Here is a 144,179-nt window from a genome sequence, read left to right as displayed (position 1 = left end):
GTGTGGATTACCCCAGTGGGCCCAACCTAATCACAAAGTCTTCAAAAGTGGAAGGGGATGACAAAAGAGGAAGTCGGAGTGATACAGCATGAGGAGGACTCAGCCCCATGTTGCTGGTTTGAAGATGGATGGGGGCCATGAGCTTCTAGAAACTGGGAAAGGCAAGGAAATAGATTCCTCCACTAGAGCCTCCAGAAGGAAACACAGCCCCGCTGACACCTTGATTTTAGCCCAGTGACACCTGTGTTGGACTTCTGACCTACAAAACTGCAAAATAATAACTCTGTGTTATTTCAAACACTAAGTTTGAGGTTCTGACAGCCATAGAAAACCAACACACGGCTGATAGAAAATTAGTAGCCAGGGAAAGAGACTGAGGAAAGAAAAGGCAAGAACCAGACAGTATAGTTAGATAATCAAGAGAGGACCCATTTTCAAGAAGATGCCATCGAATAACACTACAGAGGCAAGTCCATTTCTGAGGCAAAGGGTGAAATGTACCAATGATGTCCAAACCTAGGGGCACATCAGATTCACTCTGGAACACTGTTAGAAATATCAGTTCCCAGCATCGACCCCAGGCCACTGCTCTCGCCTGATATGGAGCCATGTTCAGCCATCACTGAATGAGATGAACTGGCGTTGTACCAGATTAAATGAGTCCTTCGTGTTTGTTGACTTAGCTCTTACTCTTAAGGCTCCTTGTAGCCTTTTAACAGAAGAAAACCCATTTGAAATTTAATGCCACATTTTATTAAAGCTATTTAACTGCATGATTTTTGTCCCTAGGTGGATAATAAACTACTTGCAGGCGGTAGGTGCTTGCCAAATATTTGCTGAGTGCATAAATGAAATGGATGTAGCCACTGGAGGACTCTGTTGTTTTCTACAGCTAGCAGGAAGAGCAGAGATCATTTATCTCTTAAGCCTCTATAAATTAAACAATTCAGGTTATTTATGCACGTTCACTTGTTATATGGGTGAAGTTGTAATTTTCTACTTAGATGCCTAGAATCCTCCACTACTTGTCAGGTCATCAGAACCAGCCAGGATTAATTCCCAGAGGGCCCCTGAAACAGTGTGACAAGCTACCTCCTTTCATAGTCTCATACCTGAAATGGCCTTAGGTAATAGTACACTATCCTCCAGAAAATGAAATCTCTCTCTCACCTAATCCTGGAGGTTGCAGAGGAAATTCCAGTTCAATACCTAAAGTGTGGACCTAGGAGACAGGCCTCTGAAAATTATTGAGCTAAGAGCATCAGCCTCACAGCCACAACGGCCATCCTCCACTTAGTATAACTCTGGAGGTCAAAATATGACATCAGTGTGGGCCCTGGACACACCGGATGACAGAGGCCTGATCTATTTTGCCACCGGGGGTAAATTACCAAGGCCAAGGAGAGTGTTGTGCTGCTATAGTTCCAATGTGGGAAAAGCATTCCAAATTCTGTTAACAGAAGGCTAGGATTGAAGCAGAGCTTTCAGGCAAAAGGAAGAGCCATGAGCTGAGATTGAGAAAGTGGCGTCTAGAAGATTCCGAGGGACATCCTGCCTTCTAGGAAGGAGGGGTATCTGTTGTGTGGATTGTAAGAAGAGTGGCTGACAGAGAGTGCTATGTGCATTCATGTCAGAGATGTCAGGAATGAGTATGACAGCACTGAAATAGTTGGAATGGAAGCCAGGTTGCAGTGAGTTAAGCTTATGCTTTTGAAAAGCTCAGATGGGAAAGTAGGTCAGGGTGCTAGAAAGAAATGCCATAATAAAGGAAGATTTTTATTTTGTTGTTATGTGCTTGGTTCTATTTTTAGGATTAAGGGGGACCTGAATATATATATATACCATCGGAGGAAGGGAGAGGCTTAAAACACAGGAAAGAAAATGAGAAAGGAACAAAGATGGAGCTGAGGTGAAGAAATGGGACCATCAATACTAGGCACAGGTAGGGTTAGTCAATAAATATTTATTGAGAACTTACTATGTGCCAGGCACTGCCCTATGTGTCGGAAATAAACAACATAGACATAGACTTAGTCTCTCCCTGCTGAGATTTATAGTCTATAAGAGTGTACTTTCTTTCAGTCCCCTTTAGTTGTGAGTGACAGAAGCCAACCAGCTTAAGAGAAAAAGAGAGTTAACTCATGCAACTGAAAAAAAAAAAAAACCAGGCATGACTGCCTCTAAAGAGAGATCAAAATATTATAGGATTCTCTCCACTCCCCGCCCCCACCACTTTGTTTCATTTCTCTCAAGCAGCCTGTACCCACGTGGTAGCAAAGATGGTGCCTGCCATCTCCATCATTATTTGGCCTATGAGGCCTAGAGTCTCAGTAAAATAAATAGACCACATCCCAGTGGCTCTGCCAAGAGCCTGTGGATTGATTCTGAGGAGGCAAGGTGCCAGAGTGGACAACTTTGAAGATGCAGAGATGTGAGAATGGGAAAGGTGATGCCTAGAAAACTGGTTTTCTCAGAAAATTGGAAGCCAGTGCATATGCAGAGAAGGTGGGGCAGAGGTAGGTTAGGAGGTTTGTGGAAAGGGGCTAATGCTTGGCAGAGTAGCTGAGGAAAATAGGAAAAGGAGCAGACCCTTGACAAAAGGATCATTAAGGGTTAACCGATTTTGAAAACCATGAATTTGTCATGGCCCTAATCTGCACAGTTATACAATTTTCTCTGCAGGCACAGTCCTGAATAATGATAGCTGTGGCCATTTGTGTAGAAAGGCACAGTGAGGAGCCCAATCTTCCTACCCATGCTGGGACAACTTGGCTATCAGGCAGAACCCCAGGAGCCCAGGAGCTATATTTGTACAAGGGCTCCTAAGTCTCTCAGGGGAAGTAGGAAAGAAGGACAGAGGGTGGGCTTATACGACACTGACTTTAGGTAATGCAACCTCCCACGTCTCAGGAAACCACCCATTAAAAACAGGAAACTCACTGGATGGCACGAGGATGCCCAGAGCTTAGATCCCTCCTGGAGCCCAGCGACTTGAAAATGAAAAATGTGCAGGCTGCACTTCTTGCTGGTACCTGGCAAATGCTTCATGGCCCTGGCACTGGTAGGTTCTCCACCTCCAAACTGTTAAGGAATTAACTTTTATTATGATCCCCCCAAACACCAGGCACTTTAAGTTTGAGGTCTCATTCAGCCCTTTCATCATGTTGATAAGATGGTCTCATTTAGCTTTTTCATCATATTACTACCCTAGTATTACAGAAGAGGATGTTAAAACTCAAGCTGCTGGGAAACTTGCCCAAGGTGACCCAGCTAGCAAGGAGAGGGCCTGGGGTATGGAAAGGCCATGCTTTTGTCTGTTATGTGCTCTCCTATTTTCCATCATTGGGTTTCCTAGAATACTGTTTGCTACACCAGGAGCCAAGGATTTCTGGAGGTCCTCAAATGTATTCTCAGGGTCTGTGAGAATGCTTTCTCCCTTTAGAGCACCTTTACTTTGCTTGAGTCTCAGAGACTTTGGCCTGGAGCTCACTTGCAGGGAGCTGCCTCTGTGCCCTGAGCGGGTGTGGACGAGAATCTCAGGAGCAAGTCCTGAGCTTGTCTTTGTGTGAGTTGCAAAGGACACGGACCCCCTGGCTAACCATAGCAGTGCCTTTGCCAGGGATGTGTCAGAGGAGGATGGCGGTGGTTTCCGAGGAAGCCAGGAGGAGACATGCAAGTTGCCAAGTGGAAAACATCAAGGACAATAATAATTAGAGCCGGGAAAAAAAACCTCGTTGGCCTTCAAGAGGCAAAGTCCAGGTGGCTTGGAGCTTTGCTTGTAACAGGCTCAAACCTAACACCATCGCAAGTGTCACCCCTCCCACGCTTGTTCCCAGGACCACTGGAAAAAATGAGATTCAAAGGTTAGGGCTACATAGAACATTACATTTTAAAAGCACCTCTACTTTTCAAAAGAAAAAATCTTTTACTCCTTCCAAAAGCTCCTCCAGTAAGGTATTATTAAGCCCATCTTATAGGGGATGAAATAGAGCTCAGAATGGAAGGTCACAACAAGACAGTAGCAGGGGCAGAATCAATCGCGGGACCTTCCACGGCAGGTCGCTTCCGCTGAGCCCACTCGAAGTACCTTTCCCAGCAGTACTGGAAGACAGCAGCATGGAGGTCAATTGCCATCTCCTCGAGTTATCTAGTTAATATACTTTCTATATATATACATACTTCCAGATCAATGTGCTATTTTCTCCTCCTGCAAATAGCAAGTTAACAGATGTTTTAGAATGGAATATTCTGTATGATGGAACAAAGGTCTTTAGTGCTCCACATCTGGTTGATGGGAAATTTTCTCTGACTCCTCAGCAGGTGAGGCCCTCCCTTAAATAAAGCCAAATATGTAATTTGCTTTCATTGCTGTGGTGAGCGCAGGTAAGGCTTCGGAAACAGAAGGAAACAAAACCGGATTTTGGAAACCACCGCATTTGTTAAACAGGGAATGCCCTTTCTTTGGTCCTTCCTACCAGATTTTGTTTTCTGGACAATCCCCAGTGGAGCCATCCATACCCATCGAGGGCCGAGGCAGTGAGCGGACAGCACTGGGGCCAGCGCCATGGGCTGATAGGATTTGTTTGACCTCCACAGTTGTTGGGTTTTTTTTTTTTTCCCATGTTTTTTAAATGGTTACTTGGTAACCAATATTTAAAATTTGTTTGACAATTTAAAAAAATCAGATCTGACCCAACTCAAAAGCAAACAACATGATTAGAAAATGGGCAAAGACTTGAACAGACATCGCTCCAAAGAAGATACGTAAGTGGCCAACAAGCACATGAAAAGATGCACATCATGAATCACAGGGAAATAAAAATCAAAACCACAATGAGATACCACTTCATACTCATCAGGATAGCTAACTATAGAAGAAGAAGGAGGAGGAGAAAAGGAAATGACAAGAGTTGGTTAGGATGTGGAAAAATTGGAACTCTGCGTACCACTAGAGGGAATGTAAAATGGGGTAGCCACTGAGGAAAACAGCACGGCAACTCCTCACAAATATTGAAAATAGAATTACCACGCAATCCAGCAATTCTAATTCTGGGTATATACCCAATATAACTAAAAGCAAGAACTCGATCAGATATGTGTACTCGCCTGTTCATAGAGCATTATTCATAATAGCCAAAAGATGGAAGCAACCCAAAAGTCCAATGAGGGATAAATGGATAAACAAAATGTGGTATATGCATACATGGAAGAGTGTTCAGCCTTAAAAAGGAAATTCTGACACATGATACAACATGGATAAACCTTAAAGACATTATGCTAAGTGAAATACACCAGTCACAAAACAACAAATATGATTCCACCTATCTGAGGTACCTGGAGTAGTAAATTCATAGAGACAGAAAGTCATCTCAGGCAGAGCCCCATCATATTTTCTGAGCAGGGAACATTCTCCTGCATGTAAGTGTTTTTCCTGAGCCTGGCTGGTCAGGTGAAAGGCCACTCATACCACATGCTCTTCTCACCTGGGACCCAGGTAGCCTGGAGATTTCATAAATTCCTCCAGCCAGGGCAAGAAACCCAGGATCAAAGTCTCCAGTTTTGTATGTAAGGAGCTTGGAAATCACAATTCTGTCCCCACAACAAGTAAAAAGCTGAACAAACTGAAAAATAAACAATGCTTTTTGAACATATAAGAGAGGGGAGGACAAGGCAAACCACTACCCCTAATATTGGATAGACAGGCAAATACGGGAAGTCACAGCTTACCTGAGCAGACTCTTGAGCAGAAACCACTATGGGAACCAGCACCAGGGTAAGAAAAACGGACTTGCAATTAATGAATTATAAAAGGCTCAATGTGGGCAGGTCTGAGAGTTAAAAACTACAGGAGAACGTAGTTTTAGACATGGCCCCAAACTTTTGTGACTTTTATCCCCAAGAACCTGACCAGGTTCTCACAGTAAATAGCCAAGAAAAATCCCCATGGGCTTCCAGCAGGGAGAGGGGAAAAGGAACCATTTTGAAATACGCCAGAGCTCTCCATTCTCAACAAGGCCTGCCCACAGGGGAAACGAATTAACCAGAAGCTAACCTGCTGAGGTATTATAAGAGCCTAACTGGGAGAAGAGAAATGCCCAACTCCAAATAGCCCATCCTGTCTCACCTAAAGTGGGAGGGGGGGTGCGGGGAAACAAACCCTGAGAAATACTTGTGAAGTTCAAAGTCCAGAGGCATCCACTCACTAAGAGATGGAGACCTAATCATAGGACTGTGGAACTCTCCCTCTCTCCACACCTCACACCACATTACTAAAGACCTATTTATAGAAGTTCCTTTTACTTGGTACATCATGTCCAGTTATCAAGAAAAAATTACAAGGCATAATAAAAAGCAAAAAAAATTTTTTTTGGAAGAGACAGAGCAAATCGCCAAACCAGACGTGGCAGGGACGTTGGAATTATCAGACTGGGACTTTAAAACAACTAGGATTGGTTCTAAGGGATAAGCAGACAGCATGAAAGAATGGATGGGCAATGTAAGCAGAGAGATGGAAATCCTAAGAAAGAACCAAAAAGAGAAGCTAGAGATTAAAAAAACACACTATAAAAGAAATGAAGAATACCTCTGATGGGCTCTCATTAGTAGACTGGGAACAGCTGAGGAAAGAATCTCTGAGCTTGAGGATAACTGCAAAAGATGTAATATACGTGTAATGAGAATGCCAGAAAGAGAAGAAATTGAGAAAGGAACAGAAGAAATATTTGAAACAATAATTAATGAGAATTTCCCAAGTTCATGTCAGATACCAAACCATATACCCAGGAAACTCAGAAACCCCAAGCAGGATACATGCAACAAACAAATAAACACCAACAACCTACATGGATGCATATCATTTTCAAATGACAGAAAATCAAAAGTGAAGAAGAAGTCCTGAAAAAAGCCAGAAGGGGTGGGGGCAATCTTACCTATAGAGGAACAAAGATAAGAATTATATATGGCTTTTTCTCAGAAATCATCCTAGTCCATCCACGTAGACCAAACATCCTAGAATTCTGAACCCTACAAAATTAACATTTAAAACCAAGGGAGAAATAAAAATTCCCTCAAACAAGAAGGAATATGTTACCAGTAGACCTGCCTTACAAGAAATGTTAAAAGAAGTTCTTTAGAGAGGAGAATAATACAGATCAGAAGTTTGGATCTACATAAAGAAAGGAAGAGCATCAGAGAAGAAATAGTGAAGATAAAATAAAAACTTCTATTTTTCTTATTCTTAATTGATCTCGCCAGATAACAGTTTGTTCACTACCCAGGAATTAATCTAGACATAGACCTTACACCTTCACAAAAATTAACTTTTTTTTTTAAAGATTTTATTTATTTGAGAAAGAAAATGAGAGAGAGAGAGCATGAGAGGGTGAGGGTCAAAGGGAGAAGCAGACTCCCTGCTGAGCAGGGAGCCCGATGCAGGACTCGACCCTGGAACTCCAGGATCATGACCTGAGCCGAAGGTAGTTGCTTAACCAACTGAGCCACCCAGGCGCCCTCACAAAAACTAACTTAAAATGGATCACAGACCTAAATATAAAGCACAAAACTATAAAACTCCTGGAAGATCAAATTGGAGAGGTCCTAGATGACCTTGGACATGGAAATGACTTAACTACAAACCAAAGGCACAATCCATGAAAGAAATAATTGGTAAAATGTACTTTGTTAAAATTAAAAACTTCTCGGGGCTCCAGGGTGGCTCAGTTGGTAAGCATCAGACTCTTAATCTTGGCTCAGGTCATGATCTCAGGGTTGTGAGATCAAGCCCCGCATCAAGCCCCGTGTTGGGCTCTACACTGGGCATGTAGCTTGCTTAAGATTCTCTCTCTCCCTCTCCCTCTGCCCCTCCTCCCTCTCTCCCCCCCCCACCACAAACAAACAAACAAACAACTACTGCTCTGTGAAAATTTTCAAGAAGGGTGACTATTTTGCTTTTTTTATCCTTATTTTTTAAAGTAATCTCTATACCCAATGTGGGGCTCGAAGTCACTACCCCAAGATTAAGAGTTGCATGATCCACTGACTGAGCCAGCCAGGTGCCCCAAAACTTCTGCTCTGTGAAAGACAATGTTAAGAAAATGAGAAGACAACCCAGAGACTGGAAGCATACCTTGTAACAGACACATCTGATAAAGCACTGTTACCCAAAATACACAAAGACCTCTTAAAACCTGACAATATGAAAATGAACAACCTAGTTAAAAATGGGCCAAACACCTTAACAGACACCTCACCAAAGAAGACCTGGAGATGACAAAAAAGCATATGAGCTCTTTGCCACATCAGCTGTGAGAATGAAGACCACTCTCAGCAATCAGATGACTGACATTCCAGAAAATGTCGACATCACTCTGACAGGATGCACAGTTATTGTGAAGAGCCCCAGAAGAACCCTGCAAAAGGACTTCAAGCACATCAATATAAAACTCAGTCTTCTTGGAAAGAAAAAGAAGGGGCTCTGGGTTGACAAATGGTGGGGAAATAGAAAAGAATTGGCTACTGTTCACACTTTCTATAGTCATGTACAGAACGTGATCAAGGGTGTTACACTGGGCTTTCATTACAAGATGAGGTCTATGTATACTTACTTCCCCATCAACGTCATTATTCAGGAGAACAGGTCTCTTACTGAAGTCCAAAATTTCTCGGGTGAAAAATACATCTGCAGGGTTTGGATGAGGCCAGGCATTACTTTTGTTCAGTGTCTCGTGCCCAGAAAGATGAGCTAATTCTGGAAGGAAACAACATTGAACTTATATCAAATCCAGCTGCTTTGATTCAGCAAGCCACAACAGTTGAAAACAAGGATATCAGAAAATTTGGGGATGGATCTATGTCTCTGAAAAAGGAATAGCTCCTCAGGCTGATGAATAACTTCTAAGTTGTTCAGGAACAGAAACAAAATGATAGATGTTCTTCATATTTTATCAAGATGACTCTTGATAAAATATCTTGTGATATTTTAAAGATACAACAAATGCTCTGTATTTTTTAAGAAAGCATATGGAAAGTTGCTCCACATCATCTGTCATCAGGGGAATGCACATTAAAAGCACAATGAGTTACTACTACACACCTTTCTAGAATGGCCAAAATCCACAACACTGACAACACTAAATGTTGGTGGGGTGTGGAGCAACAGGAACTGTCATAGACTGCTTGTGAGAATGCAAAATGTATAGTCACTTTGGAACACAGTTTGGCAGTTTCCTACAAAGCTAAACATATTCTTACCACATGATCCAGCAAATTGTGCTCCTTGACATTTGCCCAAAAGAATTGAAAACTTATGTCCACACAAAAACCTGCACGAGAATGTTTATGACATCTATTCTCAGAATTGTAAAAACTTAGACGCAACCAAGATGTCCTTCTGTAAGGGAATGGATAAATAAACTGAGGTCCACTCAGACAATGGAGTATTATCCAGCGCTAAGAGAAAATGAGTTATCAAGCCATAAAAAGACACAGAGGAAGCTTAAATACCTACTACTTAAGTGAAAGGAGCCAATCTGAAAGGCTACATACTAGGATTCCAAATATATGACATTCAGGAATAGCAAAACTATGGATATGGTCATTTCCAGGGGTTAGTGTGGAGAAAGGGATGAATAGGTGGATCACAGAGGATTTTTAGGGCAATGAAAACACTCTGATGATACATGTCATGATGCATTCATTCAAACCCACAGAATGTACAATGCCAAGAGTGAACCCTAATGGATGATCACCAGAGGGGATGAGGGTGGAAGGATGGACAAATGGGTGAAGAGGAGCAGGAGATACAGATTTGCTTCCAGTTATGGAATGAATAAATCATGGGGATGAAAGGTACAGCCTAGGGAATATAGACAATGGTATTGTAATAGGGTCGTATGGTAACAGATGGTAGCTACGCTTGTGACGAGCATAGCATAACATACAGAGAAGTTGAATCACTACATTGTACACCTGAAAGTAATTTAATATCGTGTGTCAAATGTTCAAAAAAAAGTGAGCCCTAGTGTGAACGATTTCGAATGATTTTGACGTGTCAATGCATTTCATTGATTGTAACAAATATAGAACTCTGATGGGGATGTTGATAATGATGGGGATGTTGATACTGGGAGAGGCTATGCATGGGAGGGGGCAGGAAAGAATATAGAAAATCTCTGTACCTTTCTCTAAATTTTTCTGTGAACCTAAAATTACTCTAAGAAAGTAAAGTCTTGAAAGAAACTCAGGAGCTGGCTGAGGTCTCCTGGATACGGCGCAGCCCTGTGGCAGGAAGTGATCCTGGACTGAGCAGGAGAGGACTGTTACCAAGACCAGGGCTTGAAACAGGCACCGGACCAAAGAAGAGGGGATGAAACACAGAGGATATGGAAGAAGAAAGAAGAAGAAAGCCCATCAGTTGGAATAGAGTGTCTAAACTGGAAGAACTAACAAGATGACAAACCGGGGAGAGAAGCTAAGAGTTATCATGGGGTCAGAGTAAGGTGCTGGGACTTGTCGGTCTGGTTCCATCAGGACCTCAGAAGTATAGAGCACCAGCCTGAGTATTCCTGTCCCATGTGGCTCCTGGTGCCAACTCTCCCTAGAGATGGCTAGATGTGTCCCTGAGAAGGGAGGAGAACACCAAACACATCAAATTCTACCCTGACATACAATTTTGGAATTTTATCTCATTCTCTGAAAACCTGCCAGACAATGTTCATTTCAGTAATGTCATCAGATGATTTCTTCAACTGGAAAAATTCATAATAGTAGGATTATAAAGACAATTAGAGAAAACTTGGACAAGTTGTGCAGACACTTGTTATTAAAATCTTACTCAGCCAACATTTGCTAATGTCCTAATGTTAACATCCAGGAGACGCTGACCTTCCAGCACTCAAAGATTCCTGTGACTGTGGCAGGTAAGACAGTTTCAAACAGGCTAAGTGTGTCCATGGACTGACTTCCTTCTGGCCCTGAATTGATTTCCCATGACTGACTTAGCCATATAATGTGTGGTAATATCATGCTAACATGTCATAAATCTTCATCTATTCAGCATTTGACTTTATTACAGTGGGCCTCCTGGAAATGTGGATTACTTCCCTGTCAGGCAGTCTTTACATGGTTTTTTTCTGTCCTTAGCCCATTTGTGGGAACTTGTGGTTTTTATGATGTTAGGACAAACAAGTACACTGATAGGCACCTAAGCGCTGTATTAATTGTTAACCCAGACTGGAAAAGTTTCACAATTTTCTCTTATTTAATAGACATTTCTTTCAATAGAAAAATAAAAGTTATAAGTAGTAAGCATTATGTGTTGAGATTAGTTAAGAAAATTCAGTTGATGAGCTTTCATTAAATTAATTTTAATCAAATGCAAATGTCTTGAAACCCAAAACTAGAACCAGAAATTTTGTCAAGACCTACGAGCTATAGGCACAGGGAGAGCTGTGTCCCAAAAGTTGAATGATGATGACTTAGGACTCCCCAAAATAATAAGCTGCTTTATATACCTCCCTAACAAATACTGAAGAAAATTAAGATGGAACCTATTTTCCTTCTAACATTGGATGGTTCCTAGCTAAATCAGGGTGGAAACATACGGTGTATGGTCAGGTAACAAGGAGGCAAGGACGAGAGTACTGATTCAACAGCTACTTTGTGCTGGGTTCTGCAGGTTCTGAGGGTAGAGCAGGGGAGAGGTAGAATGGTGGGGAGGGGGTTAGGTTAGGGAGATGGGACAGGCAGCTCTCTGATGTCCAGAGCTGACTAGGCACCTCCATGGCTGAATGTTCTGGGCTCATCACTCACTTGCCTACTCCTCTGGTTTCAGTGAAGCTCTGTTGCTTGGAAACTCACATAAAATATGAAGTGGGAGCGTTGCAAACCAACCTATCATAACCCTGTTTTTATTACCTTTATGGCATTTCAAGGTGAAAGACTATATTTAGCCTTGTCTTTTGCTTTCTCTGGGAAATTCCAGACAACTGCAGAGAAGCTGTGAAGTTTTCCTCGCCTGTCAGTGGGACCCTGTGCTCTCACACTCTGATGTGCAGGAAGCCTGACGTCCAGAGGTCCATCTTCTCTAGGACACCAAGAGTCTAGGAGCCATTTACAAAGCAGGGCATGACTGCCATTCCCTTTATCCCCTCTTAAATTCCACAGTATAACCTTAGATAGGGGAACCTGTTTTTTTAACCTGAGTTTTACATAAAGAAATGGCTGCTAGCTATTTTCAGACCAATTTATCTGCTGTTATGGGAACCCTCTCTAAGAAAAAGACATGATCTGTCTGACATCCTTCATCCACCCACTCCACTTTCTCTTTTCTAATGAAAAATGTGCTGTGGTAAAGCTACCTTTGCATCAGTCTTAGGCTTGAAAGGCCATCTGGCGAACACAAGACACTGGACTTTCCCATAACAAGAAAATAAGCAATTTGGGTCTTTTTAAGTGAATGAAAACAATTCTGCCCATTTTTTCAGAAATAACAAAAAACTGGCAGAGAGTCCCAGGGAAAAGCTAGCAAGCATTGCCAATATGCTGAAGTCTCTACATATTTAACAGGAAGAGGGCACTTGATCCTTTCTCCACACCACCGCGTATGTGGATTCCTGACCTTGTTCCGGCTTTATTTATTTGCTGTCTCTCACATGTGAGGTTATAAATCATCACTGCACCTCACCCCAACCCTACTGGAAAATGTCTCTCCAATTAAGGGCACGGGGTCTGCAGTCAAAAGATCTGGATTTGAGACGTGTGTCTGTCATGTACTTGCTATATAACTTTGAGCACTGCTGTTTACACTAAGCCCGTGTCCTCCCCTGTAGAATAGGACACTAGTTGTACCTACTTCAGTTTCCTCATCTATACAAAGGAAATAACAACATGACAGATCTCACTGGGTTAGTGTGAAGACAAAATGAAGTAAATGAATGCACGGTTCATAGCACAGAGTACGGTATTCAGCAGGCATTCAAAAATGGTAGATCTAAAGATGATGCTATTATAAAGATGGCAGCTAGAAAATGACTCTCATGTCAACCATGTCCATCGTTCTGGATTCGTTGATTGTTACCTATCCCTCCTGCAAAGCAGGACTCACTCTGAGGCCTCCGTCTCTCACCCTCTGCCTCCCTAACCATTCCACCTCCTGCAAATACCCTGAACCCATCACCCTTGGCACTCCTTGACCACCAGTGCCCTTTACCAAGTCTCGTCCTCTCTTTGCTGCACTACTGCAATGGCCTCTTAGCCACTTTTTCTCCCTAATCTCGTTGCCCTCTGCTTTCCCCTCTTACACCCTTACCACACATACAGTGGTCATTCTAAAAAGCAGTTTGGTCATGTCACTTCTCTAATGAAACCCCTACAAGAACTCCCTATTAATAAAAGGATTATCTCCAGACTCCTTGACCAAACATTTAGCCCTCCATGCTCTGGCTCTCCCTTCCTATGCCAACCTCATTCCTGCCAATCTCTCATGATTGCCCCACAGTCCAGCAATGGGAAACTCTTCTGATTCCAAGAGTATTGTGGTAGTCACACTCCAAGATGGTCCCCAATGATCCCCACCTCCTGGTATTCATGCTCTTATTAAGTCTTCTCCCACACTGTCCCAGAGTTGCTCTGGGTGACCAATAGAATGGCAGAGGTGGTGTGTCACTTGCGAGATGAGGTTATAAGTGACTGAGGCTCCTATCTTGAATTCTGTCTCTCTTTCAGATTACTTGCCCTCAGGGAACCCACATGTATAAGTAACCTTATGAAAGGCTCACATGGTAAGGAACTGAAACTTCCTGCTGACAGTCACATGACTGAGCTCAGGTACTGCTTTTCCAGCCCCTTCAGATGATTGTGGCCCCAGCCAATGCCTGAGAGCAACTTCGTGAGAGACCATAAGGCAAGACCATCCAGTCAAGACTCGCCCAGATTCATGACTCTCAGCAACTGTATGAGATCTCAGTTATTGTTGTAAGCTTCTAAATTTGGGAGTAATTTGTTATGTAGCAACAGATAATTCATGCAAAAGTCCTCTTCATTTATACCTCATTTCCCTTGCACATTTCTTTATACATGATACCTACCGTCCATTCCCATCACGTAAGCCTCAGCGCAAAAGGCACTTACTCCATAAAGCTGTCCCACTCCTCCTCCAACATCCTCTCTGGCCTGTCATTTGTGCTTACATAGCATCTGGCATTTACCTCCACTGTGGCACCTGTCACATTGTCCTGTATGGTAGACTGAATAATGGTCCCCCAAGATATCCATGTCTTAATCCCCAGAACCTACAAATTTTACTTTCTATAGCAACAGGGACTTTGCAGATGTGATTTAGTTAAGGATCCTGAGATAGGGAGATTAGCCTGGATTATGTGGGTGGATGGATATCATCACAAAGATCCATGTAAGAGGGACCCAGGAGGATTCAGAGTGAGAGAGACGGCCAGAGATGGTGGAAGGAGAGACTGGAGTGATGTGCTCTGAAGAAGGAACAGGGAGCCACAAGCAGGGAATACAGGCAGCCACTAAAAGCTGAAAAAGGCAAGAAAATGAGTCCTCCTCTAGAGCTTCCAAAGGGACACAGCTTCCTGGCACCTTGATTTTAGTCAAATAAGATCCAGTTTAGATTTCTGATCCCCAGAACCATTAAGAGAACAAATGTGGTATTTTAAGCCACTAAACTTGTGATCATTTGTTACAGCAGCAATAGGAAACTCATACATCCTGTGTGTGTTTGTTAACCACACCCCCCACCCCATATATACACACTAGACTCTTAGCTCCTTGAAAATCGTGTTTGTTTCCAGAACCTAAAACAATGCCTGGCATATATTAGTGCTCAATAAAATGTTTTGGGTAGTCAAATACATAAACTAGTTTAAATTCTTCAGGCTATAAATTAAATATTCCATTGTATAATCAAATGTAATGACTTCCTCCAAGAAATCTTTCCTGGTGAAGTGTCATTAGTTTGCAGGCAGATCTAGAATTCCTGTCTACAAAAAAAATCTCAAAGGTTTATCTTTGGAGCAAAAAGGAATGTCAGAGGTCATCTCCTAGGTGTGATGACTGAGGTGAAATATATTTCTGGAGTAGATCTTTCTTTAAGCATAAGACTTAGAAGAGACATGAAAATGTGGACCAGTGAAGTACACACAGTGAAGAAACACAAATATAAGAAGAAACACAAATCCAGTGAAGAAACACAAATATAAGTAAAGGGCCAGGATTCTAGGTAGTGGCACCTGCATTTCTGATCGATAGCATCTGATCTTACTGAGGGTACATATACTCTGCCCCTAACTCACTGTGAAACCCTGAAAACCCCACTTATTCCCAGTTACTTCACCTGTATAATTAAGTGATTGATTAAACTTCATTCAGTATTTATTCAACGAATATCTGTTGAGAATCTACTATGTTCCAAGCATAGTTCCAAACACTGGGAGCATAGCTTTAAACAATATATCCTACCCTCACGGATTCTAGAGGGTGAGTTAGACAATAAAAATAAATACAAAAAATATATAGTATAACAAATACTGTGGAGAAAAATAAGTTAGGAAAGGACCTCAGTGAATACAGGAGTAGAGGTCGATGAAGAAAGAGAAAGCTTCATTGAGAAGGTGAGGCTTGAATAAAGTCCAGTGGAGGTTAAGGAACAAATCATTCAGGTAATTGGAAGGAAAGGAAGGAGTGAAAACAGCAGGTGCAAAGGCCCTGAAACGGGAGAATGCCTGGGATGCTCCTATGTTCAAACACTAGCAAGGAGGTCGGCATAGCTGTATTGGAGTGAGTAAGAACAGGAGAGAGCAGGAAACAAGATCCAGAAAGGTTTTGGGAAGGACCAGATACTGTAGACCAGTGCTGACCAATAGAAATATAATTCAAGCCAGAAATGTGAGCCACATGTGTAATTTAAAATTTTCTACTAGCCACTCTAAAAGAGCAAAAAGAAATGGGTGAAATTAATTTTAACAATATATTTTATCCAATATATTCAAAATATTATAATTTCAATATATAATCAGTATAAATATGATTGAATATTTTACATTATTTTTTATTTTTCCAGTTTTATTGAGATATAATTGACATGTAATACTGTATTAGTTTAAGATGTACAACATAATGATTTGATGTATGTATATAATGCAAAGTGATTAGCACAGTAAGTTTAGTTAACTTATATCACCTCACATAGTTATAATTTTTCTTATGATGAGAACTTTTAAGATCTACTCTCTTAGCAACTTTCAAATATACAGTACAGTATTGTTAACTATAGTTACCACGCTGTACATTACATCCCCATGACTTACATATCATATAACTACAGGTTTGTACCTTCTGACCCCTTCACCTATTCCCCCAATACCCTACCCACCACCCCTCACCAGCCCCTGCCTTTGGCAACCACTAATCTTCACATTCTTTTTTTTTTTCTCAAACTAATTCTTCAAAATCTAACGCGTGTCTTACATCTCAATTCAGGCTGACCACATCTCAAGTGATCTATAGCCACATGCCACCAGTGGTCACCTCTTTGGACAGCAAAGTTATAGAGCTTTATAGGCCTTTGTAAGGGCATTGGCTTTGACTCACTAGAGCTATGACAGAGTTTTGAGCAGAGAAGTGACATGATCTAACTTATATTTTAAAGGATCACTTTGGTTGTCATGTTGAGATAGCCTATAAGGGGTGAGGGGAGAATCAGGGAGACAAAATGGGAGGCTGTGGTGGTAATGCAGACAAGAGATGGTGGTGGTCCTACCCAAGGGATAATGGCGGAGATGGAAGAAATGGTTGAATTGGAACATATTTTGCAGATAGAGCCAACAGGGTTTCTTGACTGACTGAAGTATGAGAGAAAAAGGGGAGTCAGGAAGGAGACCAGTAAAAAAACTTTTCGTGGGTTTTAATCACTTGATCAAAGCACTTAACTCTTCTGAGCCCACGTGTGTTTCTCTGTAACAAGGTGACAGCACCATTCTAGGATGAGGAATCCCAAGATCAGAGGCTGTAGGGCAAAAGTGTACCAGGTTAGCTCAGGGAATGCCAGTGTGGTTGAAGAGGTGCCAACAAGGAGGAAAGTAGCAGGAATGCGGTCAGAAAGGTAATGGGATGTGGGTAATACAGGAACCATGTTGCTTTACCTTCAATTTCAGGGACTATAGAGTATAACAAGTAAACTCACCAAAAAACAAAACTTAGGCCATCATGTTATGGTTAAAAACTCAGCTTCAGACTTACCTAGGCCAAAACGATCTATTTTTATGGTCTTTTTCTTTTCTTTTCCACAAATTCAGTTCATCTAATATATATAGAAGGTGTAGACAATATGAACAACAGAGTTCTTTTGATTTGCTCCAGAATGAGAAAGCTGTTCAGAGGCAGAATTCCCATGAAGGTGATGAAGCTTAATTATGAAGCCTCTTCTAACACTCAAGACTCGATTTTGTATTCATACTTTTTTTTCCTTAAAGAAAAAAAAAAAGTGTGACACTTCAGGATCAACAAAACCTAGATCTTCTCCTACTTAGGAAAAACATTCCATCTTAGACATCTCTTGGGAATAAAAATAACTGACTTGGGTAAAAGCAGGGAGGACACACCTGTTAAGCACACCTGGCCAGGACCAGTCATTATACCCCAGGAAAGGAGTTAACAACTCCCCCGATTCTGCCCTTTGGAAAGGTACAGTTAAACAAGGGAATTTGTAGGAAGATTTGTGTTTGTCTTTCCTAAGTCTGTTTGATCATAAAATCAGGTGTGTTGCTTTAAAAAAGTAGATTCCTGGGCCTTACCTGAGATCCACTGATTCCATCTCAGGGGGCAGAGCCCAGGAATCTAGCTTTACTGTAAGAAAGCTCCACCCATGGGCATCAGTGTGTTAGGGCTTCTGAAACATAATTTTGAAATAATAAGGTGTAACTCTGGGAATTCCTGGGAGGACGGACAGTCTCAGTCCCCAAAACTGGGTGGGAGAGTTTCCAGGCTGTTCATTACTTAGAGAGACAATCAATGACAGATTCATAGTTTGGGCGGCTCTTCCTCTACCCTCGAAGGTGCACCCAATAAAATGAAGGGCCAACGTCGGCTATCTGAGACCAGGCACATGTGAGAAGGGATGAACTCAAGATGCGGCCCGCAGGTGGCCTCTAGGATGTGGTCGTGTTTCTCTCCCAGGAGGGGCCTTCTGCACCTCCAGGGACCTGCAGAGCAGCAATAGGAAAGTTTGCTTCTCGGATTTCCAGTCTCCACACCTGGCTTGGCACTGGCTGGACCACAAGGAGAGCCTCAGGAGAGTGAGCCCAAGGACATTTGCTTACGTGACGGAGCTGCAGTTAGGAGAGGCAGAAAAATGAGCTCAGGGTTACCCAACCCCTAGGCTGGCAGATCTGGGATGGCATAAGCCTGAAGGTGTCAGCAGGGGCAACTCTCCCTGTCCCTATTGCATGGGGGAAAACTTTTGTTTTGCTCTAAGAAAGAATGAGGCCAAGACAGAGCGTGAGTGCTGAGAAATTGAAAGAGAAGGAATTCTGACGATGCTGTTGGGTCTCTGGACATATCCCTTTTTGAGGCCAGCCCTGCCTTTCTTCCTCTCACTTTTATGTACCAGTAAATTCTCTTTTCTTTGCTTGAGATAGTTTGAGTTGGGTTTCTGTAACTTGCAGTCAGAGTGTTCTAACTAATAGAAGTATTCTATAAACATTAACAGAATAATAGACAAATATAAAAGATGATCACAGTGATTATTAAATGAAAAAAGTCAATTTACAGAACCATATCTTTGGTAGCATTCTATTTGTGTATGTAAAGTGTGTTTTGTGTGTGAATTTTATATTATTTTACCTTATTTCATTTCATTTTATTTTATTTTTGTAAATGCCTAGGAATAACTGGAAAGATACTACACCATTAGCAAGAGATAAGATTGGGGAATTCTTACAGTCCTAGATGGGTTACTGATAATGGGCATGCATTACCTTCATAATAAAAATACTAAATGTAAAAGGAAAAGGGAAGAAAGTTAGTTCGTCACTGAATGGACCAGATACTTGCCTGCCCCCCAAATCCTTGATTTTCTTGGTGGAGAGAAAAGAGAATTAGAGGCAGAAAATAGAATCAGTTCTGCTCTTACCCAATCAATACTATATTGACTGAGATAGTAAGGCAGGGAGAAACAGACAGACTTAGTTACATACGACTAAGAGAGTTTGCGTCATAGGAAATGAAATGCTCAGAGCCTAACCGGTCGAAGAAAATACAAGAAGAGCTGAAAAGTGACCATTACTATTTAAGTCTCACAGTTTGAGGGTGGGGCAGGTGGGTGTGGGAGGGCAAAGCAGTATCCTCCTCCGGGTTTCTCTGTAGAGGTGCCAGTTGGAGACTGGAACCCACTGACTAGAAGACAGAGGGACCCTCTGCAGGTGCTGAGAACTTGCAGTGTTACCACTTCCGGTTACATGGGCTGCCGAGAAGCCCTCGTTGAAACAGTCACTTAAAGGGAAGACATGAGAGGAGAAGGGGTGGAGAGGGCTCTTGCCGAAGGATTAAGAGGAGTCAGCAAGTCACGGGAATTAAAAAGGTTAATCCAGAAGCAGAAACTCTCCCTGCCAACTGAGGTGGGATGGACCCCAAGGGGGTGGATTTAATGAATTGTTACCTCATCCAAAGGACTCAGAGTAAAGGAGACCCCCATAACCTTGTATATCATTAAGGAAGCAACCACACACACATATATATAATATATAATATACACATATATATAATATATAAATATATATATATATATATTTCCTCTGATTCACAGTACATCAACTTCTAGGGATTAATAAAAGAAAGTTTAAATCTCTCAGTAATTACTCACAAATTCCACAGATTTTGCGAATCTGGCATGTAGCAAGGAATCTGAGATGGGTTGATACTTTAGGGCACATGTACCAGAAAGAACATGAGGTGGAAGGGATTGAGTCAGAGGCAGTATCAGCTTCTATTTTCAGAAAACAGCCCCCTTGGACACAAACCAAAAAGGCAGGCGGTGTGTATGCACTTGCACTGAGACCGAGTCCGCATCAATCTCTGGTCACAGCTGCACACAGAGATAGCAAAGCGCTATCTCCCTATCTGGGGAACTAAGATAAAGATTGCACGACAACATAGTTCTTCTGCAAAGAAAATTTGCAACTGTGGTCACCCCACCTTTGAGTTAAGACTCTTCCTGGCCTCCCCGCTGATCCACAGCCTGTATTTCCAAGTTCTTTCTCCACCCAGAAGCCCACTTGCCATACTAATCGCCTCTGGACACACTTACCATTGGAGAGCTCTCCTATTTGAGCAGCTAGATAGAGGCAGAAGCCGAACCCAAGCACAAGTATTCTCAGCCCGATTTCAAGTTTGGCTTTGTTTTTCTTTCTTTGCAACCTGGATTTATGGCAACCCAGGCCATCCATCCATCCACATCCATCTAACCAGGAAAGTGTCAGCACTAATGACAGGTGCTAGACAGATGGAAGCAAATAAGACATTAATGGAACCAGATGTGAGTATGATGCTGCCATTATAATGGCATGACCGTGCTTACTACCTCACTCTCGAAACTTCAGTTTCTTCAACCTTAAAATGCAGCTAAAGATCAGTACCTTTTGGAGTTGTACCGGCAATTCGAACTGAGGGATGTCACCTGCCTAGAACTGCTCCCTACGTAACAGTTATTATTATCATTACAGACTATTGGTGGAGGAGACAACTGAATACACTACAGGTTACAAGGTAGTGCCACCTACATAATCTAGGATGCTCTCCTTATTTTCATATCAACTGATTAGCAATCTTAGTTCTATCTGCAACCTTCATGCTCCTTTGCCATGTACCCAACACATCCACAGGTTCTGGGGATTAGGATGTGGGCATGGGAGGGTATGAATTATTCTGTGTACCACAGCTATAAGCCTAGGTGTGGAATTGCTGAATAATAAGGTATATGGATTTTCAATTTTGCTTCATAATGCCAAATTATTTTCCAAATTAATCACACTAATTTACACTCACTCCAGCAAAGTAAGAGCTCTGCTTGCTCCACACCTCATTCACACAGCCTGCTCAGACTTCTAAAATTTTGCCCATCTGGGGGGTGTAAAATTGTATCTCAGAGTTTGGATTTCTATTTTGCTAATATTGAGACTGAATATTTTAATATGTTGATTGGTCACATGGGTTTCCTCTTCTGTGAAACGCATGCTTTTTCATTTGGTTGCTAGCTTTTTTCTTAAAATTTATAGCAATTCTTTATTCATCTGGATATTAGTATTTTGTCAGTTAAATGTACTACAAATATTTTCTCCCCATTTATGTTCTGATGAACCAAAGTTTCTACTCTGATTGTGCTTGAATTTCTTCAATATTTTTCTTTACAAATTATATTTTCGTGTCTTTAGAAAATTCTTTCTTATCCTGTTGGCATAAGGGAGGTCTCCTATATTTGCTTCCAAAACTTTTGAAGTTTTTCCTTTCATATTTATGTTCTTAATCCACCTGAAATTGATGTTTTTGGTATGATGTGAGGCAAAGATCTAATTGCATTATATCTTCCATCACCTGGATAACCAATTGTCCAAGGCCAAATACACTTATCTGTGTGCCATTTACATCATATCAAGTTCCTCATATACCATGTCCATTTGGGGGCTTTCTCTTATATTCTATTAGTCAATTTATTTCTTCTTCTGCCAATATCACAGTTTCTTCATGCATTACCTCTATAATATATCTCTACATTTGATAAGACAAATCTCTACTACCCTCGTTCCTTTTTGAGAGTGCCTTAGATATTCTTTATCCTCTGTGTTCCCATATATTTTAGACCCAGCTCAATTTCTTCAAAACACCCTGTTGAGATTTTTATTACAACTTCACTGTGACTATACATTATTTGTGGTCGAGTTGAAATCTTTACAATAATGAATACCCCTATTCATGAACATGATATATCTCTGTTTATTTAAACATTCTCTAATGTCTTTCAATAAAGTTATGTGATGTTTTCATAAAAATCTTGCGCATATTTGATGAGAGTTATTCCCAGGTATATTGGATTTTTGTTGTACTTGAAAATGATATATTTTTCAAAGTATGTTTTCTTACTCTTTTTGATGGTAATTGATATTAATCCCATATCTATCAAATTGTATTATTAATTAATAATTTTCCATAGGTTCTTTATTTTTCTATGTGGCTAATTACATCATCTATTAAGTAATGGTAATTAAAAAAAAACAAAACTTGTTATTCCTTTTCTTTTCTAACTGTGGCTAGGACTTCCATTTTGTGTTGGCTAGACATAGCATTAACAGGCATTCTTGTCGTCTTACTGATTTCTAAAGGAATGCTTCTAACCTTTCACCAGTGAGTAAAATTGTTGTGAGTCTTTGGCAAATATTTTTTATCAACTCAAAGAACATAATTTCTATTCCTAGTTGGCTAAGAGTTTTTGTTTGCTTGTTTGTTTGCTTGTTTGTCTTAAGATGAATATTAAATTTTATACAACAATTTGTCTGCAACTCTTGAGATGAGCATGTGTTTATTCTTCATTAACTTATAATTTGGTGAATTACATTAATCGATTTTTCAAAGGTTAAACTATTCTGTGTTCTAAGGATAAACTCAATTTCTGTATTGCCTAATCATATCTTTTATGCTTTGGGGGATATTTTATCTATCAATTATTGAGAGATACATTTAAATGATTCCCTATAGTGGAGAATTTGACAATTTCTCTTTGTAATTATGTCACATTTCCTTTTATGATATTGAAGCTATGTTATCAGGTATGTAAAAATTGAATCATTTTATTCTCCCAGTGAATTAACTTTGTTATCATTACTGAAGGATCTCCTTTGTGTATCAAGTTTTTTGCCCTAAGATGTATTTTATATAATATATATTCCAACTCTTTTTTAAAATATTTGCTGAAAATATATTTTTCTATCTTTTTACTTTCAACTCTTCTTTATTTATATTTTAGGCATGTCTCTGTTAACCAGCACAGACATAGATTTTGATTTTTTAATCCAATCTCACAATATCACTTTCAACCAGATGTTTAGTCCATTTACTTTTATTGATACATTTTAATTTATCTCTATCATCAATTTTTATTTTTTTTAAAGATTTTATTTATTCATTCATGAGACACAGAGAGACAGAGAGAGAGACAGAGAGAGAGAGGCAGGCTCCCTGCTGAGCAGGGAGCCCAATACAGGACTCGATCCCAGAACCCTGGGATCATGACCTGAGCTGAAGGCAGATGCTTAACCGACTGAGCCACCCAGGTGCCCCAATTTTTAAACTTTCTATTTGTTCTGACTTTTCTGTTGTTTGTTTTTCCCTTCTTGCCTTGTTTTAATTGATTCAATTTCTTAATTCCAAAATTTTCCCTCCTCTAGTTTTGGAATTATAAGCTTTATTTTTGTTCGTTAAGTAGTTCCTTTGAAATCAGAATATGTATACTTAACCTAACAGAGTCTGTACTTATTATTTTTATAACCTTCCCAATTATGTAAGGATGTAACTCCTATCATCACTCTACCTTAAAAGGTATTATTTTTTAATACCACACATTGTACTTTATTATTTATTATTTGTATTTTCTGTATTGTTCAGGTTTACTCAACCATTTGTCTTTTCCTTTACTCGACATTAGATTTTGTCACTCAAACGTCCTTCTGGATCATTTTCCTTCTTCTTGTTCTTTAAAATGTTTAAAATTTTTTTTTTTATTTTTAAGTAATCTCTACACCCAACATGGGGCCCAAACTTACAACCCCAAGATCAGTAGTCACATGCTCCACTGACTGAGACATCCAGGCACTCCTCATTTACCTTCTTCTTGAAGACATCCTTAATTCTTTTATTAAGAGTGTATTGATGTTGGGGCGCCTGGGTGGCTCAGTCGTTAAGCGTCTGCCTTTGGCTCAGGTCATGATCCCAGGGTCCTGGGATCGAGCCCTGCATCGGGCTCCCTGTTCAGCAGGAAGCCTGCTTCTCCCTTCCCCACTCCCCTTGCTTGTGTTTCCTCTCTCACTATGTCTCCATCTGTCAAATAAATAAATAAAATCTTTAAAAAAAAAAAAAAAGAGTTTATTGATGTTAAATTTTCTTTGTTTGTTTATCTAAACTACCTCTATTTTATCCCCATTTTGAAAAAAATAGTTGTGGTAGAGAAAGTATTTACTAAATATCTGTGTAATTCTCTTCATTTCTCACTCTCTCTTGTAGATGGTGTGGGACTTTTGACGCATTCTGGTCCAAGGACCGTAACTAGAAGTAACATGTTTCCCTTCCAGAAAAAGGTAGTTGGAATCTGTGTTCTTCTGTGTTCCTCTTTCCCTCCTGAAATGGCCTCATCGCTCATGTAACTCTGGTGATGAAGCTAGAAAGAGCAGAGCTTCAGTCAGCCTGGGTCCCTGAGTGACTGTGTGGAGCAGGGCACACTCTGACCTATCCTTAATGCATAATGCAAGAGATAAACTTTTGTTAAGCCACAGAGGTTTCAGAGTTAATTTGTTATCACAGCATAATTTAACTTATTCCGACGAGCAGTTTTAATGGGTAAATAGTTATTTCAGTTACTATCTCTCAGCACATTTAAAATATTTTCCCACAATCTTTTGTCTTCCATTTTTGCTGCTCAGAATTCACCTTTCTCAATGTCATTCCTTTATTAGTAAACTGTATTTTTGGTTTATGGATAATTTTAATATCTTCTGTCTTTGGTATTCTGAAGTTTTACAACAATGTGTTTAGGTGGTTATGTGTCTGTGTCTGTTTAAATTTATCTCACTGAGGGTTCTTTGGGTTTTAGAATCTGAGGTTACTATCTTTCATCAGTTCTAAAAATGCCTCATTCATTGGGTCCTCAAATATTGCTTTGTCCTTTCCTATTTTATCTCCTCTTGAAATTCTGATTAGAGGCATAGTAAGCCTTCTCATTCTCTCCATGACTCAACCTCTCTGTCACATTTTCCAGCAATTGTCTTTCTGTGCCTATTCTGTGTAAGGTTTTCTTTCTTTTTTTTTTTTAAGATTTTATTTATTTATTTGAGAGAGAGAGAGAGCATGAGGGGGGAGGGTCAGAGGGAGAAGCAGACTCCTCGCTGAGCAAGGAGCCCGATGCGGGACTCGATCCGGGACTCCAGGATCATGACCTGAGCCAAAGGCAGTCGCCTAACCGACTGAGCCACCCAGGCGCCCCTGTGTAAGGTTTTCTAATCTATGCTTCTCACTCCCTAATTCTCTGTCAGCTATGGTTTCCTCCATACTCTTAATTCTTCCACTGGGTTTTTAATTTCAATCTTTTCATCTTTCATTTCTAGAAGTTCTATTTTGTTCTTTTTCAAATGTGATGGATATTTTTATATTCTCTTTCTCCTTCCTCACATTTTTATTTCCCTTATAATTTATTTTACCATGTTAAACATTCATTTTACTTTTAAACCTATCCATGCATTTGACAAATGATTTATATATTTTATCACTTACATTAAGTGCTTCAGAGTAAGAGAAGTGCTCCATCTATTTTTATTTAATATTTTTATTACTTCAAATTGCTTATACTTTAGGATATAAGAATCTTAACACTAGATCCTTCCCTGTTTCTAGATATCTAATTCTGTGTCCAGCTGTCACTATGGGCACACATCTCACTATATAACATCCATTACTCTAGGTAAACCGATCACCCTACAACTGCTGATAAGTGTGTCTTTCTTCTGTCACCGAGTCAGCCTCCAATTGGCCATGTCTCTACTGCAAACTTCATGATTTTAATTCAGGAGTTTATGATTATTTCTAAATCTCAAGATCTACCCCCTCCTTTCCATATCTCTAGACTGCTGCTGTGTTTTGGAGAATGTCCAAAAATTTGACCTTTGGATAAGGGGATGAGGCTGTACAAACTTTTGCTTCTTAGTACCATCTGCCTGGGAATAAAAATCTCTGGACAGGAAGAAATAAGAAAGGAAGGAAGACAATTTTGGGGAAGTCTATACATACATCCTTCCCACTATGGAGAACATGAGGGCAGGTATCCTGTATTCCAGTGATGAGTTTTCAATAATTAGAGGTAGTTTCAACAACAATTTGATCTACTATTTACTCATTGTTACAAATCCTGGCTTATCAAGTATACTAAAATTATCCTGCATTTTCTAACTGATCTATGGCTTGTGATCCTGTGTCAGTCCAATTCTTGCAGTAAGGGACAGGTATTATGTGTTTTGTAAACTTTCTGGACTAAATCGTCTCAGCAATGTTTATTTCATGTGATAAAACAGATCCCACATTGTTAAAAAAAATACAAAAAAAACCCCCACAAAAAGAAAAACCTGGATTTGTTTTCAAGTGTACACTTGACTCTTCATACATGTAGGTATAATGACCAGTGTTCCAGGTGTGAATTTTAGGTATAACAATGTTCACCAGGGACATTTACTTTACCAATATTTACAGGTTTATCATTCAAAGCATATGGATTCATCTTCAATATCAGCACACAAGACCTCCTTTAGTCCCTTAATAAACTTTCTACTGTCCAACACCAAATGTCAATAGCCAATATCAAAGTGGCCAATATCAAATCTTGGTTGGGAAAACTAATGTTTATAAAACACTGTTGAATGAAATGCAGTCCATCTGTATTAGTGTCCTAAGACTGCCGTAATAAAGTACCACAAACTGGGTGCCTTAAAACAACAGAAATGTATGCTCTCATAGTCTGGAAGCCAGAGTATGATTCAAGGTTTTGGCAGAACCAACCTCCCTCTGACACATCCACGGAAGGGTCCTTCCTTGCCTCTTCCAGCTTCTTGGAGCCCCAGGTGTCCCTTAGCTTGAGGCAGCACAACTCCAGTCTTTCCCTTCATCTTCCCTCTATGATTCTGTCTTCACATAGCACCTTCCTCTCTATGTCTCACTTCTTCTTACAAGAATACCCCTTACTCCAGTACAACCTCATCCTAACTAATTATATTCATAATGATTCTATTTCCAAATAAGGTTACATTCTAAGGTACTGGGGATTAGGACTTCAACATATCTTTTTGGAAGGTACATTTCAACCCAGTAACATTATTTATTCCTCCAAAGAGAAGATATTATCTTCCAAATAGGCTTGGATCCCACTATATTTGAACCACAGGAATTTGTCTTCTCTGGACTACATGTAGATGCCAGGTTTCCACCTTTCATTAAGTAATGTTATAAGAAATAGCTTAATGAATGCCACTATTGTATTTACTAATCAAATTCATTAATAACTCTGCCCCCTTTTATTTATTTTTTTTTTCAGAACCAAACATTACAGAAATTTTCCCCCTGAATAATTCAAACACTTTCATTTAGAGTCAATGAAAACCATATATTGAATTACGTGGGGGTTTTTTTCTTTTTTTAATTATGTGTTTTTTCTTGCTTTGGTTGCCAGGAAGCTTAAAAATTCAGCCATAATTTAATTTTAACAACTTTGTAGGATGCTCCAGCTTCATATCTTCATTTTTATTTCTCCTCTGGTATTGATATTTTATTTTCATTTGGGGATTGAGTAGTTTTTAAAATTGCTTCTTATATTATTATGAGTCACTTGAATACTTTGTTTAAAAATGTTAGTAATAAGTAAGGGGAAAAAAAGAAATAAGTAAATCTCTCTCTCTCTCTCCTTCTCCCCCTCCCCCTCTTTCTTTCTTCCTGTCTCTTCTATTTACAGCAGATTTTCCTCCTGTCCCAGCTTATCCATCACTCAATGACTGTTCAAAGACTATGAACCATCAACAGTCAGTACTCTGGTTTACATTTTAGATGGATGATTCAAACAGTACACAGGTAAACAGGGAAGGGGAGGCAAGACGCTCACTTTATTCTTGAGCAAATCAACTAGATCTCACTGACTTCCTTCAAAGATTAAGAAAAAAAATAGCACAGGACCCATGCAACAGTAAAAATAAAAGAAATCTGGAAAAGCAGAGGAAATAAGTGGAAAAAATTAAATCCCTGAAAATCACACTGAAAGCATCAAGGAGTAGAATTTAAACTGAAGAAAATTGGGACATGGAGGGCAAGCTATTGAAAAAAAAATCACGTAGAATTTAGTGGAAAATGACACAGAATGAAAGTGATGAGGGGGAAGATGAAAGAGGCAGAAAACAAATAAGAGAAAACTGACAGGAATGACTGCAATCTTTGAAGCTGTGAATGAATACATGGAACCAAAAAATTTACATAATAGAAGAATTTTCTGAAATAAAAAGGATCTTAAAATTACATTTTGAAAGGGCTCACCACATTCCAAGAAAATTTAATAAAAGCTTTTATCTGGAACTTCAAGGACCATAAAAAAAAAAATCCTATGGTCACAAAGGCTGAAGGAAAAATGTCATCCTCAAAAATGAAGAAATCAGACAATATTAGATACCAGAAGAAAATGGAAGAGTGGTTAATGAATATTAAAGGAAAAAAATTTTCTATACCTGGTCTAACCTTTCATATGTAATGGTAAGAAAAAGAAATTCTGAAATACATAAGAGCTCAAGAACATAACATTTATGAACTTCTGAAGAATCTGTCAGGGAAAAAAAAACCAAGACAATGAACAGATGAGTAACAATAATGAATTCACAAATGAGAAAGTCATGAGGTAGAAAATGTTTGGTGATGAGCTTTGAATCTCTTTGTACATAAAATTATATTTAAGTAACTAGCATTCGAAGTCATAAAATGAAATATAATTGCTATAATGCTTAAAAGAAAAATTACATAATATAAAGATAATATTTTGATGATAATAGGGACAAGAATCATATTTGCTCTCCAAACTAACATAAAGGGGGAGGGCAGGGAGAAGAAAATAGTCAAAGTAGATTAAGTTCATCATCGTTTGCCATCATTTCATTTTAAGGTAAACTGAGAAATATAAATGTAAACATATTATTTAATACACTTTACAACTTCCAAATTGCTACAGTGCGGTCGGTGACCTTCTAAAGTGGCTCCCAATGCTCTCCAACTCCTGGTATCATGCCTTTATGTGTAGGCTAGACATAATGACTTGTCTCTAACAAAGAGAATGTGGCAAACTGATGGATTTCACTTCTGAAGTTGAGCTTTTAAAGACTGTGATTTCTGTCTTGCTTACACCCTTTCTCCGCCTCTTCTCCCACACTTGCTTTGATTAAGCCAGCTGCCATGTTGTGAGTTGTCCTATGGAGAGGCCCACGTGACAGGAAACTGAGGCTCTCTAGGGCCCATGAGGAACTAAATCCTGTCAACAACCATGTAGGGAAGCTTGAAAGTGGATCCTCCCCAACTGGAGCCCTCAGCTGAGAATGGTGTCCAGTACAACACCTGTGAAAACCGAACAGTAAAAATCCCTGAAGCAGAGGACTCAGCTAAGCCATGCCAGGATTCCTGACACACCGAAAGTACAAGGTAAACATGTGTGCTGCTTTAAGCTGCTATGGTTGGGGGTAGTTTGTTACACAGCAAAAGATAGCTAATACACAGAGGAAGATAAAAACAAAAACAAAACAAAATTAAAAAAAGGAAGCAGAGCATAAAGCAGAAGAGAAAACAAAGAAACAATAAGCATTCAAAAAATAAACAGACATAACAGATCAAGTTAAACGTATCTAATTAAAATAATTTCAAGTAGGATAGAATAAACCGGTTTTTTTGTTTTGTTTTGTTTTGCTTTTTGAGATCCAAGTATCATGTTTATTACTGGTAAAGAGGTCGTTGTTGAAGAACATAGCTGGCTTCTGCTCAGTGAGTGGGCTTCTACAACTCCCCTCAGCTCCACTTTCTCTCCATTCATAGAAGCCTGCCTCATTAAAATCACAGGGCTGCCTTCTCAAGAAGACCTTTGCTGTCTCCTTTCAGACTACAACCCTCCCATCTATGTTCATGCCATTTGCTCATTTTTTTACAAGATTGCCTATTTCCTTATTAGAATAAACCGTTTTTAAAAAATGATTAAATGGGACAGAGACACTTTATAATGGCAAAGGATATACAACTCACAATGAAGTTATTATTGCTAGTATGAATCTTCATATATCAAATAATAGAGCATTAAAACACATAAAGGAAAACGTCAAGAAATAAAAAAATAAATAAAAGAAATGTTAGGAGACTTCTTCCAAAATCTCCTTCCCGCAAGGCTCCAAACATCCCCTAATCTGTCTCCATGTTCCAGCCCTCCCCAACCCCTGAAATTCTTCCACTGAGTCCTCTGGAATTTGTGATTCCTCTCCCACATCAGTTTTCATTGTTACCACTCTGGTTCAAGCCATTATTATTTCTTGCCTGGGTTACCGCAATAGCTCCTTGCCTATTCAGCTTCTGCCATTGCTCTCTATGATCTCTTCTAGATAGAGCAGCCAGGATAACCCTTCCAAAATATGCCTGACCATGTCACTCCTCTGCTCTAAACTCTCTGGCAGCTGCCCATTTCATTCAGCGTGTAAGCCGAAGTCCCTACAACACCCTACAAGCCTTACATCGCCTGTCCCAACCCAGTGGTCACCCTCAGTCCTCCTCTCTCCAGTCCAGCCACACTGACATCCTGGCTGTTTCTTGAAAACTCCAGCCACACACTCACCTTGTGGCCTATGCCTAACTGTTTTCTCTCTCTAGAATGTTCTTCTCTCAGAAATCCACACGGCAATTCCCTTACCAACTCCAAAACTTTTCTTGAATGTCACCTTCTCAATAAAATTTATCCTGATCACTATATTTAACCTTTCAACCTACACTCTCCTGTCTTCCCAATCTCCTTTATCCTACTTTATTTTTTCAAAACACTTTCTAATATGCCATAGAATTTACTTATTTAGTTTATGTTTATTATTTATTGTCTGCCTCTTCCCACATTCACATTAGAGTATAAGCTCCATAAGGGCAGAAACTTCTCCTGTTTCATTTATTTATGTAGCTCAAGTATCTAGAAAGGTGCCTAGTACATAATGGGCACTCAAAAGATATTTGTTGACTGACTGAATACATGATTCTCAGCCTTGTCAAACCTAATGCCTCTTTTCATAACAAATACGGGGCAATCCGCTCTTTAACATTGTGAAAGGAAAGTCGTAAACTACCTACACATATAATTTTTTAAAAAATTCAAAATGATGCCTTAACTGTAATATAAAGGAAAAAGTAAATGTGTGATTCATTATGGAACTGCTCAGGCATCCCTAAACTAAAAGACACAATGAAGCAATCAGATGTTTGATTCACCTGTAGAATCACCGTGAAATGGACAGCCATAAAATGATCTGTATTGGTGATTCAAATTCCAAACACTGTATTGCCATTCAATGTACTGCATTCCAGGAAAAGCCAATACATCTTAAAACTGTGTGAAAAACACTTTATGTTTATATATAAAAGAGATTCTAGGCTCGAGTAAATATAAATAGGTTTTTCATCTACATGAATGGACAGTAGAATAGTCGTCACACAGAATGTAGGAAATTCTTTGCTATGCAGTCCTAGCCTGGGCACTGCAAGATATCTAGCATCTTTTGGCTCCACCAACTACATTCCAGTAGTTCTCCCCAGTCCCTGGGACAAGGAAAATCACTCTGGTAAATTTCCAAAACAACTCCCGGAGGTAGATCCATCCCAACAGACTGGTTCTGTAAATCCAGCAGGATGCTTTTCTATTGTCATTGGCTACCTCTCTATAGCATTTGACCTGTTAATGAGATCCTCTTCACTTCTTCCTTCCTTGACTTCCGAGTCACGGCCCTCCTGCAGCTTTCCCAATTTCACTTCCGCAGTTCCTGCCAGGTGTCATTGACTCTTTACCTCCCCTTGCCCATCTCCGCTGCCCTTCCTTAAAAAAAAAAAAAAAAAGATTTATTTATTTGAGAGAAAGAGAGAGCAGGGGGAGGGGCAGAGTGAAAGGGAGAGAGAATCTCAAGCAGACTCCCTGCTGAGGGCGGAGTGCCAGGCAGGGCTTACCTCACAACCCTGAGATCATGACCTGAGCCAAAAGCAAGAGTCCGATGCCTAACCAACCAACTAAGCCACCCAGATGCCCCTGCCCTTCCTTTTTCCACTCCACATGATCTTCAACTCCCTTGCCTAAGGAATTGACTCTCAAAGTTCTGTTTCTACACAGGATACCCAAATTCACACTTCCAACTGACACTCTGTCAGAAAGCCTGAAGTTATACATGTCCCAAATCAAACTAGTCACCTTCCCCTAAAACCTATTATTCCATCCGTTGTACCTATCATCCACTTAGGCAATCTAGAAATGACAATCATCTTTGTTCCCTAGTCCTCACTGCCACATCCAGTTGACTGCACTGCTCTCTGTCGATTTTGCCTTGGAAGTGTCTCATACCTGTTTCTTTTACTGTAGTTCAAGCTCTCATTACCTATGACTTAGAATACTGTCACAGCCTCCTAACTAGTACTTCTACTCCAATTTATCTTTTGATATTTCCACAAAAGGAGGTAATAATAGTATTTATTAGTATTTATAAATAATATTTATATTTAGTATAGTGGTGATCGAGTGCTCATTATATGTCAGCCACTATACTAAATGCTTCCCATCTCTTTTAATCTGCACAACCACATCATAAAGTAGGAGTTATTATTATTGAAATTTTAAAGATAGGAAAAAGAGGTTTGGGGAAGTTAAGTAACTTACCCAAGGTCATAGAGCTAGCTCCAAAGTGACACCAGGATCCCAGCTCTATCTGGCTTCTAAAATCCCTGTTGTTTTTGCCTTTTTTTTTTTTGATACAACTTTTTCATATTGCCTCTAGTCTCATCACAACCTTCTATTCAGTCTCTACATTTTTCCCACCTGCCATTTCCTTCCTTATCCATCTACCACTTTTCCATATTGCTTCTAGACTGATCACAACCTTGCATTCTGTCTCTATCCTTCCCAGTCCATTCTTCCAATCCACAGGTTCTTTGGTTTTACTTATCTCCTTACTTTGTAAGGATTTATTCATCAGCTATTTCAAGAGAGTCCTTCACAGCAGGTTCCTCTTCTTTCACGGCACCCACCACATCTGCCCTCCTTCTCCCCACTCTCTTCCCAGCTGCTGAGAGCAGGGTTAGAAAAGGGAATGAATAAAGCAGATACTAAAAAACTCCCTGCATCTTAAGTTTTTCTCTGCCTAACTCAGTGTTGTTTTATGGTTCCAACGTAATGAACGAAATAAAAGGTGTTCTGTAAACTGTAGAGTGCTCTACAAATGTAAAGTGCTATATATTCACCCTACCTTTGCATGCCCCGGGCTTCAACTGAGTTTTACTCTGTGAACGACGGCAAAGGTGTTCCAAGCGGAGAACGCCACGTTTGCGTTCGGAGTTAAGGAAGAGTAAGGCCCCAAATAATATGAATTTGGCTCGGGAAATGTCTACTTTGTCGTTACTGCCCAAACTCAGCTTAAAACTTCATCAGGACGTGAGGGCGATAATGGTACTGGCCTGAAACCCCCCAATTTAAAACTCTCTCTCGGAATGTTCCCCTCCCCCCAGCTCCCTGGAGGTTTTAAGTTCTTGCAAACGTCTTCCCCGACTTTCACAGGGCCCCCGCCCTGTGCGCTCCCTTCCTGACCTCTCCGCTTCCTGGTGGCCCCAGCCTCGGACCCCCGCCCCGCCCGCCGGCGGAGGACTACAAGTCCCAGCGTGCCGCGCGCCCGCCCGGCCGGCTGCACCGGGGCTGGGCGCGTGGCGGCCGCCGAGCTCTGCGCGGGGGAAAGCCTCCCGGCGCCGGCCGTGCGGGGAGGTAAGTGATACGCTCGTGCTGCGAGGGCACTGGGAACGCGGCCACCCTCTCCCCTCTCCAGGATGAAAGGAAACGAAGAAAACCACAATAAAAACCGCCCTGCCCTCCCTCGTCTCTGCTGTGTGTCCGGTGCTCCTGCAGCTTGTTGCACCCGCGAGCGTGGAATCTGTCACTCTGGAGTGGAACTGGCGGCAGAAGCGTGCCTGGCTCCGCGGAGAGCCGCGGCCCGCCGGGGCCGCGGGGCAGAGCTCGCAGGATGGGACCGGGTGGTGGCACGGCTCGGCTGGGCGCCCAGCGAGCGCCACACCCCCACACTCCCTTTCCACAGACGGGCTCCCCGGGGAGCCCCCAAACTCAAAGACGAACGGTTTCTTCTTGAAAGTCTTAGTCAGAAACTTTCCCCTCTTGTCGCCAGTGCCACCAGCGAGTCGTTTGTCTCTCGGACGGCGCCGCTCTGCCAAGAGGCTTCCTGGCGTCCCCTCTCCTGCCCTCAGTCTTGTCCCACCGCTCGCTCTCCAGGCCGCTCCTCCCTCTCCCCCGAGACGCCCTTAGGGACGCGGTGAGCTTGGCCCTGCCCTCCGGCGACTTGTCGAGATTTCTTCTGCAGCCACGTGGACCCAGGTCTGCACTCTGCGATGTGGGCTGGACACTCCTGCGGGCCGATTCCTTGACGGGAGGCAGGGCGAGTGGTTCCTTTGGGACAGCGCTGGGTCCCGGGGTGGGGGCTGGGGTGGGGGGAATGAGTGCTGATCAATAAAAGAAGCCCGATCGGAGGCACCGGTTTCCCACCCTTGCTGACTCATCTCCCCTCTTGAGCCCATTCCCAAGTGTGCCTGAAAGTTCTGCTTCAGAATCCCAACACGAGGATCTTCCAAGTTATTCTAACACATTCCATAATATCCTGGATCAGAAGATCTTGTTTGTCTGCCTCTCTCTCACCCTACACTTAACACACTACACACACGCGCCCATAAAAACACACTCTGCACACTACACACTCTACACAAGCCACAAACACAGAGCATACACATTACACACAGCATGCACATTACATTCATCACATAAACATACATACACACACTTCGTTTATGCTACAAGGCTACATACACATACCATATACAACATACATGCATACACACTGTTTTTATTAGCAGAGGGTTAAATCAGTTTGTTGGAGAGAGTGAGGAGGAAGTGGGTGAGTACTAGTATATATACTTATACCCACAAATGTCAATTTATTCCACAGTTAGAAACTAGATAAGTGAAACCTGCTGTTGTTAGAATTCAGAATGCTTTCTTGACTCCTTTTTGTTTTTCTTCCATAAAATGGGATTGATTTCCTACATCACCTTCTGAAACCCTTACCATTATCTAACAAGCAAACTTTTGATCACAGCAGGGGAGAGAGAAGATGTCCTCTATGCGTAGGAAGAAAATCTTGGAGAAACTTCACAGAAACCTTCCTACTGTAGGGGTGTCTAAGGAAAAGTCAGGTGTAACTACATTTTCTTTGCCTCTCCTTCCAAGATTCAGAGCTGAACTGATTTTGTTCTGAGCAATGGCATGACAGTGCTGTTGAGACACCTTTCCCAAACCCCCCTTTCCCCCCCAGGACTCACAGCCCAACCCATTTGAATTTAGTTGGAGCACATTTCAGCAATTTCAGATCAAGTCCCAAAACATTATGAAATCTGTTGGTGAAAGGGCTCTCTATCTCCAGAAGAGTTCATCATTTTCATCCATGGTGATAAGACTTACCTTTTTGACCAGACTCAAAAAATGGTCCTCAAAAATAAATTAACACTTAGGATTTGTCCCCAAATTATTGTTGGTGTTGTTATTATTATTTTTAGAATTTGTCCCTAAATTATTGTTTGCTTTTTCAAAGGAGCAATGGTGAAGTTGGGTAGAGAGAGCATTTGAAATCTTTATCAATGATGATCTTTCATGAAGTTGAACATTTCTAATATTCTTGGAATGAATAAGGGAAAGAAATTTTGACTTTGAAATTCAGGTTGCAAATTTAGATTATAGTTTCTGATCTTCTTCTAGGGCCCTTAAAAATTACTAAAGAAAAGGGAGACCTGCCGCTTTCTCCTCAATTCTTCCTGAACTCTACGCAGTCATATAGCAAAGGTGGTTTTTTTTTTTTTTCTAGGATCCTTCTTGGGAACCTGTATTCTCTGCCCTATCTTGGTTTAGTTGACATCTTGACCCTAAAAGTGTCCAAATATTGATTGTTGTTCATTTCGATGACAGCTATGCATGTTTCCTGTGTATCTATGGCCTATTTGTGGAATGGGAATGTTTCCCTTCAGCCGTGGTTCCCAGCCAAGCAAGGGAACTGTGACATTGACCAGGGTAACTTAAAAGATCATGCCTAGTACTCTCTATGCCACCTTCCCATTTCCTGAATGGTAGGAGAAACTATGTTTGGGGGTTGGCATAGTATCTTCTTTTTCATATGTAACTAATATAGAACCTGGTGCTCATAGATAGTGTTAGGTAAATTTGTTGAATAATGCTTTGTGTGCAACTGGGATAAACAGTTAAGATTAAAACTCCCAGAACTAATTGTTTTTGTAGAATGAGATTTGTTTCATTTTGAATTTTGGCTGACTTCATCTGGTAGGTTGAATGCCAAAAGAAAAGAATGTAGGTGTTCTCAAAAGATCTGGTCATCCACTTTGCATCCTCTGAAATATGTTACTTCCTGCATAATGAAGAAAAGGATTTTCTGCTGGGCAGTGCTTTCCTTATTCTTAAAGAGATTACTTAAAAAACAAAAAACAAAAAACCAGCCCTGGGAACTTTGTCCATGAGTCTCTGTTAGGAAGAAAGAGTAACACAGGACTGCAGCTTCTGAGTATTCACTGGTTATAGCCAATAGTGCTGGGTTCTTTTATTTTCTCTTGTTTTTTTCTCCCATGGGGGAGAAAAATAGTTTTCAAAACATGACATTCCTCTTCAGAACAACAGCAAGAATCTATCATGCAGCAACAACGCAGGGGAGGGAGAAAATAAGAGGCTATTGATACCGCTTGTTTTTCTTTACAAGACAGGTGCAGGGAGAATTCTGCGGTTCTTGGACTCCTGATTCATTCACTTCCACTAATTGTGCTGAAGGTAGTTAGCAAAAGTGAACAGGCACACTGTAGCTTTAAAAAGTCAGCCATGAACCAGAAGGCAGTTGGTGCAGCTTGTGTGTGATTCCTAACGTCATGTTGGCTGAGAGCCAGCCTGGTTTTATTTCACTGTGTCAAATTGTACCTCCTTATTGAATTCCTTTGCCAGCCTACTTTGTGAAAGAAAACATTGGGGTTTCTTTGGCTGTTCTTGATAAGCCTATAAAAAATGACATGTATTAGTTGCTTCTAGGTAGGTTTTCTTTTTACTCTTCCACAAAAAAGAAAATAATAATAATAATAATAATAAGCAATGTAGGATGGTGTTACAGAGTATCATTGTGAGTGTTTTGTTTTTTTTCTGAGATGCTTAGAAAATGGTGAATGTGTAACAGTTTCCAACTGAAGTGAAATCATTCTTTTGGCATGGAGCTGCAGCACTATCTTCTGTCTACTCTGTAACGGTGTGTGAATGTATGTTAATATCTATATGTAAATTAAATGTTGGATTTCTCTATGAATGATCTAAGTGGTTTAGCAACTGGAAGTTTGTGAGTGTGTGTGTGTGTGCGTGCACGTGTGTGTATGTATGTGTACGTATCAGGAGTGAAGATTATCCCACACTTAACAGTATTATTTGTTAATCATCTACTTCTCGAGCAGTGATAAAATCTTGTGACTATACTAAATGATGCACTTGTCATGTCAGAGTAATCCCTAGAGAAAGAGTGCCGAAGTATAATCTGAGAGGAAATGTATTTAATTTATGGCTTCGGCTGTAGAACAAGCACATTTCAGAACTAGTTTTTTTAAAGCAGTTTTGTTCATAGCTTTTTCATCTTGCTAATTGCATATTAATTGTGGAGGGTTTTAATTTTTTTTACTGTTCTCATCCTACTAAACAAAAAGACAAAGTGATGGATGCTACTATATCTCCTTGGATGTTTTGGTGATTTTTACCTAAATCTAATGAGCTGCCTCCCCTCTCTTACACACACACACACACACACACACACACACACACACACCAGCACCACCTTTCTGTGCTAAGGGCTATCTGACATTTTTGTGAGCTTCCAGCTTTACCACAGCATGGCCATCTCACAGAGAGGCTTTAAGGCTTTCGTTGAGAATATGTGAGGTAGGGGAATACTTGCTGACAAAAGCTTTCAGTGCTCTTTTGCATTGCAATGAAAAAATAGAAGGTTTGTGAGTGGACAAAAAAAAAAATGCAATTAAAAAAAAGAAAAAGAAATCATAGCCCGTGGTCTGAAGGGGCAGGAAAAGGGGGATTGTTTTTCTCGACTTTGACTCATTTATGAGTTGCAGTGTCTTAAGTGAGAGCTTGGCACCCAGGGGAAGCTGTGCCAGTTCACACAGCACTTGTTTTGAACGAGGATTCAATTTCATTTGCAAATGCTTATTGTCAAGGCAGGGAGTGCCAGTACAGATGAAAACACCCCAATCCATCTCCTCCAGTTCTTTAGGTTTAATCACATCTCTCCAATCGCCGAGGGAACTGGATGTTTAAACAAACATACGTGAACTGGTGTGAAGCTCTAAAAGGGACCATTACGGGGTTTCCGATTCAGAATATATATTCTTCTCTCACTTTCTAAGAATTAAACACAAGCTTTTCTCCCTTATTGATTAGTTGCTGAAGTAAAGGAACCCTGCAGCCTTCCCATGCTATCTGTTGACATGGAAAACAAGGAAAATGGCTCTGTCGGTGTAAAAAAGTAAGTGAAACTGGCTTGTGAGTTCTGCTTCTGCAAACAACAGAGGGACTTGGTTTCTATTTTTATACTTCTTGCTTATCTACTACAATACACTGTTTAGGGGTGATTTTGCATCCCCCCAACCCCAGTTGCCTTTTTCTTTATTCCATTTCTAAGACAGAGATGACTCAGGCATCAAACTGTACATAAAGGGTTAGGGTGTCAGGCTTTGGAACAGGGACGGTGGAGGATCTCAGCCCCGCATTCTGTATATTGAAACAAAACACTGAGCAAACAGACTCTGCCTTCCAAGTCCATAGGCTACAAGGGTGGGGGCAGAACAGAATTCCAGTCCTTTTAAATAAAACCACCTCTATCAAAACTGAGACCTGTAGTAAAGGAAAGAAAAAAGCTTTAGTTAGAATATGAAGTTGAACAACTCTGTCCTACTAATTTTATGAACTGATCCTTGAATGTGAAACATTTCAGTACATAACATAGTGTTCTGTTTTCATGTCTGTTCTCACATTTGAAACTTTGTTGTGAGTTATATGCTTGATTCTTTTAAAAAGGAATATTTAGTTGCATTATATAGCATATTCTGAAACATGCTACATATTTCAGGGTAACTCATAAGATATCTGTGAGTATATGAAAAATATGTATATCCCTATTTAGATGTTATTTTGAAGCTATAACTACTGTGACTACCAGGAGAAAGTAAGTTCCAAGAGAGTGTTATCTTCCATTTTTCCATGTCATTTAGTTTAAAACTGCCCTCAATTTGAGCTTTGGAGAAAACTAATTAAATATAATCCATAAAAGTTATGATATCTAAATGAGGAAACAGTGTGCTACATGTTTGTGAGTAGAGGGTATATTTTGTTTCACAGAAAAGTTACATTAAGGTAAACTTAATAAAACTGCTTTTAAAGATTCTCCTGTAATGTATATATATCAGTGCCATGCTGGCATGCTTATCCCGTTCTTGAAGTTTATGGTAGGTGAATGTAGGAGAAATAAAAGAAACAGATGCACTTCCCCCCCCCCCCCCGCCCCCGTATGAGTTAGATCAGTGCTTTCCAGTAAGTAGTACTTTGAACAGTGATGGATATGTTCTTCACTTGCGCTATCCAAAATGGTAGCCACTGGCTGTTTAAAATTTGAAATGTGACTAGTGTAAACTGATTAATTGAACTTTTAATTTTAAGCAATTTTAAAAGTTAACAGCTTTGTTGAAATATAATTGACATATAATAAACTGCATGTGTTTAAAGTATAAAATTTGTAAGTTTTGATATTTGTACACACCCGTGGAACCATTACCACAATTAAGATAACCCCCCAAATTTCCTCATAACCCTTTATAATCTCTCCCTCCTGTCCTTCCCTGCCATCATATCCCCAGGCAACCACTGATATGCTATCTGTCACTATAGAGTAGTTTACTTTTTCTACAATTTTATATAAATGGAATTATTAAGAATGTACTCTTTTGAGGGAAGTGTGGGGGTGTGGTTTATTTTACCCAGCATAATTAATTTAGGATTCACCCATGTTATAGTGTCTATCAATAGTTCATTACTTTTTATTACTGGGTAATATTTCATTGTGTGGATATACAACGGTTTGTTCACTGTTTATCCATCTACTTGCTGGTAGACATTTGGGTTGTTTCCATTTTTTAGGTATTACAAATAAAGCTGCTTTTACCATTTGTGTACAGGTCTATGTGTGGACATATGCTTTCATTTTTCTTGGATATATAGGAATGGAATGGCTGGGCTATCTGGAAGGTGTATATTTAACTTTTAAGAAACTTACAAACTGTTTTCTCAACTGGTTGTCATTTTACATTCCCACCAGCAATGTGTAAACATTCCAGTTGTTCTATATCCTCATGAACTCGGTATGATCAGTCTTTTTCATATTTGATATTATATTAGCTATAGTTTGCATTTTCATTTCCCTGATGACTAAAGATGTTGAGCATCTTTTCATGTGCTTATTTGCCATCCATACATCTTTCTTAAGTAAAATATGGTCCAAATCTTTTGCCCATCTTTTTCTTGGGCTAGTTATTTATATATTATTTTGTAGACAATTTTCATATATTCTGGATACAAGTCCCTTATATACATGATTTGAAAATATTTTCTAGTAGCATGTGACTTTTCTTTTCATTCTCTCTACAGTGTCTCTCAAAATGTAGGAATTTTTAATTTCAATGATCTCTAGTTTATTAATTTTTTATTTTATGAATGTTTATTTTTTTTTAAGATTTATTTATTTATACAAGAGCATGCACAGCAGGGTGGGGGAGGGGCAGAATGAGAAGGAGAGAGAATCTTAAGCCGGCTCCAAGCCCACAATCACCCAACATGGGGCTTGATCTCATGACCCTGAGATCATGACCTGAGCCAAAATCAAGAGTCAGATGCTTAACCGACTAAGCCACCCAGGTGCACCACGAATAGTGCTTTTATTGTCATGTCTAAGAAATATTTGCCTAACTTAAGTTCACAAAGATTTACATTTTCTTAGATTTGGGACTGTGATTTTTGAGTTAATTTTTGTGTATGCTGTGAGATAAGAATTAAATTAGTTTCTGTTGTTGGCTGGGGGGGGGGGGGTTGCCTATGAATATCCATTTGTTCCAGCCCCATTTGTTGAAATGTTCCTGCAACTTGGTTGAAAAATAATTGATTATATATGTATGGATCTATTTCTGGACTTTTTTATTCCATTCATAATTTTGTTTGTATTTATGTGAATATGACATAGTTTTTATAACTATAGCTGTATAGCAAATCTTGAAATCAAGTAGGGTTATCTATTTAACTTTGTTCTTTTTCAGACTTGTTTTGTCTCTCCTAGGTTCTTTGCATTTCCAAATGATTTTTAGAATCAGTTTGTCAATTTCTACAAAAAAACACCTGCTGGTGCTTTGATGGCATTGTGCTGAATTATAGATCAACTTAGGGAGAATTGATCTCTTAACAATATTGTGTCTTCCAACCCATTAACACAGTATTTTTCTCCATTTACTTAGGTCTTCTGTAATTTTTCTCAGTGATATTTTGTAGTTTTCCATCTGTAGGTCCTGCACATCTTTTCAAATATATCCCGACATAATTTTATAATTTCATGTTATTATAAATTGTATTGCTTTTTAAATTTTAATATCCAATTGTTTGTTGATAGTATAAAGAAATACAATTGATTTTTGCATATTTACCTCATATTCTACAAATTTGATAAACTCATTTATTCTAGTAGATTTTTGGTAGATTTCATTAGATATTTAACATAGATAATCATGGGGGCGCCTGGGTGGCTCAGTTGGTTAAGCATCTGCCTTTGGCTCAGGTAATCTTCTTAGGCTCCTAGGATGGACCCCTGCATCAAGTTCCCTGCTTAGCAGAAAGCCTGCTTATCCCTCTCCTTCTGCCACTACCCCTACTTGTGCTCTCCTGTTATCTCTCTGTCAAATAAATAAATAAATAAATAAAATCTTTTAAAAAAAACCATAAATGTGTCTTGTGAGTAAAGACAATCTTACTTTGTCCTTCCCAATATGAATATATTTTACTTCTTTTACCAGCCTTATTGCACAGAATAGGACCTCCACTAACAAGTTGCATAGAAATGGTGAGGTTAGGCAAACTAGTTTTGTTTCTGTAAGGGAAAACATTTAATCTTTTTCCTATCTTTGGTTTTCTATATATAATGTGTCTCTTTTTTGTCTGCTTTTAAGATGTTTTTCTTTATCATTGATTTTAAAGCAATTTGATTATGAGACTTGGTATAGTTTTCTTTATCTTTCTTGTGCTTGGAGTTTTGTTTTGTTTTTTGGCTCAATGGACTTAGTTTTTGTTTTTTGTTTCCCTCACTCCTCGTTTGGTGACTCCAATTATGTTGTATTTGATCACTTGATATTGTGCCAGAATTCATTAATGCCCTAGGTTTTTTTTCATTCTTTTTTCTCTGTGTTTCATTTTAGATAGTTTCTATTATTTTGCCTTCAAGGTCACTAATCTTTCCTTCTGAAATGTATAATCTATTGTTAATCCCACTCAGTATGTTTTCCATTTCAGACAATATAGTTTTCATCTATAGAAGTTCAACTTGGGTTTATTTTTATACCTTGATATCTCTATTTAAAATATTCAGTATTTCCTCTTGCTTCTGAACATGTGAAGTACAGTCATTGTAACTGTTTCAGTGTCCCTGTCTACTAATTCTATCATTTCTCAGTCCACTTCAGTTGACTGATTTCTCAGTGAGAATGAGTTGTATTTTTTACTACTTTTCATACCTGGTAATTTTTGATTGAGTGTCAGATATTGTGAATTTTACCTTGTCAGGTGCTGGATATTTTATAGGAATTATAAGTATCCCTGATCTGTATGCTGGATGCAATTAGGTTACTTGGAAACAATTTGATCCTATTACGTCTTGCTTTTAAGTTTTGTTAGGCAGGACTAGGGCTGCATTTAGTCTAAGGGTATTTTTCCCCTCTTACCGAGGCAAGACCCCTCTCCATACTCTAGCCAATTCTCATGAATTATGAGGCTTTCCTCTCTGGCAGTTGGAAACAAGCACTTTTCCCATCCCTGCATGATCCCTGAGAATTTTGCTTTCTAAATATTTGGGGTGGTTCTTTCCCCAGACTCAGTTTCCTCACATGTATGTGATAATCAGTGCTCTGCTGAGGACTTGAGGGAGGCCTCTGCAGATCTCCAGAGTTTTTGTGCTGCGAGCTCTCTCCTCTCTAGTCTTCAGGACTCTAAACTCTTTCTTCAGGCAGTAAGTGAATAGAGCTTATTTTGCTTGTTTTCCATCCCTTGAATGGAAATGTCCAATGTCTTGAGTGCCATTCTTTCATATATTTTTTTCTACTTTTTTAATTATTTAGGCAGAAGGATAAATCTGGGCCTCGTTACTCCATCTTGACCATAAACAGAAGTTCCAGTTAATTAATACAGCCACAAATGACTAGTGGCTAGCCTAACAGACAGTGCAGAGTTAGATTATAATAGAATCTCAAAAGGCACAAAACATAGGCTCTTATGGCTGTTTCTGAGATCTGCCAAAACTGGGGCTTGTTTTGCTTTCATTTTATTTCCAGGCATGGAAAATATAGTTGCTTTACTAGGGAAAGTACTGTCACAAAGGGTCATTTCCAAAGAAGTCTAGGATAATAACTCTTATTCACTGGCCACATACTTCTGATCAGAGCTTTAGTTTTGCAAGGCTACTGTTTATGAAGTCCCTTCATATGTTTAGTACTTTTGTGTGAGACTTGTCAATCCTCACAACCATATTTTGAGGTATTTGTTATTATTCTCATTTTACAGGTGAGAAAACTAAAGCTCTGGGAGGTAAAAACCATATTTATTAAAGAGGTATTTTACATGTTTTGTACTAAATTTTCTAAATCCAGTGTGTATTTTGTGCTTTATATCTCAATTTGGATATAAAATTTTCACTGGAAATATTTGATCTGTGTTAGATTTCATAAGATTTACAGTTGAAAAAATGGTAGAATCACATACCCAAGTAATTCCAAAGTTAAAAGTTCTAATAAATGAATCAAGTACCAAAAATTATTTTTATATTATATGCCAATACATTGACACAACTGGTTCTTCTTTTTTAGAAGATTTGATTTGACTTTGAAACAAATGCATATCAGTTTCAAAATGTCTGCCCAAGTTAAATAAATTTACTAAAACTTATACCAACTCAGTATAATTAACACTGAATTCAAAGTGGTGGTGTATAAATTTATAAGCAACTGTAAGGTTATCAATGTCAATATATCATTTTTCAAATTTTTCTTAAAGTTGATTTATGTAAGAAAAATGTAAAATTTCATTGTATACTACTATTGTTCTATTGCATACTCTGACAAGTTTCAATTTCAAATTTTATGCCTATTTGGCTGGGTCACAAATTAGCTTTTCTTTTTTTTTTTTTTGGAGGTATAAATTTAGTTCATTCACATGTAGTGTGATATCAATGAAAAGATATAATATACTGTGCCATTTCTTGATCTTCATTGAAAATTTGGCAAGCAATCATTTGCTTTAATAAAATCTTGAATTGGAACAATACAGTAGCTCTTTGTAAAATTCTTTAGGACTTATCCAACAAGCATTGGCAAAGAATACACATCATTATACTCCTTGTGTTCTATTTTTTTTTTCACAATTCCATTATCTGGCATTGATCCATAGCATTTTAAATATATAATGAATGATTTAACAATGGTATCCATGACATTTCAAGAGTCTGCTTTAAAAAACTGAATATGAATATCATACAGTGGAGTAAAGCAATAAAGGAAACAGTCAGTTGTTTTAGAATTAAATTAAATCCAGATTATTTTAGCTAATGTGGCTGAAATACCATCCATCAGAATAGAATTTAATTTTTTCGTATCTAGCTAAAATTCTTCTTTGACAGGTGTAAAAGATTTAAAAATATTTAAAGTCTGAGTTCAATTTTTTCGGGCCATAAATTGACAATGTCTTCATAAATTTGGAGGTTTTTTGAGACAAAGCATACTTCAAGTATTAATTGAGCAATGTCTTTTATGTTGCATTATTCATCTAAAGCTAAAGAAAAGTAATTGTGCTTTTCAAATTTTGAACCAGTTGATCTTAGATATTGTTAAAAGATTTTGTCTTCTTCAGGCAGTTGTTGGGTGGCTTAACTGAAAAATCTTTCACTTTTTGTGAAGTACCTTTTTAGTCTTTTCTCATAATATCCTAAGAAAACTGAATATAACCAGATGTCTATGGAAAAATTGTTTTCTTTTTTGTGCAAGAATCCAAGCCATTTATAGCTATACAAATTTATAAGCTCAGATTCTGTTTGAAATCACTTCAAAACGTTTTGTTGGACATCTAATTATGAATTCAAGTGGCTAATGTCATTAATTCTTTTTTGATTGTTGAGAAGAAAGTTACCAAATTTACTATATGTTCACTGAAAATGTTTCTTAATACTGTCCATTTTATTATATTTACCATTTTTTTACACAACAAACAGCTTTTTTCCTTTTGCTCTGCTCCAGCAAATTGCAATTGCTATTCATCATGAAATTTCCAATATACTTTCAGCCAGCCTCCTTTTTTCTTTTTTTTTTCCAGCCTCCTTTTTTCTTTACTGTTCTGGTTCTAGTGCTAGTTTCTGCAACTCCTCTCAATTCTGCATCAGTAGTATGCTACCTTTTTAAACTTTAAAATTTATCCATACTTATTTTAACTAAAAAATATTTATTAAAATAGTTAAGAATTGGGCGCCTGGGTGGCTCAGTTGGTTAAGCGACTGCCTTCAGCTCAGGTCATGATCCTGGAATCCCGGGATCGAGTCCCACATCGGACTTCCTGCTCGGCAGGGAGTCTGCTTTGTCCTCTGACCCTATCCCCTCTCAGGTGTTCTCTCTCATTCTCTCTCTCTCAAATAAATAAATAAAATCTTTAAAAAAAAATAGTTAAGAATGTCAACTTAATAACCACTTATGACATACAAAGAGATTCCTATAACTTGAGCTGTCTACTTCAAACCCATTACCGTGTTACATGGGTATGTAGGAAAACATAATTTGAACTGAATCAATCAGTTGATACCAACTAGATTGGCCATGTGTTTATGTGTAATACTAGAGAGGACACATGCATCTCATAGAAAAACTTCAACAAATTAGCCTAGGTGATGCAGCAGTAAAAGTGAAATGTTCTCACACCAAAACAGTGGGGTGTGTTTAACAGAAATGTATTTTATACCTGTTCAAATTTTTACATTTAAACTAATAAAAATTGAATACAATTAATAATTCAGTTCCTCAGTCAAATATAAAATGCCTGATAGCCTCCTGGGACTAGTGGTTACCATATTGCATAGGTATATAACCAGGTGAAGATCTCTCACACCTGTACCAGGAGAAAGGTTACATGAATATGAAACAGGATGATGATTACCTCAGGTCAGGGGAATGAGGGGGAAGAGATGTAGTTATTGTCAAGATCCTAACTTTTATTTTGCCTCATGGGTTCATGGGTGTTTATTAAGTTCAAAAATAACTAACTAAATAACTAAGAGGGAGCCATTTTAATAGTTTGGACTATATCCCTGTAGACAGTTTGTATACAAATACTTTCTGTATCCATAGGTATACACGTAGTCATACAAGAATGTACCCATGTATTCAAGAATATACACATACATACACACACAAGAATGTACACATATATTCAAAGGACACATAAAATAAGCTTTTATTGAACAAGTGGGATTATAGTATTCTGTTTTTGTGGATTGTAGATGCACAGATTTTGGATTAATCATAAACCTTGTTACATGACACTCTTATCATTGATCTATGTTTGGATATGTTAGATCAATGTTAGAATTTTTACTAAATTCTAAAAAAAAAATTCTAGGTATTTTACATGTATGTGCCTATCTGTACAAATCACAAGTATTCAATGTCAGATATATGTATATTTTATTTATTTATTTATTTATTTATTTATTTGCTATTCACTTAGTCTTCCTCCCTTTTTCAACAGTGGGACTTTTTTTTCCTTCTTTCATTTTCTTCTAGGATAGAGGAGGAACCAATGCTCCCACACAATAGATGCTTATAATAAGTTAGCAGCTTTTCAACAGGAAGCAGTTTATTTCTCTACTACCACCATGCCCCTCACCCCTCAGTGGGGAAGTTCTACTGCAATAGAAAACTCACAGTAGCAATGTTTAGTAAGGACTTTCGTTCTTTCTTTCTTTTTTTAAGATTTTATTTATTTATTTGAGAGAGAGAGAAAGGGAGAGCACTAATGCGGGGAGGAGCAGAGGGAGAAGCAGACTCCCCGCTGAGCAGGGAGCCCGATGCATGGCTCGATCCCAGGACCCCGGGATCATGACCTGAGCTGAAGGCAGATGCTTAACTGACTGAGCCACCCAGGTGCCCCAGGACTTTCAAAAGAAGCTGTTTCTTATTAATGTCATGTCTTTTTTTTGCATCCATAGCTCACCATATCCTCTGCCTTTGCACTCAGTGTATGGTTTCATTTGAAGAAAGACTTTTTTTTTAAATTTTGGAACTAAGTAATATGATACTTTTCTTTGTAACAGGTGCTATAAAATTTTTAACTTGCTTTAATAGTGTAAAACTAACTTTTGAGAGACTGTTAACTGTAGTAACTATTTTTTTTTAACTGTAGTAACTATTAAGCTAAGCATTAAGTTTTTGCCCATGTGTATTTTAGAGGGTTAGCAGGTGAATGGTAGAAGTAAAATATTAAGGTAGAATTAGAAATTATTATTAGCATTGTTAGAATTTCAAAATGCTGACCTTATTATAGAATTATCAGAGACTTTTCATATAACAGCAATAACAATGGCTATTATTATTTAACCTCATTAAAAAAAATCTAACAATGCTTATGGGTACAGCAATCCACCATTCAGGTCTCCATCTCTAAGGGAAGCAGTCACATCTAGGGTTAAATAAAGAACTTCATGGGATATAGGGTACTTGGTTATTTGCCTGGAACCCTTGCCTAGCTCCTTAGCGAAGGAAGAAGAGGAAACTGATAGAAATAATTGTGTGTCTGATCACTGGGTTTCAGCTTTTGCTCATTTACTCCTACTCCTGTCCTTTTGTGGTACTGCGTAAATAATCAGCAGTCCTTAGACAGATGTTATTTGAAAGCAGTGAGGGAATTGTATCCAGCTGCTAGGTAGTTCCCAGGTACTCTCTCCCCATCAGGCCCCTCTCATCTGTTCTGTCCACCTTTCCCAGACCCACAACCACACTGCTTGACTCTACCTGAATGCAATGAATGATGGTTCCCACCATGCTGTTCTTTTCAGGGAACAACAATCTGGAACAGGCAGGTGATCATGATGGTAAATCTCTATACTAAAATCAAGGGAAATAAAACTCCCAAAACATTTTAAGTGGCTAAATACCAAATGCCTCTTAGTGGTTTGTTAGGAAAGAAAGAAGGGAGGGAGGGAGGAAGGGATGAAGGAAGGAAGGGATGAAGGAAGGAAGGAAGGAAGGAAGGAAGGAAGGAAGGAAGGAAGGAAGGAAGGGAGGGAGGGAGGGAGGGAGGGAGGGAGGGAGGGAGGGAGGGAGGGAAGGGAGGGAAGAAGAAGAAGAAAAGAATAGGAGGGGAGGGGAGGTAAACTGAGTCCATAATTCAAACTTGAAAAATAACCTTTCTAATCAGAATCTGATGTTATAACTCTTCTGCAGATATGTTTGGTAGGATAAGTTAGGGTGCTATATGGTTTCTTGAATGCAGAAGATATATAGGAGTTAAAGGTGATACTTGTAACTGGTACAGTTTTCTTTTTCTTAGTGGAGGTAAAATTTATTCCTTAATATTTTATAGTAATCTGTTCGCTCTGATATATACTGTATTGGCTCAGGCAGCCATAACAAAATACCATAGACTGGGTGGTTTAGACAACAGAAATTTATTACTCACAATTTTGGAAACGGGGAAGTCCAAGATCAAGGTACCAGCAGATTCGGTTCCTCATAAGAGCTGTCTTTCTGGCTTGTAGATGGTCACATTCTCACTAGGTCTTTACACGGACTTCCTGCAGTATGTGCATGCTGGCTCTTATAAGACCACCAATCATATTGGATTAGGATCACACCCTTACGACCTCATTTAACCTTAATTGTCCTATTTCCTAAAAGCCCTGTCTCTAAATGCAATCACATCAAGGGGTAGGATTTCACCAGACAAATTGGTTGGGGTGGGGGCACAATTCACTTTTGTCATATGGCCTTATGATAAATATTTCATTATTCCCTTAAATGATAACTTAAGAATTAAGTCTGTTTATTGTTTTGATTTGTACCGTTATGTCCATTGCAAATGACTACCTTAAAGAAGTGTACATTTTGAAAGAGTAAAATGCATAAGACCATAGAGTCAGCCAAGCATATCATTCAAAACATGAAAACAACAGGAGTTTCATCAAATCCAGCAAAATTCGTAAACATGCATTATATATGTTTTATACATTAGCAGCCCTGAATGGTTGCTGTTTTCTACGTAGTTTCTGGCACGCTACTGATATCCCTACAGAAGGAAAACCGAGTTTGTCTAAGCAATAAAGCCACACCTAAGTCCTTTGGAATAGTGACCATTGTGCTGTGGCTCAGAGCAGGGAGGGAAAGCTCTCCAGATGGCGTTTGCACAGTTGTCTTTAGTTTTGATTGGGATATGAAATATACGCATGTTTGTGTTTAGCCTGAATTTTGGCATGACTTGGATCTCATAGTGAATAAAAAATTAATTCGTTGAATCCTCTTGAGAGGAGTGTCCTTATTTACACTTGTTCAGAGGTCTTTTTTTGTACTACAAAGTTGAGAACAGGTAGGGAAAGAGGCAGTTAGAGACATCCCTTGTTTTCAGAAAGATGGGCTGGAGTGCTGGGGAGACATTATCAGCAGAGATATGTCAAAGACAGAGTGCCATATGATTTCAGAGGAGAGCCATCAGCCTGAAGGAAGGTATCTATTACAGAGGAAAGAAATACAGGAAGATGTCCTGTCTGTCCCTGGGACCTGCTCCTGGTGTTTCTTCTGATTCAGAGCTCCGAAGCCTCTCTAAGTACCTAGCACAGCCTGACTCACCTTGCCATAGTGACTCTTCTCTGCTCTCCTTCCTCCATCTCTCAACTCCTCCTGCTCCTTAACCACTTTTTGGAATAAGACAGGGGAGACACATAACCATAACCTTTTTCATCATTTAGCTGAGTTGAGATTTTCCCCTTCGCTAGACGATGAGTTCCCATGGCTCATCAGGTGCCTGGCTTATAGTAAGCAGATTAAAATTAATTAATGTTTGGAACAAAAGATTGGGCATATCAGGAACAGGACTTTTAACCAGTACCTTTTAAAAATGAGTAGGGTTTGATCTTTGGAAGCTTAACCAACAGAGCTCTGAACAGCATAACCAAGCTGTGGATATGGGAAAATCCAGGATGTTGCCCAGTTGGATTTCAGTACAAACTTAGAATGGGAAATAAGCCTGGAAAGTTATGTTTGAATCAAATTTGTGAATGCCAAGCTAAAGAATTTGAAATATACAGAAGGCTTGAAGAATTATTTGCTTTTTCAGTGCTTTCATTGCTTGAGTATGCTGCAGCTAAATGCAGTCAACTCTTATTTATCAGAGTATTAAAAAATGAAAAATGTACTGTCAAGAAACCTTGAATCATCTTTTCTCTTTTTAGGCCTGCCTTTTAGCCAGAATCCTGCTAGTTTGGTTGAAGGGAGAGGAAGAAAGGAATAGAGATAAAACTAAAGCTCATTTAATTGCTTCATTGTTAGATATGGCATAGGCAAAAAAAAAAAAAAAATCAATATCAATTTATTACAATCAGAATTATATTGCTTTTAACCAAAGGCTGTTCTAAGATGGGCAAAGAGTAGTTTAATTTAATTTTGAAAATAAGTTATAAAGATCAAGGCACTACAAAATTAGAATGCATTTCTGAGTGGAAACATAAGTAACATTGAGAATTACCTTAATAAAAAGAGTAATGTAATAAATATATCACTATAATATATTAACTAGTGTCTAAAATAACTTTTGCTGTGAACTTTAAAGCAGAAATGCAATTAATGAGTATAATGGGGTTTTTGAAATCTCATGTGGATTATATTTATCCACAGTTTCCTTTTGGTCTGATCAACCCTCAGAATCTAGAATATCATGAGTACTAAAAACTATACACGTGCTAGGTTCTGAGAAAGGGTTTCAACTATGTTCCACCTGCCTTCACTAATGTGTAAAGAGGAAATGGAGACTTCTGCTGCCAGCGCTTAAAATTACAGTATGTCAACATGAAAAACACTCACAATAAGGTCTCCATCTGCATGTACCTGCCAAATTTGTTATTTATTGCATTTCTGTCCCAATTATTATGTCTCTAGCTCTCTTTAGAAATGAGGTGATTGTTTAATTAAGGGATAATTGTTTCCCAGTGTGAATTATCCATGCATGATATAATTTTTATCAATAATACGATGTACTTAACCCATATGCACAGGGACTAAATGGTGACTGGGTTAAATGGAAACATTGGTTTGATTAAGTGACGGGATCATAGATAAATTCTGCCCTTCATTTCTTGCTAATTTTTTGTAATAAGTTAAAATACTATATATATATAGATCCCATACCTGGAAAAATATTCATGAATTTATCATCTTTATATAGCATATTTTAAGAAACATTTTTGCTATGATGATAGTGAGTAACAAGTATCAAATGATAATAGATTATCATTTTATATCTGCCATCTCATTTCATTGGTGCAAAATTAGCAGCCACAATGGGAACCACCATCTGGGAGGTGTTTTGAACAGTGCCATTTAAATTCCTTCTGGAATTTGACATGCACAAGTTATAAGAAAAGATTTGGAGAGAATGGTCCATTTAAAAGGCAACAAAGTGGGCGCCTGGGTGGCTCAGTTGGTTAGGCGACTGCCTTCGGCTCAGGTCATGATCCTGGAGTCCCTGGATCGAGTCCCGCATCCGGCTCCCTGATCGGCAGGGAGTCTGCTTCTCCCTCTGACCCTCCCCCCTCTCATGTGCTCTCTCTCTCATTCTCTCTCTCTCAAATAAATAAAATCTTTAAAAAAATTAAAAAAAAATAAAAAATAAAAGGCAACAAAGTGTCTCAGTTTGGTTACAAATAGCAGTCCTTTTGGAGACGTATGGCTTTCCCAGTGGGGAAGGGTGACACTTAAATCCATCCTCTGAAATGTACTCATAATTTCATGTGGCCTCGGCACTCCACCCCTACCCCCAGCTCCCACTTTCATGTTGCCCTTGATCATCGTCAGTTGTCTCCTTAAAACTGTTACCAAAACCACTGGAACCCCAGTGAAATTATTCATCATACTTTATCATAAACAACCTTGAAGTGACATGTGCCTGCATGTCCCTGCCTCTGCAAGGCATCCCCCCTCAAGGCCTAATTTAGGATGTGTTTGAAGCAATAGATGCCTTTCAAAATCGCTGTTAAAGATCCTGAGGTGTCCTATCAGGCAGAACCTTCTGCGCCCTCCAGCGGGTGCATCCTCAGTAACACTTGTGCAGCCCTCAGTTCGAGTATTACTTAGAGGTAGCTGTTTACATGTCTGCTTCCCTCACCAGATTGCTAGCTCTTTGAGGGCAAGGACTATGCATTCCTATCCTCGTAACCCTGCATCTAGCCCTGGACTGAGAAGTTGGTAGGCTTGAAGTAAATATTTGTTGTATCAAGGAGTTGAGTGGAAAAGCATAGATTTGGAAGCAAGCATATATGGAATCCAATCCTGGCTTTATCTACTGTGTGGTTTGGGGTGAGTTTCTTAACCTTTCTGAGCCTTAGTTTTCCTAAATACAGGTTACAATAGGCAGTTGACAAGGAGTTAGGAGGCTGATAATAGGAAATGTATGAAAAGCATATTGTAGACTCTACATACTCTCTGGTTCTTAGTCCACTGACATAACAGAGCTTTGCTGTTCATCAACAGTGCACCTGAGCCCCGCGCTAGGTGCCGGAGAGCTTAAGAGATGAAGATAGGCAGGTTTCTCCTCTCGGGTTGTGAGTAGTCTAACACTGTGATTTGTCTTCTACATTATTTGGCGTTTTTTTGCTCTCAAGCCTAAACTTAGGGTGGATCAATCACTAAATGCACTGATTGGTTTCATGCTCCTCGTTTCTTCTGCATGGGTCTCCTTACCCTAAATATGAGAGCGTGCCTGGTTTTCCATTGCTCCTCTTCCTCATGCTACACTGTCAGCAGTATTGTAACATCTTTGTTCTCTGCCACATTGCTAATTCTCAAGAACAGTTCACAATTGTGGAAGTGATGATGTCATATCCCAGCAGAATAAGAATCAGGAAAACCTCCTATCCTAAAATTACAAGGTACATACTTTGTTATTACAATTAGATAGCTATTCTTTATGAGGAAAGGCAGTTAATTGAAGTCAGCCACAAGGAGAGTGAATTCAGATGTTTTCTGGGGCACTTAAAAGTATATCCGATGAGACTCTCTGCTCACTGCTAGAAGTGAGCTGATTAGGAAACTTAAAAGACTTGTTAGAACAATGAACTCCTTTCTAAACATTCTTCAAACCCACCTTAAGCAAGGGAGAGAAGGAAAATGGTATCTTAAAGGAACTGCCCAGTGTCAGCTCATGATCGCCTATGTTAATGGGATGATGGAAAAAATCCCAGCATGTGGATAATTTTTAAAAACTCATTTAACTTTGACTTTAAAATACATAGTTAATATTTGGCAATGTTAGGGTGAAAGTAGTTTTTCCCCGCTGTATATTACCTGTTAAATGGTAAGAAGTTGTGTGTGTGTGTATAGTAAGCCTGCATATATATGAGTGCATGTGTGCATGGGCATGCAGTGTTTATAGATTCACAGTCTCTAAGCTCCAAAGGGAAAACACTATTAGCTAGTCAGCATTGCCTTTCAATTAAATGTTGTGTTGATAAATCATTGACCCCGTGTGCCATTGATTAAAGGTTCTCTTGTCTTGAGTTAGGATAGAAGTTTTGTTTTTTAATCAAATATTTTAAGTTCCTACTACAAGCAAAACGTTATGCTGGCGGTGAGGCAGAGATACAGCTAGTCCCTTGACTTTTGGATGTTTGAAGGTTTTCAGGAATCCTCGGAGTCTGGGCAATTTCATTTCCATTAAAAGTAACATGAATCCTTTCAACTTTCACTAGCATGTTGAACCTCCCGCCCATGCTTAGTTCTAGGCCAAATTTTCTTCTCACCCTCTCCCAAGATTTCAGTTACTAACTAAAAATTCTATCTCCCAAATGTGTACCTCCAGCCCATTCATCTGCTTTGAGTATCAGACTCAGTCCCACATTAAATCTCTGCTTGGATGTAGATGGTACCCAAAATTCAGTGTATTTAACTAAACCTGGAAGTGCCATCTGAGTGAAGTTACCACCATCCGTCCAGTTCCATGATACTTCCATCTCCTTCATTCTCTATGTCTAGTCCACCACTAAGTCATGCTGATTTTCTTGGTTAAAAATCCTTTAAATCCACACACTTCCTCCCCTTGTCCATAGTCACCACTCTAGTCTCGATCACCATGATCTCTTGTGTGGGTGACTGGAGTAGGCCACCTCTCCCTGGTGCCCCTTCTTCCCCTCTGGCTCATCTCCAGTTCTCTTTTTCAAAATGCAAATCTGATCAGGTCACCCCCTTTACATAAGACCATTTAGCAAGCTTCATTGCTCATAGACAAAAATCCAGAATCTTCAGCGTGGCCTCCAAGACCTGCATGCCTCCCTTGACTGTATATATTCCTGCCGAAGAGCCTGGAATAATCTTCACCTGATTTCATACGGTTAACTTCTGGCTGCTTTCTAGACCTTACCCCAAGATAAACTTCCACAGGAATGCATCCCTTAGCCCCTTAAACTGCCGTAGTACAGTGTACCTCTCCTTCATAGCACTTACCACAATGTGCAGCTGTGCATTTAGTTGTATGATTACTGATCATTGTCTATCCCCACAGGACTGTAGGTCCACAAGAGTAAGGACCATGTCTGTTTGCTCATTAGTGTATTCCTAGCAGGAGAGCTGGCAGGAGCTTTGTTCTGAAGGATTTCCCAAGCCAAGTTAAGCTATTTGGAACTCATCTTAAAGACAATGGAAAGCTTCTGATGGATTTTAAGCAGGGGAGCAATGTGATTAGATGTACACTTTGGATGAAGTGTAGAGAAATCCAGACAAATACTGCTGAAAGAGAAATGAGGCAGTCACAGTAATGGCGGGTCCTTGCCATTCTTTCTCTATTTTCCTATCCCTCCTTTCTAAATCCAGTGAGGCACATTACCCATAGAACTTCTCAGATGCTTGATCATCATCTAGTCATGTGAATATTGGTTGAGTTCCTCAGTATATGCTTGACACTAAGAATAATAAAATGGTTCTGGCCCAGATGTGTATCCCTAACCCACATCTCCCATTCTGATGGGAAAGACTGTCCAATAAGTAGAGAGTATAATCCAGTGTGGAAAATGCTGCAATGGGAGTTTGAATGGAGTTCTCGAATGCAGAGGAGTTTATAACTAAAACAGTTCCCTGGGGCCAGAAAATGCCTCACAGAGGAGATGGCATGGGAACTAGAATGAAGTAGGTAGGAATGGTGGATTGTGTCAAGTAGAGACAAACGAGGGGGCATTGTAAGTGGCTGGAAGAGCACGTGCAAAGGCCCAGAACTGTGAAAGGGCACAGCATTTGGGGGAATGGCTTTAGCTCTGCAATTTCACAGCTGTAGAGAGAATGTGTGGGGATGGGGATGGGCAAGGTGGTAGAAGATGGCAAAAGACAGGTACATGGGGGCCATATTGTACAGGGCCTTAATTCAGGAGTATGAGTATCATCCTGTGAGTTGCCAGAAATCATGGAACCACTCCTAAAATCTCTGGATTAAAAACCAATTCATGGGCGCCTGGGTGGCTCAGTTGGTTAAGCGACTGCCTTCAGCTCAGGTCATGATCCCAGGGTCCTGGGATCGAGTCCCGTATCGGGCTCCCTGCTCTGCGGGGAACCTGCTTCTCCCTCTCCCACTCCCCCTGCTTGTGTTCCCTCTCTCGCTGTGTCTCTCTCTGTCAAATAAATAAATAAAATCTTAAAAATAAATAAATAAATAAATAAATAAATAAATAAATAAATAAATACCAATTCATGAGGAAGCACTTCATATGAAGGGTCTAATGGTTTATTAGGAAAACAGTGCCTAAGCCAGTAAGAGTAATTATGTCCTGAACCCAAGAAACATAAGAATGATTATGTTCCTGAGAGGTAAACTGGGATCTGGGCCTTTGAAGGAAGAGAGGGACATGGTTCTAGCAAGCTTACCAGGGCCTGCCCCTAGGAGACTGAGTAGTGAGCCAGGCCACACACTCTTGCCTGCTCTGCCATGCCAAGTGTCTGGGTTTGTGTTTTGCAGTTCCATGGAGAATGGGAGGCCGCCGGATCCTGCAGACTGGGCCGTGATGGATGTCGTCAACTATTTTCGAACAGCAGGATTCGAGGAGCAAGCTAGTGCTTTTCAGGAGCAGGTAAGTCTGTCTAGAGAAACCCATGATGAACAGTTACCTCTTCCTCACAGTGGGCAGAGGGAGTGAGGAGGAAGAGGACTGGAGAGCAGGGAGGGATCTGTGAGGCTCTGCATGTCCTCCACATCAAACACCGATCATACCAGAGCACTGAAGAGGGTGGGAAAGGAGAGAAGAAAAGTGACGAGCTAATGACTCCTTCCTGAGAGAGGGGAACCCATGCCCTGAGACACAGTGACAGCTGCAGGAAGGAGGGCTAACGCTCAGTTACATCTGCGTCTTCTGAAAGATGGGACAGCCCTACCCTCACCACAGACACACTGGAAAGCAGAAACCAAGAAGAAAGGGAAGTGAGGGGCAGATCTGACTAGAGACATGCAGCACCATCCACTACTGGCCCAGCACCAACCGAGCTAGATAGCCCCCTCCAATTTGCGTTCCAGGTGCTTAGAAACGTAGAGTGGAAAGAATACAGATTTAGAGTCAAATCCTGGTTCTTCTAACTCTGTGTGACCCTGGGCAAGTTACTGTCTCTCTCTGAGTCTTGCTTTCACATCCACAACATGAGGCTATCAATGCCCAACTCAATAGGGTGGTGGTGTGAGGATTAAGGAACTTTGTCTGTACAGTGCCTAGGGTAGGTCTTGGCACAGTGTTGATGCCCCTCAAAGTGTTAATTCCCTTCCCTCAGGTCCAGGGTTGGTATTGAAAGGAGGGAGTAGGGGGTCCCTCTCCATTGTTGGGGTGATTCCTGACTTCCATTTTTTAGGCTGGGCCAGCTCTGTAAGGATGGTGCCCAAGGGGCTTTAACCATGAGGAAGCACATTGAGGAGGCATGTTGTGGTCCACACCAGACCAGCTCTGTAGGGAAACAGAGATCCTATCTCCCTATCAGTGAAGGCTGCAGTTTTCTAAGCATTACATTTACTTTTCCAGTATTGTCATATAATTGATAGAATTATAAATTGAAGAATGTGTCTGGCTGCTTCTTCCATATCCATTTAGCTCTTATGCTCTTAAGCTGGGTTTGGCTAGGGAAACTTTATATATATATATATATATATAAATCTCCTTCAATATTTTCTTCAAACCTTATATATCTCTCTCTCTCTCCTCCCCCCCAATATATATATACACACATATATAGTTGTTGCTGTTGTTAATTTGGAAAATTTGCTGAAATAGCAGCTTAAATCACTTCACACCCACCAGAATAGCTAAAATTAGAAAGATTGATAAATTTAAATGTTCATGAAGATGTAGAACAAACACATTCTCCTGTATTGTTAGTGGGGATGTAAAATACTCATACATCTACCCCATGATCCAGCAGTTTCATTCCTGAGTATTTACCCAAGGGAAATGGAAACATATGTCCGTAAAAGATCTGTTCAAAATTATTCTTAGTGGCTTTATTCATAATAGTTTAAAACTGGAAGCCTAAGTGTCCACCACTGGGAGAATGTGGTATAGTCACACAGTGGAATATACCCAGTAATACAAAGGAACAAACTAGTAATGTGTAAAGAAGTTTGGATGAATCTCAAAGTATCATATTGAGTAAGAGAACCCTTACACAGGAGTTCTTATTGAACTGTTCCTATCTTGGTCTGTTCAGGCTGCTATAACAAAAATACTATAAACTGGGTGGCTTATGAGCAACAAACATTTATTTCTCACAGTTTCAGAGGCTGCGGATTCCAAGACTAACAAGGCTGCAGACTGGGTGTTTGGTGAGGGCCTGCCTCCTAGACAGCTGTATTTTTGCTGTGTCCTCACATGGAGGAAGGGATGAGAGAGCTGGGGCTCCTTTTGTAAGGGCACTAATCCGTATAATCACCTCCTAAGGGCCCTACCTCCTAACACCATTACCAATTACCTCTAATACCCCCTGGAGATTACGTTTCAACATACGAATTTTGGGGAGACACAAACATTCAGACCATAGCAATTTCATCTAGATGAAGGTTGAGAACAGGAAAATGCATCATTGGTAGCAAGAAGTAAAACAGTGGTTGCCTCTGGATAGGTGGGAGTGGAGAATGGCTGGAAAGTGGCATGAAGGAACATTGTGTGTCTTGATGAGGGTTTGGGCTACATGTATCTGCTTCCAGTAGATGCACTGAGATGCACAGGCATATACAGATGTTACAGGTCTGTGTGCTACATAGCCTCTACATTTTACCTCAAAAGAAAAGGAATTATAAAAAAACATTAAGCAATTAGTAGTATGCAAACTGAAGTGTTTAGGGGAATACACTGATTTATATAACTTACTTTGAAATGCATCAAAATATGGATTGACAATTGGATAGAGGAAGGAGTAGAGGGATAAACATGTGATAAAGCAGTATAGAAAAGGTTAATTGTAGAGTCTAGGGTGGTGGTCATGTGGGTGTTCACTATATGTTCTTAAAACTTCATGTTTGAAAATTTTTATAATAAAATCGGGGGGGGAATCGCTCAGGTTGAAAGGTGAAGGCCTACCAGCTGGAACATATTTTATTTTAGTTTTTAATAGAGTAATATCCATTTGTGTCATTACAGTTGAATAACTCTCTTCTAAAATTAAATTTAAATAATATTGTAAAAGGTTAACCAAAGAAAGGACTCAGCTAAAAGGTCTCTTGGCCCAATTCCCAGCTGCCCAAAAGTGTTTTTCAGATTGGACTTTTACTCAGACTCCTCTGAGGCCGATGTCCCAGACTCGGGGGGAGGGGTTGTCCTTTGGGCCTTCCAGATTCTGTGCAGGACCTGAGAATGGAGCTGGCCAGCTCTGAGCTTGGCCCAGGAGCAGGCCCTTTCTCCCAGGGATGACATCACTCTGGCAAGGCATTAGTGGGAAGCAAAAGGAACAGACTCTCCCAAAGCAATTCATTCAGAAGTCCTTCAAGCAGGCAAAGGGCATCATCTTGCTACTGTGCTGAGCCCAACTCAGGAGCCTGAGAAATGAATTCCCAGGGCACTGGAGTTTTGCAAGCATGGTCTAGAAGCTCAAGCTCCTTCATTCTCATGGAAGGGCAGTTAGGTGGAAGAAAGAGTCTGCCTTAAATTATTCCCTGGAAGTGATCCAAATCTTCTTCTGCCATGTAATTCTCATCATCTTTCCTCTTCTCTTTAAAGGAGGTAGAGGGAGGGCAAGGAGGGAACCACTAGTCAGGCTTAGCCTGGTAAGATAAATAGCTGCTGTGATTTCCATGAGGACTGAGAATCAGGATCCTTTACCAGGTTACCCTGCCTCTTCTGTCATCATGCCTCAGAAAGCTTTATGTTTCACCTTCAAGGATCTTCCTGTCAGTGAACCTCAAGTTCACCCTAGATGGGAAGACCGCCACCCCCAGCCCAAACTGACCCTTTGGAACATGACCCTTCCAGGCACATCTTCTAGGTCACGACAGCAGAGAAACAATAAGGACTACGTGTTGAAATCTCCTTGGGGAAAGCTTTGCCCTGCCATTGGACAGAAACAGCACAGAGCTGGAAACTACCCTCACACGACCTTGGAAAAGGGCAGGTCCAGAAAGGACAGTACCATTGCCAGTGATGTGGGGAGCTTAGTGTCATGGCCGACAGTGGTGGACTGAATGTTTGTGCCCCTCCAAATTCCCAAATTCGTATGCTGAAACCCTAACTCCCAATATGATGACATTATGTGGTGGGCCTTGGGAGATAATCAGATTTAGATGAGGTCATGAATGTGGAGCCCTCATGATGGGAGTAATACCCTGAAGAGAAGAGACCAGAGAGCTTGCTCTGTCTTTCTCTGTCGTGTGAGGATGCAGCGAGAGGATAGCCACCTGCCAGCCAGGAAGAGGGCTTTACCAAGAACCTGACCATGCTCGCACTGTGAGCTTGGACTTCCAGCCTCCAGAACTGTGATCAGAACTTAGAGCTGACTAAAACAGTGGCGTTGATGCTGGACATGTCTACCCTCAGCTGGGCTGACTTTGAGGAGAATATCCGCCTTCCTGGTATGGTCTCACAGTACGATCCTGGATATTCTGTTGCTGTAGCAACCAGACACAGAGGTGGCTTTCTAGTATACCTCCCTGGAAGATATCCGGCCATTGAGTGAGGTTTGTCCAAAGGGCCAGAACGGCATCCCATGTTTCTTTGGTATGAAGCATCTGGTGAAGCTGGTGATCTTTGCATTACCTCCTTTTCTCTGAGCAGGCACACTGCCACATGACAATGATTTCTATTAAATTTCCTTCTGGTGTAATGATCTCTATCAAGTTTTCTTCTGGAAAACCTCTTTTGAGCCTACTGTGCGAGCCACAACTATAAGCCAAAAGAATTGTCGAAAGGGAGGTTCTAACTAAGCCCCTGCCCGGACCCTTGCGCCAGCCCCCATGACCCAGTGTCAGTAGTATGTGTATTTCAAGTTGTTTTACTGTTCTGGCCAGTTGCCTTTAAGACCAATGCTATCCCTCTTCCTTGGTTCACTGACCTCATTAACATAGTGCTCCAGAGGGTTCACTGGCCAGTAGGAGCAGGAGCCAGTGGGAGTCCTTCCTAGAGGAGGCAGTAATGATGACTCTGTCAGTACTCTTTCCCATGGACACCGTGGGGTGATGGCTGTTTTCCCAAGTGTCTTCTGGCAGGCAGATCTCTCATGCTGTGGTGAGTCCTAGTTTCTTTTCTCCTGATTGACACTGGTCACTGGAGGATCCTGAAGAGTTTGCCTTTCTAGAACTCAGATTTCTATAACATGAATGTTGATTTAAACAGACAGGATATTGCTCAGGCTGTTGCTTTAATAGTCAAGTGTTAGCTTAGACCTGGCCTTCATGAAGTATGCTTTCAATGCACAGCACAGAGCACAAAACTACCTGAGATGTTGTATATACACAGTTGAATTTTGGTGACTAGATGATAAAAAATTGACACTTGCCCATACATATGGGTTGCCTGGTTTTCAAGAGTCAAAGGTACTTCAGGAATTTTACTTTCCTAAGAGCATTAGTTTTTAAGAGAACCTTTTGACTAACTTCATTCCAAAGCATCTCCACCTTCTTCACAGAACATTTAGGACAAGGTTTACTGTGTCAGCCTCTGAAGGCTAAATGAGCACCATTCTCTGGTGGAAAGCCATTTCTATTGACAGTGCTTTTAGTTGCCAGTTAAGGAATGCTGGCGGTCCAGGACAGCACCATCACCACTCAGACTGGACCCTAATGCAGGTCCCAGACAGCTCTGCCCCTCATAATGTAGTCACTTCACTTCCATGTCTTCATCTGTCTGACTCGCGTACTCAGATTGTACATGACGAAGATGGAAGGCAGCGATCTGCCATTCAGTCAGTGTCATATAATTCATATTGTTCGGATTCCTCAAACTTACAAGTAAGTAACATCAGTGATTCTGTTTCTGGAACAATTTGTATCACTGAGGTAATTTTTTTCTCGGAGTAATATGACAACATAGTATACAATTCATGGTGACAAATTAATTTTACTCTATTATCTCCTCACTTTCCCAAACCACATGTATAAGAGCAGTATTTTACTCTGAAATACCCAACTGGTTGTTTAAGCCATTCATTTAAAATGCAAAGATTGACATTTTTTTCAGATGACTATTTGCTAACTTTCTAAAGCTACTGACTAAACAAATGTGAGTAAAAATTCTCACTGCTACAAATTGCCAATAACACTACTTCCAAAAGGAGTAGTAAAGTGGGAAGGCCAATCAGGGCAACTCTGAGCCTAGTGGCCCAAGTCATCGCCAGAGATTTCAACTGTAGTGATTTTGGTAGATATTTTCTTTTTTTTTTTTTAAGATTTTATTTATTTATTTGAGAGAGAGCGAACATGAGCTGGGAGAGGGACAGTGGGAGAAGGAGAAGCAGACTCCCCACTGAGCAGGGAGCCTCATATGGGGCTCAGTCCCAGGACCCTGAGATCATAACTGACTGAGCCACCCAGGCACCCCTGTGGTGGATATTTCTACTTAGACCCAGTACAAATCCAGGTTTTGGGAGGTCTAAACCTTTTACAATTTTAAGAGCCCTTCTTGGGGAAAGAAATTCAAAAATATGAATACAGAATTACTGAGGCAAAAGTTAAGCTTCATTAGCTTCATGGTAAATTCAGCTCAGAGTGAGACCAGTTAAAACCCCACAAACTGGGGGGCACCTGGGTGGCTCAGTTGTTAAGCATCTGCCTTCAGCTCAGGTCATGATCCCAGGACCCTCATCAGGCTCCCTGCTCAGTGGGAAGCCTGCTTCTCCCCTCCCACTCCCCTGCTTGTGTTCCCTCTCTCACTGTGTCTCTCTCTGTCAAATAAATAAATAAAATCTTTTTTAAAAAACCCACAAATTGGAAGTAACTCTTATTACTTTATCAGCATTTTAAAGTACCAACTACTGTAAATATTTAAGGTGCTTTGACACATGATATTTCTTAACAGTTGAAGGCTTCTGAAATGCTTAAAATATTTTATAACATAATCAATAGGGGAAGTGGAAACTCAAACTCTGCTGATGCGTCCTTCCAGTCTATAAATATTTAGGAAGTAGTTAAAAAATAGATGGATGAGGGTGCCTGGGTGGCTCAGTTGGTTAAGCAACTGCCTTCGGCTCAGGTCATGATCCTGGAGTCCCAGGATTGAGTCCCGCATTGGGCTCCCTGCTCAGCAGGGAGTCTGCTTCTCCCTCTGATGCTCCCCCCTCTCATGTGCTCTCTCTCTCTCAAATAAATAAATAAAATCTTAAAAAAAAATAGATGGATGATGCTAACAATAAGAAAATAGCCAAGAGAATTGAAAGCAAAACTGATAAGGAAAGGACCTTTTGAGTTTTTGATTGAAACAGAGTAGATTTTTATAAGCCAAAAATCCCAAATGGTTGTTTAAGTCATTTATTTGAGATGAGACCAGTTGTAAGACATTATCACCTAGTCAGATACATACATGGTGCTTCTTTGGCTTATTCACTCATTCAAGTGTTTCAATAGTTGTTGTAGCTTTTTCTAACACTTGTTAAAATAAATATAAAACTATTGAAGTAAATAATACTCATTATTACAAGTATTGTTTTACTTTAACAAAACCACCTGAAACCATTGTAGGTTTGGGAACCATTTGAAGGAAGCACAGAATTCCTGGCAGGTGAAGATCAAGTACAAAGGCATGAGAAAACATGGTTTATCTTGAGAATTCCAAACGCCTTGGAGTAAGAGGTGTGGAGCAGGGAACGTCAAGGGATAAGACTGAAAGATAAACAGGGGTCCAGAATACAGATAGTCTGGTTTGCCTGGCAGAAGAGAGACTTCACCTGAAAGGTCCTGGGAAACTGTGGAAGGATAGTAAGTGGGAAGTGAGTGCCAGGATGAGATTTGTGGTTTTGAAAGATCAATCTAGTGGCAATGTGGAGAGTGGATTGGAGGACAAGGAGATGGAAGGTGGGAACGCTGCTGCAATAATTCTACTGGGCAAAGGAAAAGATGGATTAGAAAATCTGGGGAAGATGGCCAGAAGAATTTAGTGGATCACTGGCAGTGGAGGTTGAAGATTTGTCCCATCTCTGTTCTCCGCCATAACCCAAGACCAAGTTCACTGCCCACAAGTGGGAAAGGGAGGGGCTTGGATGACTGCCAAGTTTCCAGATTGGGTGGTTGTAAATTAGTGCCATTAACTAGGATGTTTGTGGGAGGTAAGTTGTAAAAGGGATATAATGAGCACAGTTTGGGGTACATTAAATTTGAAAGCCTATGGTACATTCAGGTGTATATATCTAGCAGACAGTTTGGGGGAAGAGTGAGACCTAGAGACCTAGAGACCTAGAGGTCATCAACAGTCATAGGAGAGATGACAATGAGAGGCATTTAGAAGGGGGTGAGAAAAAGGCCAAGGTCAGCACCCTGGGGAATACCAAGGTTTTAATTGTTTGGAGAAGAAAGGCAACTAGCAAAAGCAACTGAGAAAGAACCCTCAGGGAGGTGGGGAAAGAACCAGTAATGAGAGGTTGTACAGAAACCAATGAAGGAGCAAGTTTTAAGAAAAATGCAATGATCGACAAGGTCAAATACCTCAAAAAGGTGAAGCCCCCGTGGGGTCTGTGAATGACGGTGGAGTTTCAGTGGAGTTGGGGAAGGGAGAGGGTGGGTGACTGTTTGGGAAGTGGAGGACCCTTTCCTCCAAGTTGAGGAGTGAGTTGGGAGGCAGGCAAGTGAAGGGAGAACCAGTAGCTGGAGGGTCATGAAGGCATGAGGGTTCTTTTCTAAGAGAGGAGACACTCAAACTTATTTACATGCAGGAAAGTAGCCAAAAGAATTAGGTTAAAATTGAATGAAATTGAGGACAGTTAAATAAAGCAAACTCCTTGAGGATAAGGAAAAGGATGAGATCAAAGAGTATGGAAGGGCAAGGACATGGAGAAATTGGAAACCTCATGCATTGCTGGTTGGGAATATAAAAGGGTACAGCCACTGTAGGAAAGTTTAGTGGTTCTTCAAAATGTTAAGCATAGAATTACCATATGGCTCAACAATTCCCCACAAAGAATTGAAAAGAGGGACTCAAATAGATACTTGTACCCAAATGTTCATCGCAGCATTATTCACAATTACCAAAAGATGGAAACAATCCAAGTGTCTATGAACAGATGAATGGATAAAATATAGTATATACATATGATGGAATATTACTCGGCCATAAAAAGGAATGAAGTTCTGACACATGCTATGTGGATAAACCTTGAAAACACTATACTAAGTGAAGTTAACCACTTAAATATTGTATGATCCATTTATATGAGATATATAAGATAGGCAATTCATAGAGACACAAAGTAGATTAGAGGTTATCAAGGGCTGGGGGCAGAGGGAGTTACTGCATAATAGATAATAATTTCTGTTTGGGGTGATGGAAGAGTTTAAAAAATAGATGGTAGCAATGATTTCACAATGTTGTGAATACAATTAATGCCACTAACTTGTACACTTAAAAATAGTGAACTAAAATGGCCTGCTTCATGTTATACATATTTTACCATAATAAAATGTAATGTCGGCCATAATATACATGATTCAGTTCATTCAGTTTGGTCCATAAAATATTCAACTCTTTCATTCTTTTGTTTTAAAAAAAAAATATGAAGGGATTAATTCCGAACAAGACAGGGATATCTTTCTCTATCCTTCCTATTCTTCCTCTATCCTTCCTGTGCTTTGGGGGCATAGGTGAGCATGTGTACAGACCTAGCTAAGATTGCCCTTGTCCCCAGGGACATTAAGGGAGTTCCTGACAGCCTCTATTTCCTTTGCTAAACAAGAGGCAAGCTCCTGTGCTTGGAGTGGACAGGATGGGGGGAGGTTTAATAAGGAACTAGAGGAGAGCAGTGAAGGTTAAGAGTGGCCATCAAGGGGAATGGGAGAGGGAACTGACCAGGATACATAGAACTGCTAAGGAATTTTCCTGACCCAGCTGAGACTGGCACACGGCTCCTGGGTAGTGTTTCATCTTCACAGGTTGTTTGTTTTCCATAGTTGCACCAGGCATAGGAATCAGAGAAGGTGGATTGCTATTCTGCTCCTGGATGGGGTGTTTGTGGCGTGGGCATAGCGGATGACTAATGGCCTAAGAGGGCAATCTGAGAGGGCATATAAAAGAATGGTTCCCAGGGCCAACCAAGGGATGCAGACTTGATACAAATGAGGAGTCTGGCCCTGGAGAAAGTGAAACTGAAATGTGAAAGTGGGTGTAATGAGAATGAGGAGCAAGAGATAGGATAGGATTTTGGACTTTAAGTGTTGCAGAGGTAGGACTCTGCTGGTTGATGATATTACTGAAGGTGGAATTGTGGAAATGGTGTACTGGAGTAGACTAACTGCTGTCACAAGTAGATGAAAAGATGTATAATGGCTTAATTATAGTAGAAGTTTATTTCTTATTCATGTAAATAGTCCATGGTGGTCTTGGGAGTGTTCTCCTTCACTATAATTCAAGAACCCAAAGTGATGGAGGCTCTGTCATCTTCAGTCAGATCAAGATCATCCAGATATTGACATCCAGTTGGCACAAATAAAGAGCAGGGAGGAGCACACGTAGGTGGTCTTATGGGCCGGGTGCACACAGGAGGAGGCACACATCATCTCTTCATATGACATTGGCCAGAACGTGGTCACACGCCCATGCCAAATTGCAAGGAAGTCTGAGAAATGTGTAACTGTGGGTCCTGGAAAAAAGAGCAGCCAGCAGCCCTGGTTACACTTGAGCCTCAAAGTCATTTTTTTAAAACATCTGATGTTGTGATGCTGCTACTTAGTTTTGTTCCTAAGTCCCGAGATAAGTTTCAAAAAGACTAACTTTATAAAGATAGCTGAAGTGAAAAAGCCTAATCTGACCATACATGGGAAGCCTTCACTTCTAATTCTGTTCCTTGTATTTATTCTGGTGGGTTTTTTTTTTTTTTTTTTTTTAAATCTAGGCAGACATCTCTGTAACCCAGTTTCCTCATTTGATGAAGTAAGTTTCATTCTTTTTCCTTCATCAGAAATGTGTACAAGATTTTTTTGGTAATAGAGCCCCTTTATCACCCACTTTATGCCAGCAGCAAATATTAAATAACAGGGAAATATGCATTAAGTCACTGAAGGCATTAGCCCTCACAAGGAGCCCAAATGGATTTTGTGTCAGATTAAAGGGCAAGACCCATTTTGCTCTGACTGTTACTTTAACAAATGAGGTAAAGACTTCTTTTTGAGCCACACAGATGGTTTTTTTCTGTAAACAAGCTGCTCAGTGTTGGTTTTTTAAACTAGGTGAAGTCTTCCTAATATGTATATTGTCCACCTCTGATTTTCCACCAATAGGAATGCAAGGCAAGCATAGCATCAGCTGAGAGTCATTGGCTGATAATGTTGAGCTCATAGTCACTCCCCCCAACATTGAGCTGTCGGGGGCTGGGGGTGGGCAGGGTAGGGGGTGGGAATTGTAGAGGACACCAAAGAGGAATTTCCTCTCCAGAAGAGTTTGTTCCAACAACTATATGATAAGATTCAAAGGGTCTTGGTGTAGACTGGAGTAGTTCACGATCTTACTTTCCAAAAGTACGTGGAAGTTCTTCTGAAAACAAACTCTTTGTCTTGGTAAGGAGAGGTCCTTTAAAGAAACATGGTGAATTACTACAAAGTACTAAGGGTACCTCAAAACGTGTCCCCCTCTGATATTAAGAAGGCTTACCGCCAGTTAGCTCTTCAGGTACATCCAGACAAGAACCCAGAAAACAGGAGGCAGCTGAGGAGAAATTCAAACAAGTAGCAGAAGCCTATGAGGTCTTGTCTGATGTCGAGAAACGCAACAACTATGACAAGTCCAAAGAGAACCACATCAAAATGGAAAATACAGGTGACTGCAGAGATAAAAACTGCTTGAAAGAGGCACCACGGTTTGAGAGGCCACACTGTGGGTTTCAAAATGTCTTTGAAGACAAAGACTTCTTCTCAGGAGATTATTTTTCCATTGGTCATGTGGGTAAGGCCAGGAGATTTCGCTCCTCCTTCTTTGATGTGATCACCATATTGGACACAGGATTTTCCACATTTGTATCCCTGGGCTCCAGACCAAATCCCCCTTCCTCTGGAACATTTGTACCCTTTGTAAGCAGTGGAATGGGAAACTTCAGACTGGTCTCCACTTGTAGCCAGATAGTGAATGGCAAGAGAGTTGTTACAAAGAAAGTTCTAGAAAACGTGAGAGGGAAGACTGAAGTGGAAAAAGACAGCCTATTTCGTCAAATTCGTCCACGTCTTCGGTAAGGAGTCTGTGCTTTGTTCTTTCATGGGGAGACTTTCCTATAAGGCTGGTAAGTCTGATGCATATCAAAGACAGAATTGGAATCTGAGAGTGTGTTGAACTAGAATGGACAGAAGTCAGCTTAGTCCAAACCTCTCGTTTCACAGAGGAAACAAATAATGGGCCAGATAATGGCTTCCACCCCATCTTCTGATTCTAACTGAGCCTTCTTCTCCTCTGCACGATATTTGGGACAGTGGAGGCTACCACCACAAATATGGCCTTCTGGGTTAGTTGCAGGGCCCTATCATCAGAAAGCCCATTGACTTCTCTTTGACTTTTTCCCTGTCCTTCCTTGCTATTAACCAGTTTCCTCTTTCTTGATGGCCACTCTTTTTCTCTTCCTAACCTCTTTCTCTTTTCTCTTCCCACCTCATCTTTCTTCCCATACATTTCCAGTGGACCATATCACAATTAGGCTCAGTTGAAAGATCTACCAAGGTGTAGATTAGCATTTGTAGAGAGAAAGAGTGAAAAGTAAATGGGTTAAGATTTTTTTATATATACTTTTTTTTAAATAGCTAGCATTTATTGAGTACTTGGTAGATATCAGGCATTCTACTTCACCTGTGTTTATCTCAATAATTCTTTCAGCAGTGAAATACAGTAGCTACTTTTCCTCCATCATATAGATAAGGAAATGAGGCTTAGAGAGATTAAGTAACTTGCCTAGTCCCCACCTAATAAGCAATAAAATAATGTCTTACTCTAAAACACATGCTTATCTACTGAGCTATGACATCTAAGGATCCCACTCATTTATTTTTACATCTAGGGTCTTGCCTTCATTGGAAATTTACACCTATCATCTCTAAACCTTACTTCCATGCATGAGTACTTGCTGGAACTTATTAAGTAGGCAAAGATTTTTTGCATAAATATTATTGTTCAACGAGTACTTGGTTACTCTTACATGAAAACAGAAGCCATGTACAAAGTTTCACTGAAACTGACAAATGATTATCCCTTAACACAGGGATGTAAACAGGATCCCAAGATGTGAACTATCTTTTTGTTTTGGCTTTCATCATGATGTACATGCAAAATCATGGGATTTTTTTAATGTTTATTTAACTGGATCTGGTCACCCTCCAACTCCTTCATTTATGCTAATAAACAGACTGGGGTACAGAGGAGTGGCTGCTTGTGGAAAATTACTGATGGAGTCTGCATCAGAAACTCTGTCTTCCGGTTCCCAATCTCATGCTCATTCTAGTACACCATGCTGACTGGCAAAATTTGGATTTAATTTGCATCTCAGTCTTTTATAGAAGTTATGTAACAAATGATTCGCTTCCTTAATCAAGGAACTTTTCTGTGTTTGCAATTTTTATGAGACAAATTTTTGATGTAGTCTTTGAGCTTTTTTAATCTCACCAAATCTTCTGAACTTGAACAGGAATACGCCTACATCCCTCTGGCAAAGGGTGGCATTCAGGCAGGGACACACTTCCAGAAAGGAAGCAGTAGATGGATTTGGAATTGGAACACATCCTGTTCTTGCCACTTAGTAGTCATTGAGAACCTCCTATCTCTCAGGCACTGTGCTAGGTGCCTTACGTGAATGAATAATTTCTAATCTCTAGAATCCTTCAGGGGGTTATTTTCATTTTGCAAGTGAGGAAACTGAGGCTCAGGAAAGTCAGGTCCTTTACACAGGGTCACACAATAAGCTGTGGAGACGGGTTCAGACTGCAGTTTGCTTGACCTGGAAGCTCACATTTCCATCACGTTGTATTTCACTGGCATTCATCTGAGTTGCTATAGTCATGACCAAAGAGGAAAGTTTTGTTGTATGTATGAGTTATATTCATTTCCAACTTTTAAAATGAGGATTTCCAGATGGAGCTTTCTTTTACCAGCCCTAGTGTGAGGTGAACTGCAGTGTGGCTACTGAACAAAGGGAAAATCAAATTGGAGCATGAAACTTGATTTTCCATTTTGTCTTAAATAAAATCCAAATTTCAGCATTTTTCACAGACATACTTGGCTTTTGACAGAAATGCTGAGTTGTAGAAGGACTTTTTTGCCAGCGAAGATAAAAAAAAAAAAATTCACTTTCAGTTAGTCAAGGAAGTTTTCTTGTTGTGTAGAAATGAAAGCAGTGTCATCTCTTCCTGATGCCCGTTTAAAATATGTAGGAAGTTAAGTATGAGCAAACAACAACAAAGGAAAGATGGAGAGCAGGAAGGGCTTTGCTGTTTTCTAAAGCGTTCCAAGTGAGTCCATCTTCATCTCAGTCCATCTAAGATAGATGGTGAGCTTTGAAGGGACCTATGATTCAGATTCCTGTGACCTCAGAGTGCCTTCAGAACTGCTACTGTGGTTTCCGCATGTCATAAGTTCCTCTGCCAATTTTCATCCTTTACAGGTTTTACTGATGGGCAGTCTCTGGGCTCACTAGCCACGTAAGGAGGAGAAAATATTTTAGGGTTGGAAAGTCAAATCCTCTGTCCTGAAATAATTTTCCACTCTTGCCCTGTCAACTAACTGCTTTTTTATGCGCCATGTTTTTGAATAGTTGTCTCTCACAAATTAATGTGAGACCTTTTTTTTTCTAGTTGTCAGCAAAATAAAGGTTTCCAGAGTTCAAAAACACCATAGAGCAGTTAGAAGGAATTCCTTGTCCTTCTGTTCTGGTTCATGGTAGGTGGTTGGCAAATGACATGAGGACCATGGGCCTGTTGAGGAATACTGACAAGTAATCGTACAACTCATAGCTCAGGAAGCATTTGCAAAAGTAATATGTGACGGAATCCTGTCAGACACCCCCAAATCCCCACATTACCAACCAAGGAGACAGAGGAGGAAGGAATTTACCTACGGTCAGGAAGTGGGTGTTTCTTCAGCCCACTAGACCAGTGCTGCTTCTCCACACACTGACACATACAAAGCACATTTTCTTCATAGCCGGGCAAAACACAAGGGAGTTTGGAGGAATGGCCTTGTTGGGGTCATTGTACTAAAGAATCACAGTTTTATGTAGTTACAGTTACACTCCCAGTCCCCTTGTCTGTCCATCAGTGGGGGAGAAGTGTGCAGGCATATATCTGTACAGACATGTCGAGGCTCACCCAACATGCACAGCTGGTCCATCTCTTGAGCCCAGGCCCCCTAAGAGCCAGCTCCCTTGTCCCCACAATAAAAAAATAACAGAAATAAGGTGGTATTCGGCATCTTTCTCAGTGATCCCTTTCCAAAAGTTCCAAACTACTTTCTGTATTTGGGATCCATATCCCTTTCGTGGAAAGCCTGTTTATATTTCATCCCCAAAGCTTTGTGGTCTCCAGGGCACTCTGGTTGGGTATCTGAAGGGGGTGGGAAGTGGACTCTGAGAGAGCTCTACCCCTCACTACCTTATTTGGAATCTTGGGGACCCACTGAGAGGAAGCATGGTAGGTCCCTCAACATGAGAGGTTGATTTTTGGGTTGAGGCAGGATGGTTCTTCTTTTAAAGGACAGGAAAGAAGTTCACAGCGAGTGAATCATTTTTCCACTGCCCATTGTTGTGATTGACAAGATTCCAGAAAACCTAGGATTCTATGACCCCATTGGTTCACCTATACTACACATATTTACTTCCAAGTGTCAAGAGAAACAAAGGTGTTATGGAAAGAACATCGGCTTTGGCTTTAGGCAGATGAGTTCAAATCCTCTGTTTTCCTTGCCTAACTTCTTGATCTTAGGCACGTTAACTTCTTGCCTTGGTCCTTGGTTTGCCTGTAAAATTAAGCTGATAATCCCTGCCTGTCCTAATTTATAGAGTTGTTTTAGGAATTAAGTACACAGAAATTTTGCACAAACTTCAATACATTTTATAAATGGAAAGTGTCATTATTTCTTTCAGAAACAATATCTCCAATCCTTACAGGTGTATGTGCCAAGCCTGCCGTCAGTTTTTTAAGATGAGACTTAAGGGATGTGATCTTGAAAACGAGATCAGCTATGGATTGTATTTAATCCAAAACTAAAAGTGGAAGATGGAACATAAAAATAGAGGAGTCCGTTTTTTCCATTTGACCCAAGTAAAAGAAGTAATGTTTTTAGCTTGAGGACAATCAGTATGTCTTTTTCCTTTGAACTTCTTTTGTTCTTCTTTATCCTTGCACTTTTGGACTTAATGTTGGTTTTACCCTCTGCTTCCATTATAGGAAATTGATGGAAAATCCCTGCTATTGATGACAAGAAATGACGTGTTGACAGGACTTCAGTTAAAACTGGGGCCTGCTCTGAAAATCTACGAGTATCATGTAAAACCTCTGCAGACAAAGCATCTAAAGAACAACTCTTCATAGTACAGTCAAATTGGGGTCTTAGACCTCAAAAAATACATAATGACATAATTTAGTTTCATGTGATGAAACTTTGTAAACAGAATACATACATGTGTATATGTAAAGAATTTCAGTCAAATGAAACGTTATCCTATGGGATAGACTAGGCAATCCATCGGCTGACCTGAACTCAGCCAGGAGGAGCAAGGATGACTTGTGGACAGCATGGTTTTCCTGGTGGAGCTTGTCAAACAGAGTTATCTTTGACATGGTTGGACACCCCTCCCCACCAAAGGGGTTTTCTTCAGATGGCTTTCCCAAAATCCTTGAGAAAGTGTTGAATGGCATGATCCTCTGGTTACAGATGTAGGGAGATTAAAGACAAGAAAACTTGGGGAAGGGGAGAAAAGAGAGAGAGATTGCTGTCTCCCTTGAATCCCTCTGCTCCTTAGAGTTTGCGTTATTGGGATGGAATTGCCGACACCCTCTTTTATAGAGGGTCCTCCACTTGACCTTATTAAGGTTTCACTGGGATATACTGGAATGTTTGAGAGGAATGTGCATCATGGCCCCTACAGGAGCAGAACCTCTGAAAAGAGAAACTCTGTTGTGTCTTGGGGATCTCCATCCATATTCAGCTTCTTTCACAAGGGGTAATGGTATTTTCTGCATAGATTTACTTTCAGATTGGCTCTTTGTTTCCAAAGAAGAAAGCATTTTTTCACTTTATGGTTTGTATTTATACTGATTTGTTTCTGAAGGAATTTACCAAGAGTTACAGATCAAAAAGCCTTGTTACTAGTACAGAATATTTTTATATATATTCCTTCATGATGGTGTAATATTTTTTTAATTGCTCTGATGCTTTGTTTGATTCTTGGTTTGAGTACTTGTTTTTAAGAACTTGAAAAAAAGCGAGCTTGCTACATCTCTGTTCAAAGAGACATTTGTTCAAATCTCTGTGTGTCAATGCCTTGTTGAATTGGTGCTTTGTGGTCGCAATAAAGCATTGCTTCAGTTTATTGCCAGTGTATGTTTGATCTTTTCTGTTTGGTTGCCTCTTCAGTTAGGATTAAGGATTAAGGTTATTCCTCAACACCAGGGAAAGAAAGTTAAGCCGAAAAAACAACAACAACAACAACAACAACAACAAACTTTCAATACATAAAACATTTTGATCTATTTGTGGGTTTATCTTCTTTATAAACTGCATTGTCCAAGTAGGCCTTGTTCCTTCTCTTGCCCCCATCCAAAAACCAATTTTAGGTGTCATGTTAGCCAAAGAATTTTTCTTCTTCTTCTTTTTTTTCTTTAGGCTAGTGGGGGTCATGATTTTCTGGAAATTCTGATGAAAGCTATGTACTTTCCCTCCAGGCAAAAGCTCATATTCCCACATATAAAACTTTGCAGAGTTGGTGGACTCCCCGAAGTTCTTCTATCTTCCCCTTCCTCAAGAGCTGCTATTTTAGAGAGTGTTATAATTCAGTCTCCTGTGAAGATAATTTCTCTAAAGAACAGAAAATCTGAAGATGAGAGTGGAAAAAACACAGGAAGTGGTGTAATGAGTGGGGTTGAAAAATGCATTCCAAATTAATTCAATTATGGAGTGGAGTGTCTGAAATTTAAGTAATGCTTTGTTTTGCATGCTAAGGGGGAGAAGGGGTTACAAAAGAGACATTTTCCATCCCCACGTTCTCGCAGTCTACAGAACATGCAAAACTAAAAGGCAGAATATAGTTAAGTACTGTGGGGAGTGGTAGTGATAAAAAGTGAGAGGTGTACCTGCTGGAGACTCGGGCAGGAAAGAAGGGACACAGGATACAACAGAAGGAAAATGGGATGAAGAACTGAACTCACCCCTCTGAAGGACTTTCCCACAGGTGTAATAGTGATGACATGTGACCCCTCTCGGCCTCAAAGGGATAGCATGAGAATGTCCCAGCCCCACTTCAGCACATCCACCTGATACTTTATGTATGAGTCTGGAAAAGATTTGGCTGTAATCTAAAACTGCCTCCCTGCCTTCAACCCCGCCCTGCCAGGTAATATAAACAAGACAGAAGGGTGTCTTCATGGAAAACATCCAGGGGGACCAGGGATGGCATGGCTCTCCGTGATGTTAGGGATTCCTCCTACCTTTTTGCTCCATCATGCATGCTGTTTATTCCCAGAATCCTTTCATGGCCCAAGATGGCTGCTTCAGCTCTCCCCATCACCACTTGACTTCCAACCAGCAGGAAGGAAAAAAGGGGAAAAGAACATACTTCCTCTCTCTAAGGACACTTCCAAGAAATTATATATACTACTGCCTCTTATATCTTGCTGTCCAGAATTCTGTCACATTGCCATACTGAAGCACAAGAGAGGCTTGAAATATTCTTTTCCTTAGAGCCCATGGGCCCAACTAAAGAAAAGTCCCATTATTTTACAAATAAGGGAGAAGGGATATTAGAGGACAATGTCCTGTCACCACCATCAGCTGGCCATTGAATACTTGGAGCAAATGTCACTGAAAGTATGTCTTTAGTTGTATTTTTCTCCAGATTTGAACTTGAGCTTATACTCCCTTCAGTCTCTAGATGATTTTATCCCAGCCACCTTTCCCAACTACCGGAAGCCTTGCTCACTAAGCCCAACCTGACACAACTAAGCTTTAGACCCAGGCTGCTCCATAAATGCTTGTCAGGGGGGAAAAAAAGGAAAGGAAAGGAAAGGAAAATAATCTTAATTGAAAAGCAAACTGAAAAAAATCATCTCTTAGCCCTCTGTTGACAGCTTTCAGGCAAAATTAGCAAATTAAAGATACTCTGCCTTTCTTACACCCAGAATAATGTCTTGGCAATAACTGAGGGTGCTTTCTCCCCACCCCACCCCACCCCCAATTCAGGGAAAAGGAAATATTATCAAAACAAGACCATCCGGAGGGCTGGTAACACTTGAAATTCAGCAGGTAGGCAAACTTTGCCTCCAAACAGCCCTAAAACCAGAAATGTCTGATTCCTTTCCGATCCCACCAGATTTCTGTTAATGTGATCTGGGTCTGCAGCTAGTAGCAAATGCACACATGGGCCAGCACTTCATAAGCATAAGTGGGAATGAGCATGTCTTGGTGCCAATATATTTTATGTGAGAATTGTTTAATGTTGAAGTTGATTATTCTCAACCGGAGGGGCAGACAGGGTATCAGAATCGTGAGGGATTTTAAACATTAACTGCCACTCCACCTCTCCTCCCCACCCCACATTTGAGCCTTGGATTCAGACTCCACGAAGGACCTATAATGAATTGATTTGCAGGCGAGGTCACAAACTCGTCTCTTTTCAGTGGAATCTAAGCTGACATGTTTTCCTTCAGCCAGTACAGTACGTGTGTGTTCTTAGGACTACATTTGCATTCTTCTAGGTGAGGCTGAAAGCTTCAATTTATTACAGTCCTTTTAATTCCCTAATACCTTGCAGCCAGCAACTGCACCCTTTTACATTTTCATTACAAGGTATATGAAATTTAGACCGCTGATGGAGGCCAAGGACCACACAGAGAGCCTCCTTAGTGTGAGTTAATTCAGGAACTAGAACTTATCAGTAGATATAGTTGAAAGGAGAAGGTGGCATAGTGCATTGGAATGTACAGCAGATTTGAGCATCATTTTTGATACTTAATGGACATGATGAATATGAAAGATCTTCATATTCAGAGACCAGTTGGTGGCAGTCTCCTTGTTCTTTCCTCAACAAATACCCTATGTGAGCATGGATTCTGTCCCTCTAAACTTAGCATCCACTGTGTCGGGGCACATACTGTCCCTCCGTTGCATTAGAGAAATAGATCGTAGAAGGAATTTAATTTGGAAAAGTCTAATGACCCTCAGTTGCCCAACCACTCCTATATTTGGAAGCCAAATGCAAAGAGTACTTACTGGTGGCGATCCATCTGCCTTTGACGGTCATTGCAAATGGGATCTGCAGGGGTCATGTCTGGGCACAGAGCCATTAAGTGTTTTCTGTAATGATTTGGAAGATGAAGTTAAATGTTCAAAGAGCTGACTGCTGTAGGACAGATATGCTTCTTAGGAGAAAACTTGATAATTCTGCTGCTAAAGCAGGAACAGAAGCCACAGGAAGGAAAGAGAAAGCAATGGGTGCACTAATGAGCAGCTTGTTAGTTTCATGCTGTAGCTCCATAGGCAATTAAGTAGCCTGGGTACCATTTCTGGCCAGTTGTGGCAGTTCCACAAAGAGAGAAAAAGATTAAAATGATCACATCTCAGGTTATTTGGTGACTGTGGCTGTGTTATATCTTTGCGAACCTCAAGGAAACAGTCGTGTCCAGCCTAGCCCTGGGACAGAATAATGGAGGGCCCTGTGAGTAAAAGCAAGAGGAGTCTTTGGCTGCCCACAAGTAGGGGGCTAGGCTGATATCTCTTCACCTCAGGTAAGCAGAGTGTTCCTGTCTACCATTATCTTTAGGGAGACATCAGGAATGCTGGGGATGCTAGGCAATCTCCAAATAGAAAACGTGCGCCACTTCTACGGAATAGGTGCCTGGGCAGAGCTACCACCTTTACCATAACAGAGGTGGAAAAGAGGTCGGTGAATATAGGTGTCAATAATACTGAACATACGTGTTACCTGTAGGGCAGGCCATGGCCTGGGGAAGCGAGACCTACAAACAACAAAATAAGGGGACAAGATAGAATGTGCTCTCATCTAAGCATCTGAGATCACAGAGCTTCGAGGCCTTAAGCTTCCAGAAGAGTCAGGTAAAGCAACCAAGGAAATATCTTCCACAAGTTTCTCCAGTCCTGTCATCCATGGGGCAGAGACATCTATGGCAACGTTTGCAAGTAAATGTCTTCTTTCTAAATTAAAGATAACAGAATCTTTCAGTAAATTGTGTCTTTCATTTCCTTTTTCAATGGGCTACACTCTATTTTTACATGCTGGGAAATACACAATTTGAAAATAAAATTATAAAGCTCATCAGATTATAAACATATTTTGAGGCAAACTCAGTAAAACTCTTCCAGCAACCAGCTGTTCCTGCCTTTAAGAACTAGTGTTTGGCACTATATGTCAACTATAATGGAATTAAAATACAAATAAATAAATACATACATACAAATAAATAAATAAGAAATAGTGTTTGGGACAGTGTTCTCTCTCCTGCACCAGAACCCAATGACACCAGTTGAGATACACTGTGCTATAGTGGGTGGGAGCATTGGGGCTGCTCCGCATAGATCTGAGCTTGAGTCCAGCCCCATCATTTACCAGACATGGGAACTCGGGTAGTTGTATGGCTCCTCTTGGCCTCAGGGACCTCACCTATTCTCTAGTGCAGAGACAGAGACAGAGCAGAACAACACTTGCCTGGCGCTGTCCAATAAATATATAACGGGAGCCACATGTGGCATTTAAAATTTTCTAGTAGTCCCATTTTTAAAAGTAAAAAGAAACAGAAAAGTAAAAAGAAAAATAATCTATTTAATCTAATAAATTCAAAATATTACCATATCTGTACATAATCAATATCAAAATTATTGATATACTTTACAATCTTTTTTTAAGATACATCTTCAAAAGCCACTGTGTATTTGACACTTAGAGCACATCTCAATTAGGATAGAACAGCTCAAGTGTATCAGTTAAGAGTAGTTTCGGTTGAAAACCTAAATAACAACGACTTAGACAAGTAGGCTATCCCTACTGTACAGATGAGGTCTGAAGGTAAGCAGATCAGGGTCAGGATAGACACTCCACAGTCGTTGGGTCCCACTGTTTTCCTAGTATGTTCCTCCACCATCTTCAACACACAGCTTCCTGTGTGGTCCAAGATGGCAGCTTAAGTGTCATTTATCACAGCTGTATTCCAGCCAAGAAGGAAAGAAGGGTACCTGTTGTCAGAAGTTGCATACAGCACTTCTACTTGTATTTCTCGAGCAAGAACTTAGTCATTTGGCCATACCTAGCTGCAGGGGAGATTGGGAGCTGTAGTGTTTGTTTCAGACAGCTGCGTATTCAGCTAAACAAAGACAGGAGGGTGGATACTGTGGGAAGATAGGAAGACTTCCATAATACCAGTCTCAAGATTGATGGAGAATTGAATGAGAGTACATAATACAGTCATTAGTATAACAGGAAAAATGCATTAAAGTATGATTTTATTACAATGGTCTCACTCCATTTTTCAAGCCCAGACCAGTCACAGAATTAACAAACAAATATATGCTCAACCCAAATACTGTTCGGTTGATGCATTCTAATATTGCTAAAAGATAAAACAATTACTTTCTTAGGTCCTTGGATTTTGGGTGGTTCTAGATACTTTATCTTCATAAGGACCATAAAAGAAAAAAATTTGCATTATTTAAGCTCCATGAAAAATTGTTATGCTGAGGGAAATGTGCTGAGCAAAATGCATATAAGTTTCTATTGGCCCCCAAAGGCCTAGAGAAGTTAGAGGCATTTGGTGAATTCTAAATACATCTCATCCCTAATTCAAAATGAACATTCAATGACATTCAAAAAGGTTTTGTGAGACTAATGAAAGGGAGACCTCTGATACCTTTGTGATTTTAATGAAGACATATGTGGGTCAATAACAAACATCAGAAAAAAATTTTTTTAATTTAAAAATCTAAGTAGATCTGCATTCATTAGTTTGAGCCAATTAGGTTGACATCAGTCTGTTTAATTATCTATTTGGGCAGATTTCATAATGAATTTTTAATGCTAAGGTGACTTCTCCCAGCTACCCTAATGTCTGTAGGTTATTCATCAGCCTTCTGTATGGTGTGCATGCAGAATGCAGAGTGAGTTAACATTAGCCTAACCCACACAGAGTTAAAAAGGAAAACATTGAAGCTATGAATCCACATTGGAGGAGGAAGAGAACACTGGACTGTGGTTCTGATCCCAGATCTGCTACTGACTTACCTGTAAGACCCTGTACAAGTCTTTTAACTTCTGTTGGTTGAATTGCCTATGTAGAGTAAACAAGTCTGACTAGAAGTTTATTTCAGCAATCTCTATGATTTTCTAAGAATCAAATAATATGAGTTATATGTGTCACTGCTCTCTCCACCATTCAGTGAAAACTCACAACACTGTCCTGTCCTACAGTTTCTTCCCCTCTTCATAAATGTTCTAAGGTTTCAGTCTGATTGATTGTCTCTTGACTGTGCAGTGGGCTGGGAACAGCTGTTTTTCTTGAGAATTGCCAAGTTTGTGCATTGTACAAACCTATAGCTTTAAGTTTAAACAGCTCTCGCCATGTCCCCTGGTGGAAGTATCCTCCCTCTAGGAATAGGGCCTCTACACAATCAGAGCCGAGTTGAGACGATGAGAAAGCACAAATTTCCCAACTGGGTCACTGGGAATGATGGTGAGGGGGCCACTCTTATTTTTACCATTTGGTTAACAGATCCGTGTGTTCTACCTTCTGGGGACATAGCACCACATAAGAGTAAAGTATTTAGGAGATATATCACACCCTGGGGGATGGTACTCCATCATCACATAGTATCATCTCCAAGCTGGCACCCCAGCTGTACCTTCAAAAGGCCATTCCATCAACTTTATCAGGTCAGCAGCTTCCAGATGGTACAGTATGTGATAGGACCAGTGGATCATATGGTCATTTACAGACTATCATTATCTCCTTTATTGTAAGTAGGTCTCATGGTCCCTTGATCTGAATAATCTTGTGCAGGATTGTGTAAGCCCTTAGACAGTGCTGCCAAGTGAGTCCCTGTAGGCAGGAAAAGCAAAACCACACTCAAAATACGTAGCAATTCTAGTTAAGATAAGGCACTGCCCCTTTCAGAGTGAAAGGGGTCCGATGTACTCAACTTGCTGCCAAGTAGCTGCTTAGTGTTCTCAAGGATCAGTGCCATATCAAGTTCTCACTTGATTTTGGTCTCTACTGCTGGAAAGTTGGATGCTTGTGAGCAACAGTTATGATCAGTAATGGAAAGTAGAATCCCACTGGGGCCCATCTATGGCCTCATTCTCTGCTGTCATGGCTTCTCTATTCATGAGCTCATTATGCCAACATTGAGATTGCCAGTGACAAAGGCTGACTGACATGAACTGGCCAAGTCATTCTGTCTACTTAATTGGTCAGTGCCTCTTCCATGATTGGTACTCTTTGATAGACATTATGCAATACAAAGATCCTCACATTTAAATGTCCACTCCCACAGTGACTTGTGCCCAGGTCTTAATTTATAAAGACGACTGAGTGATAAAATGGAGAAGCCGATGACATTGAAGAAAGAATTTATTACTTACATTTCCTGAGAAAAGGGGACATGCCATACCATGCAGGGCCACAAGGGAAGCATCTGGTTTTGGTCAGAAAGCAAAAGCAAGTGTGAGGGGAAAGCCTAGAACAGAACCTTTATTGAGGTTTCCATGGAAAGGCAAACCAGGGAAGAGCTTAGGATTGGCTGGTTTGAATAATTCCATCAGGCTTTGGGGCATAGGAGCTGTCTCTTCTCTAGCTGTCTGATTTCTGGCCCTGGGTTGACTTAGGACAGAAGAAATATTGGTTTGGTATGTGAGTTAGATAAAGGAGGTGGTTGGATCAGACATGAGAGAATGCTCCCAAGTAACTTTCCTATCTTTAGGAATTAGCTACCCCTTGGGAGGGGCAATCTCTCACTGGGTCTGTGAGGCCCACCAAGATGTCAAAACATAAGATACAGAGAATAAAAAGCATAATTAATACATATAGTTCCATTCACAGATCTCTTCCTTCTTCCCAATCTGCCAATCTTTTTCTTTCCAGGAGCCTGACCAACCAAGCATTTGCCCATGAATTTATATATATTCGTACCTAGGGCCACTTTCTTTCCACACTTTTCTTTCTTAGATGACCCTTTGGTGCATTTCCTAAAACTTTATTCATTGAGAGGATTTCCCTTCAATGCTGTCATAAGAGTCCCCTCCTCTTATGACCGTAAGGGTGAGAGGTGCTGGAGAAACACTAGTAGATGACATGAAGGTCGGGTCCCACATACCTTTCTTGTGTCCTCTAGCCCTACTTGTGCCTGATTCCAGATCTATCATTTCCATCTTACAATGGATTGCTGTTGGGCTCACCAAACCCTAATACTTGGTGGGTTTGGTAGAAACCAGCTCATGATGAACAGCTCTGGACACAAAGTCCCTCCATGTCCCATAATCAGACATTTGTCTTTACCAAGACTCAATAACACACCAGGAGTTATTTTTCTTTTTCTGTTTTTGTTTTTTTTTTTTAAGATTTTATTTATTTATTTTGACAGAGAGAGACACAGCGAGAGAGGGAACACAAGCAGGGGGAGTGAGAGAGGGAGAAGCAGGCTCCCCGCTGAGCAGCGAGCCCGATGCGGGGCTTGATCTCAGGACCCTGGGATCATGACCTGAGCCGAAGGCAGACGCTTAACGACTGAGCCACCCAGGCGCCCCAGGAGTTATTTTTCAAATAGTGAATAATTCTCGGCTATAGATGGCATGCTCCAGAACTGTAGGAGTCAATGTTGTAATTTTCCTACTGGGGCTTTCTATAAACCCCAATACAATAACTTCCTCAGTCAGGTACATTTCTAATAGCGTAGCGTCTGCTAATTCATATGGCTGAAGCATCAGGAATGTTTGCACCCAGCCTGGACCTGCTTTGGGCCCCACACAAAGCTAGAAGACTTTGTCACCCAGTAAATGGGTTGGACCAGTATTCCCATTGGAATATCCCAGTGAAATATGATGCCTCCAAAACTTGGAAAGACTACCAGGCACTGTGCATTCTTCTTAGTGGTAGAAAGTTTGAGATGCAGTAATGTGCCTTTTGGAAGAGATATCCTGGAACACCCTAGAGCAGAGGTCATGAAACTCCCTATTTAGGCCAGAGATTAAATATTTTAGGCTTTGTAGGCCAAATAGTCTCTATTGCAACTACTCAATACATAAACAATACCTAAGCAAATGGCTGTGTTCCAATAAAATTTATTTACAAAAACAGATGGTAGGATAGATTTTTCCAACTCCTGTCCTAGACCACTGGACTCCTAAAAACTTCACTAACATGGTGGGCTCCTGATAGGTTTCTCCACCATTCTCTAAAGTACAAGCACCACTTCTTGCTTTTCCAGTTCCATTAACATGATATCATGGGTACGATGAACCAATGTGATGTTCTGTGGAGTGTCCAGATGGTCCAGGTCCCGGATAGAAAAAGTAAGAGATTAATGTAGTCCTAGAGCGAGACCATAAATGTATACAGTGGGCCATCCTATGTGAATGGAAAGTGCTTCTGTTCTTCTTCTTGATTTAAAAATCTGACGAGGGGGCGAGCACCTGGGTGGCTCAGTGGTTAAGCATCTGCCTTTGGCTCAGGTAGCGATCCTAGGGTCCTGGGATCAAGCCCCACATTGGGCTCCCTGCTCAGCTGGGGTTCTGCTTCTCCCTCTCCCTTTCCCTCTGCCCCTCCCCCATCTAGTGCTCTCCCTCCTCTCTCTCACTGTCACTCTCTCTCTCAAATAAATATCTTTTAAAAAAATAAAAATAAAAATCTGATAGGTTTTGTCCAAAACCCTCAGGATCCATTCCCATGTATAATCCTCCAGCTCTCGTACACATTGACTGAATCTTTGCCACTCTTTTGGCCTATAAGCCCCTTCCTACCTTATAAGTCCAAGCATGTCTCTGGCTGGTATATGATGTAACTTGACCCTATTTATAGGTCTGGTATCCTGATTGGGAGGTGAAAATAGACTCCAAGGGGACATGCAGAAGGCTTTGCATTGTCTTTAGGCAAGGGTGGCAGTGCTAGATTTTAACAGGGAAGAGTAGTCTACTTCTGCAGGCCCAGAGAATTCAGGGAAATCTGAAGATTCAAGGTTTCAGGTGCATCAATCAGGAGCCTGACCTTGGTGTGTGGACCTCTCAGAACTGAAAATTCAATCTTCCTTGGAGCTCTGCTCTTCTTATAATTAAGTCCTAGGCCTGATCCTAATTTTTTTCTATCATCTGGTTGTAGATTTTCTTCATAGCCTACCAAGGAGGTCCTCTTGCTTTCATGCTTTGCATTATATTGGTTATTAATCATCCTCATCTTTTTATTGTCTTTCTTAATGTATTAATGGTTCTCAGCAATACCCAAATTCCATCATCCTTATAATAATTATTATCCCAAATCTCTCAAGCATCCAGGATATTGTCATTGCCAGAATATTCCCTTCCTCCAGTATCACATCCCAATTCACCTCAGGGGATAGTTTTAACCATCGCATAATTATAACATTCCAGGAGCTCATCACCAGCTGGACAGTGGGTGGTTCAGCTCCCACAACCCCATTTTAAAGCCTCCTTCCTAAAACACTCTTAGATCCACAGGTTGGCTTCCCTAAGAAATGTACAGTGAGACCCCGAGATTTTCATGCAGCTTTATTAAGGATCACTTCCTGGAACAATGCCTGTGAGCAGCGAAGGAAGCAGGATTGGGCAGAGAGAGAAGTTGGATTATGATGCCGTTGCAACAAAGACCTCAGTCAGTTAGGAGCTCTGGGGCTGGAGTGTCCCCGCAGAGTTGTCCCAAATGAGGCAGGAGGGTCGGGACTTTGTATCTCCTACACTAACCAGCACTGGATGTGAGCGGCTCCCAGGTGGTGGGTATAAACTGGGGTGAGGCAGCTTCCTTTAGCCCAGGGCAATTCCTGCAGAGGGACCCAATGATAAGCAAGCAGAGGCCAACACTTCTGGCATCTGAGTGCTTTGGTGCCAAGGGAGATTTGGGTGATACACGCTATCTGTAACAGGAGTTTACTACCCATTTTATGACCCCAGGGGAAACATTAATGCCTGTGAGCATGGCAGAGCCAAGGATGGAAACGAGCCTGAGAACATGAAGCCATCCCTGAGTGGCCAGATCAATCCTGAGACAGCTTACCTCTAAACTTCTTAAGTAAACAAGATGTCCTTCTAGTTGAAGACACTCTGAGGTATTTTGTCACTTGCAACCCAAAACATTTTAACTCATGCATGCATTATCTCAGTTAATCCTCAGTTCCTCTGTAAGGTAGTTACTATTATGAGACTCACTTCAAAATTACAGAACTAAAGTTTAGGGTTACTTGCCCAAGGTCACACAGCTAGAAATTGGAGAAGCCCAATCTGAAACTGAGCACATTCTAGAGCCAAAGTCCATGCTCTTCACCCTTTTATAGACATCGATGTGACAGCTGATGAAGCTGAAAGAGGGATGTGACTATCCCCCAGGTATGAAGGAAACAGTAGCCTATGTGTAGCTGAAGATCCAATATGCACTAGAAGAGCTGCTCTCAAGAAGCTCACTGTCCCCTGACTCACGGGAGTCGGTTGAGTGGTGCCCCCCACCAATCCTATGTTCATGCCTTAATTTGGAACCTGTAATTGTGACCTTATGTGGGAAGAAGGTCTTTGTAGATACCATTAAGGATCTTGAGATAAAGAGATCACCTTGGGTTATTTGGGTGGGCCCTAAATCCAATGACAAGTGTCCTTATAAGAATGACACAGAGGAGACAGACAGAAGAGGTAATGTGACCATGGGGGACAAGCCAAGACACCAAAGAAAGTACCAGAAGCTGTAAGACCAAGGACAAAATCTCCTCTAAACTTTTAAAGCAGACACAAACCTACCAACTACCATGACTTTGGGCTTCTGGCCTCCAGAACAATGAAAGAATACATTTCTGTTGTTATGTACCATCAAGTTTGTGTTACTTTGTTATGGCAGCCCAAGAAACTAATATACCTGGGGTCCTTCTCTCTTGTTTGTTTATTTATTCATCTATTTGGCAAAATTTGTTTTATTAAAGTGGTATAGAACTGAACCTTCAGTTTCTCCAGGGTATGCCTGCAAAACCCAATTGAAGTTGTTTTTTTTTTTAATTTTTTAATTTAAATTCAATTAGCCAAGGTACAGTACATCATTAGTTTTTGAACACACTTATTTCCCTTTCTCATATAAAGGAATCAGTATGCCTCTCTTCCAAGTTTGGTTGAATGTATTCCTTATGTGGCAGATTTCCAATGGAATCCTTCACACTTTAAGGATTGAGAGTAAACCACTTCCATGATGGATGTTGAGGCACCTGTAGAGGTGTGAATGAGCGTTTTGCTGAGAGGACGGTCCATAGCTATTCTTTCTCAATAGGATATCTATAGAATCCAAAAACTTTAAGAATTCCTGAGAAAGAGTCTGAGCAAATGGAAAAACGAAAGGCAGCTGAGCTCTGAGAGAAATGAGAACAAAGACTATGAGAAATACAAAGAGAATAAGTTTCCAATATTTGGAAGCAGGAAGAACCCAGTGAGTCAGAAGGCTTGAAATCCACGTCTTTAGAAAGAAGCCTTGGTTTCCTCTTGAAATGCAGGCGAGGAAGCAGAAGTTACAAAGGTTTTGCAAAAGAGAGTACAAAAGGCAAAGTCTGGTCAGTCCCAAGTCTGAAGGGGAAAAAAAATGCTCTTTCTGGACAGAGGGCTAGGAGGTTCGAGGGAAGTTCAGATTTCTGTAGTTAAATCTTGCATGTGGTTGAAAAAGGTAAATTCTGTTTCAATAACAAACAAGAAAAACACTGTTTCCAAAGAGTGATTTCTATTATATTGGGAACAAAGGGAGAAAAAACAGGTGACTGAAAGTGGAGAGGTATGAACTTAAGTCAGACTCTAAAAAGGAGAAAGAATGGAACATATTTTCTGAGCCTGTTTATGAAAAGTGGGAGATGAAATTTAGACCAAGTCTTAGAATTCTGGCTGCCAAAACCACAAGCCCCAAATGACAGCTTGAGGCCATGCAAACTGCCTCCCAGGCAGCAAATGGACTGGAGTCACCTGCATTACTCCCCCCCTGACTTGAGAGTGGGTTGGGGGATCCCTGGGGGGAAGGCAGGGGAGAGCGCTGGAGAGCAAGTCTGCTTCCCAGAAAAACTGGCACAGAGTCCAGGTAGGCTTCTTTAACGAAATTACAAAGTGTTTTGATACAAATGAGCTCACAGGTGTTTCCAGTTCAGGCTGGTCCGCTCCTCTGCGGGCACTGGCAAAACCAGGTGAAACCCCCAGCCTGGTTTTCAGCACATAGTTTACGATTTTAACCACAAGAAAACATCCTTCCCAAAATAGGAATCTGGTCCTTGAAAATTTCACAGACGACAGGCTTTCCTGCCACACCACTGGGACATAGCATCTAATAGCTCATGTGCAGTCCCTTACAATAAATGTTTTAAGAGCTCAGGAGAAACAAAAATGCACGTGTGTATAAAATGGGCCCCAATTTCTAAGGATTCTGCTCTAATATGGATTTCTTCTCAGGAGCAACTACAGTGTTTCTAAAACTTACATGACCAAGAGAATATCTAGCAAGAAGGGCCTGATTAAGTTTTTGTTCTCGTTGTTTGTTTGTTTTTAGAAAAAAAAATCACATTAAACTCTAAATTGCTCTTCAAACTGGATCATCAAATCAGCAGAGGAATAAAATGTACCAGCTATTTGGCCATGCAAGTGACATGCTGTAAGTACATTTTGTAACCTGAGTATTCAATGTGGCACAAAACTTTCCTTATCAAATTATTTCTTCCTTCTTATCTCATGTTCTTTCCCAGCAGGCACGAGCCTGTGCCTGGCCTCCAGCATCTTCTAGGGCTCCCTGCGCTCAGACCTCCCATCTCCCATCTCACTCACAAAGGCCAATGACGATTTTCTACTTGGGTCTAATAACACGTGAAAAGAAGGCAAGCTATTTCATTTAGCAAACACATATAGAAATTTCTATGTGTCGGGCATAAATACGACCACAGCACTGTACAGACATTAACCCATTTAGTCCTCAAAAAACCTCTGAGATTCTATTCTCACCTCTATTTTACAGATGAGGACACTTGTCATATAGCTAGTGAGAGGTGGATCCAGGAGTGAAGTGAGTTTGTGAAATTAAACACTATGCATGCTAGCTTAAGGAATAGTACTAAAAAAGGGGGAGAACGAAGCAGAGTTATCAAACAATACTAAGCACTCATATGTAACCATTTATAAAAAATGGAGATTTAAGAAAATTAATAAATGGAGATTTTTTAAATGGAGGAAGGTTATCTAGAATGTTCATGTGGACAGGTTTTCATCATGGGCTTCTAAAATTACAGTTTATGAAGCTTTATGGTATATATCTATATACAATAGCAGTATTAATCAACTGATATAAAGATAATCAGTCAAATCTGTGTACACCTTTAAATCATCAATTATATTTATTTCTCTGATTATAAAAGTAGTAACTCTTCATATTTGGAAGATCCAGAAAAGCACATGGCCAAAAAAAAAAAAAAAATCACTCCTAATCCCACCATCTAGAAATCATCATCACTGATATTTTTTTAAAGATGTATATATTTATTTGAGAGAGAGAGAGAGCCCTCTTGCACAAGCAAACAAGGGGAGGGGCAGAGGGAGAGAGAGAATACTGAAGCAGACTCCCCAAGCATGGAGCCCGATGCAGGACTTGATCCCAGGACCCTGAGACCATGACCCAAGCTGAAACCAATAGTTGGCAACTCAACCAACTGAGACACCCAGGCGCCCCATCACTGATATTTTTATAGAGAGAGTCTCTCGTCTTCTTTCTTTATGGATATTCATTGATTGGTGTATTGACTTAGCATTTATTAAATGTGCTCTTTTGGCCAAAGTGATGCATTATTCAAAGAAAAACAAGTTATATTTTTTTCAGTGTCTACTAAATATTCTCTAAGAGTTGTAAAAGTCATAAAACCAATACATTAAGATTGCAAAAGTACATTTAGAATAGAAATAAGCTCCCAGTGATTCATATACTAGAGCATTCTTAGAAATTCAAATATTCAGTCTAATTGAAGTCACAATGGTGATAGCTTTCAGAATATGATTTCATCATTACCTGAATTGCCCAGAGCAAAGTTTTAGCATCAGTAGGTTGAAAACAATGCTTACTCTTAAATTTGTGCACAAATTAATTGATAGAGCATATCCATTAATTCATGATTATTTTCTTAATACATTGATTCTAAAACTTCTCTAAGATAGGAAGGCACAAGACAACTAAAAGGCAATATTGACTTATGACTATTCTCATACTGCTTAGCATTTGTGAAGTAAACTGTATCCGCCACGCATGTTATAATTACTAATCACAAAACACCTCGCTGAGCTAGTAGTAGAAGAAGTCTTTCCTACAGGAGGAAACTTAACGCTATAAATCAACACTCTAGTTTGAACATTTGCATGGCTACATGCTATGATTTCCAGCATCACAAGAGGCTGAAGGAATTCCTCAGTTGAGAGTAGACTTCCGGTGGTGGTGGCTACAATGTCACAGCTTCGAAGCCAGTTTCCTCTTGACCGTCCCAGTAATTTTGCCATATGGATTGTCCAATGGTAGCAAGACCTGTAGAAAAACCACATGGCAGCTTCAGAGGCATTAAAATAGGCCTCTCCTTTTTTCTGTGAATCAATAGTAAGTCAACAACAAAAACAACAACTCACTAAACAGGAAAATGGATGTGCCCTACAGTCATTCAGTTATTTCAAGTATGGGAATGCCTTATTTTTCTGGCAATAGTTGAGAGATGAGTTGATGGTCCCAAAAATTAAAGAGTTTTGGAAAAATTTTAATCACTGGGATATGAATGTTTCTCAAATGCATTATATATCCCCCTGCTTTCTCAATAGAATGTGGCGAACCTAATTTGACTTTTGCTTGATGATTCACTTTGAACATCAGTCATTGTCCAATGCTCTAATACCGCCAGGCCCTCAGGAACCTGTGAGGTCCTCGGGGCTGTTAGCCCAATACTAAATGGCTCCAGACAGCTGTGAATTTAGAGTGGTTCTGTCTTCCCACCCTGTCATTTGTCACTTCTCTGCAGTTGTCAGTGTGCCCTGACTCCCTGCTTTTCGTGTGTTGCCTTCTCTTTGTAGCCAAGATCAGCTCCAGCCATCCCCAAAGTGCAGACACAGACCTGGGCCAACTTGTTCAGCCTCTCAGGTGCCTTCATGCAGAGCCCTGGCCCGAAGGAACTGGGCCTTCCTGCCTCGGGGTCCCCACCTGTTCTTCAGGTGGGAGCTGAGGAAGCTGCCAATCTGACTTCTTGGGTATAGAGACACAACCGACAAGCCGGCAACAAGTTTTTGAGCTGGGATCGGTGCAAGCCAGAGGTGTTTGGGGGCCCTGAGGAGACCTCCTTTCTCTGCTAGCTTCCTGGGCTAAGCACTGTCCGAGTCATGACACTTGGCCCTTTTCTGTTTGGGGCCCCTTTGTTTTACCTTTGGTGGACATGGCCAGGATTACTTTCAGGTCCCTCTCCTGCTCTTTAGAAGGTAATTGCTTTAAAAGGCTTTATGAGTGGCTCAGTCATTAAGCGTCTGCCTTCCGGCTCAGGTCATGATCCCAGGATCCTGGGATCAAGCCCCACATCAGGCTCCCTGCTCAGCGGGAAGCCTGCTTCTCCCTCTCCCACTCCCCCTGTTTGTGTTCCCTCTCTCGCTGTGTCTCTCTCTGTCAAATAAATAAATAAAACTTTAAAAAAAAAAGACTTTATACTCTAATTAATGGTATTCTGGTATCACCATGCTTTCTTTTCCTTCCACCGCAGTAAACATTGTTGCCTCTCTGCTCAGCTGAGTGAACAGTACCTGGGATCAAGGTTGCTCTCCTCTGCCACTCAGAGTTCTCTAGCAGCTATCCCAGGCACCTAAGCATGACCTTCGTTTCCCAGTGCTGTTCCCCAGCCTCCACCTGCAGCTGTGGTGGTGCAGAACCCCACACAGCCCAGGAACACAATTTGCACAACAGAAACAAGGTGACTGGCCAGAGGACTGTGGCTAAGAAGAAGGCTCCTAGATCAGCAGGCCTAGAATTCTATGGCCGCAGAGCCACGTTGATAGATGGTCCCTCCCCCTACACACTAAAACAAGCTATCAAGATGATGTTTTTCAAATTCTAGAAGCCTATGGAAGGATGGATCAAATAGAGAAATGCTACCATTCTGAAAGTGGTTCGCGAGGGGAAGGACAGTTCTAATCTCCAAGGCCCTACTATTTCAGGCTATTGAGTCAGACACTCCCACTTTGTTTAACCTTCTGTCATGGCTTAAAACAAGTCAAGGTAAGTGTTTTTTTCCAAAACAAGGTTTCCTTTCAAAAAGTACACTTCCTCATCTCACTTTCTATAATTGCAATTGGAAACACGAACACTCTCATTTCTCTGTTGACATTTTCTGTTTATATGCTACTTAAATTGACGACTTAATCCAAAGTTAAAGACGATGAAGGAAAATGAAAATAGAATCTTTTTCTTCTTGTCGTCGCCTCATCATGGAAGAATAATGAAGCCGTGACCTTGGGTGGCACTTTTCAGAGAAGTAGATCTCAGAGCTGTCTCTTCTGGCACACTCTGTGCTTGCCTTGTCTTTTACTCCCTGCAGCCTCCAACCCTCCTCCACAATCCCTCATCCACTTTTAGCGTACTCCAGCCTCAGGTACCGAAAGGCCCAGAGTCTAAGAGGACTCTAATCAGTGGCAACTATAAATACTTCAAAAGCAACAACTGTGAAGAGTTTTGCTTGGCGATACTATCATCTCAAATTTATAAAGACAAGTAAGGGTGTGGGGCAGGAGGGTGGATATGCTTTAAATATTTTTAAAGTTCTCTTACCTCTTCCTTGTTGATCAGTCCCATTTTGGACATGTCTATGTTAAAGTAGTGCATGTTGGGCAGGCTGATTTCCATGTCTTCTATCTGGAATCCGAAGTAATATGGATCACATTGGGCAATTGAATCTCTCTCCCTCTATCACTCCTCCCCTGCAACCCACCTGCCCAGTAGCCCATTACTCAAGTTCTACCTCTGTCCCTGAGACACCCTCTGGTGATCCTCTACTCCTCGACACAGTTGTCTCCTTATAGTCCTATTATTAGATGGTGGACCCACCCTTTTCCCCTCCGAGTACACAATCTGTTCTCAGAAAAGTAAGAGTTCCTTGGGTCAGAAAGCTATGAGACCTTCGGTATCCAACTGGCCTCCTGGTGCTGGCCAGTCAACCTCTTAAATTCTTCCTCAGTCCATTTCCTCCTCTCTAGGCCTGTCCCAAACATTTGCAGGCCCTGGGGTAAGGATATAATTGGAGGCCCACATACCAGATGTTTAAAGATATGAATAAAAAAATTAAAAAATAAAGTTATGAATCAAGCAAGAAACTTTTAAGCGAAATATGTTCTATCCTTCCAACTTGACAAATATACCTTCATAACAACCTGGAAGGCCAGGATGTCATTTAGAATTCTCTGACTGCTTACAATGCCATGCCAGGATGTGGTAGTATGTGAAGAGCCAGACCCCAGCCCCTGGCCCATCCCACCTTCTCTTTTGGACTCACATGGGTGGACACCCTTGCTTACATGTCAAGTCTCATCCTTACCTCCTGCAAACATCTGCCCCTTCACCTACTCTCAGGCCTAAGGGTGTATACACTGAAGGCATAATCTGCCTCCAGAGGATGGATCTGAGGAAGAGGTTTGCACAGTTTCTGAAAGTAGTCTCAGGGTTATTTGGGCAGTTAATTCTGGACTGCAAGGATTCAGAGAATGATCTAGAAAGGGATGTGTGGGTCCCTGAAGGTTTTGTTGCTTTGGCCCCATTGACTCTTCATCCAGTGAAGAGAGGTACAGCCAGAGAAAGCCTTGGAAAGTGCTGAGCCATGGCAGGTATCCCTCTTGCCCAGGTCTAAGGGTGGTACACTTCCTCTCCAGCCCATCATGGAACTAAGTTCAGGCCCTTCTTGCGAGATTTCTGCTTCCCAAAAGCCTCCAACAGGTCTCCTTGTCTGTAATCTATTGTTCTTTTAATTTATCACCCTTTTTTAGAGTGATCTTTCTAGAGTGCAAATCCAGTAGAGCCACACCTTGCTTAAACCTCTCCGTGACTCCCAAGAGCTTTCAAGTTAAAGTACAGACTATAAACAAGCCCACAAAGATCCTCCTGATCTGGTTCCTGCCTCATCCCTAGGCACATGGAAAGACTTTCACTCATGGAGCTTCACATATGGCAATCCTCAACAGCAAATGACCGTTCTATGATGCCTCCTTCTCTCTATACCTACCACGCTCCCTCACCCTTGAGGGTGAACCCAGAAAACCCCTACTTGTCCCTTAAGACTCAACCCAAACACCTCTCCCTCAGAAAGCCTGGCTGGTCCTATGCCCCATACCTGAGTTAGATGCCTTTCCCTGTATTTCCATAATAGTCTATGCTCTACTGCATCATTAATTTACTTATTTTTTTTCTTTTATTCAATGATGGACTCTTTGAGGGTAGGCACCCTGTCTAATTTGTCTTTGTATTCTTCATGTGTTAACCGAGATATAATAACCATCCAATAACATCGGATGGATGGATGGATGGAATCTGTCTGCATCTATCTTTCATTCCCTGGCTACCCTGAAACATAGACCCTTGGCCTAATTATTCCTCAATCAGGGCATTTCAGTGTCCTGATATGAGGCTTAAATTGTGGCAGGTTGAAAAGACCCACAGAATTTTCAACAAGCCTAAAGAACTATAGCAGTGGCCTGTGTTTTCAGGTTGGACAGATTTTTCCATTTTTTGCTCTCTTCTCACTTGCTATAACAAGCTTTTGAACAACAACAGATGTCATTTTTCATGTGTCTTCCACTGTCTTATTTTAACTCTCAACTCTTTGTCAGAGCTGACGGGAGACACAACAAGTTCTCTTAGTCTTCAAGATAGCAAGTGACAAAACATACCTCAGGAACCCGGCTCAAAGAGTGCACCTGGATGTCATAGAGGGTCTTCTGGACAGAGGGTGAGTACTCTCCTTTGTCATAGGGTCCAGCAAATTTCTCCAGGACAATGTCCCGAACAGTATCCCTAAAACACAGAAAAGAGACCTGAGGACTCGTAGAGTGGTCTTTTAGGAATACACTATAAAGCGGGGAAGTGGTGACCTTCTGTCCCCCCAGAAAACAATTTTATTGCTGGTTTTAGAAGAGATTAATATCCTGCAATGCCTTCCTCCTGAAAACACCTCACTTCGATTTCCCTACACACACACACACACACACACCCTATTCAACAAAAGTATTGTCACTAGGCTATCTTCATCATCTGGAACTAGGGTCCACTGGGCATTCCAGAGTAAATCTTCCTCACATTTGAAGAACCCATGAAGAGGACTTCTAAGTACGCTAGTGCTCTTACTGCTCAGCTTGGCCATTTCTCTGCATTATTATATTTTTAGGGGTTTTATTCTGTGCCAGGCTCCGTGTTAAGGATTTTATGTGATTACTTCATTGAATTCTCTCAATATACCTGAGGCAGGTACTATCATTATTCCCAATTTAGACATGAGCAATCTTTTTTTTTTAAAGATTTTATTTATTTATTTGAGAGAGAGAGAGAATGAGAGAGAGAGAGCACATGAGAGGGGGGAAGGTCAGAGGGAGAAGCAGACTCCCTGCTGAGCAGGGAGCCCGATGTGGGACTCGATCCTGGGACTCCAGGATCATGACCGGAGCCGAAGGCAGTTGCTTAACCAACTGAGCCACCCAGGCATCCTAGACATGAGCAATCTTAAAATGTAAATGATCCACACTAAGTCCCTCTCCTTAGTGGGAGGCCCAACTAAGACCCTGATTCTGCCATGTCCAATTTTGTGCTCTTTCCAACAGAAATACATCAGCCTGCGGCCAATGGGGAACACTTAAAAAAGGAAAAAGAAGATTGAGGTGAGGTTCTCTGTAAGCATTTTCAAACCCATCATGTAATAAAAGGAGTAGAGCAAAACTACGCCAGTAGGAGGAAGCTACCAGGGGGCAGATTCCAGCTTATCAGAAAGTAACGTTTCTAACAATTAGAACGTCAGCAGAGGAATGAGATGCCTGGTCAAAAAGCAAACTCAGAGTCCAGAGGCCTAATTACTGCTTGTCAAGGATATTATAATAATAATCACACCTTTACATTGTTAAGGCATTTATCATTTATAAACTGCTTCTGTGAATATCGTCTCATTTTGAGTTTAGCCTACAGTGACCAACTGTCCCAGTTTACCTATGACCAAGGGGTTTCCTGGGACATGGGACTTTTAAGTATCAAAATCAGAAAAGTCCTTGGCAAACTGGGGTGAGCTGGTCATCCTCATGTAGCCCTCTCTGCATCTACTATGAGGTAGTAAAGCCAAATATCATTAGCCTTGCTTGATACAGTGATTCTTAAAGTGTGGCTCCTGGGCCAGGAGCATCAGCATCAGCTGGGAGCTTACTAGAAATGTAAGTTCTCAGGCCTCACCCCAGACCTACAGAATCAGAGCCTCTGGAGGTGGACCCAGTAATCTGCATTCTAACAAGCCCTCCAGGTGATTCTGATACACAATAATGTTTGAGAACTGATGTAATCAATTGAAAAACAGAGGGTCAGGGAAATTAGGTGATCCATTCAAGGTCATTTTAGCTAATAGCATCTAGGATTTCAGTGCAGATTTACTAATTTAAATCAAGAGCATTGTCTTTCTGCTATCCAACAGAAGGGACTCCGAACAGTGGGGAGGTTGACTTGGATGGCCTCTAAGTTTCCCTTTCAGATAGAAGAGTCTATGACCTTGGGGCCCCTGGGAAGAGGGCAGAGGTGGTGCCAGGCCTTAACACAAGCTCATACCAGATAGCATCAAAATGCATGTCTCTGCACTGGTGATAGCGCCATTTGCAGTATACTTGGGTGGCAAAACACCGGTCCTTCACCTCAGGGAGGGTGGTGAATTGGTCCTTGATGAATCCTTCAAATCCAGACTGGGTCGTTTTCAAGACCTTGAGGTCTTTGATTCCAGAATGAATGACTGGAGGTCCTGTTTTAAGTAAAAACGCAAGAAGGAATAAGATAATAAAATAGTGTCTTCTTACTGATACCTAGCTCTAAGGATCCTGGCCATTAAAACATGGTGCACTGTTTGAACAACTAACTACCTCACTGCCCATATTTTCTGTCTCTCTGTCTCCTCTGAACTCCAAGTGATGAGGATGGTGTGCCTTTCTCTCTATCTGGATTCCATGACTCCCCACCTTTCTCCAGCCCTAGGAACTGAAGGTCGGAGACTAAACCTTCTTGTTGTGTTGAAACCCACAGAAATGAACACCTTCCTCTCAGCTACACGTGTAGGTGACTTCTAGGCCAAATACCTTCTACTTTTTGAGCTCTCCTTTACTCGACAAATAATCATGCTGATTAGTAAGCTCCTCCAGAACAGTTCTTTTGTTTGCTACTCTGACTGCCTTTATGGGTTAAGGGAGAGTTAGTCCTCATCTTGGTCATCTACACTGGCTGATGGCTCCAGTGATCATCAGACCCTCAGTTCTCTTGTGGTCATGAGCTCACTGAAACCAAACAACTTCATGAATGGGTAGCATTGTGGACCTGGCTCAGCCTAAACAGAGACTGGGACGATGAGGCACTGACCCATAGGGCATAGATCTGCCTAAATGAATACTCATAATGGCTTTTGGTTTGGGCTGAAGGAGAAGGGACAAAGTTGGTTCATGGCGACCTGGGGGAGAGAGGGCAGAGTTGGCAAAAATGGAGGGGATGATAAGGCTCTCCTGCAGTCTCTGACAGCATGAGGTGAATGGGGAAGGTGGAGGGATGATAGGTATAATCTGAAGAAGCTATTTACTTGTGTACCAGGCAGTTCTAGCTCGGGGCCCAGGACAGGTGGGGCACAGAGTTAGTGAGGGGAAGATTCTCTCTTTTTCTATGTGGAACACACTGTAGCTCCAGCAGTTTGGTGAAGTCTGAATAGAATATGGCACCAGGTGACATACTGGGACATATTCTGGGACAGTACAGTGTTCTGTAGAGAGCATCATTCTTCCTAAAGAGCAGGGACAATGAGCACAGCCAATGCTGAGCAGAGCCAGTGAAGCAGTAGTGGTACCCAATGGGTGCAAACTTCTCCCTAAACACGTGTGAAACAGACCTCCAGACTGTCAGGAGGTGGGAGAGTTTGACTGGAGAGATCCAGCAGTTTTGTAATGAGAGAAATACAAGGCCAGAAAAATTCAGGAATTAACATCACCATAGACTTATTTGTGCAGGCTGGTGAGGCTGGATGTTCAGGGCGCACTTGGGTACAAACCCCAAGTAGCATGGTGCCATGACAGGATGACTAAGGTCATCTCTTTTCAGTCTTGAAGTTAGGCCTGATTAATATCTCTCTTTCTTGGCTTGTTTGGTGTATAACTCAAGGGCCAGAGGCATCAGGCATCACTATGTTGTACATGGTTTTAGTTGAAGGACAAGAATATAATTCTATCCTCAATTAAAATCCAGGGCAGCTCTTAATAACCCAATAGTTTACATCTTCTCAAGTTGCTGTGGTTAACTCAGGAGCTGTGGAGTTTAAAAGTAGGTAAAAAATGACTATATTTTGATATTTTCCCAGCCACACATGTACATCTACCAAAGATAGCAATGGCCAGGGGCTAGTGGTAGATCAGCTGATTATATAAGGTCTTCTGGTTGGAGTGTTCCAGGATAATGAGGCAAAACTGAAATGATATTTGTTTAACATTCTGAAGTTCTCTTTGGAAACTACATCTGAAGAAGGATCAAGAGAAAGGCACTAGCAATGACTGCATGCTTTAAGTTGGCTTGATGTAACAGATTTTAGATGTATGAAGACATAGTTATGCAAAATCAGCATTTCTAAATGCTGTGTAGAGCTGATCCAAGTGAGTCTAAGTTTAAAATCCAAGAGGATTGTAGAAGCAATCAATAAGTATCTATTGAATGAATGAGTGAATGCATGCAACAAGATTGATGCACATCAAAGAATAAATATTTCACAGCTTAGTCTCTTTTTTTTCTAGACAGTTCTCTTCCATCAATCTTCACCATTTCCCTTCCTGATCACACCCACCAAACTATAATACACAGCATGGCAGGGGAGGCGGAGGACATCACCATTAGCTGAGAACATCCGGACTATCGGCAAGCGTTTAGTTGCTGCCTTTTTCAGTCTTTATTTTACTTAATCCTCGCAATTCTATTAAGCATTTTTATATGGGAGACTTTCAGTCATTTGCCCATAGTCACATGGCTAGAAACTGGCAGGGGTGGAATTTGAACTCAGCACTTCATTATTTCCTCCTTTGTGGATCCCCTTCCCCATCTGCACGATGTTTTCCCCTTCCTTTAACTCTCCTGATTTTTTTTACAGTAAGAGGCCTTTCCAGGAGACAAGAAAGCTGCCACCTTCACTTCCACAATGTTCTTTAAGAGCCTCAGACAGAATCCCCAGCCTGAAAAATACCATCTCCATTGATCTGAAACAGAAACTGAAGCATCACTTTTAGAAATGGCTCCTGTGTCTGGAAAACTTTTTATTCCTTAAAATTTCCTACTGAAATACAAAGACCCCATAAAGGAGTGACTTCCTAAGCCCATAAACTAATATAACCTACTTCCAACAGTTATCCCTTCTAAAAAAAAAAAAAATCCTGTAGAAATGAAATGTAGGTTTGCAATAAGGAATGAGGTTAGAGCAAGCAGTGGGAATCCTTGAGTGGGGATAAAGAGAAAGTCAATGAGAACCAAAGGCAAATTTTACCTATTTTATCTTTTCCTATACAGCTGGCCTTTATCACCAACATCCAAGTAAGACAATAAGACATTGGCTCCTCCAATGGTCTTAGGCATAAAAGGATTCCCGGATGCAATGTTGTTGCATAGTAGTTGAGTTGAGGCCTTGGGACTCAAGATTTCCTGACTTCAAATCTTGGTGCTTTCTGTGCCTCTCCTCCCCTATTTATGAGCACTATTCCCCTCAGAAAATATTTAATCCGTCTCTAACTTGAGTTTCTCATCTTGAAAATGGAGATGATCACCATAGCTATTTCCTATAATTGATAGATGTCTGAGATAATATCTGTAAAGTACTTATTAGAATGGCTGCCCCACAGAAAATGCTTTCTAAAAGTTATCATGGTTTTGCAATAATTGACTTTTTCTTATCAACTCTAACTACCTGTGAATGTTTCCCATGTTTCACAAAGGCTCATTGGGTTCTGAAAACTACTTCTGACATGCCATCTCTATCTACCTCCAACCCTGCGATGAGATTTATTGATCTCTGAGGAGTGTCAGTTCTGCTAGGCAAATTTTAAATGATCTATTTTCTTGCTAGAATCTGAAAAGGAAGAAAAAAGTTGAATTTTCTAATGTGTTCTGGCCTCAGTTTCACATAGAATAAAATGTTTTATGTTCCCAAAGACAATTAACCATTGCCACAGTTTTGGCAGAACACAAATCATCTACTCTGGTGCACTCATCATTCTATGAAGAAACAACAACAACAAAAAAACCCTATTCTCTTTTAATGTGAAAAATTTTTCTTCCTTGGCACACAGTAGACACTCTGGATGAAATCAAAGAGCTTATTTTATCTTCTCTGTTGGCGGTGCCCCAGTTTTCTGAACACTGGTACGAACCTGAGCCTTTCAAATTCATGGACCCATCAACTAAAAATATGTTGCCTCACACAGGCTAAAAACAATTCCAATTTATACTAACAGAATTAATTCAACCAAAAGGACTGTCCTTTTCTAGGTTACTTGTCATGAAACCACTTAATCAGCTTTTTTTTTTCTTTTTCTTTTGCCATGGTTATAGAGTAATGCAAAAGAAGATTTTTCACATTTTACTTTGCTAGAACATAATCTTTGCTAGCTTTTAGTGTCCTCCTACACACTTAACAGATTGTGGTTTATCTCTCAAAGAAGCATACATCCTACCCCTTAGCTCTCTAAGGGAAAGAAACTTACTGCAAATTAATAGAAAATAAGCCCAATTCCTTACCTACGCATCAGGTGTCACAAAGCACAAAGCTTTACTGAGCCAAGAAAAAAAAATCCTGTCATGAAGAGGATAATTGCTTCCATGTTTAACACCTCCAAAAAGGACACAAATAGCTAAAAGGAGGATATTTTAAAACTATATTAAATCATTCTAGTAGAAAAACCTCAAACTTGTGAAGTGCTAGAGAAAGTGAAGATTAAATATCATTTGTCTTTGAGAGTCCATTTCACTCGCGCAGGGAGAGTGCAAGGTACCTCCGTGCAACTCTGGATGGGGAAAGATGGCGTCAGCCAGGTGGAAGGAAGTTAACTGGGCTTTTGTACAACGAGGTTGTGATCAAGATGATTTTAAAAAACTTGTGTGTACTAAAAACTCATCTTTTGGAGAAACTGAAGAGTGTTTGTTGTGATATCAAAAAGGACATACACAGCCTTCTTGGCAATGGGCCGTCTCTGTCCTGAGTCTCCTACTTCCTCCCTCTCACTTCTTCTGCCTGCTGAGCCTCTGAAATTACTCTCCTCTAGGACTTCAGTTTCATCACCCCCCTTCCTTAAGACCACCTCCAAGGGTTCACTGGTCTCCATGTTAATAGATTTTTTTTTTTTTTACTTCCAGAAGACAGTATCTCTTAGTTGACATGTCTTCTCCATCTACCATTCCTCTACTTAGCTATGCTTTAGCTGAATTTTTATACTTACTGTCAGATTGGGAGGAATTTGATTCTTAAAGAGTTGTGAGTTATAAATCAAATACTGCAGAGGTCTGGGGGGCAATTTAGTCCAAATTAGTGACTCAACCATCTCAGCAACTTCAAGACTTGGCTACGCTTGTCGTTCAGGGAGACACATAAAAGAAAGAGTTTGTAGGATCCAGGTTCCTTAGAATGCCTGAACCAATGACTTGCATCACACGTGCAGAGCCTAGCTCTTCTCTCAGAGTTTGGCAAGTCACAAACATAACAGTTGTCATCCCTTTGGGTGAACAAATTTCTCTCTCTCTTCCAGATTCTCCCTTGTAACTAATAGACTTTGAAACAGGTAAAAGTACACTTAATGATGTAGCTTTCAAAGATCCACTAGGAAAATAGTGTAATGGGAGTTTTACAGCAATTCTAGGGCCTAAAATAGTGCTCGAGATTCAGTAGGCTTTCTATAAGTGTGTGTTCAATTGATAAGAAAGAATCCAGTCCATTAGTTACATATCCTGCTGGGAAGAGTCCCTATTGGGAGTTGCATGGCTGAATGTGTGATTAAGTGCATGTGTTTGAGTGGGCAGAATTCTCCCCAACTAGCTAGCCCCTCACCAAAAGCCTTACTTACAAGTTTGTAACAACAGTCTTTGCCATGTGAATTGGGGTATGGAGGGGCGGGGCTAGATACTGATTATTTTCTTCAGTTAAGCCTATGCAAGGGCATTTCTTATGATAATGCTTGTTCATTGACTTACCTCAAAATACCTGCAGTTTTAGCTCTTGGATAATAAGCAAATTAAGAATTAAACTTTGCTACCCTAAGATCATAGGTCCTTATTTTCCAAAGAGGGACAGAGTACAAATGTCATTTTTATGTACACAACACGGGCAAATACACATACTCATACACGCGTCCACACACATACTGCATACACTTAAGGCAACAGATCCCTCTTCCCCTACCCTGATCCCTGCCAGCCCTGCATGATATTCAGAGGGACGCTGGACTCTAGATGAGTCAAGCTGGGGCTTCTGGGAACACCACCATAACAACTGGAGTAGCCTGAAGCGTTGCGGCTTTCCGCAGAAAGAAAAAGCTTTCGCCTTATTATGGTGACTACTTTTTCCATTCTGCAGCAACCAGGTGACTAGAATTCAGGCTGATGATAGCTTCCGGTAATTCCTGGAACGAACAAGGGTGTAAAGAGCAGACGGTTTTCTTCTTATGATCAGCAGAGCCCTAAACTTGGCCACTCCATTTGCACCTCCAGGCCCTGCTAAAATATTCTTTTGGAAGTCACCAGTGACCCATTTGCCAAACTGCACATTCTTCAGTCTTCTTTCAATCCAAACTTCTGAACTTTCCCATGGCAAACACTGCTTGCTGTTTACTAAATCTGTTTCCTCTTCCTCCTGGGTACCTGGGCAGACTACATTTCCCAGCCTCCCTTGCAGTTGGGTGTGGCTGTGTGATTGGGTTCTCTCCAGTAGAAGTGCTGTGCGCTAGTCTCAGGCCTGGTGTTATGCTTGAGGGGTTTTGCCTCCTCCTTTTGCTCCTCCAAGCTCTTTTCTTCTCCTGGTTGTCTGGTAAGGGTATCTGCTCTCAAGGTGACCCCAAAAAGTAAGGATTAAAAAATGTAAGGTTGCATCAACCTGGGTTCCTGAATAACTTCCTGGAGCAGAGCATCACCCGAACACACACACATACTGAACTGGACTTTTACAAAAAGCAGTGAGCTTCTTGTATGGAGCCACTATATATGAACCTGTGTGTTGTGTATCCTGTTATCCCAATATGGTCCCTGATTTCTTGAAATGTATTTTTCTTTAAATTCCATGACACCACTCTCTCCAATCTTCCTTCTCTCTCTCTGTCCTTTCTTCTGTCTGACTTTTCAGACTGCCCAACCCATAAATTGGGGAATTTCCCCCAGTCCTCTCACTTTCCTCCTCTCATTTCAAGTGTTTTCCTGAAATGGCTCCTTCTTGCCCACAGCATCACCCACCGTCAGTCTGTTGATGGTCTCCAAATCTACCTCGATCCCTTATTCGTCTCATTCACCAGCTTCCCCCTGAACACTTTTTAATCATATGTGTTCTCCTCAGTCAGTTCCTGCGAGCCCCCAGCTTTAGGACAACTTTAACCTCTCCTTCTCTGTACCTTCCACCCCTACCCAACCCCTCACACCCATTCAGTACCCTTCAGAAATGCCTCACATAATGCCCTCTCCATCTCCACCTCTCACTGCCTGAGATCCGACTCCATCATTTCTCCATCTCTGCAACAAGGTCCCAAATTTCTCACTACTGCCTGTTTCCTCCAGGCAGTGCACAGTAACCTTGGTCAGAATTACTGAATGGTACACACATGCACACACACACAAAGACCTTTCCTGGGTCTCTATGGCCATCCTAAATAATAATACTAGTAGCTTTCATTTAAGGAGTGTTTCCTATGTGCCAGGTACTGTGCTAAAATGCTTTATATTAATATTTATCTTCTTTAATTCTCTGGGCCATTCAGGTGAACACTGTTATCATCATCTCACAAATGAAAACCAATGAGGCAGCATGAGTAACTTTCTCATAGTCACAAAGTTATTAAGTAGTGGAGCTCAGATTCAAATACAGTGTAGTTGGATTCCAACAGCTATGGCTTTACCACCATGCACAACTGCCTCCAATTTGACCAGTCTTGCTGGCATGCTACACGAGGCCCTTCCAAATCCAGCCCAAATCAATCTCTTGATTTTCATCTCAGCTCTTTACATTCTAAGAACTAGACCCTTTAAACTTGCTACTATTCCTCAAATGCTTTGCCCTTTAAACAAAAATTACTTGCCCAGGATGGTGGTCAGCAGAAGGCAGATGTCCAAGATATTTTAGTTTTCCTCTTCCACTCCTGCATAGGTCCTACCCACGTACATTCTATTTCTCCCACCTGTGATTTTCTTTCCCCTTCTATGCCCAGCACATCCTGAATCATTTTTCAAAAGTCAATTGGAATATTTCCTCCTCCCCTGTCAAGCCTTCCAGACTACCCTGGGAAGAGTTAGGTTTTTGCACCTCTTTGCCTCCCTCGCATAACTTTGATTCCTTCATTGTGATTTTTAGCCCCTGATATTGCAATAAATCTTTCTATAAGTCTATCTCCTGCTATTCATCTACTATAAACTCACTAGAGCCAAGCAATGTCTTTTTCACCTCTGAATTTACAGCCCTAGGATACATAAAAAGTCCTCAAAATCCAATTGTTGAATGAATAGTATTTCAATGAATGACATAAGCATATTTCAGTCATGTTCTCATTTTTTAGTTAGCTCTCCCCAAATCTAATTCTAGCCCCTACTATTATTTTACATACTTGAAAGTCAAAAGAGGGATATTCTAAATATTGCAAAATCACTTATGATTTGGTTTAGAGCTGTGCTAATCAATATGGTAGCTGCTAGCCCCACGTGGCTCTTAAGCACTTGGAATATGGGAAGTGTGAACTGCGATGGCCTGTAAATATAAAATACACACAGGATTTCAAAGACTTAAGTTTTTAAAAAGAATGTGAAATATTTCATTAGTAATTGATATTTATAACATATATAAGGGGCACTGTGGATATATTGGATTAAATAAAATATATTATTAAAATTAATTTCTTTTTTCTTTTCTAATGTGACTACTAGAAAATTTGAATATTACGTATGTAGCTTGCATTATATTTCTGCTGGACAATGCCAGTTCAGAGTTTATAATTTTATGAGGCTAGTCAGTGTGGTCTGGGTAAGAAAACACTGGCTTGGGGAGGCAGGAAACATTTCTTTCTCTTTCTCTCCCAAAATCACATACAAAAGGAAAGAAGGAAGGAAGGAAAGAAGGAAGGAAGGAAGGAAGGAAGAATGGAATGGAGGGAGGGAGGGAGGAAGGAAGGAAGAAAGGAAGGAAGGAAGGAAGGAAAGTTACATTTCAACTAACTCATAGCTCAGTCAGCAAGTCAATATGTCACATGGCTAAGCATTTGGGGGATTAAAAAATCATTATCTTTTCAACTTAATTTAACAACTAGTTATTCAGTCTCCTTTATAGGACAATAATTACACAACTGTTAATTAAACACTGAGAAGGCTCTGGCTGTTCCTGGAATTTAATACAGATAGCGAAAATTATTAAATCACAGCTAATACAATAGAACTTTCTAAGGGAAGGTGTTATCCAATAGAACTCCAACGGGACTTATATTTTATTAACTTTATAATATTTCTGACATTTCTGAGACGCTACCTCCAATTCTTACTGAAGAGAGCTAGAGAAGAAAGAGAAGGAGATACAGCAAAGGAAAGGAAGGGAAGGAGAGGAGAGGAGAGGAGAGAAAAGGGAGAGGAGACGAAAGCGAAGAATAATTGAAAAGGGAGAAAGTTCAGAGTTCATGTTCTCAATTTATGATGATCATGAAGTTGTTTTTTTTTTAAGATTTTATTTATTTATTTGACAGAGAGAGAGATAGTGAGAGCAGGAACACAGGCAGGGGGAGTGGGAGAGGGAGAAGCAGGCTTCCCGCGGAGCAGGGAGCCCGATGCGGGGCTCGATCCCAGGACCCCGGGATCATGACCTGAGCCGAAGGCAGACGCCTAACGACTGAGCCACTCAGGTGCCCCGAAAGTTTATTTTTTATTAAGATAGAGACCTATCTACCACGTTTGGCTCCATGGTTCTTGGAGGTCCTCTACTCTAACTCATAGCCAATTATTAAACTCTGCTCTGACCATCTCAATCAAGCAGTGGGAGACAAGCTTTGGGAATTTTGACATTTGCTAAGTTCAATCATCAGTACTAACAAGGTCCATATTGTAATTATGTTCCTCAGTTAAGTTTTAAATTTCTTAGTAAATAGAAAGAATGATATAATTGTCATTGCTATTTAAATGCGGTTCATTCTATAGTAATTATGATAATATCAGTGGTCTCATTATGAAAATAAAATGTCAGGGAAACTCGATTGTTATTTACTGGCTCTTTCCTATAAAGATTGTTATAATTATAGCATGGTGTGGTACAAAAAGTACTGGCCAGAAAATTCAGAGATTTGGGGTTTTGTCAGCCTGGACCTTTTTTTTTCCCTCACCTCAGAATCAGGTGATAAAAATGATCTACTTCATTCAACCCCTAGATTTGTTGCAAAATGTATTACTTCATTTTTACACTAGGATAAAAAGTAGATAGTTTTAAAATGTACTCCAGAGTCACAATGCTCATTTCCATCTCAGATTTAAATGCCTTCAAAATTCTCTACAGTTTTCCTCAATGCTAATAAACAGAATTGTTTAGAAGAATAAAATACTGAAATTGCTATTGCAGAATCAAAACATGAAAAATATTTTCTCACCAGCCCTCATCTGTTCAACCTCACAGAAATGCGTTCCAGTGGGAGTGTGAATAAATGCATGGACATGCTTAACTCCATTCTGAAAATTAGAAAAAAAAATTGTTTCCAGTAAAATTTCAGCATATGTCATAAAGCCAATTTCTTTAATTAAGCTGAGAGCACAAATAACTGAGGTAACCTTTTCAAAACGCTTCCAAGGGACTTCTTCCACATAGACTTGAGCTCGGATGACATGGTTGAAAGAAGAAAGAAAATGCTCACAGATGTTCATTGCAAAAGTTTCTATGCTTTTGATCTGTAAAAGGAAACAAAATGCTAGTGACCAGAAACAACTGCCTCATTTAAAAATAATTTTTAAATACCCATGGAGTTCTCTTCCCTGTTCAAATGTTTTTTAGAATCAGAGAAATACAGATTTTGAAAGACTCTGGAGAGGTGAATTGGTCCTTATCTCGATTTTTCACAAGGTCTCCTAAATGTAGTTAATAGATCACCATTACCAGGTGAGACTATCCTGTTTTTAAAAGAAACCTGTTTTGCAGGAAGAAATGTGTCAGTGGATGAGCAAAATGAAACTTAACATTTAGATTCTCCTTACGGTGAGCTCAGTCATCACCCACACCAACTACAGTACCACGGTATACTCCAAAACGCTCTGGTGTCTTTATGACATTGGCCAATGGGCCTCCCAGTCTCCCAAGGAAAAACATTAATGTAGGACCACTTCTGCTTTTTTGCTTTGCAAACAGGCCTTCTATGGACCATCCCCAGCTCTCTACCCCATAAAGCAGCTCCCTACTTTCATACAAATTCTTCGTAATAATCTTTAGACAATGGGTTATGGTCTTAGCACAGTCTATAGACGATTTATGTCTGCGCCTAAGGTGGACTATTTGTATAGGTTTCCCCAGAATAGTTCTGTTTTATGCCTCTTTAGCATCTTATTTCACTCTCAGAAGTGTCCTAGTTTAGAAAACAAAAATACTAACTCAAAAAGATGTATGCTCATTGCAGCATTATTTCCAATAGCTAAAATATGGAAACAATTTAAGTGTCCATCAGTGGATAAATGGATAAAGAAAATGTGGTGTGTATATACATATATATTTATTTATTTATATTTATGGTTTATATTTATTATTTATACCATATTTATATGGTATATATATGGTGTATATTTTATATATATATAATAGAATATTATTCAGCTGTAAAAAATGAAATCTTTGTATTTGTGATAACATAGATCATAGATGAACCTTGATGGCATTATGCTAAGTGAAATAAGTCAGGAAAAAACAAATACCATATGTTCTCACTTATATGTGGAATCTAAACAAAACAAAAACAAACAGAAAAAAATCAAGCTCATAGATATAGATAACAGAATCCTGTTTGCCAGGGGAGAGGGGGTGAGCAAAATGGGTGAAGAGAGTCAAAAAGTACAACCTTCCAGTTATAAAATAAGTAAGTCATGGGGATATAATGAACAGCACAGCAAATACAGTTAATAATACTGTATTGCCTATTTGAAAGTAGCTAAGAGAATAAATCTTAAAAGTTCTCATCTCAAGAAATAAACATTTATTTCACCATATATACAACTATCAAACCATTATGTGGTACACTTGAAACTAATATAAAGTTTTATGCCAATTATACCTCAATTTAAAAAAAAATCAAAAGAGAAAAGTGTCTTGGTTTGGATAAGAAATTATATGGTCATTCTATATAGAATGAATAAATTCTAGCTGTTTTTAATATCCAGGTCCATTCCATCACTTTTCTGCATCTCTCACACAGTGCAGGAAATACAGGCATCTGTGTTACCTGGCCCTCTTCTATAGCTCAGGAAGAAAGCCTATTTTCAATTTAATTTTTCAAGAGAGCAATGCCTTTGTCCATAGTCATGTTTGTTTTTTTTTTATTATGTTATGTTAGTCACCATGCAGTACATCATTAGTTTTTGATGTAGTGCTCCGTGATTCATTGTTTGTGTCCATAGCCATGTTTATGCTTGCTGGGCCACTCTGATTAGCAAGAGAAAGGTTCAGCAGGGAGGAAGGCCTTGCAGAAATTATATTTCAATTAATCTGCTCGTTTCATGCATTCTGAGTGTGGATTCATGCAAAAGCATGAGAACAGAAGTTTTCCAGTCTACATGTCTTGTCTTTTTAGACTTCTTAGCAAATAGGAAAATTATCTTGCTGAGCGAAATAAATCAATCAGAGAAAGACATGTATCATATGATCTCACTGATATGAGGAATTCTTAATCTCAGGAAACAAACTGAGTGTTGCTGGAGTGGTGGGGGGTTGGAGGGATGGGGTGGCTGGGTGATAGACAATGGGGGGGTATGTGCTATGGTGAGCACTGTGAATTGTGCAAGACTGATGAATCACAGACCTGTACCCCTGAAACAAATAATACATTATATGTTAAAAAAAAAAAAAAGAAGATAGTAGGAAGGCAAAAATGAAGAGGGGAAATCAGAGGGGGAGACGAACCATGAGAGACTATGGACTCCAAGAAACAAACTGAGGGTTCTAGAGGGGAGGGGGGTGGGGGATGGGTTAGCCTGGTGGTGGGTATTGAGGAGGGCACATTCTGCATGGAGCACTGGGTGTTATATGCAAACAATGAATCATGGAACACTACATCAAAAACTAATGATGTAATGTATGGTGATTAACATAACATAATAAAATATAAATAAATAAATAAATAAATAAATAAATAAATAAATAAACATCTGCATGCTGTGCAAAAAAAAAAAGAGAGAGAGAGAGAGAAATTATCTTGAGTTGCCCAGAAATCTGCTAGTGCTCCAACACAGCTTCACTCACACTTAAAGAAAGTAGAAGATGAAGTGTTAAAATAGCAGATTCTATCAGCTCTAAGACCCTTTTGAAGAGTACACTTACCACAATATACAGATACTAAGTGGTCATGGAGTTGGGAAAATTAGGAAGACATTAAAAGTTGGGCAGATATATTTCAAAATATATCTTATACTCAAGATTCTCTTCTGTAGTAACACCAGGAAGAGAAATGCTACTTTTTTCTATAAATGTACACCATTCTAAATTAGCTAGAGGAATCAAAGAAATGTATGACAAAAATGTATAAAATCCTCTTCTGAAATTCTCCGGGACCTTGATTTGCCAATGATCCTAATTAAGAGAGAACATGTAAATTTGTCAGGTAGGATTCTCTTCCTAAAAGATGTAGTAAGTTGAGAACCAAAAAAGAGAAGTGAGGTTAAGATGAAGAAAAAGAAAAAAGAAAAAAAAAAGCTTTTCTGTAAGGCTGAGAATTTTAGAATAGAAATTTTAAAAATTAGTGGCTTAAATGTAAAAATAGGATTAAAAAAATAAAGGGAACTTGCAGCAAGCAAATAATACCCTCAAGTTATAGTACAATGAGTTCTGCATCAAGAGAGGCAGCGTCTAAGAAGAGTGACACCTACCCCTTTAAACTTCGCCAAGACATGAACCGTGTTCTTGATGGTGTCTGTGGGGATGATGTCTGAATTATCTCCATGCACGTAATCTTTTTTGGAGCTCAGAGTAAGTTGCACTGAAGTTGCCACCTCTTTAATGTTGTGGTATTTTCCATCTCGCTGAATATGAAGAACTCTTACCATATCCTTCCCATAGCCAGTTCGGACGAACTCCACCTCATCATTCTACAACAAAAACACAGTCCTCTTATTAAAGAAACCTAAACGAAAGCAAAAAGTCAACTCCAAGCTCTTCAAGCCTTGATTGAATCACATAATTATAAAAGGTGAGAGTTAAGAGTATTCATGAAAGCAAGACTATATCCGACCTTTGAAGAAAAATGGGAACTTTAACGGAGAAAAGAGAATTACGAGAAACAGTTGAAAATATATCCAGCTAGCCTGAAGACAGACAGGTAGAGGGCGTTCTTGATCATAATAACTAATGATAACAATAACAGTGTCTCCTGGACCGAACTATTTACTCTGTTTTATTTAATTCCTGCTAACTTAATCCTAGTAACTGCTCTATAAACTCGTATTACTCCCATTTTACAGAGGGAGAAACTGAGGTTCAAAGAGTTTAAGTGACCTGCTGTACTCCACATAGCTAGTGAAGGATAGAGCCAAGGATTCCTACTCAGATCTGTTGACTCCAGATTTTGTCCTCTGAACCACTATGTAGACTGCCCTTCCTCTATTAACATGTTTTGACTATGTTAACTGAAAATAATTATATCCTCTTTTTTATACTGACTGATATTCCGGAGAAAATGCCGTGTGATCAATAAAAACAATTTGAAAATTGCTTCTTCTACTTGCTGCCGGGAAGAAGAGTAATTAGTGACAGGGTCCAGATTACCTTCAGGAGGGCAAAGCCAGGGCCATCTGGCTGCAGGGACAGCTATGCTTTTAGCAAAGAGACACTTAATAAAAGCCTGGTGACTGATTGTTTAGTAGCCTTATCTGGAGCCGGAGCTCTCGCTAGCGAATGCATCCATCCCCATTGCTAGGATTCAGAAGAGTCGTCCCTGGGTTTTACTGGTGTTTGAGAGAAGAAACAGGAGGGAGCAGAGGGGCAGAAAACCCTATTTTAGTTAGCGTCAAAATTGAACATTAAAATGGTAATGAAAGCAAAGTGACAAAAATAAAAGTAAATCAGAAACAACATGCAGTGGGAGTCTGGGGAGGGTCACAAAGGAACCTCCCCTGCTAATGGCACACAGGCAATCTGCTGACAGCGGCCCCAAACTCTGCTTACGTAAAGCATCACCAGGTCCCCGGGGAGGAATCGTGAAGTGTGAGAGGCGGGCTTAAATCTCAGGGACAGAGCCTGCTAGGACATGCTGCTGATTCAAGGGACGACTCTTGGAGAGGTCCCTCAAAAGCCTCTGACCCAGTTTTGGAGGGACTCATCTTCAAGAACAGGATCAATAAGACAACGCAAAGAGTGCACTTAAAGGATCTTAATAAGAATGATAATACGGACAAGGAAAGAGTCACCGCTTGTGGTTGCAGGGGCTTTAGAATCAGACCAGGTCCAAATTTCGTCTTGCCATTTATAGCTCTGTGGTTGCAACAAATAATTTGTTGGCTCTGAGCCCTCAGTTTCCCCGGCTGTACAAACGGAGATAACCACCCTACTTGTAGGAGTTGCTGGTGAGTGTGAACATCCCGGCTCAGTTCCTAGTACCTCGCGGAGCCGTGAGGGCCACCCCAACTACAGTGGCCCCGTCAGGCCCGGCTGCGGGCACAGCAGTGGCAGGGATGGCAAGAGGGACTTTGAGTGAAGACACCAGTTTTTAGAGGAGAGAGCACTGCCGGCGGCAGTCGGAGGAAGACTCTGACGTGACTTTTGAGCCACAGGGATTCCACCAGGGGGAGGGAGGCACTTGGCTGGCCTGGGGCCCCTGGATGGCATGGATGAGGGGCCAGAACCAAAGGTCTCCAAGATCGTCCATCAGCTGCAAGACACAGCAGAACTCAACAAATGTGACCCCTCAGTCCTATGCCCTGCCACTAAATACCCAAGCTACAGTAGCTCAGTCTGCGAAAGCAAGTGGTTCCTACATGATACACAGAAAGATTCAATGACAGCCACCCTTTAGGTCCCCAACCCCACTCACCTCTCCAACTGCCTGTCTTGCCACAGCCTATTTAAACTCTGCTTCAGCTCTCCTGAGCTCATTGGGCTTGCCCAGGCTCTGCATGCTTTCTCTGCCTGTAGGCCTTTGAATATGCTATTCCTTCTTCCTTGGGCACCTTTTCTCTTCCTTCCGCCCAACTACCAACCCCTTCACCTGCCGAACTTCTTCTAGTCACCCTTCAGGTCTCAGATGCCACTTCTTCAGGGCTGGAGTAGGTGCCTCTTCTATGTGCTCTGGAAAGAGTTACTGCCTTAGCAGAGCCTTTATCAAATTATGTTGCAATTGCCTCATCATATGTCTGATTTGTTAAAAAATGGGCGACTATGGAAGCAGGAACCATTCTATCTTAGTCATCATGGCAACCCCAGTGCTCAGCGCAGTGCCTAGTACATAAATAGGTGCTTAACAAATATGGCATGGCTGAATGAATGGTGCACCATCACCTCCACTTCTTGTGTGGTGACATGGAATAGTTAATGAAAATACCCCAAAGATTTCAATACAGAATCGCCATGTCAGCTCAAACCCTGAGCAGGAAGTTCCTCTTCCTGGGAAAGTGGGGAAGGCACCATCAGCTCTCTGATCGCCACAGCCCAGAGATCACAGGCACAGCCGACTGAAGAAAAAAGGCCTGGGAAGGGCAGAACTGAGTGTAGAGAGAGTCAGGGACGCAGCACAAAGTGCTCACGTTGCTAACAAGACCGAGCACTCCACACAGCGCAGCCATCATGGAGCTCCTGCATGACACGTGCAGGAGAGGTCAGCCTTCCTCAGCAAGCCCCCGACCAGGCCTTGGCACCAGAGCAAAGCTTGAGTAATCACATTTACTGGGTAATAAGTGAGAACAAAAAGGACATAACCATCTGAGGACGGAGCAGAATGGAACAACAGAGGTGTGGGATGCCCGAGAGTCTCTTGGCAGGACCTGACAGAACGGATAACGGGTCCAGACCAGAAATGAGGCTGTTCTCCTCAGTAAGACTTCCCCCAGTTCTGCAGGCAGAGAAATCAAAAATAGGTGCCAGAACCCTATGGTGTAGAAAGCACAGTGTGGTGCGGAGATCTGTGTCCAAGATAACTGACAAGAAGATAGGAAGGTGGCTGTCATGTGGAGGGTGGGCAGGTGGCTGAGAGGATGGGCTCTGGGCTCTGGAATCAGGCAGCATAGGGGGTGAACCTTTGTTCTGCCACCTATTAGCTCTGCACGTGGAGGCGAATTTCTCCCATCTATAGAATGGGAATAATGGTAGTGCCCACCTCTCAGGACTGCTGTGAGGATTCTGTGGGAAAAACCACAAAGCACTCAGAAAAGGGCCTGGCAAATAGTGAGTGTTCAATAAATGTTAGCCATAATTATCATTGATAAATAATAACTACATGTCAAATTTTATATCAAAGAGTTCCAATTACTGTTAGAGATAAATACCCAGATTACATGCCAATCCAGAAAGACTGCTGCTATGACAAGGCCTACTTCTGCCTTCATACTTTGGTTGTGTGGCTTCCTCAGGCTTGTGTGACTTCAGGAAACAAAGTTACAAAAGGAAACTCAATTTCCTAGAGTAATACTCTGGATGAAACATCAGACCGAGTAAATTTTTACCTGGCTCTACACAAGGAAAATCCCCATTTCTTAGACATGTCTTGAAAGATAAGAGGATAGAAATCATTACTTACCTGCAAGTAATGTTGGAGAGAACTCTCTGAGATTGTAAATTAATCTTATTTTTCACTTCTGTAATGAGATAGTGAGCATTCTCTTATTTGCAGACCATACTGAAAATGATGAAGGCCGTCACTACAGGTCTAGGGGTCCTTAGCCTGGAGTCTGTTAACCCTAGAAGGCCCAGTGGTTGGATTTGAGGTAGAAAATATTAAGAAAGGGGGCGCCTGGGTGGCTCAGTTGGTTAAGCGACTGCCTTCGGCTCAGGTCACGATCCTGGAGTCCCGGGATCGAGTCCCACATGGGGCTCCCTGCTCGGCGGGGAGTCTGCTTCTCCCTCTGACCCTCCTCCCTCTCATGCTCTCTGTCTTTCATTCTCTCTCTCTCAAATAAATAAATAAAATCTTTAAAAAAAATTAAGAAAGATTAAAAAAAAAACCTTTTTTAAATTTAAAAATAACTCACATTTTCTCTTCAGTCTTAGAAGAGCTTCTGTAAGCCTCATCTCTTCCCTCCATAACAGACGCAAATACAAAAGGGCTAGCTATTTAGGACCCAACACAGGTATAAAAATCAACTCAGTTGCAGTGCACCATGATGGAAGAACTGTTCGTGGAGACAGGCCTCTCTTTCTGTCTTTGGAATGTTCTGGAGAAGTTCTTCCAATTCTGTGCCCAGGTTTGTCCTTTGCCTATTTTCTTGGGTATTCATGAACAAAAAGATTTCAGAGAAAGATGCTGAACTAATACGAGAAAAAGGAGTACTCATCTGAACAATCTCAATATCACTTTGGCAGATCTTAACAATACATAAGGATAAGAACAATAATGGTGAATCATAACCTTAGAAGCAGCTGGTATTTCTTTTCATTTCTTTTCTTTTTTTTTTTGGCTGCCTAGGATCTACTAAATGTCAGATGGGAAAATATTGATATCTAGTAGAAAATGTCATGTTGCTTTAGGCTGTAGAGTGGCTTATTTTTGCTATCAAGGAGGGCTATGCCCTGAGTTATGTTCAAAGTGTGACTCTAAAGGGATTTTTCAAGCAGATGCTTCAAAAACAGTCTAACAAGTCATATGCATAAATATGGTAGAAGGAAGGTGACCTGTCAGCTAACGAAGATTCTATTTACAGGTGCTCAGTGATTTTCAAACTTCCGCCTATTAGTAAGGAAGAGAAAATTCAGTCACTAAATGTCAGGGGAAATGCTAATTTTCTTGCCAACCTCTCCATGGCGCCAGTAGCCTTAGGGCTGGGGACTGGAACAAGGCCCTCAGCAGCTTTCTAGCATTGGGGGCTGGAAACGCCACAACAAAGAATTGATGGAGACCTCCAAGAACTCGGTGGGAAGAAAATGTCACTGAAATGCGTACACTGAAAGATACCTCTTTCCAAATGTGTAAGTCTTGAGAATAAAAACAACAGTAGTAACCATTTAGTGAGGGTTTCATCTGTGTCAGGAACTGGGCATGTATTATTCCCTCTGATCCTTTACCAGGACCCTGTGAAGTAGGTATTTTTAATCCAAGTTTGACCAAGGGAGATACTAGGGGTTCAGTGTCCTGCCAAGGTCACAAAATTACTTGGTGACAGAAGGCAGGAGGAGAACCCCGCCCATTTGCCCCTGAATAACAGGCTCTTTCCCACTACAGGCAGAGTCCTGATCCCCCCTGGACGGCCAGCCCACTCTTTAGGGAGAGAAAGGATATAGACGGAGGGAAACGGCCATGCAAACTTGAGTTTCTATGCCATTTTTTAAATTCCATTCATTGGAATCTACATTATCTTATCTATTCCTCCCCAAACCCCTGCAATTGAAGAGGAAAAATCCCTATTTTAAAAGAAACTACATCAGGGATGTAAAGTGAGCTGCCCAAAGCTATAGGGCTACCAGGGAGACCCAGGCCGTGGACAGAGCCCTGCTAAGACTGAAAAGCCGTATTCTGCTTACACTGGACCAAGCAGAACTTATCAACCCCCAGAGAGACCCCAGTCCAAGCCATCACTTTTTTCTAGAACTTAAGTCATTGGTTTAAATTGCAGGGGAATTCTCTGCTCTGATCAATTCTGTGTGTATGGCTAGGATGTTTAAATAGTGAAGTAAGGGGAGAATGAAAAGCTCATTGCCCTTGGGGGCAGGATGAAAATTCAGCTTCGAGTCTTCAGTAACAGGCACTCCATTTGAGTCAAACATTGACTTTTATCTGGGCAAGGACGACTGTAAACATGAGTGATGTAGGTTTATTTGTGGTCATTAAACCCGTATCACCAAAAGACTGTTTTTAGTCCATCAGCAAAGATAAAGATGTAACAGTGTCACAGAAGAACAGGAAACAAGGAGGGAAGGAACCAGCATTTAATAAGTATTCGTCATGTGCCAGATGCTATGCACACAGCCCCTCACTGAATCCTGAGAGCACTCTCTGAAAGCACAGATCATGAGCCTCACCTCGAGGGAAGGAAGCTGACAGTGTTGAGGTTAAATAGTTTGGTCAAAACCACATGGCTGTTGTGGGGGTGCTTGGCTGGCTCAGTTGGTGGAGCACGCAAGTCTTGATCTAGGGGTTGTGAGTTCGAGCCCCATGTTGGGTATGGAGATTACTTAAACATAAAATCTTAAAAAAAAAAAAAAAAAGCCAAAACCACAAGGCTTTTTTTTTTTTTTTTTTAAGATTTTTTATTTATTTGACACAGAGAGAGGGGGGGAGAGAGGGGGAGAGAAAGTACAAGCAGGGGGAGGGGCAGAGGGAGAAGCAGGCTCCCCGCTGAGCAAGGAGCCTGATGCAGGACCCTGGGATCACAACCTGAGCCGAAGGCAGATGCTCAACCAACTGAGCCACCCAGGTGCCCCAAAAACCACAAGACTTTTGAGAGGCAGAGCCAGGCATGGAACCCAGGCCTGCCTGATTGCTTTCACTATACCCAGCTGCCTTTTTGACATAACATTGTAAGTTCTTTAAAATTGGATTTTGCCTGCATACTCATTTTTATTTATCTGTTTAGATTTAATTCATTATAAATTCCACATAACCCCAGAATAGAAACCTCTGAAATCGTTTTCATTCAACCCATTCATTCATCTATATTTCTTTAGCTCCTTCTAGGTGATAAGCACCAGGGTAAGTGCTAGATATACAATAGCAAACCAGGCAAGCATTGTTCTGCCCTGATAGAGATTATACATTAGAAGTTTATACCCTTCACACTAGAACAAACCTTTTCAGTAAAAAATCAAAAAGTCCATATTTTAGGCTTTGCAGACCATATAGTCTCTGTTGCAACTACTCAGCTCTGCCATCACAGTGTAAATAGTTATACATAATACATAAATGAATGGATGTTGCTGTGTTCTAATAAAACTTTATTTACAAAAACAGGCAGTGGGCCAGATTTGGCTTGAGGACCCCTGCTTTTGAGAAGAAGGCTCAGAAACATAACCAAGTAATTAGAACACATTGTGATAATTACTCCCATTGAAAAAAATACAGTGAACCCTGGGATACCTAAGCCAGATTGAGGGAGATCAAGGATGCTTCCAGGAGGGCCTGGCATCCACAAAGCTATGAATGATGAATAGGAATTGACAAAATAACATTTTCTGGCCTTCTTCCATTAATTCTACTTATGTTTTCCTTTAACAACATTTTTCATAAATAATTCTTTGTTTCACAAATACCTGTATCACGTTGCTTGTCTCATCAATTTTCATCAAAATAATTCCAGTCCCCCTCTTCCTCCCACAATAAGGATATCAACTCTTTCCTTCAGTCTGTCACATTCTAGATTTTACTCAGGACATCAACAGTCTTGTAAAAGTTTGAACACTAAGTTAAACCTAAACAGATAAATTTTCTGGCATGTAAATCATACCTCAAAAGCTATTGAAAATAAAAAAAATAAAGCCAGCAGCCTGACTTCCAGAAGCCCTCAAAGGATGACCAAATTTCAGTGAAGCCAGCATAGGCCAGGGTCTGGAGAAATCCAAGTTTATCTCAATCTCAAGAAATTTTCACAGATAAGGCTTCAAAGAATATGGACTCACAGCTGAAAATAAAAAAGCACACAGGGTAGCGAGGTATCATGAGAGAGAGTTGCAGAAACAACAAACAGCAAAGACTTCAGATATTGGAATTATCAAACACAAAATATAAAATAACATATTTAATATTTTTACAGAAATAAAAAAAGAACTGAGCATATCTCTTTCTTGAGATAGAGTGTATCTTCTCTTGAGCAAAAAACAAGAGACCATAAAAAAGACCAAGTAAATCTGAAAATTTTGAAAAATATTTTGAAAAAAAAAAACCAATAGAACCTCTAGAAATGCATTACTAGGTGCATTAAGAAACAGATTAAACACAACTAAAGAAATATAATTAGTTATTTGGAAGAGATAGATTAAGTAACAGAATAATGTTGCCTAAGAGAGAATATGAGAACTGGAAGATAGATCCAAAGAAAGAATCGGGATTAATACAGACACACAGGAGACAGAGTATATGCAAGAGACATAAAATGAACTAGGATGATATGACAGAGCGAAAGTGGAAGAGGCACAATTTCAAGGAGATCAGGACTGAGATCTTCCAGAATTACTGGATGAATGAATGCAAACTTCCAACTATGAACTAAGAAGCGCATGACCAAGTGAAGAACTCTACCTTGTTCACTATACTCGGCTAAATTATAATGAAGGGGTTTTCTACTGTTTTTAGAGGTAATTGTACTGTGAAGGATCTGTGGTATTTTTGTCACCTTCTACTACTTGGGCTTCAAAAGTGGATATTGTGAAAACCATTCTATCCAGTTTGCATTTTCTCCATCCACCAAATTCAGTTTCCTTTCACATTACTTCACTGTTTTTAGCAAAAACCAGGACACACTGGAATCTAGTCTTTAGGGTAATGTTGACATCTCTGGAGCCCCTCAATGTCCAGTACAGGGTTTGATACCTAGTGATTGCATAAGAAAAGTCAGACTGACAATCAGCATGATCAAGTCAGCAACAACTGGAGATAAGAAAGCTTAACTGAAAGTTATATCTGAAAGAAAGTAACCTAACAGCATTTTTCCAGGCCTTGAAACAAAAGTGGATTTAGCAAATAGCATCCTAATACAGATGTCCCCCGGCCCAACCGCAGGAAGGGCTCAGGTTGTAGTAAAAATAATCTTAGCTAACATTTGTGGATCATTTACTTTTGGCCAGGCCCTGTGCTAAGCATCTAATGAGGAGAAAACAGGAATTATTTTATATCCTATTCAACAAACGTTCCTTAGCCTACATAACTGAAAACAAGTTGCTTATATTCTCTAAATGCATCAATGAATCTTAAGCCTAGGGTACTCAGCTATTACCTTTATACAAAAGCTATCATAAGATAAAATTAATTTTATTTTATTTTAACTTAGAAAAATAAACTTCATGCTATGAAATTTTTAAAACTCGATGAAAAGTTTACAGTTGCTGAAATCCTTTTTTTTAATGCAATAAAAACATACATAAAACAAAATGATACCCACAGAGAAATGATGAGAATTTTTTTTTTTTTTTTATTTACCAAGTTGATAGGTTGCAAACCTATCAGATACAGCACAGCCTTGGCTCAGGGCAGCGAGCCTCAAAGTTTAGGGTGTACTAGCATCACCACAAACCTTGTTAAAAAAAAAAAATGCAGGGCGCCTGGGTGGCTCAGTCGGTTAAGCGGCTGCCTTTGGCTCAGGTCATGATCCTGGAGTCCCGGGATCGAGTCCCGCATCGGGCTCCCTGCTCAGCGAGGAGTCTGCTTCTCCCTCTGACCCTCCCCCCTCTCATGTGCTCTCTCTCTCTCATTCTCTCTCTCTCTCAAATAAATAAATAAAATCTTTAAAAAAAAATGCAGATTCCCAAGCCGAAGTGGAAGAATTCTGAGTTAGCAGGTCTGCACTGAAGCCCAGAATTCTGCCCGTTTTGCAAGCACCACAGGAAAATGTGGGTGGGTGGTCCAAACATCCTTCACAAAACTCTGTCTTTAGAGAAATAGAGCCCTAACCCCTCACTTTCCCATGAACCTTGAGTCCTGAAAAACTCCAACTTAGCCAGAGTTGCAAGATTCCAGTTTGGTCTGGGCTCCTAAGTGACTCATCTAGATCCATATTCAGAGGGACAGATCAGAGCCATAATGATTTCCAGACAGAGGGTAAAGTGCTACTTTTTATGATAGCATCTTTAATAATTGAGTCAATTTAAGAAATTCTTTTCATTTGCCTGTCTACTCCCTTCCCTCCTCCAAAAAGAGAATGGTCTCACCTTTTTATAGTCATTGTGGTAATGGGCCATTTTCTCTTGGCCTTCAACTTCAAATTCAGTTTCAAGAGTGAAAAAGAATAGTTTGGGCAAAACAGATGTTTTCTAACATTTTTTATCTGACCTGAAGGGTGAGCAGTCAATATGTTTACCTGATTGCATTAAAACCAATTGGACACCAAGGGTTCTTGGGAAACGAAAGGACCACGTTGAGTGGCTAAAACCAGAGGTGGAGACAATGTGTAAACATCTTTGGTAAAATACAATTAAATTTGTTCTGACTTTGAGGCAACCCTTTGAAGTACACTTTAGGGAATGTTCACTTAAGACTGAGAGTATTAGAAGTGATAGATCCTAACTATTACTAAGACATAAGGTTTCGTCATTTCTGCTCAGTGCGTCACCGACAAGCATTTGCTTTCACTCCTGGGCCATCGTGAGGGAAAAACATGAAATATATTTAATTCAACATCTACTGATCAACATGGAGTTCCCCTGCCTACTGAACTTCCTACTACATGATGTTCACTCCGAAGAGTTAACTATATATCCCGTTTTTCTCTCCAGAACTTCTGATGACTTTGCAAAACAGTCAACAATTCAGCACCAAAGCCTCCGGAGTCACGCTGGCATGTTGTGACAGAACCACACAATGACATGAAGTTCACCCTGTCCTGAAAATGCCCGAACAGCGGTAACAGAGGTAAATGGAATCCAAACGTCAGCGCCAGCACGGACTGAGAGAGACCTGAGACTCGGAGTCCTCAGTCTCGGGGGCAGGTTTCCCGCTGTGGCATGGCGTGAAGGTGGCAGATAAAACATGACAGCAAGACTTCGGAGAACAGCCCTTGCTTTGCTCTTCTTTGGCCTCTTTGGGGTCCTGGAAGCAACAACAATATCGTGCAGGAATGAAGAAGGCGAAGCTGTGGATTGGTAGGTAAATGAAATGTGCGGATCGGTACATGCAGCTAGAAAGCCAGAGTATCTGAGGCAAAACGGCTCACTGTAAAGGTCCAAAGGAATCTTCCACCCTGCCTCTCCCTTTTAAAAAGAGAGGAAATTGAAGTGTGTAAATGGGCCAAATATCCAAATAGCGGCAGGCTCCTGGGTGGGAGAGCTTCCCCCCTGAGAAAGAGCTCAGCAGCCCCTAGTGAGCCTGATTTGCTGGTGGCCACAGAGGAGGGGGAGGACTGACAGCCTCTCTTGGTTGGCAGTTTCCTTTCATTGCATTGCGCCTTTCCTAACAGAACCCTTCCAACATCCTTTTAGAGACTGACAAAGGAGAGAAGGCAGATTACTTTTTGTCTGACATGGGAGCTTGCTCTTCCCCTTATGAGAAGGAGAAAGAGGGCTTGATCGAACACAGCACTGTTGGGGTAACCTTTTTATTAGGCAGCACAAGGCAGCTGTTGGAGTGGGTACTAGGTCACTGGCCTCCTTCACAGTGTCAGAGAGACTAAGCACAGCATCACATCATGGTCATGGATTCTTCTAAAGCTTTGATCTCCTTTTCACTCTTCAGTTAAGGTGTTTAGTTTTGACATTATGGTCGGGATCAAGCTTTGCATAAACTTCAGGCTAGAGAACACAGATACGCTCACTCAGTCTCTCAGCAAACAGTTACTGAGCACATGCCAGGCCCTGTGCTGAGTTTTGAAAATACAGATATGGGGCACCTGGGTGGCTCAGTCGTTAAGCGTCTGCCTTCGGCTCAGGTCATGATCCCAGGGTCCTGGGATCGAGTCCCACATCAGGCTCCCTGCTCAGCGGGGAGTCTGCTTCTCCCTCTCCCTCTGCCTGCCACTCTGCCTACTTGTGCTCTCTCTATCTCTCAGTCAAATAAATAAAATCTTTAAAAAAAAAAAAAAAGAAAATACAGATATGAACGAAACATGGTTCTTGCCCTCCAGGAGCTCAGTTATGGGGTGAGGGCATAGATGGGGCCATTGGGGAGCATAGAGCCCAAAAACTTCTCTGAGGAAGTAGTTTTGAGCTAAGTTTTAAGAACAAAGGTGAGCTGCCCAGAAAAACCAGGGAGCTGCAAGGGCATCTCAGGCCCAAGAGGGAGCAGTGAGGAGGTACAGGGGCAAAAAGGCAAAAAGCCACTGAGAGGGCATGGAAGCAGTTCAGTGTTGTTGGTGCTTCAGGAGAACGTGGGTGATGGTGAGAGGGAAGCTCAGCGGGAGGCGATGGCCAGGTCATGAAAGGCTTCATGTGCTGGGCTGCAGAGTCCACACTCGACCCTCAAAGGGAGCTACTAAAGACCTTCAAGCAGGGATGTGATGTGGTCAGGTTCATATCTGAGAAAGCCCATTGGCGGTACTTTGAAGGCCAGCTGAATGGAGACCAGTCTAGCTAGAGTCATGGAGACCAATAGGACTCACATTATGGGCAAGGCAATGTGTGGACCCTCGTTCGAGAAATGGCAGTCAAATGAGAGAGGAAGGAACACTCTGAGAAAACTTGCCCGCAAGTGGGCTGAGGGTCGTAGGAGAGAGGGAGAAGTTAAGAAAGACTTCTATATTGCTGGCTTCTCTGACCATACGGATGTGTTCCCTAGCTGCAGAGAAGAGCAGAGTTGGAGCAAAATATTATAAACTTGGTTTCAAAAATATGGAGCTGGAGGTCTCTGGGACATGTATGCATGTAGGCTTCTCTGGACCTCGGCAGAGAGGTCTGGGCTACAAACAGATTCAGGAGTCTTCAGAATATAACTGGAAATGGTTACCCCAAAAAAATGTTTAAAAGCATGAGTTCTCATCTGGTATGTCGTGACACTGAGAGTTCTCCAGCCCTTCAGTGGTGGGCCACCACAGTGTGATTGACACATAAAATGTATTTTTGCCACAACTGAATGGACATCTCACTTGGCAACACCCGTCAGAGGGAATGCTGAACTGAGCAGACAGGGAGGCAGCCTTGAGCTGCTACAACTCACTGTGAGAGTCAAGGGGCGGAGCAACATCAGGCCCGCAGCAAAGCATAATCTCAGGTTTCCTGCCACATGTGAGGACCCTGCGCTGAGAGTAAGAACGCATGCGCAGGGCGGGAAAGAGCTCATGTAAATAGAAGCAAGCGTGGAATGTGAAGCTTTTACGGGCAGTGGGAGACACTGGCGTGTGGCGATAGTGAATGCATTAGAATGTTTGCTTCATTGTATTTGACAGTTCACTGTGGGATTTTTGCTATTAGAGAGTATTTGGCTAGACCCGGGTGACTTTGCCCTCTGGAGACTTTCAACATTGTCTGGAAACATTTTTGATTGGCAGAGCTGAGGAGTACTACTGTCGTCTAATAGTCAGGGAGGCTGTGATGCCCAGTACAGCCCCTCGTGGCAAAGCATGATCTGGCCTGAAATGTGAACACAGCACATTGAGAAGCCCTGGGCTACATGATCCAACCACCGCTCCTCCCTGTGAAATACCTGAAGAAGATATACAAACAGGAGATAAGAGTAAAGAAGGCAAAGTGCTTACTTGATTGGCTGGTCTTGGCCCTGAATCCTCAGTGCAGGGCAGTCTGATAAACAGCTGAAGATTGTGGCCTAGGCCAGAGGCTCAAGGGAGGTGCCATCTACTCTGCATGCCAGACCCAATCTCAGACCCAGCCTGCCAGCTACAAAGAGATGAGCATGCCAAGCACTTGGGGCAGAAGAGAAAAACACATCCAAGGCCTTTGCAGTTCAGCCCTGGGCTTTGGCCTCTTCCTAATGCAGCCATAAGGACTGTGGAAACAGAAGAGAGCCACGGTCAATGGGTACAATTCATACATGGGCTTCCCCTACAGGGACCCTCCCTGCCGGGCTGGTTACTCTCTGGAGACGTGTCCCGTCAGATTCGCAATTCCTTCTCTGGGAAGGAGCAAAGTAAAGGTGAGAATAGAGGCAGAAAGCTGGAGCAAGTTCCTTAGGCTTAGGAAACACAAGTAAAATGATATGTTAGGTGCTTAACACCAGGGGAGCAGTCAATAAACGTTAGTAATTTGTAATTATTTCCTTTGTTAGGTTTATCTTTTATAAGTTACCTAAAAAGCAAGACAAGGAAAGCAGACAGACTGGGTTAGAGTCCCTATACCTAGACTCTACAACCAGAAGCTGGAGAAGGAGTAAGCAGCTCATGAACACCACCAAGAGTGTGCTGGGAAGGACATTACAACAGCTATATGAAGCACACGCCTCCAAGGTAAGCTGTAGTTCATCATTCATCTGAATCATATAAAATGCGTGAAACAGAATCTAAAGCTTCCAAAAGATTTTAACGGCTAACCTACCAAACCCCCAATCCTAGCAACTTGAAGTAAGCCAGTGCAGAATCTGAATCAATCTAAAACCTTAAGGCATATGTCATCAGACTCTACAGCAATGCCAAATTATTGGCACATTCAGCACTATATCCAATAGTATCGCTGGGTAAGGTGGGAACTAATTACATATGGAAGCTTTCTGGCTGCCAGACTCTGCCAATTCACTCAGTACTTGCTATCTTATCCCTCTGACAGAAATAGAAAGGAACCCCCTCCTGTTATAATGCAATCGAGACCTGCAGTCAATATGCCATGAGGGATGGATTGCTGATGCTATGGTGGGGACGAATGGTGGTGGCCCACGTAAAGTTTTCCACTTGGTCTTCCTTTTAATTTATCATTTTCCAAATAGTAGGTTGAGAGCTAGGGCTCTAGTGCAAGGCCCAGAACTAACTTGCCTGAATGGAGACTAAACCTGCTATCTGGACTCGATCAGGCAATGAGCTAACCAGCCAAAAAGACACCGGTAAGTAGGCTGCTGGCTCACTGTGGGCAGTCTCCCGAAGTTCCAGGCACCATCTCCTATTCGGTGACAAGATACTGCTTTCCAACCAGGGGTGACAAATAAAGTCAAACAATAATATTCGGTTGCACGCACGGCTGCATTCCTAACACTCACTTACAGAGAAATCAATGTGTATAAATGACTCAGCACTTACAGTGTACTGGGCCTTTCCACAAGTCAATAAATCTAATCCCCACAATACTGTGTTAGACCTTAGCACTATGGTACATGTATATGTGAGTATTTACTTAAGACATGCAGACAGCTGTCCCTACGTGTGCTAATATTCACTTTATTCACCTGCCATTAAGACCAGCCTTCAGAGCCAAATTACAAAGTAAGAATTTATTTGTAAGGTGCACCAAGCACTGTTCTAGGTGCTTTTTAAAATTATTGAATCCCAGCAGCAACCTTGTTTTAAATTAATAGATTATTATGTAAAGTCAAAACTGCCTTCTTTCCAAGGTTGGGGATGGAGGCCGGGAGCATAACCCATCAGTGAGAAAATCAACGCTTCTACTGTTCCCTTCCCCACTGGGGAGAGAAAGGAAAGAGCAACATGGTAGAGCTTCTGTCATTTACCTTAGTTGGGGCAGATGGTTCTTACTTTGGCAGAGTATAATACTGATCTTTGGAGGCACAACACTAGCCCCAGAGCCTAGGAGGGCAAGAGAGCTAAACTGCTCTGCAAAATAGAAAAGAGTAGATGAGAGCTAGGAATTAGAAAGCGTAAGAAACACGGAGGGATACCAGGAGCAAGTCGGTGTAGTGATGTAAAACCATTCAATGTTTTGTAGCCTCAGTAAAACCTGCTCCTACACAAGGCCTTGAGTGATGGATTCGGGAAAGAAAATGACAGTAAAGGGGTTCATTTCCCTGTCTGATTGGCATAGAGCCAAAAGAAGAAGAGCAACAATAGTGGGTGACACCCAAGGGAGATGGGGTGTTCTTTGGAAGCTGGAGTTCTGTGCCAGGCGTGATGGTGAGACATAACTCCCCCAACCCGACCTGGAATTCTAACAGAAAGCAGAATGCAAGATCAGACCAACTGGTTTTAAATCTCAATTGTCAAGATGACCTCGGCCAATATCTCAGTTATATTTGGAATTGTTTCCCTTCTTTTGCCCTTGTCAATAAGAACCTTCCATACACCTTCATAGTAACCCTTATCAAACTATATTGTAGTTGCCTGTACTTTTCCGTCTATATTCCCTGCTAGACTAGGGGCCAAGACTGTACTAGTCTTGTCCAACATCCAGTAGGCAAAATAATACCCAGCCTAGGCGTTGAAGAACTAAAGCTGTCCAGAGGCACATGTGTAGGCCTACCTACTCTTAAGTCCATGGTCTGTCCCCTTTATCAGAGAGCCTCTCTTCACTAGAGCTCCATCCCACTTAACCTTAGCTTATTGTTACCCTCCTGGTTAGAATAATACACTTCGTCTGTTATAAGAATTAAGTTCCTCATGGAATCTTCCCAGAGCCCCTTCACATTGCATGCCAAGGCACACAATGGCCTCATGACCACATTCAACGCCAGCTCATTGAATCACTAACCGTCAGAGTCCTCCGGCAGAGGACATGAACGCCAACAGTAGCTATGGTCAATTGTGGAAAATGAGGATAAGAAGACAGCTTCTTTTCCTGGATATTCATAAATAGAGTAACCAGGAATGCTTCACAGACTATATGGTGCATTTAAAAAAAAAAGTTTTTAGATTACATCAAATAATGAAGCAACTGTAAGCGACTCAGTTATTGACTTTTTTTCTGAGAGAAAAGGAGGAACCTTTATTTTTTTTTTAAAGGAGCTGGGTTGTCCTTTCTTGCTTTTAATTATGTCCCCAGATTTTTTTAAATATCAACATTATTGGCTTCGATAAGAATCGCTGCATCATGACACAAATGAAATGGAACCACAAAGAACAAATATAAGCACGTTTCCAAAACATGACATAAGAGATACCACTAGAATAATAGCTTCATTTTTACTCAGAGATTTGGCCAACTGTTCAGAAAATTTACGCATATTTTGCCTTACCAGAGGAAATCCAATATCACACATTCAACTTCACCACTTTTTCTAAGCAGAAAATATCAAGCAAGAAAGGTGAAGTGACACTGAGAAATGGATTGAAGGAAAATCCTCCCCTATAGGGAAGTAGTGGGAGCAGAGAATGAGGAATCCTGACTAAACACAAAACTATGACCAAGCGGTGAAGCACAATGTAGGCAGAGGAACCCAGAAAGACCCTGACAGCCAGTTCCACATTGTGCCTCTAATATCAGTGGAAAAAACCCAGGTGTAATCCTTGGCTGGTTGTTCCTACTTCATTTCCTGAACAAATATTTAAGTACTCCTTTATTACACACTGGTTGCCAAATGAGAAACGTGGGTCCAAAACATCCAAGAGAAATAGGAATATTGCCCTCGCATGCACATCACGATGCATAGGGTCCCTGTCACATGAGACAAAGCCATACATGGTTGAGAATGGACTTCCTATTCCCTGTCTTGCATGGCTCAAAATTCATATTGATGGGGAAGCTGCCCATTAGGAGAATGGATGACTTCTCATGTGTATTAATGAAAGCTCTGTACTGCAATCTGGGCGGCTGGTAGAAATGTGGTGAGCATTTACGAGTGTAAGATTTACACCATTATAACCCTAATGTGTTCCTGCAGAATAATAACACAGCCTATCTACTATACAATGATGGGGTCCCTACCTCTGCAAATTATTACAGCAGAAAATATGGACACACTAAAGGTATGACAAAAGCTGTTAGTTTCTCTTTCCTCTTGGAAATCAACATTCTCTTAAATGTTCTATCTTGAATATTCTTATATTCCACACTAAAAAGATAGCTTTTCTTTTTAATGGTTTGAGTTATCAAAATGCATGATTTCTATATCACAGGTTATAATTATATCATTTGACTTGGAAATCTCCTTTTCACAAATTCCTTTTTATTTCTTAACATTTAAAAATACATGCTTTATAGGAGAAATCCAAGTACCGACTACTGGGAATACCAACCAATCTATCTATGTGTGTGTTGTGTGTGTGTATGTTTGTGTGTGTGTATGCACACATTTCAGTCAGATTCCTTGGGGTATAATTTACATAGAATAAAATTCATTCTTCTTAGTGTACAGTTCCTTTTGAAATAAATATTTTTGAAAAGTATTTTAAATAGATTTTTTTATATTATGGTAATTTTGTTACATATATTATAATTTTTATTACAGGAAATTTTATTTTTCTATTTATAAACTATATATATATATAATTTAAAAATTCAAAATGCCAGCCAACAAAAAATCTGTAATCCTAGGACCCACTAGATAATCACAATAATCCTTTCTACTTATTTTTTCTATAGTATGTATTTTAAAACATTTTTATAAAACTATTGTAATGACTATTTTCAACCGCTTTTCAACTTAATACATCATGAATAATTTCCCATGGCAACAAGTATTTTTCAGAAGGTCCCAAACACAAATGCCTTCAGCAGCAGGCAAATGGACGTCAGCAAGTCAGGTGGGCTGAACTAGCAGGTCATTGAAGAACTGGAGGGTGCATACTTTGTCAAAAGGGGCAGATAGTATTCAGCTTGCCTTTTAGGGATGCAATTTTTCAGGAGATGTTGAAAATTAGTATTTGTGGAAAATTTCCCCAGTGTTTAAATGTTGGCAATAAATTCAAAGTTACTCTGTGAGCATAATAATGTGTATCTACAGGCTAGATTTGACCAGTAGGCTGCCACTTTGCAACCTCTGATTAAGAATATAATTTGTAATGGCTGTCAAATGTCATGAGCATTCAAAGCTTTTGATTTAGCCAAGTTGCCTCCCTGATGGTCTTATTAGCATAGAGTGCAGCAATTTTTATAATACACCACATTCTCCAACCTCTCTTCCAACAACCCTCAACCACCATTCTCACTCCACCTTGTTAGTTGCTAAAAGGGTTTGGGAAAAAGACTGGAAAGGGAATGAGACCCCATGTCCAGAGGGGGTGCTCTCTTTGTCAACAGGTGCCTGACATCCTGCGGCATTAGTACCAGGGGGTTAGGATTTCAGGCAAACAGCACACTCATCTGGGCAGAAGAGAGCCTCTGAAGGTCATCCAGCTCTTTTAGGCAACAGGACTTTGGACATTTTCCCCCTGGACACAGGGAATAATTCTATATCCACTGAGAGACCAATAGTGTTCTTTCTTAAAGTGTGTTCTTTGCAAAAGAAATAACTGGCAGGCATTTGGTTTCCACTCTAACAATAAGACAAACATGAATACTTTATATTTGCATAGTTATATGCAAACTGGAAAGTCTAGTCAGCATACCAAAACTATCCCAATTTATTTATGAACACAGAAATAGTCACAGATGCCTGTTGGGTAGGATTCATTTTGCCATGTCACAAGATGATGAAAATCTTTCTGTTTCCTTCCTTTCCGGTTTTCATGTTATTTTGCTCTAGGAACTTCACTAAACACAATTAACTGGGCTGTTTTGGCATGGCTTCTCTTTTAATTCTCTTTGCCTGTTTCTGGGCTTGTGGAATTGACTAGTCTTCTACACATAAGCGAACATCAGTTTCTTACAACAAATTACCACAGGTACATTTCTCCACTTGGTATTTTTTCTCTTTCAGCTTTTTTAGCCAGCTTTTGAAAATAGCTTAGCTGCTTAGCAGTAAAGAGACTCATTATCTGAAGCTTGCCGGGTGACTATATAGTTTAACAAGGTCAAATTCCAATTTAGCAAATTTGCATTCTGCCAAAACAAATTCTTCTTATGATTACAACATGAAATTCCTCTTAACTCTTCACAGGGTGGCTGCCCTGGCTCTCTTTTTGGTGGCTTATTATCTGTAATGGGGCAATGTGATGTGTGCCCGAATTGGTTTTGAAATCTTTGAAAAACAAGCATAATCTTTGTGATTTTTAATGGAATAAAACATTGGCCTGAAATATAAATGGGCTTAAATGTTGCATCTTTGAACACTATTGTTGAATGGAGATTTGTTTTTCTAATGTATCTGTATTAACTGTATTTTTGGTAGGCTTACTGCTGTGGAACAGAGTCCAGGGAATCTGGCTGATTCATTCTATTCCCCGGTTTCCTCCAACTCCTGAAGAAGGCTATGATTATCCACCCACGGGAAGAAGACATGGACAAACTGGCATCTGTGTAACTTTTAAGTATAACCAGTATAAAGCAATAGGTAACACTAGAGTGTGTTAAAAAAGAGATAGCAATGTTAAAGAAAGCATTTGGAAATGTATTAATAAATGTATTACTTCGTCTATTTCTCTATTCATTAACACTCTGATACCTAGATTCTAGTAGATTCTAATATTGGCGTTGCCATGGTGAGACCTTGAACAGGTTCACTTACTAGACCTTTGTTTCCTGATCCACCAATGAAGTCTTTGAAATTGATCAGGGGTAGTATTTTCAAATGTCTGCAGTGGCCAGGCAGGTAATGAAAATGGGTGAAACAGAGAAACAATGCCGCATGGGCAGTGGGGACAGTGACAAACTGGGGTGTTGACTCTCCCCTCAAAAGCCTCAGCTCTGCCATGTGGCTCTGCAGAAAAGCAGACCTAATGGTATCAGATCTCCATATTTTTCAAGAGGAACTAGGAATCTAGGGATGGGAGGGTGGGAGAGAGTCGGGAAGAAAGTATGGTCTCAATCTTATTTAAGAAAATAATTGTGCAGATTACATGTTGCCTGCAGACCACCAACTTGACAGCTCCAAGGCACGTGATCTTCCTTTAAGATCCCAAGCTCAAGCAGCCAAAAATACTTGGATTTGGAAAACTATGGTGGGGGAGAAGGAGAAGTAGGAACGCTGTTTTACCAATCTCTTTTTACTGAGGATGCTGCTAAATTGTAGTAAAGAATGATTTACCTTTAAGTATAGGAGATTTAGAATATGTTTTTCATTAAATTTCTACCTTATGGCAAGGATTACTGAGGCTCTCACCCAAGTTAAGCCCTAGTTTAACTAATTGAGTTCCCATAATGATTATAGAGATAAGTAGCGTAGAGATTAGGTGTACATGCTGATGAGTTGACCATTCGTTGAGCTGGATGATCAGTGCACAGGAGTTCTCTACTTTTGTATATGTACGTATTTGAGAAAGGAACATATGACCTCCAATGCCAGACTGCCTGGATTTGAATATCAACTCCATCAGCTACAGGCTTTATAACCCTGTCCATATGATATAAATTCTCCATTAATTCATTTGTAGAATGAAGAAAATGATAAAAGAACTTACTAATATGATTATTGTTAGGATTGAATTAGTACACCCATGTAAAACCCATAGAACAATGCCTGGAAAGTAGGAAGTACTCAATAGGTGTCAACTATTTTAACCAAGAGTAATTTGAAAGCTATTGGTTTAAAGAAGGGAATACTCTTGTTTTTCGTTTTTTGTTTTGCTTTGTTTTTTAATTCACAACAAGATCTATAATATCAACAAGCATTTCCATCTGTGTCCTAATTCTCAACTTTTCTTTCTGTTTCTTGATCCAGATTCTCAGCTCTTGGTCTATAACCCAAACATTTATAGCTGTTCCATCCCAGCCATCTTTCACCAGGAGCTCGTTCACATGCCGCAGCTGTGCACTGGGTCCAGCTCATCAGAGATTCCTAGCCGGCACCTCACTGCACTTCAGTCAGCCCGGGGCCAAAAATTCCTCCATTTTGCAAAGTCTGATTTTTTCCTTGATGGTATGAAAGATCATGATCCAACCATATGTAACTCTGCTGTTGGACTCACTTTGGATTGTACAGAGGAAATATTCTGATTATTCAGGGGTAGGGAAGTAGAAGGGAAGGGAGGAAATAGGAAAGAAAGGGAAAAGGGAAGTTGGATCAGTTCAGACATTTGCCTGCTCTGCTTGAATAGCACAATTGCTAATCCAACCGCCAAAGTATCTCACAACCATCCAGCCAGGGGCCAGTGAAAACTCAGTCTCCAGCCTCAGTTGGGCACAGGACCACAGCTGTCTATTTTTTTTCCATTCCCTAAGCAGCTATTTTAAGCCTTCTTTACTCTCAAGTCCTTTACATTACCCTGACACCTCATTCTCAGCCTCACTTTTTCCTTCATAGAGAGAACAGAGATCACCAAGGAGAAATCACTTCAAGGACAAACCCCACCCAAAACAGTAGGAGGTTCCTCAAAAAATTAAAAATAGAAATATCACATGATCCTATAATTCCACTACGGGGTATTTACACAAAGAAAACAAAAATACTAATTCAGAAAGATATATGCAGCCCAATGTTTATTGCAGCATTATTTACAGTAGCTAAGATATGGAAGCAACCAAAGTGTTCATCAATAGATGAATGAATAAAGAAGATGTGGTGTATATATACACAATGGGATATTACTCAGCCATTAAAAAGAATGAGATCTTACCATTTGTGACAAAATGGATGGACCTAGAGGGTATTATGCTAAGTGAAATAAGTCAGACAGAGGAAGACAATGATTTCACTTATATGTTGAATTAAAAAAACAAAACAAATGAACAAACACCCCCCCCCCAAAAAAAGGCAGAAATGGATCCATAAATACATAGAACAAACTGATGATTCCCAGAGGGGAGTGAGTGGAGGGATGGGCAAAATGGATGAAGGGGAGTGGGAGGTACAGACTTCCAGTTATGGAATGAATAAGTCACAGGGATGAAAGGAGCAGCCTAGGGAATATAGTCAATGGTATTATAATAGCATCGTATGGTGTCAGATGGTAGCTCCACTGTGGTCAGCACAGCATGATGTACAGAGTTATTGAATCACTATGTTTTATACCTGAAACTAATGTAACATTGTGTGTCAGCTATACTTCAATTTTTAAAAATAGCTAAAAAAAGAACATACGCACTCTCAACAATCTTATCTGTTTCCTTTCCTTTTCACGAGTTTTCTCTCATCCCAACAGAAGAAGTGCACCCCTTGTGCCTTGGAACCCATCCCAGCCTCAGAATACCTTGATTCATCCACTTGATCTGTTCTCCCTCTTCTATTTCAACAGACCCACTCTATAAGCTCTGTCCCCTTAGCACACAAACATTCCTAAAAACCTTCCCTCAGTTCTAGATCCCCTTCTGTCTGTTTCTTTTCTTCCAAATTTCTTTTTAAAAAACTCTTCAGAACATTCGCTTGCTCGATGTTCCTTCACTGCAGGCTTGAGCCTCTGCCTGTAGACACTCCAATCTCTCCCCAGTCACCAATGACTCTCTTAGTTGACCTCACTGTCTTCCTTCCTTGCTTGCTTGCTTGCTTGCTTCCCTCCTTTTATATTAGATAAAATTTACTGAATGCCTACCACTTGCCAAGCCCTGTGTTAGGCACCAGATAGAGATCCAAAAATTAACAGGACAGAAATAGCCTCCACAGAATTTGGTACTGTTAAAACCCTTTCCTTCCTGAAACACTCCCCCTCCCTGATTTTGGGGAGTATATAGTCTCTTGGTCTTCTTCCCACTTCTTTTAAGTCTCTTCTGCCTACTCCTTATGTGACTAAGTTGCCATGTGGTCCTCTACTCTTCCTTATCTCATTCTACATACTCATTCGAGGTTATTCCAGCAAGGCTTCAGGTGATTCCCAAGACTAGATCTGCACCCCAGACCTCTGGACTGGCAGATGTATTCAACAGTGGGTGGGACATTTCTACTTGGAGGTGGCACAGCCACACCAAATTCAACCTGCCAAACTCATCATTATCCCCCACAAATCCACTATTTTTCTTGTATTCTGCAGAGTCAACTGGGGACTCCAGATCCCTCTATCAAGTCATCAAATTCAATCAGTTCCAGGTTCTTAGTAACACTCACATTTATCTTTTCTTCTCCAAACTCTCTGCCACTGCCACAGTCCCACCTGTGTTTATTGTCACAGTTATTGTGACAACCTGATGTTTTCTCTATCTCCAATCTAATGCACCTTTCTCAGTTCATCCTCCACATTGCCTCTCGATGGATATTTATGATCATAAACCAGTTTCTATTAATTCTCCATTAACACTTCTTTAACAACTCCCCCATTGAGGGGCGCCTGGGTGGCTCAGTTGTGTCTGACTCTTGATTTCAGCTTAGGTCATGATCTCAGGGTCAAGGGATGGAGCCCTGCACTGGGCTCTGTGCTCAGAGCAGAGTCTGCTGAAGATTTGCTCTCGCCCTTTCACCCTCCCCTCTATTCACTCTAAATAAATAAATAGCCCCATTGATTTCAGGAAAATCCAAACATTTTGGCATGATTTGCAAAGATCGCTAGAAGCTGGCCCCTGGTTACTTCTCTAGCTTTATTCTTTCCGAAGATCTTTTCAGGACAAAAACATATATTGCTCTCTTGCTTGCGTGGAACAGAAGACATTTTTAAACACCAATGTCATCTTAGTAATAATGATAATAACTTTTATTTACATATCACTTTAGCACTTACAAAATGTTCTCCCATCCACTATCTCAATTATGTTGTTATTACTGTGCTTGTGACATCCACATATCAGGGGTGAATGATGATTTCCATTGCTGAGGATATTTTCAGGGACTTATCTAAGTATAAATACTAACCTCGCTATCTTTCTCCCTGTAAACTCTAGACATCTTTGCAGCCTGGATGGCTCAACATTTGAAGACACACTTGCTAACAGAAACCTGGCAGCGAAAGAGACAAGAGCTTCCTTCAAACTGCTCCCTTCCTTACCATGTCTACAATGTCAAAGCAATTAAGATATCTGGACAGTCTTATTTCAGTTCTTACCAGGATCATGCCAAATGGTGTGTTTCCCAAAAGAGGACCAAAAATCGCTGGACCTGTATTGGAGACCTAAATCGGACCCCATACCAAGCCTTCAGAAGTGGAGGATTCATTTGTACCCAGAATCAGCATATTTACCACGCATTTCAAGGCCTGGTTTTATATTACGAGCACTGTAACTAAACTTGGTGAAAGGACATATTTTCAAAGCTGACAATGGGTCTTCTTCCGTCAGATCCATTCTTTATATATTAAAAGCCTATGAATGTAGTTATACTCCACATATCATCAAATAAAATGCTTTTCTACCATGTTTACCATTTTATCTTCCACTTAGTGGCAATTTATCTACTTTTCTTTTATATGTCATAAACATAAATTATTATACCTAACTAAAGTGAGAATGGACGGAGTAGAAGAAAAAATATTCTCAATTGTTCATAGATTGACTGGATATCTCCTAGATGAATTGCATCTCCTTCACAAAGATTTTCCTGACTCTTCTCCTGATCCCTTGTTTAAGGAAAAAAAAAATCTCTCTCTGTATCTCATACTATTTAGTCATATTCTTCTTAGAGTTCTTTTCACTGGTTTATGGTTAAGTCTTATTTGTTATTCTTGCAGCTGCTCCATACTAATCTTACAATCTTAGGCCATTCACTTGAACTCTCTGAGCTTTGGTTTTCTCATCTATGAAATGGAAATAATGTCTAGATGTGTTTAAGCACCTAGCGCAGAGCCTGCCAGAGTTGACACTTAAAAATACTGGTGGAATTTGAATATGAATCCCCCTACCAAGTTAGAAAAGACAGAAGAAAGTTTAGAAATGTGTAATATTTTTCAAAAAGAAATTTAAGTCAGATTAGGAGAAAGAAGTAAAACAACCCACCAACTTGGGGGTAAATAAAGAAGAGTAACATAAAGAAACCATAATCAAATCTAACAATCTTCATTCCAGTGTGTTTCATTTTGGGAGTTCTAATCACTAAATATAACTATGATATAAATAAACAGTAAATAATAATAAATTTATTATTTATTTATTAATATTAATTTATTATTAAATAATAAATAAATCTGCATTAAGTACTAGTTGCTTAATAAAATTTGAAATATGGTTCCCAATTTCAAGAAAATTACAATCTAACAAGAGTAATCACAACAATAACTAAAGCCAGCACTTACTGAGCATTTACTATGTAGTTAACAGTCAACCCATATTTTCTTATTTGATCTTCATAATAATACTATGCAGTGGGAGTTATTATATCCCCATTTTACTGACAAGGAAACTGAAGCTTACAAAGCTTCAGTAACTTGCCCAATATTATAGAGGTCTATCTGACCTCCAAGGCTATGTTCTTTACTTCTTTTCCAAGAGACAATAAAAGAAAATGATGCAAAATAGGATAACATATATATGATGTCTTAATGCCAACCAAAACTCATGGGACATAATGGCACCTGTTCAATGAAAAGCAGAGAAAAAGTTGAATTTGTCTTCCTGTCAGAAGCAAAGATAAGCTAAGGGGATATTGAATACTAGCTAGCTAACTTACATGCTTGAATGTATGAAGAGGTTTGATCTTCACAGAGAGCATCTGAGCAAAAATAATTCCAATAAAATAGGATTAAAAGAAAAACTAAAAAGTACAAGATCCTGACTTTAAAGGTGAAGAGAGTCAGAACTTGATCCAATAGCACAAATAGGAATGAATGAAAAGGAAAAAGAGAAAGCAAAGGTCAATTGAAGAAGAAATTTTATTGGGCTAAAAATACACACAGTAGGTATGAGCTTCCCCCCAAAGGTAAAGTCAGACCTTCTAGAAAAATGGTTTTATCTCAAGCTCAACAGAAGAATCTGAACAAGAGTAGAATCAAAATCAGAATCCATAGAATAAAGAGTACAAGAATGTGACAGAGAGAAGAAAAAGAAGATGTTGGCCTACTGGCAATGCACATTGAGGATGTGCTTCCCAGTGAAGGGGAGAAGGGCAGTGCCTAGACCCTCCTTCAGGACGGAAAAAATGCTGGAAAGGAATTGAACAGCCCTGGGAGTTCAAGGATATCAAATACTGATCTTGAGAGGAAGGAATATACCTTGGTATTGTAGTTCCCTGTGATGGAGCTTAGGAGTAGCCACAGCAGACCAAAGAAATTAGTATTGCTATCTTTCTCAAGCATATACCCAAACCCATTACCCAATCAAGCTGATTCCTATAGGGACACTGGGGAGTATCTTTAGGATAATAACATCATTGGAAGGAAACTGAAACTTTTGAGGTTATAGGGGATGTTTTCATTGATTCCTTTTGGGAGGAAGAGAAGGATATGGGAGATATCAATGAATGGTTTAAAATACTGGAATTAAAGACTCATGTCTAAGATGGAAGTGTACTTTACAAAGAAGTGTAAGATTGTATTTGGTTGGAAACTACTTAATGTAAATGCAGAGGAAGGAAATTAAAATCAGAAATAAACCTATGGCAATAATTATGGTTGAAGATGGCAATTCTAACACGGTAATTCCAAATCATTTCTACTGTGCCCTCACCCTTCTTAGGTGTGAGCTTCTTAGAAAAGCTATTTTCCCCAGTCTATATCATGTGACCCTTTCCTCTCCAACTCCAAATGCTTGTGACACAAAAGAAAATAAGCCATATGGCATTCCAAGGCAATACCATTCAGAAAATAGTTTGAGGTAGGGGTACCACAACTGAGTCTCGGTGCTTGAGCACTTGATCTGGAGGGTTGTGTCCCCTGGAGATAAGATCACCATCGCCTGCCTTGTGCTTGCTGAAGCAGAGAATGGTGGGCTGCAGAAGCTGGAGAATGATGCAGATGCACCCCGAGTTCAAAGGAGCACAGAGAAATATCAATTCCAAATGTCCAGTTGTCAGATGAGTTCCTGTGAAGCCCAGCTGTTTTTCCTAGTCACATATTCTATGACATACCACTATAGTCTTTCATTAAGTATCCCATTTTTAGTTTCAGTTGGTTTGAGTAGGTACCTATTTCTTGTAGGCAAACAATTCTCATTTAAGTTATGTAGAAGCAAGAATGACAGTGCAAGGGTAGTGCCAAATCATTTCAATTAAGATAATAACTGAGGGGGACCCCTGGCTGGCTCACTTGGTCAACATGCAACTCTTCATCTCGGAGTTGTAAGTTCGAGCCCCACGTGGGGTGTAGAGATCACTTACAAATAAAATCTTTAAAAAAAATAAATTAAATAATAAAAAAATAACTGAGAGACGGGTCATGCACAATTCTCACAGACCCACAATCTCAGATGTTTTACATACTAACACAGAATATGGGTCATAAAGGAAGTATGCTAGAGATTGTAGCATGGCATGGTGAATGTACTTTCAAGGGAATAAATAGGAAGGATTTGGTGGGAAAGAATAAAAAAGAGTAATGAAATAGCTTCAAATATGTGGACATCTACGAAGTGTCTCATTCAGCTAAAATAATTTTTGATTAACTTGTGGCTAAATACACTACTGCATTTCCCAAAGAGTTGATGAAATGACCAGAGGAATTTCAACTCTGAACCTAAGACTTGCAAACAAGGAGTTCATTGGTGAAATGAAAGAAATGGTGCCCCAGGAAAAAAGTGTCCCTGGATGATCATCAGAAAAAGAAAAGTTGAATGTAGTTCAAGTTTAGAAAGTCTGAGATTGAGGTACAGAAAACAATATGATTCCATAGCAGAAGATTCTTAAAGAGAATACAGCTCAAGAGTTTAAGATCAAGTCCATTGAACAAAGAATATAAGAATGTCACCAATCTGTGTACAGAATTATGTGAAACTGGGCGCCTGGGTGGCTCAGTTGGTTAAGCGACTGCCTTCGGCTCAGGTCATGATCCTGGAGTCCCGGGATCGAGTCCCGCATCGGGCTCCCTGCTCGGCAGGGAGTCTGCTTCTCCCTCTGACCCTCCTCCCTCTCATGCTCTCTGTCTCTCATTCTCTCTCTCTCAAATAAATAAATAAAATCTTTTAAAAAAAAAAAGAATTATGTGAAACTGTAACATGAAACTTGTTGCAAAAAATGCTCAGGTTAACAAAAAATATTTTATACTTATATTCAATCAGGATTACATTGGAATTAATAGGAGTTTGTGCATGTCAAAAAAAAAAAAAAACCCATAAAAAACCAAAGCAACTTTTGTCTCTTTTACTTCCATCTTTTCAGTAAAGATAAATGGTATTTAAACTAAAAAGGTAGGAAAAAATGATCAGAAAAAAAAACTAAATCAAGGCCTCTGCAAAGCAATCTTCAGAGAGCATGCAGCGCCCCACCGTGAATTCATGTTTCCAGGCTCAATAAATGACAGTGAAAACTACTGAAAGACCAGAGATCACTAAATAAACACAGAAGAGAGGTAAATGTCACTTTCATTTATAAAATCGAATGGTAGGTGTGTTCTTAAATGTAATCACCAGGATGTTTCTGCGTGGCTCTTAAAAGGGCCAGATTTTTAAGCACTTACCAAACAATCAACTAGACAATCTGCAGGTGCAAGAATGAACTAGGCTCTCTATGAGTCAGGCATCTCTGACTACCTCATTTCCCTTTTTGATAAGAGTTATAAGACCAGTGGATCATGAGGTTGTAAGAGATATAGTATCCTTAGGCAGCAACAAACAAATGTTGCTCTTGATATCCTTACGGTCAAGACAACAACATTGGGGGCGCCTGGGTGGCTCAGTTGGTTAAGCGACTGCTTTCGGCTCAGGTCATGATCCTGGAGTCCCTGGATCGAGTCCCTGGATCGAATCCCGCATCGGGCTCCCTGCTTGGCAGGGAGCCTGCTTCTCCCTCTGACCCTCCCCCCTCTCATGTGCTCTCTCTCTGTCATTCTCTCTGTCTCAAATAAATAAATAAAATCTTTTAAAAAAAAAAAAGACAACAACATTGGGTGAATGTTGAGTACAGTCCAGTGAATTTATGCATTACTCAAAGAGTGGGTTTGTGTCAGTTTGAAAGGAAGCTCTTGGGGTCATACCCAAGTACTTTTTCCAATTTAATCCATCAAACATACTCTGTACTCAACTCTATGGTGAGCAAAAGGAACAACAATGAACAAAACAGACAGTTTCTGCCCTTATAAATCTTATACTTAAGTCTGGCCTTAGCCCTGTTCCATAAACATTTTAGATGACTTCCGCGAGTATTCACAAAACACATTTATTGAATTGGTATATGACAAGCAGGTAAGAGGAATAGCAGATCCAGCAGACGATGAAATTTCATCCCAAGGGAATTTGAAAGGCTGGTGTAATGGGTTAAATCAAGTAATACTAAATATACTAATGATAAATGTAAGACTCTGCCCTTGAATAAAAAAAACCCTGCACAATGGCCATCACAGAGGTGTGGGTTGAGGGGAAGTACAATTTAGTAGCGAATGATATAGAAAATGATCCAGGGATTTAGGCAAAAAGTCAACATGACTAGACAGTGCAAATGGCTGAAAAAAGAAAAAGAAAAAGCTAATACAATCTTGAGATGTATGAATAGGACATATTAGAAAGAGTAAGGAAATAGACATACTCTATCCGGTGTTGGTGACCTAGATAATCACTGTTATGAGGAATACAGATTGGAGGACATGTAGAAGAAATTGGCCAGAAAAGTATGGATCCTGAGACAGTAGAAGGAACAGTGGAAAGAAATGGAAATGTCTATCTCTAAAAGGGCTCACTGGGGACAGGATAAATATCTTCAAATATATAAAAGACTATTCTGTGGAGATTGGTCTACATTTGTTCTATATAACATCTAGAGGCAGAGCCAGGATAAAGGAATAGGAAATAGAGTGAGCCACATTCCGCTCAATTTAAATACAAGCTGTGTTGCCCAAACCTCTTGCTATGACCTATGAGCTCTACAGGCTATAACCCGGGCTCACTGTCCAGCCACTCTCTCACCTTTCTCCCACCCACTCACTACACTTCACCTACTGCCATTCTTCCTACTCCTCAAACTCTCCAAACTCACTCCCACTTCCCAAGGCATGCACTTGCTGTTCCCGCTGTCCAAAAAACTTTTCTCTCAGAAGTATACATGGCTAGCCTCTTCTCATCAGTAAGGCTATCAGCATTAAAGTAATTTCTTCTAAAAGGTCTCTTCTGGTCACCCTAAGTTAGCATCTCTAGGCACTCTCTAATGCAACACCCTTTTATTTATTTTATTTTAGTATTTCTCACTATATGACATTATCTTCATGATGGAAAGTAGATTTTTGCATCCTGTTCACTGTCAAATCCCCAGTCCCTTGTTCCCTGCCTGGAATATTGAGTGCTCAGGAAATATGAGTTGAATGAATGAATGTATAGATGGCAAGATCTGCCAGATATGTGTTTGAGTGAAGGGCGAAAGCTTGTTGGGAAGGCTGTGGTAGAGGGGAGTCACACATAGATTGAGAGGTAGAACTGAATGATCTTAAAGTCATTTTCAATCCTGAAATTTTATAATTAATCACTAAATTGTGGGATGCATGATAATTTCACTATTGGTTCAGAGACGGGTAATTAATGAAGACTGGAACAGTCAAAAAGATTTCACTGAAGAGGTAGACATCAAGGGCTCTTCAAGGACAGGTGAAATTTAGACAGTTGGAATGGAAAGAAAGATATTCTGGGAGAAAGGAATAGCATGAGCAAAGTCTCAGAGGCAGACCTGAGGAGAGAACCACAAGGAGTTAGGCTTGACTAAAGGAGAGGATGTACTTTAGGAACTTGACAAAAAAATGAGACTGGACACATACAGTAGGGCCACAATGCAAAGTGGGACCTTAGAGCCAGGCTAGGAGTTGAACTCAAGGGGAAAAACCTGAGAATTCTTGAGAAGGTAGGTAACCATCATATAAAGACAGTGATTTAAGGGAAGTTAGTCTCTGGTAAGGTCTGAACCTTGAAACTGATTTAGACTAAATGATGTCCCTTCCACCCTAAAACAATTTATTTCTATTCTATTCCATTTTAGGTGGCTCTCACAATAATCCTGATGGGAGGTAAGAGGTCCTGACCTAAGACAGTAACAAGTGAAATCAGGAAAAGATGAATGTGAGAGATATTTTAAAAAGAAAAAAAAAAGCTGTCAGGATTTCACTTCTAAATTAATAATAACTATAGGTATTTCCAAATGAGAACCCAACATATACTACGTACTCAATAAATATTTGCTTATGTACCATAAAGGATCCCATCACTGAACACTGGCAAAGTAAATACAAGCCTTTGTGTAAGGATGGTCATGGATTTGCTCATACTCTCTCGCGCAGATTCCTTTCTCACCAGTACCCTGCAGGTGGCTCGCTGATCATGGTCAAGTGGAAAAGATATCCTCTATTACAAACAGACAGCCTCTAAGACTATATGCTGTGACCTTATTAGAATCATGCTCCATCCAGACCAGTTATAACCTTATGTGACCAGACCCATCTGAGACAGCACCATAAAGGGATTAAAATGATTCCTTATCCATCTTGCCAGCACTTAGACATTCAAACGAATGTATTTCTTTCCAAATAATCACTTTAAAAGCCCATCCCTTAATATCATTCTTCCCGCCCTTTGTGACTCTTCTCTTTACAAAAGAGTTTCAGAAGCCACACACCAGCCAAACAATTAAAATGCCTCATCACTCTCAGCTGAATCCCCTTTGAAGCATCACCACAACTCCTTGCCTCAAGCAGTGATGGTTAGAGATCAAGATCCCTGCTGGCCCTAACCCCATTTCATGCCTCTTCCTTGTCAACTGGCCTCTCTTTCTTCTCTTTGCACTTGACTCATTTATTTCTAATATTGCTTGATTTTTGTTTTTTTTTCCCCCAATGTTTTCCAAAGCTCTTTGAAGGAAATGTTAACTATAGTAGTAGTATTTAAATGAATTCAGTATGCTACCCCTTGAGAGCCCAGTTGAATTTGGAAAGGAGCATGGCACAGTGTAACAGCTCTGGAATCACACAGCCTGGGTTTGAAACCCGGTTCTGCCGATCTTGAGCAATTCCCAGCAGTGTGACCTTGAACAAATTATTTAACCTCTCTAAGCCACTTTCCAAACTGAGAACAAGAACGTTAATGAGAGGAATAAGATAATCTAGGTAAAACACTTAGTACCTAGCACATACAGAATTTCCCCATTTTCCATTTTAAACTGTCAGAACAACAACAAATATTAACGATATTAATCAGTCTTACTAATTGAGAGGTTAAGGGAAAAGCAAAGGCTCCATCTGCAGTGCATTCGACCAACTACTCGATTCCATGAAGAAATCAGTCTCACAGGTTCGCATAAATAAAGGAACACAGAATGCCCTTTATTTTAATTGTTCCCTTTCTCCATGGTGATAGTGTTTTCTCAGTAACAAAAAGACAAACAAATAAAAGCCAGTCTTTTTTTTTTTTTTTTTTTTTTTTACTTTATCTCACACTTAAGGAATCAGGAAGAAATGAATGGAAGAAAGAAATGCTCTCGGAGAAGAGGAAGTAAAGCCATCAACCTTCCAAACACCCAGGAAAATTCTTCACAACTGTTTTCAGTGCAACATTAACAAGCCAACTAAAGGGTGCTGCCACCATTATTTGCAGAGCAAACAGCAAGGACTTTGGTGATTTAAATTCCAGTTCTGCCACTTTCCATGCAGCCTCAGGTGATTTACTTAACCCCTCAAAGCCTCGATTTCCTCATCTGTGAGTTGGAGAAAATTAAGAAAGGTAGCATATGTGACGTTCTTATGCAAGGTAAGCAAGCAATGTACATTGCATCCGTTCCTACTCCCTTAGGGCCATGTTAGCTAAATAAAACTGTATGTTCTCATCAGGGTTTCTAGACTACATCATCTGAAGTGTACATGGTACTTTCGTACAAAGGAAGACTTTGTATCTGGATATTAGGCAGGCAGGTGTTCAGTCAATATTTGATCATCTGTTTTGGCTTCCATGGAAGCACTCTGTGTACCCGATATCTAGTCTAGGATCTCCTTCATCACATTTGTAGACAGGGAAGCCACCAGCTTCCTAGGTCTGCACCATACCTAATCCCAAGATCCTGTCTAGTTCATTCACCACCATTTTTCTTCATTTCCTGTAGTCTCAGAATGTTTCCAATGGTTTGGCAGGAGAGACATCCAAGGAAGGCAATCTTTTTTAATATGTTTGGACTGTGTGAAGTTTCTACTGTGTTTAATTATCACTCTACGACTGGGAGATATTTCAAACAGAAGTGAAGGAAAAGGAGTAATTTAAAGAATTATCCTAAACAATAAATTGCTCTCAATGTCACATATGTACAACCTTCTGAAAAAAGGGGGCTGTCTCACCATTTTCCATTTTGGATGAGAAGATTGTCATAACCCCTAGAGGCTATGGATTCATAAAGGGGTGGTGAGCTGCTGATTTGGGAGAGTATGGGAAGGTGGGGGGAATGGGGGGAGGTCCTTTAGAGTCAGAGAGCAAAGCAGGAAATGGAAATTCACCCAGGGAGAAATACATCAATTAATTTTGAAATTACTTCATCTTATAGATACATTTTTTTTGCATTGCTTTCCTAATTTTTATCGTAGTTTTAAATTTTTTTTAGTTTTAAAACTTTTTTTCTTATTAAAAAAAGATACATGTTCATTGAAGAATATTACAATACACAGATAAACAAAAGGAAGAAAGTACAAAGTACTGCAAAAGAGCAGATCAGAGATTGCCTGGGGCTGGAGGTTGGGGGAGGTGGCACTGATTAGAAGAGGCATGAAGAAACTTCCAGGGGGGAGATGCACATGTTTTGTCTTGATTGTGATGGCGATTACAAATGTGTATACATTGTCAAAATTCAAGTTGTATGCTTAAAGTAACTGTATATTGTATGTATCTTGAATGAGTATATGTAAATTATACCTTACAGAGCCAGTGAATACTTTTCAAAGTACTTCCATCATCACCCATACAAAACTGTTAATACTCTTAAGTACATTTTTTCAAATGATTTTTCTATGTGTCTATATATACACATATTTGTTTACACAAAAAATGGTATTTTTTTAATCAAATGTAACTGGTTCTTATCGATTTAAATTTTTTACTTTCCTACTTGGAGGTAGATTTTACCACCATAACCAGCTG

The 144,179-nt window shown here is 40.5% G+C and overlaps 3 protein-coding genes and 1 pseudogene across 3 annotated transcripts; 3 read left to right on the top strand and 1 right to left on the bottom strand.

Moving 5' to 3' along the window:
• The first annotated feature begins 8,309 nt into the window (after positions 1 to 8,309).
• LOC123858321 (large ribosomal subunit protein uL6-like) lies at positions 8,310 to 8,889 on the top strand (annotated as a pseudogene).
• Positions 8,890 to 36,069: 27,180 nt separating this feature from the next.
• SAMD13 (sterile alpha motif domain containing 13) lies at positions 36,070 to 73,183 on the top strand. Its single transcript, XM_064587536.1, has 5 exons — positions 36,070 to 36,178; positions 37,351 to 37,416; positions 38,597 to 38,681; positions 56,696 to 56,807; positions 72,752 to 73,183. Exons 1-5 carry the CDS (start codon positions 36,070 to 36,072, stop codon positions 72,893 to 72,895), a joined length of 516 nt encoding a protein of 171 aa, XP_064443606.1. The 3' UTR covers positions 72,896 to 73,183.
• A 15,953-nt stretch (positions 73,184 to 89,136) lies between these two features.
• Positions 89,137 to 119,477, bottom strand: LOC123860322 (uricase). Its single transcript, XM_064587535.1, has 8 exons — positions 119,448 to 119,477; positions 109,319 to 109,537; positions 106,028 to 106,144; positions 105,850 to 105,928; positions 95,591 to 95,777; positions 93,685 to 93,808; positions 91,577 to 91,660; positions 89,137 to 89,308 (listed from the first exon to the last, which is right to left on the bottom strand). The coding sequence occupies exons 1-8, from the start codon at positions 119,475 to 119,477 to the stop codon at positions 89,234 to 89,236; spliced, it is 915 nt and encodes a 304-aa protein (XP_064443605.1). The 3' UTR covers positions 89,137 to 89,233.
• Positions 119,478 to 119,827: 350 nt separating this feature from the next.
• DNASE2B (deoxyribonuclease 2 beta) lies at positions 119,828 to 134,360 on the top strand. Its single transcript, XM_045895396.1, has 6 exons — positions 119,828 to 120,377; positions 123,448 to 123,625; positions 126,937 to 127,021; positions 129,325 to 129,486; positions 130,813 to 131,010; positions 133,896 to 134,360. The coding sequence occupies exons 1-6, from the start codon at positions 120,265 to 120,267 to the stop codon at positions 134,234 to 134,236; spliced, it is 1,077 nt and encodes a 358-aa protein (XP_045751352.1). The 5' UTR covers positions 119,828 to 120,264; the 3' UTR covers positions 134,237 to 134,360.
• Positions 134,361 to 144,179: the final 9,819 nt, after the last annotated feature.

This window comes from Mirounga angustirostris, unplaced genomic scaffold (assembly GCF_029215605.1).
Source record: "Mirounga angustirostris isolate CCGP_5_RB_7025 unplaced genomic scaffold, mMirAng1.0.hap1 SCAF_4, whole genome shotgun sequence".
NCBI lineage: Eukaryota > Metazoa > Chordata > Mammalia > Carnivora > Phocidae > Mirounga > Mirounga angustirostris.
This window is presented reverse-complemented; position numbering and strand designations above follow the sequence as displayed.

Bases quoted from the DNA above. Each gene is read 5' to 3' on its own strand.
- SAMD13 (XM_064587536.1), top strand. From the start codon at position 36,070: ATGACAGCTATGCATGTTTCCTGTGTATCTATGGCCTATTTGTGGAAT. The intron at 38,682-56,695 runs GTAAGTGAAACT...TGTGTTTTGCAG, and splicing joins GGCTCTGTCGGTGTAAAAAA to TTCCATGGAGAATGGGAGGC. The intron at 56,808-72,751 runs GTAAGTCTGTCT...CTTCCATTATAG, and splicing joins CTAGTGCTTTTCAGGAGCAG to GAAATTGATGGAAAATCCCT.
- LOC123860322 (XM_064587535.1), bottom strand. From the start codon at position 119,477: ATGGCCCATTACCACAATGACTATAAAAAG. The intron at 109,538-119,447 runs GTGAGACCATTC...TTTTTGTTGTAG, and splicing joins ACCACAATGACTATAAAAAG to AATGATGAGGTGGAGTTCGT. The intron at 106,145-109,318 runs GTAGGTGTCACT...TTCCTTTTACAG, and splicing joins TCTTGGCGAAGTTTAAAGGG to ATCAAAAGCATAGAAACTTT.
- DNASE2B (XM_045895396.1), top strand. From the start codon at position 120,265: ATGACAGCAAGACTTCGGAGAACAGCCCTTGCTTTGCTCTTCTTTGGC. The intron at 127,022-129,324 runs GTATGACAAAAG...TATTTTTGGTAG, and splicing joins AAAATATGGACACACTAAAG to GCTTACTGCTGTGGAACAGA. The intron at 131,011-133,895 runs GTATGAAAGATC...TGTAAACTCTAG, and splicing joins GTCTGATTTTTTCCTTGATG to ACATCTTTGCAGCCTGGATG.